General features: G+C 35.8%; 3 protein-coding genes across 4 annotated transcripts; 2 read left to right on the forward strand and 1 right to left on the reverse strand.

Annotated features, from left to right (window-relative positions):
* Nucleotides 1–60,637: 60,637 nt before the first annotated feature.
* On the forward strand, nt 60,638–102,364 carry RGD3 (ROOT GROWTH DEFECTIVE 3). Of its 2 annotated transcripts, XR_005484368.2 has the most exons (30): nt 60,638–60,860; nt 61,133–61,285; nt 61,394–61,488; nt 61,647–61,846; nt 61,935–61,989; nt 62,941–63,022; nt 65,792–66,129; nt 73,587–73,695; nt 73,803–74,403; nt 74,568–74,700; nt 74,838–74,906; nt 81,550–81,761; nt 83,001–83,241; nt 83,394–83,564; nt 84,985–85,410; nt 85,495–85,938; nt 86,284–86,403; nt 86,492–86,974; nt 87,229–87,767; nt 88,183–88,675; nt 88,769–88,837; nt 96,894–96,998; nt 97,113–97,340; nt 97,411–97,674; nt 97,764–97,813; nt 98,170–98,279; nt 98,360–98,442; nt 101,516–101,728; nt 101,868–102,100; nt 102,188–102,364. XR_005484368.2 is itself a non-coding variant. In XM_039043707.2 (29 exons), exons 2-29 carry the CDS (start codon nt 61,237–61,239, stop codon nt 102,042–102,044), a joined length of 6,159 nt encoding a protein of 2,052 aa, XP_038899635.2. In that variant the 5' UTR covers nt 60,638–60,860; nt 61,133–61,236; the 3' UTR covers nt 102,045–102,364. The 2 variants fall into 2 exon arrangements, 1 of the variants encoding a protein (XP_038899635.2); XM_039043707.2 differs by having other exon boundaries at nt 101,868–102,364.
* Nucleotides 102,365–107,097: 4,733 nt separating this feature from the next.
* On the forward strand, nt 107,098–112,048 carry SDG40 (SET domain group 40). Its single transcript, XM_039040119.2, has 6 exons — nt 107,098–107,339; nt 107,431–107,581; nt 108,332–108,463; nt 108,603–108,743; nt 110,218–110,493; nt 111,245–112,048. The coding sequence occupies exons 1-6, from the start codon at nt 107,203–107,205 to the stop codon at nt 111,866–111,868; spliced, it is 1,461 nt and encodes a 486-aa protein (XP_038896047.1). The 5' UTR covers nt 107,098–107,202; the 3' UTR covers nt 111,869–112,048.
* Nucleotides 112,049–114,769: 2,721 nt separating this feature from the next.
* On the reverse strand, nt 114,770–116,544 carry LOC120070261 (Pmr5/Cas1p GDSL/SGNH-like acyl-esterase family protein). Its single transcript, XM_039022155.2, has one exon. It carries the CDS (start codon nt 116,120–116,122, stop codon nt 115,028–115,030), a length of 1,095 nt encoding a protein of 364 aa, XP_038878083.1. The 5' UTR covers nt 116,123–116,544; the 3' UTR covers nt 114,770–115,027.
* Between the last annotated feature and the right edge of the window lie 15,393 nt (nt 116,545–131,937).

Raw genomic sequence — 131,937 nt, forward strand, 5'->3', positions numbered from 1 at the left:
AGCTAACCTCTCGTGCTTCTTGGATAGTACATCAGATTTACTGGCTAAAATATAAACCCAAGCTTTCTCATTAGCTTTGTCCCATATGTCATACGCATCCCGAACTGTTCAGTTTGCGTTGGGACTAGGAGTTGAAGGACACTCATCTTTTAAAACAAAACAGAGATCATCTATTACTAGTATCGTGTTGATATTCGATTTTCAAGTTCCGTAATTATCACCGTAGGTTCTTTTTAAGCTAGCAGTTGAATAATTGATATTGTCATTGCTGAAAAGTAAACAAGTTATTAGTGAATTGATTAACTTTAATTTTTAAACCAATTTATTAAGAAAATAATAATGTATCTATACTCATTATTCTTTTGCTACGAAACTTCAATGAGTCAGAATAGCCCCCACCAAAGGGCAGTTGACTACTCATTCATTGAATCAAGACATTCTTGACTAAATACTAATACCAAAATAACTCTTATCCTTATAGTATTCAGTTATCGTTTATTTGGTCAAGAACTTTACTAACACTTAGTAAGTCTTATAAGTTTATACCCACCATTTTTGAATTACAGAGATTGAAATCAAACAAGCCCTCGAAGGAGAAACAATTGTTTGAAAATGGACCTAAGTAACTTTATCCATTTTTGGAGTTCACGGTGTTCCGTATCCTATGTTACAACCATTTGAAGGGATCACCGCGGTTAACGACTAGCTAGTGTCGCCTCTGAACGACAGTAGACGCAGCATAGAAATCTCACGGTTTAACCAAATGGAAGAGACCGCAGGACATGTTGACACACACTCTTCACCCACCTACTATGAACAACTTCCCTCATTCACCTTGTTATTGATTCATGCAAACACTTTTCGAAGGGAGGTTGCCATAAATAGCAACTCAAAGTCGAACATGGATCTCATGGTGTGAACTCTTAGAGACATGAGAGCCAGAAATAATATATCTTGTATATTATTAATCTTCCACTGAAGTGTTCTGTTTTTTAAAAATGTGTACTAACATGGTTATAAGCCGGCTAATTTTATACAATCTAAGTCTAGGTAATTTTTCCTAGTATAACTTCTCATACCGGGAATTAACCTATGATGTCTAGGTGATAAACTAATTTTATTACCTTACTCCACTCACGCATGCTCATAAAACTAGGGTTATTGACTTAGGCACCAGTTTGATCTCCAGGTAGGAGGTGTTCCGTAAACCGTCAACTTAAGTACCCCCAACCTTAGACAAGATCTCCCCAGGTAAGTAAACAACTCTTTTTTTACAAGTAAACGACCTATCTTAACTCTTAAAAAGAAATCGATTGAATTGCACCGTTAACCCTAGGTGAGCATGTAATTTATCTTTCTTATAGATTTTAAAAGTCTAGGTTATTTTATAACAATTATAAAACAAGTATCATAATTATAACCCTAGAACATTCATCTATAACATGCTTCCTTAAAGAAAATCGTGCTTTAATATAACACTTATATTAAACATGAAATTTTAAGCATGCATACTATATACATTATAACGCTTATAACATATAATAAATGCATGCCACATGTTTATCCTATGGTGGGGTTCTTAAAACTATATGACATACTTTATGCACACATATTAAAAACAATATTATGCATCACATGCATAATACTTAAAATACACTAAAGCGTAATGCATCCACTTTAATCAACATATAGTGCAACACTAAACCCCAAAACCGGTTTGATGGCATGTAATGTATCCACATATAGTTTTAATGAGATAACAAATGCCAAAATCGTAATGTATCCATTTTAGTCCACAAAGCATACATCATATGAATAACACCCACCAAATGCAATAGAACGTTATAAGCATGCTCTGGTACCATGTTAGAAATAAAGAAGCATGCACAACAGAAGCAGTAGATCATTAACACTCTAATTACATTAAATAAACAAGGATTAAGCATGTATAGAGAGTTAGAAATACAACCTTTGTAGTTTCCACAAGAATCTTCGTCTCCACGATCAATCGACACCACCAACGGTAAATCCTCGCTATTCTCTAGTTGAAGAACACAGTTGTGGGACCGAAATTTTAGTGAAAGATAGAGAATTTCACTAATTAAATTGGAGAGTCAAAGAGAATTTGTGGATGAAATATATTGAATATTCAAGAAAGCATTATTTTTTAAATTTTGAAAAACAAAACCTATTTATAAACAAAACACATGCAAAAGTTTTTCTTGCATGGCTTCCACCTCAAACTCTATTAGCATGAATAACGTAGATGTCAAGCATAGCACAAGCCACTTCAAAACCCATTTAGTTAGTGGGAAAATCCAACAATTGGATTTTTCCACTAACTAATTTTTTTATTGAAATAAATCTTATAGTAAAAACAATTTTTGACAAAAAAATATGAAATACTATTTTCATATTTTAGAAGTTATTTAATTAAAATAATTTTAATTAAATAAATAAATAAAATTAATATCACATATTAAATTGTCTTTGACACTAGCTTTTGATTAATCACATTAATCAATTTTCAAATACTTCCATGCTAATATTTTATTTAAAACATACTCTTCAAAAATAATTAATTATATAAAAGTAAATTAGATTTCATATAAAATACAATTTTCCTAAAGACCGAATTTGAACATTTCAAATTCTCACTTCACCTAGTTTTTCAATTTTGTCCGTAGTGAGCTAGCAAAGAGACCTGATAGACCTATAGATCATTGGCTCCAACGATCCGACACTAACCGATTAAACACTTTAACCTAGTCAATCAACATTCGTTAACTAACAGGACTATCCACACTATAGCCTATAATTACAGTCCCCTCACTGTAGATATATTATGTGTTCATTTGATATAACCGTCATCGATAAGTTGATCCTTCATAGGTTGTTCGTAACCTCAGCTAGGTTAATTACTGTTTTACCCCCGACTTACATCTTTTCTCCTTAAGTACCACTGCCCCTCTAATGGATAATTGATTTTGGATCTTAATCACTAAATCCATTCCCTTTTAAGCCAACGAGAATGGGATCTATTGTTCAAGACTTGGGAACAGCCCTTAAGGGAACAACCTTTCTACTATCCCTAAAATGGGTAGGAGTGAAGTCCATCTTGCAAATTCTGTCCCCAGCTATCTACCCAGTCTTATCCCTGAAATGTGAGGCATATTAAGCAGCGTTGTTGAGCTTACCCTCACCTATGCAGATCAAGGGACAATCCTGAATAAACAGGAGTTCACTGACAGCTCATGATTCAGATCAAGTTATCTAGGTAATCAAGAAGTGAAATTAATTAGTGCTAAGAGTAAATGTGTTAATACGTAATAGTAATTATTTCGTGGTCAGTCTTACACATTCTCGTTGTGTAGAACACCCCCACTCACATGTCTCTATATGAGCAAACTGATCACATCGTTTATGACACTTTACGACATTTGTAACAATCATAAAGCGGGTTGTATTCAATAGTATCTCCAAAAATAGGTACCCAACCTAATCCAAGTACTATAGACTATTTAGGCTATTTTACTCGAACTTGGTCCAGTTTGTGTCTCCACATAAAGTCCAAGTATTCATTACAATAGCCAAAGGTTTGTAGTTTATTGGATTTAGAGTTATCAATTCATTTTCATTCAATATTTGTCTGAATAAACTTCATATATGTTTACTGTTTACAAACTACGAGTTTTAGGACATACAACCCGACAGACCAACGTCTTTTATGCGAGTTTTGGAGGCTAGGTAGGTCATCCTGATCTTAATTAGAATTTTCCACGTCTTCATGAGTGTCGATACATTGCGTCTTTTTTTGCAAGTAAGGTGAGGACATCAACTAAGCTTCCTACTACCACTTGGAAAAATATAATAATAATAATCTCTTGCTAATATATGTTATATTAATTGATCGAATTATCTGAATTGCATACAAGTTTTCTCCAAATGACCCCAAATGTAAGTTTAAATGGAGTTTCCTGGTGAGTACCAGGGTTGAACACAGGGACGATATAACTAATTAAGAATGGTTAAATGATTTTCATAATATTTCCTAAGTATTTACTGACTGCCCTAAATAACTAATGCACAATTGTGAGGTAAATCATGGCCAACAATGGTGTAGGTGGCATGCTTTGAATATATGTGTGATGGTGATGCATTGAATGTAGAAACCCAAGCGTTGAGTTATCAAAATAAGTGTAAGGTTGAGAAGAGGATTCATCATTCCTTTTCAAGCATGCATACAAGTTGAATTCATGTCCCTTTTTTACTTTAGTTAATCTCTACACGTTTTGGTGCTCAAGCCACATTTATCTTATCTTTAAGATGCATGCTAAGCTAAGTGAACAGATAATTAACTTTATCTCTAAAGCAACTTCTTCCCTTGTTTAATGAGTTCCACAACCACTTACTCTCTTAAGCAGTTAGCTATTTATACTTAAACTGATAGATCATATGGATTTAATCAATAGCTTAAGCACACTTCAAACAAGATGAATTCACTCTTACACTCAACTCATTAGGATGATGAATTACTCTACCCAACCCATATGCAATTTAGCTACTCATGATGGATGGGTAGAGGTAAAGAGATAAATAAGAGATGGAGAAAATCATGATTTGCATTGAAAGTAATAAAAATGATACAAATGAATGTTCCATATTCAATGAGTTTAGATATAGATTTAAAAGGTGAATGAAAAAATTGGTTGAATAGGTGAAGATATCAAGTTGTCGATGACAATCTCTTGTTTCCCTTTGGCTATGATGCTTGCTTTGGATGTGAAAATGGATGGAAAGTGACCCAAAAGATCACTCTCTCGAGCTCAATCTCCGGTAGTCTCTACTTAGTCTCCAATGGAATGGACTTGGTCGTTGTTTCCTCTCTTATCTACGTAAGTATAAGGCTCTTTCTCTAAGTGTTTCATATGTACGTGCCTGAAGAGCTCCATTTCTTCACCAAGGGCTTCTATCTATAGCCTACGAGTTCAACAACTTGTTCTCTCTCTCATGATTGTTTGACAGGCACATTAATTTTTATGTCCTGCTTTACCGCCTACCTCACGTCACACATCGATTGGCTCAATTGCATTTTGTCATGTCTGCTACCAACTTGCGTCTTAATTTGACAGGTGATGTTTATAATCTTTCCCTTGACCGCCATGTTATTCAAGTCTTGGTTTCTGACTTCCTTCTTTTTGAAATCCCCCAAGCATCACTATGATATTGAATTGAGAATGAATCCTCAGGCTGTGAGGTTAGGCAAGTGGCACTACTTCTTCCTTGACCTTGGCTCTAAAGTGGGCTCAACTAAAGCATACCTCGAGGGAGACAAAATCTCCTCATCCATTGTGCATTTATGAGTTGGCTTTTTGGCCCTTAATCGCAAAATTAACTTTAATTAATCAATCAACATTTATTAATTAATTATTAATGTTTTGGTGTTAACAAACATGCTTTTATTTACTAACAATTTTAGTGTTTTGAAGAAACCATTGTGTAGACCTCGAAATAACGAATCCTACATAATTTGAAAAAAAAGATACATGATGTTGATGACATGGCGGCCATGTGTGTGTGTGTGCGTGTGTGCAGTGTATATGTGCGTGTGTGTGTGCGCACGTGTGCATGTGCGTATGCGCGTGTGTGCGTGTGTGTGTGTGTGTGTGCGCATGCACACGCGTGCGTGCGTGTGTATGTATGTATATAGAGTACTGTGTCTAATGGTCCAAAGATTTTAAAAAAAAATTATTTCATTAAATGTGCACTGTATATTACTGTTGAGAATTCTTTTTTAAATATATTTTACTTCTTTCAATCTACCTTTGATTAGAACGTGACAAAGATTTAATGGTTTAAATTAAGTTTTGATTTCACCAACTTCCCCTTCTTTTTTAGCTTTCATCTTCTCCAATTTTTAATAATAATTTTGATTATTTTCTATCACATCCCTAAATTTTTCTAAAAAATCTTCATTTAAATATTTTGATTCATCTGGGTTGTATTTTGGAATTAGAGCTAGAAAGGAATTTTTGGGATATGATGATTTAATTTAGGTTGTAAGGGGAAAAAATAGAGTTGGGAATTTTAGGGATTATTTTTCTTTTAAGATTTGGAATTTTAGGAGTAAAAAGGAAAATAAATTGTGTTGGGAAACTAAATTTCTGATTATATTGATCTATTTATTGGGAGTCTAAACTAGGGTTTGACCTAGGGTTATTTAAGTACTCAAAAGTTAAAACAAAATTAAAAAGAAAAAAAGGAAAAAAAAAAAGGCAATTTCGTTTGCGTGTATAGGTCCATTATAGCCTTAGGATTGGATTTAGGGATTTTAGAAGAGAGTGGCTATTGCTCTGAATTTTTCAGTGTATTGAATAGGGAATAGTACACTCCATTATATACAGTTTTAGGTCCTCTGTGAGGAGAAAGAATAATAATAAAAAAAAAATACAAAATAATACAATTAGAGTGGTACAGATGGCACAAGAAAATTGGATGGTGAGAATATCCCTTTGAACCACTTTTTAACAGATTGAAGCTTCTGGAATTGGACGGCATGGCAAGCTGGACTGCTGACTTGTGAATTACGTGGCAATGGCTGAGGACATGTAGATTTTGGTACCATCTTCTTTTTCCTTAACATCTACCCTCAAACGAGCGGGTAATTCAATTACTCCGAGTTTGAAGCGAAGACATTAATACTGTGAATGTGTAAGCATTTTGGTAAGGCAGTCAGCTAGTTGATCTATTGATGAAACATACTTTATCTTAAGAATTCCTGGAGCAATTTGATCACGCACAAAGTGCACATCTATCTCAATATGTTTTATGTGGGCATGAAACACTGGGTTGGCTACAAGTGCACTGGCACTGATATTGTCACACCAAACAACAGATTTTTGAGATGAGGATATGCTGAGTTCAAGTAGAAGTTGATGAAGCCAAATTATTTCAGATGTTGCATGTGCAAGAGCCTGACATTCAGATTCCGTTGTTTGCTCTAGCCACAACTGTTTGTTTCTTTGAAGACCAAGAGACAAGATTATTTCCAATGAAGGTACAATAAGCCGCCATTGACTTCCTATCGTCAATGTTTGATGCCCAGTCAACATCGAAGTAAGTGGACAGCTGAAAATTGTCGCTTGGTTGGAAGAGGATCACTTAGTGTTTGGTGCCATTTATATATCTTAGAACACGTTTTACAACATGCCAATGTGTATCAGTTAGTTTTTGTAGGGACTGATTCAGATGATTGACTATGTAAGCTATGTCCGGTCGAGTATGGGTAAAGTACTGCAGGACACCAATTGTGCTACGATAGATGAGTGGATCTTCCAATGGTGTACCATCATGGGCTGATAGATTCTTTCCAAGGACACTGGGTGAGGGGGTTGGTTTTAGGTCCTCGAGCTATAGTTTGTGAAGAAGATCTTCAACATACTTGGATTGATTGATAATGAACCCAGACTCAAGATAGTGTACCTGAATTCCAAGAAAATATCGTAGTAATCCCAAGTCCTTCAAGGCAAAATTTTGTTCAGAAATGTGATTAGATCAACAATTAGAGATATTTTATTTCTGGTTACTATAACAAGGAGTCATCTTTGCGAAATATAAAGAGTGAGGTATCAGACATGGAATTTGTGAATCCCCATTGAACTAGTTCATCTCTGAGTGAAAGTGTTCCATGCACAAGGTGCTTGATTAAGCCCATAGATGGCTTTGTTCAATTTGCACACATAATTATGATAAGTAGGATCAGCGTACCCCGGTGGTTAAATCATATAGATATCTTCATTTAGTTTACCATTCAAGAAAGCATTGTTGAAATCTATGTGTCGTAGTATCCATCCTTTAGTAACTACAATACTAAGAATAACTCTTATGGTAGATGGTTTAACCACTGGGTTGAAGGTTTCAAAAAAATTGATACCTGGGTTTTGGTGGAATCCCTTAGCCACAAGTCTGGTTTTGTAGCATTGTATTGTTCCATCCATGTCTCATTTAATTCTAAAAATCCATTTGTTTCCTACGATGTTTAAGGAAGGTGAATGGGGGACTAGTTGCCATGTCTTGTTTTAAACAAGTGCATTATGCTCATAGTCCATTGCTTGTTTCCATGTGAGGTAGTAAGAGCTTCTTTGATGCAAATGGGTTCAGTTTGAGTCTAGTCCATTTTGGTAAAGGATATCCAGAACTTAAGTTTAAATATTTCAGCTTTGGCACGAGTAATCATGGGATGAGTAGGCATAAGGGGAAGATAAGAAGGTGCTTTTTGTGATGGGGTTGAACAATCAGAAGATGCTGCAGTGTGAGAGGGATCTGGAATGAGGTGAATAGGGTTCGGGGGTTGGCTGGATTGTGAGGGGATATTTTCGTTGGGTGGATCAGTGTTAGGAATTGGACTGATCAAGGACTGAGTGGGGGAGAATAGACTATTTGGACGAGATAGCTGTTGGAGTTGATTGGGCTTAGGCTGAACATATGGTTTGTGGGCTAGACATATGGTTTAGAGGAGTGAGTATGTTGGTGTGTGGGCTGGTAGATGGGCTAGGGAGGAGGTACTATAGATGTGGTTTGGTTGGTTGGGTTGGATTTGGTACTTGGACTCACTGGATGGAACAATTGTTCAAACGGGAATTCAACTTCATTAAACCGGACATAGCGAGAGATGATGATGTGTCCACACTTTGTGAGACATTTTAACCCTTTGTGTTTTAGGCTTGGGCCAAGGTACACACATTTTTCAGTGTGTAGTTGAAGCTTATTGGTCTGGTACGGTCGTAAGCATGGGAAACATGTGTAGGCAAAGGTTTTCAAGTCAGCAAAGTTCATTTTGTGTTTGAAGATGACTTCAATAGGTGATTTCCCTTGAAGTATAGGTGAAGGAAGTCCATTGATGAGCATAGTTGCAGTTAAGAATGAGTCCCACCAAAATTTCAATGGCATTTTGGCTTGTACTAGTAATGTCAATCATGTTTCAACCACATGCCTGTGTTTCCTTTCAACTCGACCGCTTTGTGCAGACATGTAGGGGCAAGAGAAACATGAGGTTATTCCCAAAGAGTGACAAAGCTGATGGATTTTGAAAAATTCCCCTTCATTATCAGATTGTAGTATTTAAATAGATTTCCCAAATTGTGTTTGTACATAGCTTCGGAAATGCATCACACTTTTGTTTAAGTGGGTAGATCCACATGTAGCGGTTATTGTCATCCACAAATAGTATATAGTATCGATACCCATCTATTGAGAGAATTGGTGCTGGACCCCATAAATCCACATGAACTAAATAAAAAATATCAACAACTCTTAAATTTGAATTAGAGAAGGGAAGAGCATGAGATTTTCCTAACTGACATGAGTCACAAAAAAATGTTTTTTCATTGCTTTTAACTGGCAGATTAGAGTCCTTAACAATAAAATTCAAAATTTTGGATAAGGGGTGACCTAAATGTCTGTGCCATATAGCTTTAGAGACAACAACATTTACACCGACTGTACTACCAGACAACACAAATGTTGATGTGTTATTTTTGTGCAAAAGCTGTCGATCACCCTGAGTTCTCAGCCTTGATATATCTATAGCCTTTACTTGAGCATTTCCCAGTTGATTGTGTCCATATTTAAGCATTCCTCTCAGAAGTACTTGGTCCGAAACCTTGTCCTTAACAAAGCAGTTACCATCATGAAACTAAAAATAAACAACATTACAATGGGCTAATCTAGATACATTGACTAAATTTTTAGCAATATTAGGCACACATAACACATTCCCTAGGCTCAATTTATTTTTTCCATCAGTCAAACAGGAATTTCCTGAGTATGTGATTTGCAATTTTTCTCCATTACCTACTGTAACACATTCTGTATCTGAATACTCAGTTGGATTGGCAATGTTGGAATAGTCAATTGTTACATGGTTGGTAGCACCATTATCAACGTACCAATTTGAGTCAGATATAGTCTCAGCTGTTGCAAACAGATTATTGTTTTGAAAGGCAAAGAGGGTTGATGGGTTCTGATTTCTAGCAATATTTGAGGTGGAGTTTGAACTTTTCTTGTTTGGATTAGGATTCCTAACGAATTCCTTATTATACCAGTTATAGAAAACTAGAGCAGAGTGCCTATATTTCCCACATACCTAGCAAGTGGGCTTGTTTCCTTGCCCTTTGCCACGAACCCTCCCAGCATTGTTGTTAAATCCATGTCCTCCTTGTGGACTATTGAAGTTTGATAGATTGGTATTGAACAGCTGCTGACTACTTGGGGGTCTTGGGTTAATTGTACTGCGACTTTGAGTTACATTTACTGTAGTTGTCTGATTGATGTTACTAGTCACTCTTTGGGAGTTTTAATGCTCTAGCCTTTTTTCAAATATGAGTAGCTCAGATTGCATATCCAACCATGAGATGTCAGGTTTTCCTTGGATTATAGCAATGATAAGGTTGTATGTTTCATCTAGGCCCGGTAGTACCTGAGAAATCAGAGATCGTTTGAGAATGGGACTACCAACTTGACCAAGATTGTCAGCATTAGTTTTTATAATACGCAAGTAATCTTCCATTTTAAAGTTACCTTTTCATGTTGTTTGAAAGACTTGGCGAAGAAAGTCTTCCTCTGCTCTATATTGGACTCCAAACAGGTCATGTATGGCTTCCCACAGGTCTTTTGCATTGTCAAAACCCATTAGTTGAACAACAACTTCAGGAGCCATAGAGTTGTAGAGCCAGCTGAGTAGTAGTAGATCTATTGTAATCCACTGTTCAAATTTGGGATTCACGATTCGTGAACCTACTGAGCTTGAAAATGAGCCTTCTTCAGCTTTGATAGTTCCTTCAGCACGTTGTCCACTTAATTCTTCATCTGTTGACATCAAAAATTTAGGAAGGCACAGATCTTCGTCAGAGAGGTGTCCCTCGAGTTTATAACTCTTGTGAATAGGCAGGCTAACGTCTTCCATAGTAGGTAATTTCCTCCATCGAGCTTAATCGTGGTGATTTGGTCGAGTAGCTGGTTAAGAGGTGGGTTGTTGAAGTTGGTGGTAGGGTTTCCGATTGGGGTGACGTAGGCCATTTTAGGCTCTGATACCAAGTTTGGATTTAGGGATTTTAGAAGAGAGTGGCTATTACTCTGAATTTTTCAGTGTATTGAATAGGGAATAGTACACTCCATTATATACAGTTTTAGGTCCTCTGTGAGGAGAAAGAATAATAAAAAAAATACATAATAATACAATTAGAGTTGTACAGATGGCACACACAAATAAGAGGGTGAGAATATTCCTTTGAACCACTTTTTAACAGAATGAGGCTTCTGGAATTGGACAGCATGGTAAGGTGGACTGCTGACCTGTGAATCGCATGGCAATGGCTGAAGGCATGTAGATTTTGGTACCATCTTCTTTTTCCTTAACACCATCCCCATTCCATCTTCTTCTTCTTTGTGAAGTATAACCACTGGTGACCTCCAGCCGTTGACTGCAACGATCCTAGTCGCTAACCTGTAGCACTGTTTGCAACTGCCACGACATCATAGTTCGTCGGGCCGTTGAGCCGCACCTTTCTTCCATCGTTCGCATGTGTCAGTCACAGACTTGAGGCCAATCGTGCATTTGTCATTAATGTCTTCACGTTGCGGACCTCTGATCGCCATGCTCTACGATGTTCTGCCACGGATCTACATCGTTCCACCAGTGTCGTTCACTGCCGTCTCCGATAACAAGACTTTGGAAACCGTGGGTGAGTTCTTGTGTTTTTTTAAGGATTCTTGGTTGGGCCTTGAGTACCTGATTAGTTTCTGACTTAAAATACTTTTGTCTTGGTGTTTGAAGGTTTGGTTAGAGTTTTTGGAAGGAAGTTAGATGTTGTCCTCTTGGTTTGAGTCCATTTCGGGCAAGAATTTTGGTGTTGGATTTTTACTGCTAAGTGTTTGATATATAATTATTGATTTAATTGTGGTTGGAGGCCGAATATAGAGTGTTGATACCATTGCCCAGCAAAGCCAAAAGTTGTTTTTGGCAGGTTTGTTAGTTGGTTGGATTAGTTTTGAAGTGGTTACGGGCCAAACCCTTGTTGGGTGAGCATTTAGTGGTACGTGGAATTATTTAGATTAAGTTTTGGCTTTAAGATTTTAATTTGATTTTGGTTTATGTTTTAGGAGTGGATTCAAGGTTTGTGAGGTTTTGAACTTAAATCCAAGTTAAGTAATCTTACTTTGAGCCAAACGACATAGTTAATATGACATTGTTTGATTTTAAATGGATCATTTTGAGAAGCATAATTTGTTATGTATTTAAAGTAAATTTTAGGAGCATCATGACAATTGTACGTGATCGATATGAATATATGTGTGGAACCCTATGACATGTTCTATGTTTTTATGTTGAGAATGTTATCGGTGCTATGACAAATGCAATGTAACGAAAGTGTCGGTTGCCCTCCTAACACCATGATGTTACATCTCTGTGAACTGACGAGTTTACAACTATATTACAGTTCTGTGAACTGACGAGTTCACAACTATTTTACGGCTCTGTGATCGATGGGTTTACAACCATTATAATACAGCTTCGTGGATCGATAGATTCACATCATATTACAGCTCCGTGTTAGGATGGGTTAAACCGTTCACTAGATGACCACCTAAGAGTGGTTGTTAAATATGTGTGTCCCACCTACATGTTTGCATTTATTGGATATAAATGCACAACCTAATCCTGGTAATAGAGTTTATCTACTGAGTTTTATACTCATTATCTTATGTTATATTTTCAAGTAAGAGTAAAGATAAGCTGGCAAACAACAGGAGGCATTCGTGAACTATGCCCTTGGGACTTGTTTTCAACGCTTTCGCTTAGATTTCATGTTTTTTATGGGATTTGAATCCCGAGCGAAAGCGTGTGAACGCTTTGCATCCTACAAATCGATTTTTACCTAAACAAAATTAGTGAACCAAAACAGAATATGTGTAGAATAAACATGTAAAATAGCATTCTTTGGAGAAAGGAAAGAACCATTATCACCTTTGTAGATTCCCATCTTGAACACAAACGTCTCCTCGAATTATCTTGAATACTACCACGAGAATAACCTTGTTATTCAAAAAAATTCCAATAGAAGGATAGATGACATCCAACTATTGGAAGAGGGTGAGAAGGAAAAACCTTTGGGAGAGTAGAAGAGTATAGAGGATTTCTTTTTGTGGCTTAGGAAAAATTTGCACTAAAAGTACCCAAAAGGGTCAACCCCCTTCTCCAAGTTTATTTCCAATTTTCCCCACAAATACTTATTTAATTAATTAGCTCATTAATTAAATAACTATTTATACATTAAATTCAATTTAACTTATATATATCTAGTTATCAAAACATTGTATGTCTATATGCAACACCTTTCTATTTATCAAATAATTCTTTGTGAATCTAATTCACTTGAATTAATTATTTGAATCTCATTCAAATGTTTCTTTTCAACTTAATTTGAATTACAGATTCTATCTATAATCAATTGCATATTAATCATATAAATATACAATAACCTCAAATTGATTTGAACAATTCAAATCATTCCCTTTTAATATATTTTAGTGAGCTAACAAGGAGACCTGGTGAACCTGTAGATTAGAAGCTTCAATGATATGAGATTAATTGACTAAACTCATTAACCAATTTAATCAATATTCGTTAACTGTGGGTACACTCTACTAAAGACCCACAGTTACACTCTTCTCAATATATATATATATATTTGTGTCCACGGATATAGACCAATAACAGCAAGTTAGTCGAGTGTTTGTAACTCCAACTAGGTTAAATTACCGTTTTACCCTTGGATTACCTCTTACTCCTTAAGTACAACATGTTCTCTTCGCTCGGTCTTGTCCCCAAAATGGTAGACTTATTAAGTTAGCGAACTGGTCATTCTTAGCCATACAAATCAAAGGACAATCCTTTGTGAACAAGAGTTCGTAATATATTCAGGATTAAGACTAAGTTGCCTAGATCATCCTAGTGAAATAGAAACCTAACTAATCAGTGGTGTTACAACTAGTCGTTACTATTTCGTAGACCGGTCTTATGCAAACTCATTGCATAGGGTACCCCACTCATATGTCACCTACATGAACGCGTTGGATCATTGCGTTTGTATCAAATACAAAGTGAGCCGTATCCATAGTGTTACCAGGATAAGGTACCTAACCTTATTTCTATATTATAGTGTTGAGTTGTATACCCTAAAACTCAGTTTGAAAAGTTAAACATTTTCTATTATCAATAAAGATGTTATTCAACATTTCTTCAATAAAGTTGTTATAGAATTCGTAAATTGCACTTGTAAAGACTAAATCAAATAAACTAAAATTCATAGCTATTATGTAAAATATTTGAACTTTATATGGAGACATAAAAATGGAACAAGTTCGAGTAAATAGCCAAAATGATCTATATTATACGAATAAGGTCGGGTGTCTTATTTTAGTAACACTATCGGATGCGGCCCACTCTGTAGTAATTACAATTTGTTGTAAGATGCTACAAACGAAGTGATCCTGATTCGTTCATGTATTGACATGAGGAGTGGGGGCATCCTATGCAAGGAGTTTGCGTAAGATCGGACCAAGAAATAAGTCACTCTTACTTTGTAATGTTGTTTACTGTTTAAGACTGACTATTTCTCATAGATGACCTAGGTAACTCAATCTTAATCTTTAGCTAACTATGAACTATTGTTTATTCGAAATTAACCTTAGATTTGCATAGGTGAGGGTTGGCTCAATAGAATGATTTGAATTGTTCGAATTAGGTGAAGAGAGAAAAACCGATAAGTATATGTGATATAGTGGTCGGGTTTTTCAGTTTAGAGATACAACTTTAATATTTAAATGTGATTTAAATGTCAAGAATATGAATATATTCATATTCGGAAACTCGGAAATAATGGAAATGGTCAAAGATGTAAAAAGTCAAAAAGTTGACTTTTGACTTTGAAAGTTAGTTAACACGAAAAAAATCATAAAAAGTCAAAATGTTGACTTTTTGGTCAAAGTTTGACTTTGACCAAATGACTATTTTGCCCTTTGAATATAGTTAGTGGGAAAATCCAAAATTTTGTTGGATAATTCCACTAACAAAATAGTGGGCTAGATGTTAGTTTATAGTGGAGACATTAAGCCCATTTAGATAGTGGATTCTAGGTGTTGGGTTTTTATGGATTTGTATCATGCAATTGTTGCATGGCTTTTTTCTATAAATTGAGTTTTCAATTTGAATGAAAAAAACTTTTGTCATTTTTCAAAAAAAAAAATTCTAAATTTGGGCTGGAAAAGCACTATTTTTTTAGTGAAAAAAGAGAACTCATACCCAACCCAAAATCTATCTTTTATTTCCAACTCTTTCTCTCTCTCGAGTTATTCATCCACCGGGTCCCACAATCTGATTCTGAGTCCAGAGGATAGTAGGTCAGCTCTAGTGGTGGTCCGGAAGAGTTCGGGTTGAGATTCAGTGAGGAAAAACGGTTTTCGGGAGCTTCAAAGATAATTTTTAATTTACTGTTTTTTCCTTCAATTGCATGCTTTTTTCCTTTAAATTAAAAACAATTAGAGTGTAATTAGATCCTTATTCCACCACTGCGTATGTCTTGTGTTCCATCAGGTGCAAGATGGAATTCACGTCTACTCGATTTAGGGATAGAAGAAAGGTTGTTCTCTCAAATATTGAATCCATGTCTTGAACAAGGGGCCCTACCCTCTCATTAGCCCGAGAGGGATTCGGTTTAGTGATTGTATAATAAATCAATTGTTCATTAGAGGATCAATGAACTTATGGAGCAAGATTTAATTTTGGGGGTAAACTAATATTTGACCCATCTATTATTACGAACAACCTGTGAAGGGTCGACGTACTGATTGTGCTTAAATCAAGTGGACATAAATATATCTATAGTGAGGAGAACGCAACTATTGAGCTATAGTGATGTGACTCGGTTGTTAACGAATATTGATTAATTTAGTCTAAAGAGTGTTAGTCAATTAATCTCAAATCATTGGAGCTCATAATTCATAGATCCATAAGGTTCCTTTACTAGCTCGTAAAATATGAACATCTTGAATCAATCAATTGAGTGAATTTGAAATGTTCAAATTGAATTTTGGGTTTTTTTTTTTCAATTTGAAGTGTTCAAATTGTAATTAGGGCTTTTGTAATTATATTCGATATAATTAACATTTAATTTATCAAAATTAAACGAAATTGAGAGTTTATAATATTTAAATATTGATTCAAATATTAATTACATGAATATGGTTCATGTTTAAAATTAGGTGTTTGATTAATTTAATATTTGATATGAAATTATTATTTAATTAATTAAATTTGTTTAATTAATTAAAATCAAATTAATTTTCATTTTTTATTCAATTTGAGAAATTGAATATTGTTTTTTTTAGATTAATTAATGTTGAATTAATTAAAATAAAAATTGAAAATTAATTCAATTTAAGTTTGGAATTAAATTGAGATAGTGGAAAGATCCACAATTTTGCGTATTTTGGTGGATTGATCTCAACGAAACACCTAATCCCACTTTTTGAGTGCTTCTTGAAGTGTCATATTGCTGAATAGTAGATTCATGTAATGGTTACATAAAACTCTTCAATTTACATGGAATTGAGGATGACTGCTGGAAAATAGAGATTTTATGTAGAAATTGTTTCCCTATCTCAAACCCACAATCTTTCCTTCACATTTCACTTCAATCTTGAGTTCCACCACTCAAATTCAAAGCTGAGAATAGTAGAAAAGATCTCTTGGTGGTTTACTGAAGATTTGAAGTTGAGAATTCGTGAGAAGCAGTTTGGAATTGGAGGAATTCTTCAAAGGTATGTGTTTCATGAAACCCTCTTATGAAAAATATGTTTTGCATGCTTTTATAACTCAAATTAAATATAATTAGAGTACTTATTGTTTATGTTTGCTTCCATTGCATGATTCTACATCCTATCATATAAATCCATTAGACTGTATCTTGAAAGTTGATCCCAATATGTCTCCACATACAGTTTAAGACTCATAAGGCAGCCTTGGATGTTAGTTTATTGAATTCAGGGTTATTAAGACAAAATAGAAAACAACATAATAACATTTAGTAAATTAACATCTATAACTTTTTAGTGATGACAATTAATTAATAACACTTACTGTTTACGAGTTTTAGGGCATAAAACCCAACAAACTCCCACTTGAATTAATACTCTAGTCAGTGAGTTGTACATGATAACAGAATCCAAAAGGTAGGATTATGGTAAATAAATATAATAAATTAGGGCATCTATATACCTATTACACATCTCTCACTTGCCCTAGATTATACAATGTACATGTTTCATAGACCTAGATTCTCTAGATGATCCTCGAAAACTTTAGTCGAGAGAGCCTTCGTAAATGAATTAACAATGTTGTGCTTTGAGGCAATCTTTTTGATGATCACATATCCTCGTTGCACAATCTCCTGTATCAAGTGATATTTTCTCTCAATATGCTTTCCTCATTTGTGATTGCGAGGTTCTTTAGAGTTGGTTACTACCCCACTATTGTCACAGTATAAGGTGATGGGCAAGTCCATATTTAGAACCATTTCCAAATCGATTAGAAACTTCCTGAACCAAACTGCTTCCTTTGCTGCTTCAAGAGCAGCTACATACTTAGCTTCCATAATAGAATCTGCAATGCATCCTTGCTTGATGCTACGCCATACTACAACTCTCTGTTCAGAGTAAACACTGATCCTGACATGGATTTCCTAAAATCCTTGTCAGTTTGGAAATCAGAGTTCTTAGTTCCATACGCCAGCTTGTAGTCCCTTATTCTCCTACGATACTTGAGAATGTTTTTAACTGCAGTTTAGTAGTCTAACCCTAGATTGAACTGATACCTACTGACTATTCCCACTGCACAACAAATGTATGGCCTAGCATAGAGCATAACATACATTGAGTTTCCCATAGCTGAGGCATACGGAATTCGTCTTATATCCTCAACTTCTTGAGGTGTCTTAGGACATTGTTCCTTAGACAAGTGAACTCTGTGCCTGAAAGGTAATAAACCCTTCATAGAGCTCTGCATCGAATATCAAGTCAACATTTTATCGATATAAGTTGTTTGTGACAGAGACAACGTTCTGTTCTTGTGATCCATAATGATTTGGATCCCAAGTACATACTGTGCCTCTCCCAAATTTTTCATTTGGAATTGGACCGTTAGCCATTCCTTAATGTCAGTAAGGTACCCTACATCATTCCCAATGAGTAGAATATCGTCCACGTAAAGTACTAATAAAGCTACTTTATCGTTGATGATTTTCTTGTAGATATAAAGTTCATCAACGTTTTGATCAAAACCAAAAGATTTGATCACTGTATTAAATCTAATATTCCAAGATCTAAATATCTATTTCAACCCATAAATGGATTTATTCAGCTTGCAAACCTTTTGCTCCTGACCATGGACTATGAATCCCTTGAGCCGAGACATAAAGATATTCTCTTCAAGATTTCCATTTAGAAAAGCAGTCTTGATATACATTTGTCATATCTCACAGTCATAAAATGTGTCTGTGGACAAGAGAATTCTTATAGACTTAAGTATAACAATAAGGGAAAAAGTTTCTTCATAGTCAATCTCTTCTTTCTAGGTATAACTCTTTGCTACAAGTCTAGATTTGAACGTTTGTCCCTTTTTAGCTACATCTCTTTTTCTTTTGTAAATTCATTTACACCCTATGGTTTTGACCCTTTCAGGTGGATATACAAGCTCTCATACTGAATTGGAGTATATAGACTCCATTTCAAGATCCATGGCTTTGACCCATTGGTCCTTGTTTATGTCATTCATTGCCTGTTTATAGGATAATGGATCCTCAACACTATCATTTGGTATGACAACTTGAGTTTCAGTTAAACCTAAGTAATGGTCAAAATGTATCATAACCCTCCCACTATATCGAGACACTTTCAACTATTGAGAAGGACGAAACTGACCTGAAGTGTTGGCTTCTTCATTAGCTCTTGTTGATGCTTCAGTAGCTTCACTTAATACTATTTTCCTACGTGGTTTATGATCTCATGTGGTCTTCCTCTAAAAATGTAGCATTTTTTTTATACAAATACCTTATTTTCTTGAGGGTTATGGAACAAACCACTTCTTGTTTCCTTAGGGTAACCAACAAATTAGTATAACCTTGAACAAGGTTCCAACTTCTTAAGATATGTTACTAACACATCTGTAGGACCATCCTAGATTCTGAAGTAATGTAAACTCGATCTACACCCCCTCCATAACTCGATAGGTGTTTCAGAAACACTCTTCGAGGGAACATTGTTCAAGATATGAATTGTAGTATCTACTGCATACCCCCAAAATGAGTTAGGCAATTGAGCATAGCTCATCATAGAAAAAACCATATCTAATAAAGCCCTATTTCTCCTCTCTGATACACCGTCTTACTGAGGTGTACCGAGTGCTAAAAGTTGGGATTGAGTTCCATGTTCTATCATATAATCCTGGAATTCTATATACTCTCCACTTCGATCAGATCGAAGTGTTTTAATTGTTTTACCATAGGTTTTCAACTTTAGCTTTACACTCTTTGAACTTTTCAAAGACTTCAGACTTATGTTCCATTAGGTATAAGTAACCATACCTCAAATAATAATCTATGAAAGAAATGAAATATTCAGACCCTACTCTAGCCTTTACATTCATTTGACCACGAAGAGTTGAATGTATGAGCTCTAAGGACTCTTTGGCTTTATAATCTTTTCCACTAAAAGGTCTTTTAGTTATTTTTTTCTTCAAGACAGGATTCACATGGAGGTAATGAATCATATTCTAACTTGCCTAGAAGTCCATTCTTTACCAATCTCCTGATCCTATCAAGATTTATGTGACCTAATCTCAAATGCCAAAAATATATATCATTGTTACTTGGAGAACTTCTTCGCCTTTTTATTTGAGTATTCGTAGTTTTAAATATTTCTCATGATTTAAAAGTGCTTTTGATTCAGTTGGTCTTAACACATATAAGTTGTCTTTTAGTTTAGTTGAATAGATAGTTACACCATTTTTCATAATGAACGTTTCATTAAAAGAAAAAGAAACAGAGTACGATTGTTCAATTAAACAGGAAATAGAAACAAGGTTCCTTCTCATTTTGGGAACATTGTATAAGTTTTCTAAGAATAGAAATTTACTTCCAAAAAACAACTTAGTAGCTCCTATTGCACGAGCTAAAATGGCGTCTCTCATTCCAATCTTGAGCATCATTTCACCCTCTTCGAGCTACTAGAAGAAACTAATTCCCTGTAAAGACAAACAAACGTGATTAGTGACTCCTGAATCAAGTATTCAGGCATCATGACCATTTTCCACAAAACAAGTTTCCAGAACTAGTAAATCATATTTACCTTCTTTCTATTTCTTCTTCTCAATAAGATACTTGAGGCAATTGCATTTCCAGTGACCATCTATATTGTAGGGGGAGCATTTTCGCATGTCAACCTTAGTCTTGTCTTTACTCTTCCCAACAACGGAAGCCTTCCCTTTCCCTCATTTCCATTTCTGGATATTCTTAGAATTAGAGGATGAAAGAACAAACTTAGTTCCTAAGGATGTACCCTTGTGGAACTTTTTGGAATGGGTAACATTTATCTCTCCTTCTACTGGTCTCTTACCTTTCATAAGGGACTTATAATTTCGTAACTCATTAAGAAGAGTAGTCAGAGTTCACTGTATTTTATTCATAACTACATTGTTGCGGAATTGAATAAAACTTTTCGGAAGAGATTGTAAAATAAAGGACACCCGACTCTGCTCGTCGATGACTGCTCCATTTATTTCGGCAACATTGAACTGGACCATCAGGTTAAGAACATGTTTTCGCACTGATTGGCATGCGCACATTATAAATGTACTTGAGGGCCTCATGCTAAATTTGAATGGATGGTTGTCCAAACATCTTATGAGGGACTCCATGATTTGAGTACATACATCATAACCTTATGCTTCTTGATAAGAACGTCAGACAGACTTGCCAAGATATAAACTTGAGTCGTGTCATTGGCCTTCGTCCAATAGTCATATGCATCCTTCAGCACTTGGGATGCATTGCAAGCGGGGACTGAAGGATATTCCTTTGTCAAGACGAATCGAATATCATCAATAACTAGAATCGTAATCAGGTTAGATTTTCATGTTGCATACTTTCATCGGTTAATTTTGTTTTTAAGCAAAGAAATGGCTGGAAGACATGCTGAAACAAATAACAATCAATTGATCGTATTAGTTATAATTTTCTCAACCCATTACATAATTATCCAATCAATTTAGCAAAAATACATGTAATCATAGAACCCGAATTAAACTATTGATTTTAGTTTTTGCAATGATACTTTAGAGGTTTAGAGCAACAGTCACCAAAAGATGATAAACTACTCCTCCCCTGAATTGAGACAATCTTAGCCAACCACTAAAACACATGTAATCATAGAACTCTAATTAAACTATTGATTTTAGTTTTTGCAATGATACTTTAGAGGTTTAGAACAACAGCCACCAAAGGGTGATCAACTCCTTCTCCCCTGAATTGAGATAATCTTAGCCAATCACTAATATCCGAATAACTCTTATTCCTATAGTTTTTAGCTATCGTTGTTTAAATTAAGGATTAATTAACTAGCTTAATTCATGCTGTAACTGTGACCGTTTCCTTTTCGGATTCCAGAGGTATGCTTCAATAGGCTATCGAACGGAAAGACAACTGTTGAAGATTAACCTAAGAAACCCTATCCATTGCTGAAGTTTGCATTGTTATGACTCCTATTATCAGGCCTTTCAAGGGGATGGTCGCTCTAGGACGACACATAGGTAGACCATAGGAATCTCAAGGTGCAACGTAATGGAGGAGACTGTAGGATACATTGACACGTGTCCCTCTCTCACTTACTATGAACACTTTCCTTATTCACCTTGTTATTAACCTAGAATACTATAATTTTATGTAGAGACATAAAAAAGGATCAAATTATAGTATATAGCCAAAAAGGTCTACAAAGTATATGAATGAGATTGGGTACCTCGTTCTGGGGACACTATATATGCGACCTACTTTATATAATGATATAAACGACGTGATCCCGATATCGTTCATGTGGATACATGTGAGTAGGGGCATCCGATGCATTTTGCATAAGACCATATCACAAAATAGTCACTTTTTCTTTATAACGACTATTTACTATTAAAACTGAATATTTCAAATCGATGACCTAGGGTAACTCGATCTTAATCCTAAGCTAACTATGAACTCCTATTTATTCGGGATTATCCTTTGATTTGCATAGGTGAGAGTAGTTCAATAGCAATGCTCAACAAGCCTCCGATTTTGGGGATAAGACCGGATAGATAGTTGGGACATAGTCCTACAAGATGGAACTCACTCCTACTCGTTTTAGGGTTAACAGATAGGTTGCTCCCTTAAGTACTGATTCCTGGTCTTAAACAAAGGAGTCCCGCCCTCTCATGGCCGAGAGGGACATGGTTTATTAGTTGGACTATAAACTAAATGTTCAATAGAGGATCAGTGGTAGCTTAAGGAGCAAAATGTATTTATAGGGGTAAAACGATAATTTTGACCTAGCAGTAAATTCGAACGACTTGTGAATGATCGACTTACTAATTATGGGTAAATCAAGTGGAATGAAATATATCTACAGTGACGAGAGTGCAACCATCGAGCTATAGTGGTATATCTCGATAGTTAATGAATATTGATTAATTCGATTTAATTTAGAGTTAGCCAATTATCTCTTATCGTTGGAGCTCAAGATCTGCAGGTCCATAAGTTCCCTCTACTAGCTCCTAAAACATTACACCTTGGATTAGAAAATTGAGCAAATTTGAAGTGTTAAACTTTGGGATTAGGATTTGAATTTCGTTTAAATTTATCAAAATTAAATGTAATCTGAGAGTTTGAAATATTTAAATATTGATTACATGAATAGGGATTCATGTTTAAATTAGGTGTTTTATTAATTTAATATTTGATATTAAATTATTAATTAATTATTTAATTAATTAAATTTTTTAACTAATTAATTAATTAAATTTGTTTAACTAATTAATTAATTAATTTTGTTTAACTAATTAATTAAAAATTAAAAAAAATTTCATTTTTTAAATTCAATTTATGGAAACTTAATTAAGTTTTAAATTATTCTTAAATTGAATTAATTTAAACTTGAAAATGAAATTTCTAGTGCATGTATCCCAATTTTGGGATTTTTAGTGGATTTTTCCACAAATCAACATCTTGTCCACTCATTTAGTGCTAATTAAAATATCGATTGGCTGAAAATCTAAGTGCTTGCATGCTTAAACTTGTTAAATACTCCAAATTTAGAAGATTCAAGTAGGGGTGTTCATGGGCTGGGTTTGGTGGGTTGAAAGACTTTTTAGACCCAATCCAATTGTTCGGGTTGTAAATTTTTTCAACCCAAATAACCCTTATTAAAAAATGACTTATTAAAAAATGAATCCAACCTAAACATGAAATATTTGTGTTGGGTTGGGTTGGTTCGGGTTAATTGGGTCATTTATTTTTTTTAAAAAAAATCTAAAAAGAAGCAAAACGTAAATATGTAAAAATCTAATTTAATTATTTTCATATATTGAATTAAGATTAACAACTCAATTTCAATTTATATAGTGAAAATTTTCTTTCTAAAGTGCAAAAAAATTATTTTTAAAAGTTGTTGAAGAATAAATTATTCAAAAAAATATTGGAATTAAAATCAATATATGTATAAATAGTTATATTATAAGTAATAAAAAAATATTTTAAAGTTAATAATAAATTCGGGTTGGTTCATGGTTCAAGTTGGGCCATGAACCAACCCAACCCATAAAATTTTCATTTATTTGAACCCAACCCAACCCAAATGAGTTTATAACCCAACCCAAATCACACGGTTTGCGTATGATTGATCAATTTTTTTCAGGTCATCGGGTTTTTTTAACACTCTTAGATTCAAGTTCATGTAATTGATTTTCTGAAAATTCAAAAAGCTCACTCAAATACCTCTCTAAACCCACATCAATTCTCCTCAATTTTGAGTTTCCACCACTCAATCCAAGTATGAGAATAGTAGAGAAACTCCTATTGGTGGTCTACTAAGGTCTTGGAGATTCAATTTGTGTTTAGCAAGGAATTGAAGAGAATCAGCAAAAGTATACACAAATGAAACCCTCTTTCTGTAAAACTGTTTTTTAGCATGCTTTAAACTCAAATTAAGTGTAATTAGAGTGCTTAATGATTATATTAGTTTCCTTTTTATGCATGTTTATCTTGTCAATTGGTATCAATGCATGATTTTGTTGGGATTGGTGTCCTAATTCTCCCGGAGTCTCATTGTTTTATAAAGATACACATAGTTTAATGAATAAACGTATAAACGTATAACGGATTGATTGAACCCGAGACACCGCAATGTTGGGATGGAGTGTTGTGAGGTTGCTCATCCCAGCCTAGAAATGCACACGTCCGTGAATTGGTTCGCGAGAGCGGCTGGCTCGACCTGTTCGGTGGCATGGGGTTCGATTAATCCTTATTTGGATTGGTTCAGCCTCTTTTGGAGCTGTGGAGAGTTGGTTTGGGTGGTCTAATGCGGCCTAAAGGCAACTTTGAGCTGTTTTTTAAATTTTTTTTTTTTTTTTGTTATAAAATAGTTTATTGCTTGCTTAGGATGCCAAAGTTGTTACATATCAGTGTTGTTTAAATATTTTATACATGTGATGTATGTTATATTTAAATTAAACATGCATGTGCATATTGTATGCCATGTAGATTTAAAATCCCACCATAGGAAAAACATGTTTCATGCTTTGATATATGTTATAAATTAGTTATAATATATAGTATGCTTGATTAGGGTTTCAAAGTTTAATATGATTGTTATATTAATGTACGAAATGCTTATGTAAATGTTATAGCATGTTAATAATTTTATAAGACTTATAAAATGGATTAGACGTTTAAAATCAATAACAAAGATAAGATGCATGCTCACTTAGGTTTAATATCAACTTGTTTTAATAGTTAAGATAGGTCATTATCTTAAAAACGGCTACGAACTCAATCGGTTTACAATCCTGTCTAAGGCTGGAGGCACTTAAGTTGACAGTTTACGTAACATCTTCTATCTAGGGATTCTAGTTGAATTATTGAGCATTGTTAACCGGTTTTATAAGCATGCGTGAGCGGTGTGAGGTAATAAAATGGTTTTATCACTTAGACATCGTAGGTTAAATCCAAATATAAATGTTATACTAGGATAAACCACAAAGACTAAGGATGGTTTTTTTAGCCGAAATATACCTAAGTATGAGATATATCCAAATAGTTAGAACACTTCAGTGGGAGATTAATAATATATACGACGTATCATTTTTAGCTCTTTCGTCCCTAAGAGTTCACACGTGAGATCCATGCTCGACTTCGTGTACCTGACTGCTCCATTCAGAAAGTGTTTGCATGAGTAAATTTCAAGGTGAATAGGGAAAGTAGTTCATAGTAAGTGGGGGCAGGAAATGTGTCAACATATCCTACGGTCTTTTCCATTAGTTTGAACTATGAGATTCCTATGTTGTGGCTGCTGTCATTTTTACGGTGATCCCCTCGGAGGGTTGTAACATAGGATTCAGAACAACCCAAAATTAAAAAATGAATAGGGTTTCTTAGTTTCGACTTGAACATTGTCTTCCTATTCGGGGGAATATTCATACCGTTTTATGAAATTTGAAAATGGAGGGTCACACTTACAAGAATTACTAAGTGTTAATAAGTCTTTGACCGAAAACGATAACTAAATGACTATAGGAATAAGAGTTATTCTGGATATAGTATTTGGTCAAGATTGTCTTGCTTTAGTGAAGGAGTATTTGATTGCCCATCGGTAGCATCTTTTCTAACTCACTAAAGTATCGTTGCAAATAAATAAAGAAATACAGGGGTACTTTATTACTTTTGCTAAAATTGGATTCAGATGCAATTTACTTATAAAATTTATTTATGTTTTAGCATGTCAAACTCGATTATACAACGTTTAGCCTCTGATCAATTCAATGGAGAGGGTTATTCAAATTGGAAGTAAAACATAAACACAATACTAGTAGTTGATGATTTGAGATTTGTTTTAATGTAGAAACACCCTCCTCTTCCCAATCCTAATGAACCCAAAATGTCCGGGATATCTATGACAGATGGGTCCAGGTAAATGAAAAGGCTAGAGCCTATATTTTGGCAAGCATATCTGATGTGCTTACCAAAAAACATGAAACCATGGTCATTGCAAGAGAGAACATGGAGTTGTTGGAAGGGATGTTTGGACAGTCGTCCTCATTAGCACAACATGATGCTATTAAATACGTTTATAATTCGCGTATGAAGGAGAGGACCTCTGTTAGAGAACATGTCCTACATATGATGGTCCACTTCAATAAAGCGGAGGCAAACAGGGCTGCCATGAATGAGAAGAGCCAAGTTAGTATGATAATGGAATCTCTTCCAAATAGTTTTTTAACTTTTTTTACGAATGCTATAATGAATAAGATTGATTACAACTCGATGACTCTTCTTAATGAACTCCAGACTTACCAGTCTTTAATGAAAACTAAAGAAAGGGAAGCAAATGTTGTTTCCCAAAGAAAATTTCATAAGAGTGCTTCATCTAGTACAATACCCTCTAAAAAGAAGTATGGATATTCAAAGGATAAGAGTATCCAAATGAAGAAAAAGGGAAAAGGGAAGAAACAGTCTCCTACCACTAAAAGCAAGAAGAAAGTTACAAAAGGAAAATATTTCCATTGCAACGATGATGGATATTGGAAACTCAATTGCCCTAAGTATCTTGTGGAGAAGAAAGCTAAGAAGGAAAATCAAGGTAAATGTGATTTACTTGTCATAGAAACATGTTTAGTGGAAAGTTCTCACTTAACCTTAATATTGGATTCGTCGCTGATCATATTTGCACTTTCTTACAAGAAACTAATTCCTAAAAGTAGCTATCAGAAAATGTGACTTTCAAAGTGGGAACAGGTGAAGTCATTTCAGCAGAAGCAGTGGGAGATATCAAGTTATTTTTTGAAGATGCTTACAATTTACTTGAAAATGTATATTATGTACCTGGAATGAAAAAGAACTTAATCTTTGTATCTTGTTTGCTGGAACATATGTATAAAGTCACTTTTCATATAAATGAAATGATTAGTTCCAAAAGTATTCAAATGTATACAACTAAACTTGAAAATAACTTGTATGTGTCAAAACCAACTTAGGCAAAAGCCATTTTAAATATAGAGATGTTTAAAATGGCAGAAACTCAAAATAAGAAAAGAAAGATTTCTTCTAACGCCTATCTTTGGCACTTAAGACTTGGCCACATAAATCTCAATAAGATTTAGAGATTGGTAAAGAATGATCATCTAAACCAGTTAAAAGACAGATATTTACCTCCATGTGAATTATGTCTTGAGAGAAAAATGACTAAAAGATCTTTTCAGAAAAAAGTCTTAGAGCCAAAGAACCTCTAAAACTTATACATTCAGACATTTGTGGTCTGATGAATGTTAAAGCTCGAGGAGGATCTAAATATTATATCAATTTTATTGATGATTATTCTAGATATGGCTACGTTTACCTAATACATCATAAGTCTAAAACTCTTGAAAAGTTCAAAGAATATAAGACTGAGGTTGAGAACCTATTAGGTAAAAGGATAAAAATACTTCGATCAGATCGGGGTGGTGAGTATATGGATTTACAATTCCAGAACTATTTAGTAGAACATCAAATTCACTCACAGCACCTGATACATCACAACAGAATGACGTAGTAGAAAGGAGAAATCAAACATTGTTAGACATGCTTCGTTCAGTGATGATTTATGTCCAGTTACCTCAATCCTTTTGGGGGTATGCCGTACAAATTGTTGTACATATATTGAACATGGTTCCCTCAAAAAGTGTTTCAGAAACATCGCATGAGCTATGGAGAGGACAAAATGGTAGTTTACGTCACTTCATAATTTGGGGATGCCCAACACACGTGTTAGTACAAAACCTTAAGAAGTTGAAACAATGTCAAAAAATATGTCTATTTGTAGGATACCTTAAAGAAATAAAATGTGGGCTATTTTATGATCCTCAAGAAGATAAGGTATTTGTATCGAATAATGTTACATTCTTAGAAGAGGATCACATAAGAAATCATCAACCTCACAGTAAACTAGTATTAGATGAGATGCACAAAGAAACTACAAATAAATCAACAAGAGTTGTGATCAAGCTAGTTCCTTGACAAGAGTTGTTGCTCCATCACATTCTTCTCATGAGATGATAATGCATCGAAAGAGTGGGAGGGTTGTTCAACAGCCTGACCACTATATGGGTTTAGCAGAAACTCATGTCACTATACTTGATGATGGCTTAGAGGATCCATTAACCTTTAAATAGGCAATAGAAGATGTAGATAGAGATCGATGGATTGAAGCCATATGTAACGACCCGGCCCCTCTAGGACTCAAGCTAGGCCGTTACTAAACATATGCATGCATGGAACTGAAAACAGCACCCTTTTATATTGAAATAAATGCTAAATGAATAAGGTAAATTCAAAAGACTTCCATTAAATCAAAATATTAAAAACAAATGATAGGGTACCTATAAATCATAAATGATACTAAATAGGTCTAAAAACAAATCTTAATAGGAAGTTTCAAACATAAAAGTTGAAAGTTGAAAAACATGAAAAGAAATCTAAATATCATGAGCGGAAGCATAAAACTGGGCCCCAGAGGCTCATTCGTGGATTCCTATTTTCCGGTGCATCCCTGCCCTTACCTAAAACATAAACATGAGATAAGGTGAGTATAAAATACTCAGTAAGTAACCCCACTATTGGGGTCAGGCTAGGCATCTATGTTCTTTAGATGCCTACCTCTGGTGGAACGTAAGCATTCTCCTAGTCCTTATAGGACACATACATACATGAACAACTGAATTTCATCCCACTGTAGTTAAGTATACCTACTACCTCTAGTAAATCCCGTATGACTCATAACCTTTGGTGAACCCCCTGAAGGAGACACCATCACTAGTGGATCCCGAAGGAAACACAACCTCTGTTAAGTTCTAGTAAATCCCTGTAGTTAAGCTCTCAACCTTTGATTTGCATGGGTGCGAGTGGCCAGAATGCCGACTAAATCTACCATTTTGAGGATTCGTCTGATTTGGGAGCTAGGAACTCAGCTACACAAGATGGAATTCACTCCTTCCCCGAGGCAGGGGTAAGTAGATAGATAGCTCCTTTAAGGGCTGATTCCAGGGCTTGAACGATGTGGCGCTACGCACCTTCTCATGGCTCAAGAAGTGTTCACACATAGCGGGATTATGTTGTATTATTCATTAGAGGGATCAGTGGTACTTAAGAAGGAAGATGTAATTATATGGGCAAAACAGTAAATTGGCCTATTGTAATTACGAGCATCTGTGAAGGGTCATCGTACTGATGATTGGTTATATCCAATGGACATAGAAATATATCTATGGCAAGAAGAGTTCAACTTTCGGTCTTTAGTGGAATGCCTGGTAGTTAACGGATGGTGGATATCGTGACTAAAGAGTTTAGTCAGCTATTCACGTACATTGAAGCTTCGAGTCATAGGTTCTTAAGGTCCCCTTGGTAGCTTGGATATAAGTTGAGAGTCAGTTTTTGGGTCAATTTGATATGTTCAAATTGATAAGAGGAAGTTTGATTATATATGATATAATTGAACGAGTTAAGTAAATATGATATAATTAATTTTATGTATGAGATACATTAATTTGGAGGAAACTGGATATAAATATGATTTATATCTAGTAGAGGAAAAATATTATAATTAATATTTGATATTAATTTATAAGTTATTAATGTGATAAGATCACACTCATTTGAGGGTTATAAATGAAATGGGAAGGCGCCTCTTCGTTCTAAATAACAGATGAGTGCATTATAAATAGCAGACGGTGTGTTGATTTCGGTATGCGCGGATATTGTGAAAAAGATAGTGTCATCGTTTAGAAAATCAGTGCCTATACGATAGTGACTGCACGATCATTTACATACACGATATTACTAAGCAATCGCATACGGATTACATCGTCGTGCGCTATTATCTAAACGATCGTTTACCTTTTTCTTAAACGATCATTTAGCTCCCGATATTTACTAAATGATCGTATAGACGATCGCTTAGTTTTTTCTACGCGATTGTTTGGACGGTCGCTTACCCTTATCCTACACGATTGTTTAGACGATCATTTACCTTTTTCTACACGATAATTTAGACAATCGCTTACTTTTAGTACACGATCGTATACTTCACCTAAACGATCCAGCATATTGTCTATGTGATAGACGACCGCATCTCCCACTTGTTTGATCGTTGTGTACGGTCTCTCTTTCTCCTTCCCTCTACCAAATCCGAACAAAGCCTACACTTTGGATTCTCACTCCAAGAATATTGAGAGCTCTGAGTGGTGTTATATTCTCTGTTTCCTTCTGTTCGAGTGGTGATTGTTCGAGGTAGACGGTTGGGCTTCAAACTCGTTGTGAAGAAGAAATCTTCATCTGGTATGATTTCTTGATCCCTTTAGCATTATGAAAGTATGTTTGAATGCATATGCGGTAATTCTATCACAATGAATTGGAAAGATCTGCTTCCGCTCGTAGGTACTCTTGAATAGAGTTCCTTCAATTGGTATCAGAGCACTCGGTTTTCTGATATTCAAATTCGTTGTTGCATAAGAATTGCAAATGTGTTCTTGGTGGGTGCCTTTCTACACTGTTTAATCGTTAAAGTGCTATGGATGTGTGAAATTATGGATGTTTTCATGGATGTTAACCTTGGTTTGATCTAATCTTTTACATTTGCGGATGTTTGTAAAGGCCTCTACGTTTTTTGGGCATTAATAATCGTTATCGAGTCTGTATTCAAAGTCTGTTTGAGTCTTAAGTCGTTCATGAAGAAGATTGAAGCAAGCATTACGGTTCTTCAAGGAAGGAGACAATCAAGTGTTGATCGCATCGTGCAGTCGATGGAGAACGCGATCGCTGTTGATCGCATTGTGCAGACGATGAGGTACGCAATCGCTGCTGATCGCATTGTGTGGATGATCAGGTATGCAAGCAAAGGTTGATCACATCGTGCAGACGATGGGGTGCGCGATCGCTGTTGTTCGCATTGGTTAAACAATGGGGTATGCGATCAAGTGTTGATCGCATCGTGCAGCTGATGGGGTACGTGATCGCTAATGATCACATTGTGTCCATGATCGGGTAAGCAATCAATTGATCGGATTGTGTTGAAGATCGGTTACATGATCATTGAGTATCAGGTCGTGTAGACGATGTGATGCTCGCGTATCCCTTAACACGCATCCGCACTGGATGATCGTTTAGGGCAGCCAGCTTCATCGCTTAGTAACTGACTAAACGATCGCTTAGTAATGTAAGGTAAATCATTTACCTGACGCACGTTAAGTGATCACATAGACGATCGTTTTGGTCAACAAGCTTTATCGCTTAGTAACTGACTAAACGATCGCTTAGTAATGCAAGGTAAATTGTTGACTTTTCGTCGCGTTAAGTGATCGCATAGACGATCGTTTTGGTCAGCAAGCTTCATCGCTTAATAATTGATTAAACGATTGCTTAGTAATGCAAGGTAAATCGTTTACCTGACACCGCGTTAAGTGATCGCATAGACGATCGTTTTGGTCAGCAAGCTTCATCGCTTAATAATTGATTAAACGATTGCTTAGTAATGCAAGGTAAATCGTTTACCTGACACCGCGTTAAGTGATCGCATAGACGATCGTTTTAGTCACCAAGCTTCATCACTTAGTAATTAACTAAATGATCGCTTAGTAACACAAGGTAAATCGTTTACCTGTCACCACATTGAGCGATCGCATAGTCGATCAGGCATCGTTGCCTCATTGTCGTCTACGCAATCATTTAGTTTTGCTTCTATCGTCTAGTTCGCTCTGGACGATCGTCTACCTACAGCATTTACTATACGATGGAGTCCTCCTGCCGGTTCAAGACCCGGTTCTCCTGTGAACTGGTTTGCTCGATGAAAAATGTAAGAGATAGGGTTATTTCATTCCGGTTTTGTAAAGGCTCATCCCGTCCCATTAATCCTTTATTTATTACATGCAATGTATGTTTTTTAATATGTCATATGGTATGCACATATAGATAAATCCCACCTTAGGGCATGCATATTCTCTATGTTATAAGTGTTATAATTTAGAGAATCATGTTTTAATTTACATAAATACATGCTCATGCTTCATATAATATAAGGGTTATATTTATGTATGCTTTATTTTTTTTTAACGTTTTATTTATAAACAATATAAATACTTCGTTATGTGGGATGAGTGTTTTAGTTGTTTATTTTATAAATGGTTATAAAATGAAATTAGAACTAAAATAATTAGTAAAAGATTAATATGTAGCAAGTCTATCTATAGTTGTCGAAGGCGGGTTCTGTTTAGGCTGGGGTATTTAAGATGACGGCAACGGAACATCCCTACCTGGAAAGGTAATTTAGATAGATTTGATGCATGCATGCAAACTAAGGCCAGTCCATTAAAGAGTTTAATGTGACTACTTGGATTTGTTTTGTTTTGTTTTTTTTTTATTATTTCAAAGACAAAAGTTATTTTTTAGCAAACTTTATAAATGATTTAGATCATAATCAGTAGCCGGATTGTCTAGGTTAATAAACCCCTAGGTAAAACATTCAGTGGGAGGTTCTTACGGCATTTGATGCCTCATTTTCACCTTTCGTGTTTCTCCCTCATAGTCCACACCGTGAGATCTACTCTCGACCTCGAGGCACCTTTGGCGTGTCCCCCCAACGGATGGTGTTTGGGTGGGTCAATATCAAGGTGGATGGAGAGAGTATTCATAGTAAATGAGAGCGGGAAGTGCGATAGCATATCCCTCGATCTCCCTAATTGGATTGAATGAAGTTTATGTGCATCGCCTCGTGGCACCCTGGATGTATCCCCCTATAGGATGGTTGTTTTGTGCGTTTCTTTATTTGATCTCCTGTAAGAGGATAAGTTTACTTATCTCTTGTCCTAATTTTTCTTTTTCCCTATGGTGAATGCATTAGGGTAGGACTCTGGGGCTGAAAATGAGGTGTTGCACTTATGCAGGATTGTTAAGGGTTAACTATTCTGGATCGAAAAAATGGTGGCTCTTAGGTTTAGTTCCAAGAGTTGGTTCTGCCTAATGGTTGAGAATGTATCATCCCAGTGAAGGGCCATCCGATCACCCCACTGGTGACGTTTGTCCTACCTCATTGGGGCATCATTGCAAAATAAAAGTCTTTTCACTTTGGGTACTTGGAATCTGTTTTACTAAAAATTAATTAGTTAATTAAATGTGGTTTTTGCAAAGTATTACAAAAGGTTATTCATTTTTTTTCAGCAATGTTTTTAATGGCTTCAGCCACTATCAATTTACTAAGCGTCGAAAAACTGAATGACCTAAACTATTTAAGTTAGAATCATATGCTCACAACAATACTCATCATCAAGGATCTCTAGTTTGTCCTTACGGAGGAATGTCCTCCTATTCCACCTCAGAATGCTACTCAAAATGTTCGGGTGGCATATGAACGTTGGACACGGGCAAACGAGAAGGCCCGAGCCTATATTCTGGCCAATCTTAGTGACATGTTGGCCAAGAAATTCGAGTCCATGGTCTCAGCACGTGACATCATGGAGTCCCTGTAGGGAATGTTCAGACAGTCGTCTGGACAGCTCAAGCATGAGGCTTTGAAACGCATCTTCAGCTCCAGAATGGAGGAAGGCACCTTTATTTACGAACACATGTTGAAAATAATGATCCACTTTAACGTGGCGGAGATGAATGGGTTTAAAATCGATGAGGGCAGTCAGGTTAGCATTATCCTACATTCATTGCCAGAGAGCTTCCTCCATTTTGTTAGCAATACGATTCTTAACAAAGTGGACTACTCTTTTACCACTCTCTTCAAAAAGTTACAACTTTACCAATCCTTGCTGAAAAGTAAGAAGAAAAAGGGAGGTGAGGCAAATATTTCTCGTCCTCTACAAAGTTCTATCGAGGTTCAACCTCAGGAACAAATTTTGCACCTTCAACTTCAAACTCTGAAAAGGGGAAGAAGAAGAAGAGTGGTAAAGGGAAAGGGAATGTGCCTGCTAACCCGCCACCTGTCGCCCAGAAAAAGCGTCCACCGTCGGTTGGAAAAGGAAAATGTTTCCACTGTAACAAGCACGGACATTGGAAGAAGAATTTTCCTCGTTATCTGGAGGAAAAAGAAGGCTGCCAAGGCAGAAAAAGAGGATTAGATCCTGGTGACAGGTTGAGGCAGGTGAGATGACATTGCGAGTAGGTACCGGGCACGTCATCTCAGCTGTGGCAGTGGGAGACATCCAGTTTACTTTACCAAATAGGTTTCTTATATTAAAAGATGTCTTTGTAGTTCCTAAGCTATAAAGGAACCTTATTTCTGTAATGTGTATGTTACAATACAATTACACTATTTCTTTTAAATTGAATAAAGCGTTTATTCGTAAGGACGGTGTTGAAATTTGTACAGCTAAACTAGAAAATAACTTGTATGTGCTAAGACCTTTAGTCGTAAGTTCCCCCTATAACATAAAGATGTTTAAATCTGTCATAACTTAATCTAAATGCCAATGAATTTCTCCAGAACCTTGTTAGACATGGTTCGTTCGATGATGAGTTACGCTTCCTTACCAGACTCGTTTTGGGGTTTCGTAGTGGAGACTGCGGTATACATTCTCAACTGTGTTCCTTCTAACAGTGTTGCAAGTACAACTCTGGAGTTGTGGAACAGGCGTAAAGCTAGTTTACGTCACTTCCGCATATGGGGTTGCCCAGCACATGTGCTTAAGGCAAATCCCAAGAATTTGGAATCACGATCAATGTTGTGCCTCTTTATAGGTTACCCCAAAGGTACTCGAGAAGGTTACTTTTATGATTCGTCCGAAAATAAAGTGTTTGTTTCCATAAACGCCACTTGCTTGGAGACGGATCATATCGGGGAGCACAATCCATGTAGTAAAGTCGGGTTAAGTGAGCTTTCCAAAGAAACTACTGAAGCTTCAACAAGAGTTGTTAAAGGACATGCTTCATCAACTAGAATTATTGATGATAGTTCATTTAGTAGGTCGATTCCACCTCAAGAGTTAAGGGAACCTTTACATAGTGGAAGGGTTACGAACCCGCCTGATCGCTATCTGGGTTTCACAAAAATCCTAGCTATGGTGACAGATGGCGACGTTGAGGATCCATTATCCTATAAAAAGACAATGGAGGATGTTGACTGGAATGAATGGGTCAAAGCCATGAATCTCGAGATGGAGTCGAGGTACTTCAACTCGGTATGGAATCTTGTAGATCAGCCTGATGGGGTAAGACCTATAGGTTGTAAATGGATATACAAGCGCAAACAGGGTGCTGATGAGAAGGTACAAACCTTCAAGGCTAGGCTTGTGGCAAAGGGTTATACCCAAGTGAAGGGAGTCGTCTATGAGGAAACTTTCTCACCTTTTGGCATGTTAAAGTCGATCCGCATGATAGTGCATCGAAGTGACTTGATCATCACGAAGATCGCCTTGGAGAAAAACGTTGCTGATTCGTTTACGAAGGCTCTCACAGCTATAGTGTTTTAGGGTCACCTTCAGAGCATGGGTGTATGGGACCGCCCGCGGCTGGACTAGGGCAAGTGGGAGATTTTGTTCCACTGGGTTTTTATGCCCTAGTTTATTGTTTTGTGCCTATCTACTTGTACTCCCCACTTTGCTTTAGGACAAGTGGGAGATTGTTGGGGTTTGAGCCCTAAAGTCTCGTGTTCAGTAGTTTGTAAACAACTTCGTATGAACATTTGTGATGTATAATATAAATGATATTTACTTTACTACTTGAATTTGCACATTTAGATTTTACCACTAACCAAAAAACTTAATATCCCTGGTTATCTATATGTAACTTAAGCATGTATGTGGTGACATACAAGTGGATCATGTCTTGAGTGAAAACCAAAATGGTTTGTAGTATATGGATATACGAGGGAAACCTTACCCTGATAATGCTAAAGATGCAACCCGCTTTGTGCAATGGTCATAAGTGTTGTGACTTGTCACAGATGGTCTGATCCTGATCATTTTTGTAAGGGACATGCGAGCAAGGGCATCCTATACAAAGAGTTTGTATAAGACCTAATCACGAAGTGTTGTCGTCACGTGGCTTGGTTAAAAAATAGTTCCAAAACTCCCAAACAAAAGTTCCAATCTTAACAAATTCAATAATAATGGTTAGGGCCTTAAATTCCAACAATCTCAAATAACTTCAAATAATCTTAGCCCAAATATGTTCTTTGAATTCAACGACCATCTCACTAACACATAGAGGCTAAACACCAAACCAATCCATAATGGGGTTACAAAGCCTTGAAACTTACCAAAACGTCACGAAGAAGACAATTCAACACCTGCTCGACAGCGCACAAATTTTCCTCCAAAACTCCAAATCTAGCACCCAACCATAATGGGTAAATTAAAAATCTAAACCAAAATCAAGTGAATAACCCAAAAATTAACCCATATGCCAAAAAACTTACCCAACCACAGAACCAACAGCAATCAACAGTGGCAGGGGCTGACCGGTGATGGATCGGCGTGGTTGGCCGGGCGAAGAAGCGACAGTAAAGGCTGAAGGGCTTCGACCAGTGAAGCGGCTGCGTGTTCAGAAAGGCATGCGGACCGCTGGGGCTTTGGCAAGGCGCGACTTTGTGCGTATGGGGGTGTGGAAGAGATATGGTGAGCGACATTGGGGAATTGCGATTTAAAGCGGCCATCGATTGGGCTCGGGAGAGAGTCTCGGCAAGGGCGGCATGCGGTTTGAGAGAAGGGACAACTAAGTGGTTCTCGGCTAGCAGACAAGACTGAGTCGATCTGCGCGCAAACAACGGCCCACAAGCAACAATCGGCAAACTGGTGGCAGCTCGATCGGACGCGCGTGATGTTGGTTGGAAAGGAGACGGTCGACAGTTGCTAGGGCTAAAGGAACTTTTATCAAAGAGATCAGTGAGCAAAAGCGAAATTGTTCCAAACCCCATTGTGACAGAACATACACATTTACAATCAAACAGTAATAGTTATGCACAAACTCTAAATTACAACATGCTTCAAAAGGAAAATACTAAGGATCAAGATAACTTACCCTTGAAGAACTTTTCTTCTCGTTCGCTCGATCTAACAACACGATCTTTCATAAGCACGAACATCACGCATCAGCAATCTCCTTGAACAAGGAAAAATAACACTCGACCCTCGAACAGAAAGCAGACACCACCAGAAGGCTACCATGGTATTCTCGGTGTGAGAATCCATAAGTTGTGGGCTCTGTAGGATTTGATAGAGGGAAGAAGGAATTGACAGATCGTATAGACGATCGAGTAAATGGGAGATGACTAAAGTCTATCGTATACACTATGTACTTGATCGTTTAGAAAACAAGTGTCTATCGTATAGCAAACTTGATGCATGATCATTTATGCTCTCAAACTATCGTATAGCTATATCTTGTGATCATCCGATTAATAATCGTTTAATGATCGCATCTTGAAAAAATGAAAATGGTTTTCATTTTATCCATCAGGTACCATAACTGATCACAACTTCCTACGAAGTTGGTTATTGGGAGAAAAAGCTAAAACCAATTAGCTCATAATTGATTTAATTACAAATAAATAATATATTTATAACCTATATTTTTAATATCACATCTCATGCAATATATAAACCATCGTTCTTTTTCTCCTTTATTATATTTAATAATAATTTTTCCAAATAATGTATCTAATACATTATGTCAATTATATCTCATCTAATTGATGCAATTTAATTATATCATATATAATCAATTTCCTCTTGTTAATTTGAACACTTCAAACAAACCCAAAACCTTATTCTCAAAATAAATCAATTGAGCTACCAAAGAGACCTTATGGACCTGTAGCTTGAAGCTCCAACGGTACTTGAATAACTAACTAAACTCTTTAATCACGATATCCACCATCCGTTAACTGTCGGACATTCCACTAAAGACTGATAGCTGCACTCTTCGCGCTACAAATATATTTCTATGTCTATTGGATATAACCAATCAACAGTACGATGACCTTTCACAAATCGTTGGGCCAGTTTATCGTTTTGACCCTATAGTTACATACAACTCCTTAAGTACCACTGATTCCTCTAATGAACAATACGTCATAGTCCTATTATGAGTAAATTCTTCTTAGGCAAATAGAAGGTGTGGCGCCACATTATTCAAGTCCCGAATCGGGGAAGGAGTGAATTTCGTCTTGTATAGTTGAGTTCCCAACTCCCTAATTAGATAAATCCCCAAAGTGTAGGTTTGAGTCGGCGATTTTGCCACTTGCACCCATACAAATCAAAGAACCGCCCTCATAGGCAGGAGTTCCTAACTCACTTGAGATTAAGGTCATGTTACTTATGGTCATCCTAGTGAAATGAAAGTCTCTGTCATGAACGGCGTTATATAATGAGACTTAACATTTCGTGGTCTGGTCTTATACAAACTCTTTTCTATAGAACATCCCCGATCGCATGTCTAATACATGAATGGTCAGGATCAAACCATTTGTAGCACTTCACAATACTTGTAACATCCACAAAGCGGGTCACACTTGTAGCGTCAATATGATAAAGTTTCCCTCCTCTTTCCATATACTATAGATCATTTAGGTTATCACTAAAAGCAAGATCCACTTGTATGTCATCACATACATGCTCAAATTACAACGATAACCAGAGATCTTGTTTTATTGGTTTGTGGTTAATGTAACTAAAATATATCATATTTCATAGACAGTAGTGAATCAAATATCTTATATTATTACATCACTAAAAGTTTGTTCATACAGGTGTTTACAAACTACTCGACCCTACGAGGTTTAGGGCATCAACCCCAACAAGGGTATGAAAAAAAAAGTGAAGACCGGAGGGGGGGGTCTGGTCGTGCGAGAAAGAGAGGGAAAGAGAGAGATAGGGATTTAATTTTTAAAAGAAAAAGAAAAAGATTATTTTAACAAAAGAAATAAAATATAATAAAACTTTATTTTATTTTATTCCATTATATTATATTATATTATATTTTATCCTTTCCTTCAATACACACACACACACACACACATATATATAATTTGAATCCTTTCCTCTTCCTCTTCAATACCAAATTTCAAATTAAACCAATTCTACCAAATAAAATTTCAATATTTAAAAAATTGAATTTCCAAAATTTCAAAAATGTCCTCAAATATTGGAAGATAGTAAAATTACATTAAGAACAAAATTTTGGGGTGTTACACCATGGACCTAGAAATGGAGTCAATGTACTTCAATTCTATCTGAGAACTTGTAAATCAACCGGATGCAGTAAAACCTATTGGTTGTAAATGGATATACAAGTGAAAACGAGACCAAACTGGTAAGGTGTATATCTATAAAGCCAGACTCGTGGTAAAAGGTTTTACCTAAATAAAAAAGGTAGACTATGAGGACACCTTCTCTCCTGATGCCATGATTAAATTGATTAGAATACTTTTATCTATTGTTGCTTACTATAATTATGAAATCTAGAAAATGGATGTCAAGACATCCTTTTTAAATTGTCATCTTGATGAAAGTATTTACATGTCTCAACCATAAGGGTTTATTGAACAGGATCAAAAGCAAAAGGTTTAGAAGCTTAAGATCCATTATATCATATGTAATTGAATTAATTGAATTATATCATATATAATCAAATTCTCTCTTGTTAATTTGAACAATTAGAACTAACCTAAAAACTGATTGTCAACTTGAATCCATTGAGCTACCAAGAGGACCTTATGAACTTGTAGCTTGAAGCTCCAACAATACGTGAATAACTGACTAAACTTTTTAATCACGATATCCACAATCTATTGACTGTCGGGCACTCCACTAAAGACCAACAGCTGCACTCTTTGCACTACAGATAGATTTATGTGTCCATTTGATATAACGAATCAACAGTACGATGACCTTTCATAAACTGCTCGTCTATACAATTGGGCCAATTTACCATTTTGCCCCTGTAGTTACATTTAACTCCTTAAGTACCAATGATTCCTGTAATGAACAATAGATCATAATCCCACTATGACTAAACCCTTCTTAGACCAAGAGAAGATGTGGCGCCACATTGTTCAAGCCTCGAAATCAAACCTTAAGGGAGCAAATTATCTATTAACCCCTGCTTCAGGAAATGAGTGAATTCCATCTTATGTAGCTGAGTTCCCAGCTCCCCTATCACACGAATCCCCAAAGTGGTAAGTTTGAGTTGGCAATCTGGCCACTCTCACCCATGCAAATCAAAGGACCGCCCTCATAGGCAGGAGTTCACAACTCACTCAGGATTAAGATCATGTTACCTATGTCATCCTAGTGAAATGAAAGTCTCAATTATGAACAGCGTTATATAATGTGACTAAACATTTCGTGGTCTAGTCTTATACAAACTCCTTTGTATAGAGCATCCCCGCTCGCATGTCTAACACACAAATGATTAGGATCAGAACATTTGTAGCACTTTACAACATTTGTAAAACCTACAAAGCGGGCCACACTCATAGTGTCACCATGATAAGGTATCCCTCATTCATCCATATACTACAGACCATTTAGGTTATCACTTAAAGCACGATCTACTTGTATGTCTCCACATACAAGCTCAAGTTACAACGATAACCATGGATCTTAGTTTATTGGTTTGTGGTTAATGCAACTAAAATATCCCATATTTCATAGACTAGAGTGAATAAAATATCTTATATTATAAATCACAAAGTGTTTGTTCATACAAGTGTTTACAAACTACGGGACCCTATGAGATTTAAGACACCAACCCCAACAATCTCCCATCTGTCCTAAAGCTAGTGGGGTATACAAGATAATGATATTACAAGTACACAAAACAACAAACTAAGGCATAACTGCCTAGTACAACATCTTCCACTTGCCCTAGTTCAGTCGTGGTCTGTCCCACATACCTATACTCTGTAGGACCTCAAACATTGTAGCTGTGAGAGCCTTCGTAAACGGATCAACAACGTTGTGTTCCAAAGCTATCTTCGTGACAATCACGTCCCCTTAATGCACAATCTCTCAGATGATATGGTATTTCCTCTATGTGTTTGTCGCACTTATGACTTCGAGGCTCACTGGAATTCACCACAGCACTACTATTATCACAATAGAGGGTGATGGGCCTAGACATGTCTAGAACAACGTCTAGATCAGTCAGGAACTTCTTGAGCCAAACAGCCTCTTTAGCAGCTTCACAAATCGCTACATACTCAGCCTCCATGGTGGACTCAGTGATACACCCCTACTTGGTGCTTTGCCATACTACAACCCCTCCATTAAGAGTGAACACTGATTCTAAAGTGGATTTCTAAGAACCCTTATCAGTCTGAAAAATTAAAGTTCGTGTATCTTGTAAGGATCAAATCCTTAGAACCATACACAAGCATGTAGTCCCTCGTTCTCCGAAGATACTTGAGGATGTCCTTGACGGTTGTCCAGTGACCCTGTCCTAGATTAGACTGATATCTACTGACTATCTCCACTGTATAGCAGAAATCAGGTCTATTACATAACATCGTGTACATCAAACTACCCACGACAGATGCATAGGGGACTCGTCTCATTTCCTCAACCTCTTGAAGTGTCTTAGGACACTGTTCCTTAGACAAAGTAACTCTGTGCCGAAAAGGCATTAGGCCCCTCTTGAAGTCCTGCATTGAGTACTTGATCAACATCTTATCAATGTACGATGCCTGAGATAGTGTTAACATTTTGTTCTTTCAATCCCGAAAGATCTGAATTCCAAGGACAAATTGAGCCTCTCCTAAATCTTTCATTTGGAATTGGGTTGCTAGCCAGTTCTTAATTGAAGTCAGTAAACTTACATCATTCCCAATAAGTAGGATATCGTCTATATACAACACTAGAAAACTATTGAATTGTTATTGATTTTCTTGTAGACACAAGGCTCATCAACCTTTTGGTCAAAGCCATAAGATTTGATCGCAGTATAAAACCTTATGTTCCAAAATCGAGATGCCTGTTTCAATCCATAAATGGTCCAATTCAGCTTGCAAACCTTTTGCTCTTGACCTTGGGCTATGAATCCCTCGAGTTGCACCATATAAATGGTCTCCTCAAGATTGTCATTCAGAAAAGTAGTCTTGACATCAATTTGCCATATTTCATAGTCATAATATGAGGCAATGGATCGAAGGATGCGGATAGACTTCAGTATGGCAACAAGCGAGAAAGTTTCCTCATAGTCAACATCCTCTACCTGGATATAACCTTTGCCACAAGTCTAGCCTTGAAGGTTTGCTCCTTCCCATCAGTACCCCGTTTTCTCTTGTAGATCCATTTACAACCTATAGTTGTAACTCCATCAAGTTGATCTACAAGATCCCAAACTGAGTTGAAGTATATAGACTCCATCTCGAGATCCATGGCTTTGACCCATTCATCTCTATCAACATCCTCCATTGCCTTCTTATAAGACGGCGGATCCTCAACCTCGCCATCATCTATCATAGCTAGGATTTCAGTTAAACCCATATAGCGAATAGATGGGTTCACAACCCTCCCACTACATCGAGGTTCCCTCAACACTTGAGGTGGATTTGACCTACTATGAACTCACTGAAGGAACTCTTATCAAAGAGAATCTATGAGCGGAAGCAAGATCGATCCAAATTCATTGTGACAGAATTAATGGCATTCACAAACATACAAACTAGTTATGCATCTACTAACAAATTACAACATTCTTTCATAAATAAATACAAAGGGAACGAGAGACTTACCTTTGAAAAAAATTTCTTTTGACTTTCTTTCGCTCTCGTGGAGTCTGGAATAGCAACCTCTCGCTGTCTCTACGATCTTCTACCCAATCATCTGGTCAATCACAAACAATCTTTTCCACGTACAAGTAGCCTTTCGAACACCACCACTCAGTAACCTTGGTATTCTCGGAGTGAGAATCTAAGAAGTGTGGGCTCTATTGGATTTGGTAGAAGTTTGGAGGAAACAACAATCGAATCAATGACCAAGCAAGTGGGAGAGTATAGTGTCTATCGTATAAACTTTGTGCTTGATCGTTTAGTAAAATTTCAACAAGTACATGATCGTTTAGGAAATCAGATGTGATTGTTTACACGACCATTTAGTGAAACTCGCTTACCATGCGATCGTTTAGTAAAAAGCTACCCGATCGTTTAGAGAATGGCGTGTGTACACAATCGTTTAGACAAATACTTAAAGTTGTCGTGTAGTCTCTCGTGAGCTAAACGATAAGCAGTGTACTTAATGAATCGATCCTTTACAAAATGAAAACATTTTTCATTTTATCCTTCAGTTATGAAAATTGAATAAAACCTCTAGCTTTCACACACGGTTAAAGGAGAAACCACCCACAATTATCTCATAATTGTTTTAATTATAAATAAATATAATAACTAACTTATCATATTATATTTATAATCTATAGTTTTAATATCACATCCTATGTAACATTTAAACCATAGTCCTTTTCTCATTTACATGATATAAATCATATTTATATCATTTTCCTCCAATTAATGTATCTCATACATCATGTCAACTATAACATATATAATTGAACAAGTTTAATCATATCATATATAATTAAACTCCCTCTTGTCAATTTGAACACTTCAAACTGACCCAAAAACTGATTCTCAACTTGAATCTATTGAGTTACCAAGGGGACCTTATGAACTTGTAGTTTGAAGCTCCAACGGTACATGAATAGCTAACTAAACTCTTTAGTCACGAGATCCACCATTCGTTAACTGTTGGGCACTTCACTAAAGACCAACAGTTGCACTCTTCTCACCACATATATATTTTTGTCTCTATCGGATGTAACCAGTCAACAGTACGATAACCCTTCACAAATGCTCGTACGTACAGTTGGGCCAATTTATCGTTTTGCCCCTGTAGATACATCTAACTCCTTAAGTACCACCGATCCCTCTAATGAACAATACATCATAGTCCTACTATGAGTGGGCACCTCTCAAGCCATGAGAAAGTGTGTGGCCCCACATCGCTCAAGCCCCAAAATTAGCCCTTAAGGGAGCAATCTATCTACTTACCCTGCTTCAGGGAAGGAGTGAATTCCATCTTGTGTAGCTGAGTTCCCAACTCCCTAATCAAACGAATCCCTAAAGTGGTAGGTTTGAGTCGGCAATCTGGCCACTCGCACCCATGAAAATCAAAAGACTGCCCTCAAAGGCAAGAGTTCTCAACTCACTTAGGATTAAGGTCATGTTACCTCTGGTCATCATAGTGAAGTGAGTTTCTGTCATGAACGACGTTATATAACAAGACTATACACTTTGTGGTCCGGTCTTATACAAACTCCTTTGTATAGGACACCCTTGCTCGCACGTCTCCACATAAATGATCAGGATCAGACCATATGTAACATGTCACAACACTTGAAACTATCTACAAAGCGGGCCACATCCGTAGTGTCACCGGGATAAGGTTTCCCTCCTATATCCATATATTACAGACCATCTAGGTTATCACTTAAGGCATGATCCACTTACATGTCTTCACATACATGCTTAAGTTACAACGAAAACCAGGGATCTTAATTTATTGGTTTGTAGTAAACGCAAATAAAACATCTCATGTTTCATAGGCAACAATGAAGAAAATATCTCATATTATTACATCACAATCTTTTGTTCAATACAAGTGCTTACAAACTACAGGACCCATCGAAAGTTTAAGGCATCAACCCCAACACTCACATCAACAACTCTTATTGAAGTTTCAATAGTTTCTTTGGAAAGCTCATTCAACACGATTTTGCTTCTAGAATTCTGCTCCCTTATATGATCATCCTCAAGAAAAGTAGCATTTGTCGATACAAACACTTTGTTTTCCTTAAGATCATAAAAATAACCTCCTCATGTCCCTTTAGGGTAGCCTACAAATAGGCACATCCTTGAACGTGGTTCCAGTTTCTTAGGATTAGCCTCAAGCACATGTGTCGGGCAACCTCAAATGCGAAAATGATGTAAACTAGCTTTATGCTCATTCCAAAACTCTAAAGATGTTCTGGCAACACTCATGGAAGGAACACAGTTCAAAATGTAAGCTGTAGTCTCTACTGCAAAACCCCAAAACGAGTCTGGTAAGGAAACATAACTCATCATTGACAAAACCATCTCCAACAGGGTTCGATTTCTCCTCTCCGATATACCATTTTGCTGAGGTGTACCAGGTGCTGAGAGTTGGGAAACGATTCCATGTTCTATCAAATAGTTCTGGAACTCGTAATCCAAAAACTCTTCACCTCGATTAGATTGAAGTGTTTTAATCATTTTACTTAATGCGTTTTCAACTTCAGCCTTGAACTCTTTGAACTTTTCAAATGACTTGGACTTATGTTGCATTAAATAAACGCACCCATACCTCGAATAATCATCTGTAAAAGTGATGAAGTATTCATAGCCTCCCCTAGCCCGCACATTCATCGGACCACAAAGGTCTGAATGCACTAACTCTAGACAATATTTGGCCCTATAATCTTTTCCAGTAAAAGGTCTTTTAGTCATTTGCCTTCAAGGCCTCGCACACAGGTAAAGAATTTTCTTCTAACTCGTTTAGAAGTCCTTTCTTCACCAATCTCTCAATCCTATTGACATTAATGTGCCTTGAACATAGGTGCCAAAGTTGGACATTTTCTTTAGGAGAAACTTTAAGTCGTTTGTTTTGAGTTACGACAGTCTTAAACATCTCTATGTCATTGAGGGAATTTGTTGCTAACGGCCTTAACATATACAAATTGTTTTCCAGTTGAGCAAAACATATATCAACACCATCTTTCAAAACAAACACTTTATTTACTAAAAAATTCAAGGTGTATTTACATTCAAGCAAAGACTTTATAGAAATTAAATTCCTCTTTAACTCAGGAACTATATATACATCATTCAGAATGATAAACCTATTCTGTAAAGTCAACCGGAGACCTCCCACTGCCACAGTTGAGACGACGTACCCGGTTCCAACTCACATCGTCATCTCACTAGTCTCAAGCCGTCGCCAGGAACTAATTCCCTGAAATGAAGAACAAACATGGTTAGGCCCCAAAGTCTATAATCCAGGCAGAATCATTATTCTCCACTAAACAAGTCTCCAAAACCAGTAAATCATATTTACTTTGTTTGGCATTCTTCTTCTAAGCCAAATAACGTCGGCAGTTCCGCTTTTAGTGCTCATCCTGGTTGTAGTGGAAACATTTTCCCTTGTCAACTAACGTTGGTCGCCTACCCCATGGAGCGGTAGGTTGTGGGTTAGTAAGCCCCTTCCCCTTCCCCTTACTACCATTCTTCTTCTTGGAGTTAAAGATGAACTTAAGAGCATCGTGCCTGAGCTGTGCAGACAGTTGTCCAAACATTCCCCTCAAGGACTCCATGATCTCGCGTGCAGTGATTATGGGCTCATGCTACTTGGCCAAAACTTAGATGACATGCATTTGCTAAACCATCGAAACGATTGTTGAGTTTATGATATTCGACGTATGGCATGCATGCACGTTAAACGATCATGTAGGCCAACATGCTCGTCGCATAGTCACTGGCTACACAATCACTCGATATACGATACTCGACGCTTGCTCCTCGATCATTTAGACAATCATGCTCATCGCATAGTTGTTTTCTGAATGATCGCATGACATGCATTACTTGATGTGCGTTACATGATCGTGTGGCCTTCATGCTCATCGCATAGTACAAAGGCACGCGATCCATGCTACACGATCGTTTATACTCGATAGGCATTACTCGACGATCTGAAGGAGTTACTACACGATCAAGTGAAGGTTGTTAGGCATTACTCGCGTGCAGTGATCATGGACTCCATGATTTTAAGTTTGGGGGTGTGATGACATGCAAAAATGCATGTCATCTTAGGTCTTTTACTTAGAATTATGAAGGTTGTTAGGCAGAATATGTGGCAATCATATTAGGAATTCACAAGAAAAAGAGTTTGCGTCGATCAACATGTCGAATCTCAGCTAACCCGTTATTTTGCGTTAATTATGCGTTTAATGTTCTATTTTTGTAGCTAATGCAGGAAATGAACGCAAATGCGGAAATCGAACGACCGCATATGGAGAAACACTCCATCGCAAAGGCAAACGCATCGATCAACGCATGAATGTTGCGGTAATCAGTCGTATGCGTTCATTGCATCGAAGTTGCGCTCGTCAAGCGATTGCGGTTATCATGTAGAACAAGTGCATAATGCCCACTGGAACGTCCGTGTATTTTATCATCAACTTGATGAATTAATTTCAAGATATAAGGCTTTCCTATTATAACAGGTTGTTCGTTGCGGTATTAAGTGAATTTGGCCATTGAATGATTGCGGCTACGCAACAACACATTCTAATGGGATCAATGCAAGGTTGGTAGAATGAACACATCAACGCATCTACCTCGAGAAAAACCAAAAGATGATGTTGACATTTTATCTACCACGCCGTTGGTGGCAGAGGTTCAGAAAAGGACTAACGCGCCAAACATCAGACTTAGAGCAGTCCAATTAATGTTGTCGGTGACCCAGGCTCTATAAATAGAAGTAGATGAGAAGAAATTCAAGTTATCTAGGGTTTTCGCCTAAGGTTGAATCCAAGGTTTTCGCCTGAGGTTCGCTTAGGGCGGATCCTTGCGATCCAGACAACTGCATGAGAAGATGGCTGAGAGTTCTTCATCTCCTTCCTCCATTCCAAGTGACGACCAGAGCTAGATATCGAGAGAGTCAGCTCCTCCGCCCATCCATGGCATCACCGGCAGCCTTAACGCACATCTGCTGGGTGCAAATCTTTGCTTCCAGCCGGTCATTTCCTTTTCCGTTCTTTTCTCATATTGTATTGCATGACATTTTGAAATTAAGGAATTAATACTATCTATTTTTCAATGCATTTCTCTATTCCTTCGACTCCATCTCCATCTTCTTTGTTTACCATCTTTACTTTCATTGTAACACTTAGTGGGAATGCTTGGGTATTGCATACTTAGTCATGTGGATTAGGAATATGAAGCATGTAGCAACCCACCGAGTGGTGTGCGTTGCGCGAGTGTGTGAGTAATCTTATTTGCTTAGTGTGAAGCTGCTGTAAAGCATGTCTATAGGCTAACACATTGCTTGTCTATGAGTAAAGTCAGCAACAATCAACTGCTCGTGAGGGTAAGTGATTGGACGCATTAAGCAAGGCATGCATTTTTCACTAGAAATAGGAGTAATCTTGCGTCAACCAAGTCCATGCACTTGTCTTGTTTTATGTTGTGCCCAACACCCCTTTAGAGCTACTCAAGAGAGAGTCTAAAGAAAGAACCTAATGTCTCGAGAGAGCTAGGTTAGAATCTGGACTCGAGAGAGCAAGATTAGAACTGCATAAACAAGAGATAGGGACTTAAAGATAAACACTATTTGCTATTAACCCATCACATGCATCCTAGAGATAGGATACGATTGAGTGCAGTCACCGCAGCGTTGTGTGCATTTTGCATCATCGCATAGGAAAAGAGTAGAGACTTAAGAATAAGCTCTATGGACACTTTTGCATTTAACACATGCGACCTAGACTTAGGAGCACGCATTTGCATTGGAAAATGATTTATTGTGCATGAGTGTAGCATGATCGCATTAGCTTGCGTTGACTAGGGTTGCCTTCGTAGTCACTTTTAAGGGTTGCAATGAAAACAACTCCACATTTTATCTATTTTCCCATACATTTATTTCATGTCAAGGTTTGTCGTCTCTCTACCTTTCATGCATATTCTCTTTGTGTTGTCTGTTAGATAGGAGTAGGAATAGGAATAACTTAGCAACATCCCCTCCATTCTTTTATTTAAACCGCCGCATGCACATCATCGCAAACATATAGCTACAAGTCCCTGTGTTCGACCTCGAATTACCCGAGAAACTTGCGTTGGAATTATACTTGGTTCCAGTGTAAGAAAAGTTGTGGCAAGACGCATGGTCATCGCATACATTCGTTAACGTATTATCATTCCAACACATGACCATCGACGTATGACTATCAACGGATATCTTAGGAACATGCATCACATACCGCATCCACGGGATTTTAGTTGTCGAGTAAAATTGACTTCTAATTTCCCGCCATCACCTACATGATCGTTTAGCGTGCGTGCATGCCATGCATCGAGTATTATAAACTCAACGATCGTTTTGATGGTTTAGCAAATACAACACGATCGAGTAGAACTTTTCTACACGATCGCATAGCCAAATCTAAACGATCGTTTAACTTGGGCTACACAATGCGACCAACGATTCGTCTTCTCTCTCAAAGCGAACAACATCTCCATGCGTCTGAAGCTTCATTACGAACGACTCAAACAAAACAACAACTTGAATACAGACTCGATTTCTTGTTAATTATCTAACTTATCATATTATATTTATAACTTATAGTTTTCATATTGCATCATATGTATCATATAAACCATAGTTCTTTTTCTTTTTATGGCATTTAATATAAATCGTATTTATATTAATTTCTCCAATCAAATAATGTATCAAATACATCAAATCAATTATATCATATACAATTTAATTAATCAAATCCCCTCTTGTTAATTTGAATATTTCAAACTAAGCAACAAACTGATTCTCAACTTGAATCCATTGAGCTACCAAGAGAATCTTATGGACCTGTAGCTTGAAGCTCTAATGGTATGTGAATAACTGACTAAACTCTTTATCACGATATCCACCATTCATTAACTGCCAGGCACTCCACTTAAGACCGACAGTTGCACTCTTCACACTACAGATATATTTATGTGTCCATTGGATATAACCAATCAACAGTACGATGACCCTTCACAAATCGCTCATACAGATGGGCCAATTTACCATTTTGCCCATGTAATTACATCTAACTCCTTAAGTACCACTAATTCCTCTAATGAACAATAGATCATAGTCCCACTATGACTAAATCCTTCTAGGGCCAAGAGAAGGTATGGTGCCACATTGTTCAAGCTGCGGAATCAACCCTTAAGGGAGTAATTTATCTACTTATCCGTGCTTCGAGGAAGGAGTGAATTCCATCTTGTGTAGTTGAGTTCCCATCTTCCAATCAGACGAATCCCCAAAGTGGTAGGTTTGAGTCGGCAATCTGGCCACTCTCACCAATGCAAATCAAAGGACCGCCTTCATAGGCAGGAGTTCACAACTCACTCAGGATTAAGGTCATGTTACCTATGGTCATCTTAGTGAAATGAAAGTCTCAATTATGAACGGCGTTATATAACAAGACTAAACATTTTGTGGTCCGGTCTTATACAAACTCCTTTGTATATAGCATCCATGCTCACATGTCTAATACACAAATGATCGGGATCAGATCATTTGTAAAACTTTATGAACATTTGTAACACCTACAAAGTGGGTCACACTTGTAGTGTCATCGGGATAAGATATCCCTCTTTTATCTATATACTACAAACCATTTAGGTTATCACTTAAAACACGATCCACTTGTATGTCTACACATACATGCTTAAGTTACAACGATAACCATAGATCTTAGTTTATTATTTTATGGTTAATGCAATTAAAATATCTCATATTTCATAAACTGAAGTGAATAAAATATCATTATTATAAATCACAAAGTGTTTGTTCATACAAGTGTTTACAAACTACAGGACCCTACGAGATTTAGGACATCAACCCCAACATTTGAGTGTATTCATGCGATCAACAGTAAGAAAAAAAGGCAAGGAGGGATGGGTAGGGCTTAAGCTGGACACGAGTAAGGCCTATGACAGGATTCAATGGCCATTTCTTCGTGCTATGCTTACCGCTATGGGTTTTGGAGATTGTTGGGTCAAGAGTATTATGAATTATGTTGAATCTGTCAATTTTTTTGTGCTTATTAACGAAAAGCCCCACCAAGAGTTCGGTTCTAAGCGAGGTCTTTAACAAGGTGATTCTCTCTCCCTCTATTTGTTTCTCATATACACTGAAGGCTTGTCTACTCTGCTCATAAGGGAATAATCTCTTTTTCTCATTCATGATCTTCATATTAACTCTTATTGTCCTGCTATCTGTCATTTATTTTTTTGTTGATGATAGTTTAATCTTTTTCAAAGATTATGTTGTTGATTTTAGGACTATCCGCTCAATTCTTAAATATTACGAGGAAGCGTCAAGGCAAAAGGTAAATCCCAACAAGTCGGAATGCATGGTTAGTAAAAATATCAGGCTTTCTCAGGCCAATGAGATATACAAAATTATGGGGTTTTAAAAGACAAGTTTTCTTCGAGTCTACATGGGGATGCATCAAAAGTTTGTAGGAATAAATCTAAGATGTTTAATAGGTTGAGGGATAGAGTTTGGAAGGCTTTGCAAGGTTGGAATAGAAGGTCTCTTCTCTTTGTGCGGGAAAGATGCGTTTATTAAATTTGTTGTGTAGGCAATCTCAAACTACACAATGAGCTGCTTTAAGCTCCCGATGGGGCTTTGTGTTGATATTAATCGGGCTCGTGCTTTATTCTGGTGGGAGTCTTGTGGTGATAAACATAAAGCTCAGTGGATGAGTTGAAGGATATGTGTGTTAGTAAAGATGTAGATGGGCTTAGCTTCTATGACATTCAGTTGTTTAGCCAGGTCATGTTGGCCAAAAAAAGCTAGAGGATCTTGAAATACCCTGACAGTCTCCTGATCAATGTTTTCAAAGAGAAGTATTTTAAAGGTAGGTGTTTCCTTAATGATCTTTTTGGGAATAACCCTTCACTCACGTGGAGAAGCATCTTATGGAGGAGGGATCTCTTCTCAAAGGGGTTTAGGTGGAAAGTGGAGGATGGAAGAAGCATCTACATCCACAAGGACCATGGGCTTAATAGTGATGGCTTAAATTCCCAATGTGTTTAAACATAAGCTTTGAATTTAAGAGAGTCTGGGACATCATTAATGTTGATGAGAAGTGGAATATTGGGTTGACTATAGATAATTTTTTGGCAGGTGATGAGTGAAGGAACTCTTATCAAAGAGACCTGTGAGCGGAAACGAGATCGTTCCAAACCCCATTGTAATAGAACATATACATTTACAATCAAACAATAAAGTTATGCAAAACTCTAAATTATAGCATGTTGCAAAAGGGAAGTATTAAGGATCAAGAAAACTCACCCTTGAAGAACTATTTTTCTCGTTCCCTCGATCTTACTGCACGATCAGTTACCAACACGAACATCATGCCTCAGCTATCTCCACAAACAAGCACAAATAACACTTGTTCCTCGAACAAGAAGTAGACACCACCAGAAGGCTACCTTGGTATTCTCAGTGTGAGAATCTAGGAGTTATGGGCTTTGTAGGATTTTGTAGAGGGAAGGAACAATTTTACAGATCGTGTAGACGATCGAGTAAGTGGGAGATGACTTTAGTCTATCGTATAGACAGAGTACTCGATCGTTTAGAAAATAAGTTACTATCGTATAGAAAACTCTTACACAATCGTTTATGCTCTCACGCTATCGTATAGCTAACTCTTTTGATTGCACGATTCTCAAAAACTTAATGATCACCTTTTGAAAAAATGAAAACAATTTTCATTTTATTCATCAGTTATCATAACCGATCACAACTTTCCACTAAGTTGGTTATTGGGAGAAAAAAACAGAATCAATTATCCTATAGTTGATTTAATTAAAAATATATAAAATATCCATAACCTATAGTTTTAATATCACATCTCATGCAATATATAAACTATAGTTCTTTTTCTCCTTTATAGTATTTAATAACAATTCCTCTAATTAATGTATCTAATACATTAAGTTAATTATATCTCATATAATTGATGCAATTAAAGTATATCATATATTATCAAATTTCCTCTTGTTAATTTGAATACTTCAAACTAACCCAAAATTGATTCTTAACATGAATATATTGAGCTACCAAGGGGACCTTATGGACATGTAGTTTGAAGCTCCAACGGTACGTGAATAACTAACTAAACTCTTTAATCACAATATCCACCATCCGTTAACTACTGAGCATTCCACTAAAGACCGATAGCTGCACTATTCGCACTATAGATATATTTTCGTGTCCATTGGATATAACCAATCAATAGTATGAAGACCCTTCACAAATCGCTCGTAAGTACAGCCAGACCAATTTACTGTTTTGTCCTTATAATTACATCTGTGATTCCTCTAATGAAAAATACATCATAGTCCTACTATGAGTAAACCATTTTCGGGCCAAGAGAAGGTGTGGTGCCACATTGTTCAAGTCCCGTAATCAGCCTTTAAGGGAGTAGTTTATCTACTTACCCCTGAATCGGGGAAGGAGTGAATTCCATCTTGTGTAGCTAAATTCCCAACTCCCCAATCAGATGAATCCCCTAAGTGGTAGGTTTAAGTATGCAATCTGGCCACTCGCATTCATACAAATCAAATGAGCGCCCTCATAGGCAGGAGTTCCCAACTCACTCAGGATTAAGGTCTGTTACCTATGATCATCCTAGTGAAATAAAAGTCTCTGTCATGAACGATGTTATATAATGAGACTAAACATTCCGTGGTCTGGTCTTATACAAACTCTTTTATATAGAGCATCCCCGCTCACATGTTTAATACATGAATGGTCAGGATCAGATCATTTATAGCACTTTATAACACTTGTAACATCTACAAAGCGAGCCACACTTGTAGTGTAAACAAGATAAAGTTTCCCTCCATTATCCATATACTACATACCATTTAGGTTATCACTTAAAGCACGATCTACTTATATGTCATAACATACATGCTCGAGTTACAACGATAATTAGGGATCTTAGTTTGTTGGTTTGTGGTTAATGCAACAAAATATCTCATATATCAAAGACTGTAGTGAAAAAATATCTCATATTATTACATCACATAATGTTTGTTCACACACGTGTTTACAAACTATAGGACCATCGAGATTTAGGGCATCAACCCCAACAATGAGAAGGCGATTCTCAAGATTCCACTGAGGGGATGCAATGAGAAGGATGGAATTATCTGGGACTTGGAACCAATAAGGTGCTTGTCAAGCATGCTTACAAGCTTGCTTCTAATATCGATTTGGCTTCAAAAGCTTTATGTTTCAACATATTCAAGTCCATATCAAAATGGAAGAGGGTTTGGAAGCTTAATGTGGTTACGTGTATGAAACTTAACCTGTGGAAGGTTCTTTATGATACCCTCCCTACTCTTTGTAATATTGTCAATAGAGATGTCCATGGGGCGGGGTGGGGACGGGGAAGCCATCCTCGTCCCTGTCCCTGCCCCCTATACCATTCCTCGTCCCTACAAATTTTCCCGCGGGGATTAAATTCCCCGCCTTTGTTTTTTTTAAAAAAAAAATTATATAGACTTTTCCAATGCAATTTTAATTGAAACAAAAACATTTCTTAGTGCAGACTTCAATAGAATATTATATATTTTTCTATTTTTTTTTTTTAAAAAAAAAAAAACATCCATTCATAAAGTCATCGATTATTCTCATTAAAATTCAAGATAAACTTAAATAATAAAAACATCAATTCATAATCCATCAATAATTCTCATTAAAATTCAACTTAAACTTAAATAATAAAAAATATCCATTCATAATCCATCAATTATTCTCATTAAAATTCAACTTAAATTTAAATAATAAAAACATCCATCCATAATTATTTTAAGAAAAGTTACAACATGACAACAACAACATATTTGTTTAAGACACAACATGACAATAACATAGCCAAACCAAGCCGCTATCAACGAATTTCATCCAACTTTGTAAGGGATGATTCCTGAAAAAAAACACAAATATTGCACATATTAGTATAAATCAATATTAAATTAATAATAATAATAATACACGAACTTATAACTTACATCATTTGGATTTCGATCCTCAAGAACATTTTTTAAAACTTTAGCATCTATAGGAGTATGCTTATCTATTTAAGGCATGTAAAAGGAAAATTAGATCTCAAATTGTAAATAATAAAAGTTTATTAAATAAATTAAATAATAATACTAATTCATACCTTCCGCTCATAACCAATCTTGAGTACACATCAAAGCTTCCAATAAATTTTCATGAATTTGAGAACGATGTGGACCTACATGTCTACCACCAATACTAAATGCAGATTCAGAAGCAACAGTAGTGACGGAAACGACTAGAATATCTTTTGTAATTTGATACAAAACAGGATACTTCACTCCATTCAATTTCCGCCATTGCAAAATGTTAGTCATCTGACCGCGGTAGAAGAGACTCATCCAAATAATGATCCAACTCTGATTTGATATTATCAACATCATTTTTAACATTATTAACAAACTCTCAAACTTGAGATGTCAATCTTTCCTATTAATAAGAGCAGTTGAACTATTACTTCCATCTCGCCTTGAAGTTGAAGAAGTACTAACTGTAGATGTAGAACGTTGAGGTTCTTCTATTGTTCTTGAATTTGAACCATAAAACTTATCAAATCACAACACAAGTCTCTACGCGTTTAATTACAACATTATGATGAGATCCATAGATTTAAGGAAAATAAAACTGGATCAATCTCATCTTAAATCTAGGATCTAATATTGTAGCTATTGCCAATACACTATGAATCACACTCCAATATTTTTTAAACTTAGCAATCATTCTTGATGCCATTACTTGTACCTCCTCAACATGAGAGTTAAGCCACTTAGAAAGTTCCAATCTAATTTCACAAACTTCTTCAAAAAAGACATTGGAGGTTGGAGAACTTGACCCATAAAACAACTCAGTCATCAAGTAAAATGGTTCTAATCTATCACATATCTATTTTTCAAAATTCTAATAAGTATCTGAAGGAAGACAAGTGTATAGTGATTCACATTGTTTTAGACGGGGAAAAACATCTTTGTATTCCAAAGCAGTTTTAAGCATCACAGAGGTTGAATTCCATCTTGTAACACAATCAAGACTTAGTTTTTTAATGCATGAAATTTGTAATTAACGAACTCCTTCTTTAAATTTTTCCTTCCTTTTTAGAGAAAGAGTCCATAAATGAACAGTACCTTTAATCTTCTCTATACCATCAGAAATTACAGCCAAACTATCTTTTACTATCAAATTCAAAATATGTGCACAACAACGAATGTGGAACAAACTTCCATGCAACCACAGTGTCCTTAAATCTAATTTTCTTAATAAAATTTCAACCATTGCATCATTTGTTGAACAATTATTTACTGTTAAAATGGATAATTTGTGATCTATTTTCCAATAAAAAATACACTCTATTAATGCTTTAGAAAGTAACTGTCCAATATGTGGATGTGGCACATGTACAAACCTAGTATAGTAGTATTACATAATAATATGTTAAAATGAAAACTACCAAATGAACAAAAAAATACATAACAACATAAAATATTTAAATTACCTTAAAAGTCTGCTTTGCAGGACCGAAGAATCATCAATAAAATGTGTAGTGATCGTCATGTATCCCTTCTTCTAACTAGACACAGTCCATATGTCCGTAGTAAGAGCAACCCTACTTTTATTGTTTTCCAAAACATTCACTGTTTTAATTATCTTTTCTTCATAAACTTTTATTATATCTCTCCCTGTCATGGTTCTTGAAATCATCTTAAACAATGGTTGAACACCACTAAAAAACTTTCTAAATCCTTTGTGTTCAACCATGTTTATTGGATATTCATGTAAAATTATAGCACAAACAAGATCTCTTCTAGAAGCTTTATAATCAAAGAGGGTCGGATTTAAGACTACTTTTCCTTCATTGGATTTAGTGGGTCTCAAACATGATTGCCTAATATCTCTCTGTCTCCATAAGGGACAAATTTTGAAATGGTCATGTAAATGCTTTATCCCATTTTTAGATTCCCCTCATAACTTTTTTCCACAATAATTACATATTGCTTTCATGGTGTCATTTATTTTTTGTCTTTTATAATGATTCCATACTATTGACGTCAACCTATTACTTTTTAGTACATCCTCATTATCATCGGTATCTAATGTAATAGGCGTAAATTGATCATTACCACTAGAAACACCTTGTTGGGGTTGATTTGCTCGTGTTCATAGATGTTGGAGTTGAACCACTTTGTTCTAACTCATTATTATTCCATAGAGTCATTTTCAAATTTCACCTACAAATAGTTAAATAGTAACAAAACAATCACAAAATCGAACAACTAGTCAATTTCAGACATACAAAAAAATCAAATTCGGATTTCTAACAGATCATATCAGAGATCAAACATACCAAAAATCGTACATACTTTCAGATTTCTAATGATTCATACATACCAAAAATCAAACAAATAACTACAACTCATTTTATCTTCTATACAAATCAGATTAGAGAGTGGATATTCAATTCAGATTTCGGACATACCTTGGAACGAAAAATGTTAGCAGATCTGACAGAAGGACACGGTTATGGGGTGAGGCCGTGAAGGTGAGATGAGAAGTGATAACTCGAGTGACCGAGTCAGTGTCATGGGCCCTTGACGTAAGGCGGTGGTGATTAGTAACTGTGAGGGAGAGGAACTCGAGTCGGCATTGGCGGTGACTGTAAGTGAGGGTAGAGGTCACGTGAGGCGGTGACTGTGAGGAGAGGGACTCGCGAGAGGGAGAGAGAGGGACTCGGCGACGTGAGGGAGTGCCAGAGTGGTGAGTATTCTTCAGTCCAGTCGTGAGTCTTGTGAATGTGAAAAGGTGAGGTGAAGGCGATTGAAGTGAGGCGTGAGGGACTAGACTACGGAGTGATGTGAGGCAGAGGCGCACTGAGCAGAGGGAAAGGGAATTCATTTTCGGTTAGGGTTTTATAATATATACATACATACATACATATATATATAATCGGGGCGGGGCCGGGGAATATATTTCCCGTCCCCGACCCCAAAAAGTAAATGGGGAAAAAATTCCCCATTCCCCATGTATTCAGGGGTCCCCGCGGGTTAAATGAACATCTCTAATTGTCAATAAACAGATTCCGGCTAACCCTATGTGTCTTTTTTGCAGGAAGTTTGTGGAGATGGCTACCCAGGTGTAAGTTTAGTAAATGTATTTAACTTCCTCTCTTCCCTTTTCTAAGCGATTTATAGGTTTCTTTCAGAGGTTCTTAAAACATGGTCAATTGTTGGGACTGTATACGGGATTATCTTCAAGGCTCAAATAGGGAAGCAGTGGCTATTTTCCACTAGGACGTGCAGAATTGCCGCAATCTTATTAAATTGAGTGGTTTCATTTCTAATGCTGGTTTTTTCATCCACAAGATTTGTGTACATGCTAAAGAGTTCGTTACCGAGACAACGGAGGTAGCTTCTTAGTGTAGACTGGAGAGCCTGTTGAGTCAAGCTTCGTGGACCCTGCCCTTGGATGGATTTTGGAAGCTGAATTCTAATGCGTCTTGGTGTGATCGTGAGGGGGCGATGGGGATCAATTGGATCATGCATAACTCTAATGAATCTTTAGTCTATGTTGGGTGTGAGAAAGTCAATTTGGGTCGGGCTATAAAAAATCAAGAGGCTTTTGTTGTGATTAGGGGCCTGTATAAGACGATGCTTCAATTTCGCGATGGTGCGTCTCTTCCTCTTTTCGTGGAGTTAGACTGTGTGGATTTTGTTTATGCCCTCAATCTTGAGGGCTCTGATTTGTCTGGGTTGGGTGATCTGGTAGGGGAGATTGTTCCCTTGGTTGAGGCGATTCAGGTTGTTTCTTTTGCTTGGTGTCCTAGATTGGCGAATGGGGCTGCCCATCGTCTGACTCATGAGGTTCTAAATTATGGTAATTTTGGGACTACTTTGGTATATTATTCTTCTTCTTTCTCTGAAGAAAAGAATGAGGGTTTTGTTGGTCTGCTTGATTGGTTCTCCTCTGCTATGGGCGATGAGTGTTTTGTGAACTTTGATAAGTTGTTTTATATGATATTATTTTTCAAGAAAGAAAAAAATACATACAAAAAAAAAAAAAATACATACAATCAACTTAGGTTAAATAAGTTTTGGATTTAAAATGTAGAAACACTGAAAAGTGTTGCAATTGCAATCCTCTATTCAAAAATGAAAACTTCAAAATAATGTCTAGGTTTGAAAGTTCTACACAAACATGTTTATATTATAACTATTGTAAAATGTGAACCTATTATTAAAAGTTTTAATAAAAAATTTTGATATTTGAAAGGTTAAGCAAGTTTTGGAAATAAAAAAAAGTAAAACCATCAAGAAGTGTTACAATTGCAGCCATCTATTAAAAATGAAAAATTCAAAATAATAATTGTCTGCATGTATTCTAGATTTGAAAGTTTTACACATGTACATGTTATAACCATTGTAAAATGTGAACCTACTATTAAAATTTTTTAATGGGGCACTTTGGGCGTTAAATTGAGTTACGAAGTATGAAGTTAATATATTGGAGTTAGGAAGCTAGTTTGAGGTGCATAGTTGTAAGGTGAAATTTCTTGAAAAGTGTGCAAAATATAGAATTAAGGAAAGATGAACTTTCTCGATAGAGTACAAGCTTCAATAGTAAACTATTGAAGTCGAGTTATATAACACCCACTTGCGAAGTTGATGGGTCAAACACCCTTAAAAGATCAACGATCAAATTGAAAACACACTCAAACACTAAACTACGAGTCTACAACGTACATTTAGCTTTTAAAACCATTCGACACGCGCACACTCACCGTTATAACGCATCACCTTTTAAGTCCTATACTTAAGTTAGCAAATTTATGTCATGTATGATAACCATTCGATTTGTTTGTTTTCTAAATCTGTGTTTGTTTTCACATAATTATTTACTCGATTTTCATGTTTCATAAAAGAAACATTTGAATTTATAGTTAAATTCAAAAAATAATATCAAATTTATAAAAACTATACTCACTATTGTAATCTAAGCACCTTCACAATCCAATAGAAGACTGCCACGCTAACATGAATATAGATTAACTATCAAATGCATACATTGTTGATTCAAATGCCTAACATTTTAACCCATGTACCTCAAGTTTTTTTTTTTTTTTTTATAATATAATAGAGGGTGGAGATTCAAAACACATACCTCTTGGTATCTAACACACTCAATGAACTATACTTGTTTTGGTTATCAAAGTTTGATGAACTAAAAAGATGAACAAGAAAAATAAAATGAAAAAACAACGAAGAGATTATAAGAAAATATGAAATATATCGTTACGCTAACATTAATGTAACTCAACTAACCTAAATTCGTATTATGGATTTTTTATTCTCACCTCAAAATGTTGTTAAAAAAAAAAAACAGATATCACGAGAAAATGTTCAAAATATATAAAATGCAACTCATGCAAGAACGAGCGAGGGAAGAAGGGTTTTCGTCGTCGGTTATCGACTGAGCACCATTCACCAAGTTGGAGAACGAAGAAACATTCAAGGACATTTTGTTCAATCCCATTTCATATCTCTTCATCTCTTTCAAGGTAACCCTAATCACCCTTAACTCCTTCGCTCTACCATCTCAAATCCTTCAATATTTCCAACATTTCGTAGATCTTAGGGGCTTAGAACTCGAATTCGTTAAAGGGTAATCGAAATCTCCAATTTCTTGACGAAATGTCATTAGCCCAGAAGCAATTCGTCCTCAGACATTTGATTGCTCGCTTATAATTGAAGTGTTTCCTATCTGATTGGTTTTTTGAAGTCTCAATTCTCTCATGGATGTTTAGCTTTTTGTTCTTTTCATGGAGTGTAGGCGTTAGCGGAGTGAACGGGACTTGATGGTGTCGTGCGGTTGCGACACAAATATTATTAATTGTTCTTAGGAGAAGTCCAGCGGCGTGCTAGGAATGTTTTATCATGGCACAGCAGTCGTCCCGACTTCATCGTCTTCTAACTCTCTTGGATAGTATCCTTCTTTTTTCTGATATTCTTGTAATGGAACTGTATGCTAATTGTTATATCTCCATTAAACTTCACATTTGAGTTGGGTTTTTTCTTAACGGAATCCTAATAGCTGGTTCAACACAAGCAACGAGATTTACTGCAGCTCGTCAGTTGGGGGAAATTGCAAAATCCCATCCTCAGGACTTGACATCTCTTTTGAAAAAGGTCATAAATTTTGGAGGTTTCATTTCACTTTTGTATATTTACGTTATTATTGTTTTTTATTTGGGTTGCTTACTTTTTATTTCCGTTTGAAGAATCGGGGGCAATGGAATTTGTTTATTACGTTGAATCCATCTTTAACCGTAACTTTATGTTAACAGGTATCTCAGTATTTACGTAGTAAGAATTGGGATACACGGGTTGCGGCTGCACATGCTATTGGGGCTATTGCACAGAATGTTAAGCACACATCTGTGTCTGAGCTCATCGACTGCGTTGGATTAAAGATTTCTGAGGCTGGCTTGTCTGGTAGTATCGAGGATGTCCTGGCAATGCCTGATGTTCAGTCTGCGTTTAGAAGGTTTTTCTTTATTTTCAGAGTTTCTAATTTATGCAGATGCATCATGTCAGTAGTTTAGTTGCTGAATGCTGCATTTTCTCCACAACAGTTTTGATATGAATAATGTGCTTGAATTTGGCGCCTTGGTGGCATCTGGAGGACAGGTAATCCATCTATGTTAGTAGCTTATTTTGTGCAAATATATATTTCTATTTTTCTTTTAGAAGCTAGAGAGTTACAAAAGAGTATCCCCACCAATATCCTTTCTTTGTTAAACAAGCTCCCGACTCTTAACTTTAACATGATCTAAACTACCCCTTAAATCTTCTGCTTATTTATTTCTGCTCTGTCTATTTCTATTTATAACTTGTTGGTTTCAGCATCCCAGTTACTATCTTATATATCTTTATATGAGTTGCTATTTCTGTTGATCCTTGGAGCTGTACTAGGATATGGTTATTTCATTTTTTATTCATTTTCCCCACAATATATAAAAATAAATACTTGAAGATAGAGATTTTTCATTGATTAGCCTGATCATCCTATAAGTTGTAAAGTATTATGTGAGACCTCCCATTATACATATGTGCGAAAGGAAAGGAAAAAATGTGAATTCATCGTCGCCAGTTGGTTAGTAGCTTAGTTTAATGGAGCATAAAAAGTTGTGGTATGGTTGTGTGGAGTCTGGAAGGGGTTTATGTAGGGTATTTGTGAAGGAGAAAATGGAGTGTAGAAATGGGTGGTGAGGCTGGTTTGAGATTCCCCTTAACCTTTTGAATGAGTGGAAGTTATCTTTGTTTTTCGTATTTTCTTTAATTGTTATCTTAACGTTGTTTGGCCTGTAAGGACTTGGTAAATTTTTCATTTTGAAAAGATATTGCAACATGGATCGTTTTCTCTCATTTTCGTATTTCTGTTGGATTTTTCTGAGTGCAAGAAGAAGATACCTAAAATATTTTCTGTATATATTTTATCAATAAAAACCTAATTGTGCAAATAAATTAAAAGTTGAAAGTTTTGCAAATTTAAATTTCTAAATAATGTGTTTTAATGAAGCAGGAATGACTCACGATTTTGATGGGTCTATCGATTAATTTTAAAGTATAACCTTGCAGGAGTTTGATGTCACCAGTGAAAACATCAAGAGCCCAAAGGAGCGTTTGGCTCGTCAAAAACAAAATCTTCGTCGTCGTTTAGGTTAGCATACACACATGCATGTATTTGAAAATGATATAAGATATTGAAGTAAGCATTGTATGCAATCTGTATTATAATATATTTATAGATTTGTCTCATTTATTTACTATATTTCTGACAATTGCAGTTAGTTTTTGGTCTGACTACTTGTCCTCAGAAAGAATTGGGGTTAGTTTGAGCCTATTTTGTTGTAGATAAGAAGCTTATTATTTTCCTTAAGGGACATGTTTAGTCTCCCATCCCACATTTATCGAACTAAAAAGAGAAAAAGGAAAAAAGTAAGCATTGTGTGCAATATGTCCGGCTTGTTGTAGAAAGTGTGGCACCGTGGTTGAGGAGGTGCTCTTGAATCCCTAATTTCGGGATAAAGGAAGAGTTTTTGGTAGTCTTTTTCCCCTGCAATGTCGTGGGAGATTTGACTTGAGAGAGATAACTGAATTTTTAGGGAGGTTGAGAGATCTTGGAGGAGGCTTTGAGAGATTGTGATGGAGTGAAATAATGTTGCCCAAAAAATGAAAACCTTTAAAATAAAAAGTCCATAGTCTAGTTTAAGTGTACACTGTCAACAGGTAGTAATTGAATAATGTTCTGAGTATCGTGTCCAAAAGGAACGAATATAACAAAATTCTCTAGTAAAGCAAAGATTTTCCTTAAGAAAGCAATTTAGTAACTGGCATGAAAATAATTTTGTAAGGGTGTTTGTGTTTTGGATGAAAAAATAATGACAATGAAGAGGGGTTCAAATATAATTATGCTCGTTAGAAATGAGATGTAGCCTATCATGCAATTGTAACTTTGACACAAATCGAAGGTGAATCAGATTCAACACTTATTTGACCTTCTATGAAGTATCTTTAGGAGCCTAAACTTTTAAACTTATATTTCCATGGCCAGTGTGAACTTGGCTAATTAAAACACAATTTAATGATTCAAAAGGTTTTATCTTTATGTCTAGGGTAAAAACCAAGTCCTATTTCTAAGCTCTTTTCCTAGGTTGCTTTTATGAGAACCAAGTTTTAATTTAATTCTCTCAGTGTTGGCTTCCCTTTTTACAGCCTCTAAGGGCTAGGATTTCTTCATGACTCAATGGGTCAGCAAACCGTCGTTCATTTAGGCTGACATAGTGGCAATCTTTCTAAAAATAAGCAGATCCACGCACATTGTAGAATTTTTGCACTGCTGGACAAGATTACAATTTCATTGCAATTATGCTGATTTCTGCCTATTTCTACATAAAACCATAAAAGCACAAGGATTAACACCAATTTCTACAATTAAGGACATTCTAACATGCTCAAATGATATTTGCTTAACTTAACTAAAATTTGCTAATAATTAAAGGCAAAAGCATGTGAAAATTCATTAATAACTTAGGTTTAGTAGCTTGATAAGCCCCAAAATGAGACTTATCAAGTTGCTAGGTATAACACATCCTTATTGACATCAATAATTACAAAATAGAGGAGATAGTTTTGTAGTTATAAAAATTCAATGTGTCAAAAGGGTTGATAGGCTATAATAACAAAAGGGAGGGGATAGTTTACTCCAAGTTAAAGCAAGAAAAGATATAGAATGAATAAAAGTTCAAATTCTTTGTTGCATGTCTGTAAATGTAGAAACATTTTTCTCAGCCATAGATCCCAAAAAAACACTGCTGAAGTTTCGCCATAGGATCTTGTTCTCCTTCTTAAACAGATGAGGGACATGTCGAGGAGGGTGAATATTTCACCAGGTCTTGTAAAACACCAAGCAAAGGCAGCTTGTAAGAAAGCCCAGAATGTTATGGCAAAGGTACATTGGCTGAACAATTGAATCTGAATCTCTTGATTGTTCATACATAAGTGGCAGAAGCTTGGAGAAATAGTAATCCATGGGGATTTTTCAAAAGTGATGATGTATGAGATTACCCCTTCCATAATATTTATAGAAATGGGATTTTACTAAATTGCCGGTAGGGCCTGCCCTCAAATACAATTTCTTTATCATTATAAGTGGGGAAGCCAAGGAGCAAGATTAAATAAAATGGTTTGGATTTTGGAGGCTTTGTAAGGTTTTGATAGATGTCTCTTGTTAAAAAATGCAACTTTCAGTGTAACGAAGATCAATCAGCATTTTTGAACAAATTTGTAAGCAAATGTTTAAAATAATGAAAACTGGGATGTCCTAGATGTAGATGCCAAAGCCTGATTTGTTCACAAATTGGAAAGAGAAATGATACTACTGAGACCCTATGTTATTTTATTAGTAAAAGAACCTTCATCTAAGTAATAGTTACCATCAAGCATCCTAGTACTCCCAATTTCTTTCCTAAGCTCTGATGGTGAAGGATATACAGAGATTCAAAGGTGACATGACGAATAGAATCCCGACAAAGTTTACAGGTGGATGTGAGGTTTCAGGCTAATTTAGGAATATCAAGAATAGATTGCAAAAGAAAGGTGTGTTAGTCAATTTAATAGTTCATTTTCCTGTCATAGAGGAGAAACTACTATTCGCATTTCTACTTTTAATTTTTTAATAACATTTTCTTTATTTTCATAAAGATAGAATACGGATTAAATAGATGAGATGAATTGGTTATGTGATAAGTGGCTCTAGAATCAATGATCCACAAAGATGAATTGTTACATGCTTTAAACATTTTTGAATTTTGTACCTTCACATCTTCTTCCACCACTTGTATTTTGTTTCCATATCAGCATTTGTTTTTCTAGGTACAAATCATTTATTATGTTTTCTTGGCAAATCATCTCTGTCCCTTTTGCACAGGTTTGGATGTGTATGAGCAGTTCATGGATGTCAATGACATGATAAGAGATGAGGACCTTATTTTGGACAAAGTTAACATGCATGGTAATGGTGGAGACAAGCAGATGTTTCCATCGAAATCAATACACAATATCCAACAGTTTGTTGCTAATATGGTCCCGTATATTGTATCCAAAAGGCCTAGTGCTCGGGAAATGAACCTTCTGAAACGAAAAGCGAAAATAAACTCCAAGGACCAAACAAAACACTGGTCTGAGGAAGGAGAGACAGATGTAGCAGGCACTCAACTAGTGGAAACACCCAGGGGCTCAGGTCCAGACTTATTTAGTTCACAAAAGGTACTATCCTTCTAGTTCTATCATCTCTTTGAATGGCTACCTAATCTGGTGGACAAATACTTTTGTCTTTTTTGGTTCTATGAGGCTTCTCGTATTTTTCTTGGTATTTTTTCTTTGTGTCAAATGCATGTATCGGTATTCTTTGATCTCTATGCTTATTCTGGTGTCTGGATGTGGTTATGTAATTTGTTGGAGTCATTACTATTACAAGAGGATGTTGGACTGTAGTTAGAGATGTCAATTTAACTCGTTGGGAACCGCCCCAAACGAGGAGGGTAATCCTCGATTACATGGTGAATGGGGGAGGGAGCAAGAAGAGATTTCTCCCCGTTGGCTAAACAGGGATGGGGACCCATCCTCGACCCTGACACCACCTTGATCCCCCATCCCCATAACAAAGTACTTTTGTGCTTTTAAGACCGGATGTTTTAATATTTAAGTTGATAGACTTTTTTTACTTAAATTTTTTTGTGATATTTGTGTTGAAAACTATGTTGTATATTTAAAATTTAAGTTTTAGAAATTATGGGCATTGAACATTAATTATATTTTTGTACATGAAATATTATTGTTTTATTAGGAGTTTTATATTCTTTAAATGTAAATTGTATTGGAAATGATCTATTTAAACATATATTCGTGAGTGTCTGAGCTAACTTATGTGCACCTTGACCAATTTCACGGGACAACCCGTCTAACCCTACAACATTTGGGTTTCAAGGAAACTCGGAAATTAATTCTTAGGTAGGTGGCCACCATGGATTGAATCATTGATCTCTTAGCCATTTATTGAGAATGTCTCCTCCTCCTCTTCTTTTTCTTCGTCTTCTTTTTTTTTTTTTTTTAAATCTATTTGGTTGGAAATAAGTTATATTAAAAGGAAAATTTCCCCACGAGGAATCTCTCCCCGATTCCCGTGAAACAAAATAGAGAATTTTGTAGGGATGGGATTGAATTGTGTTTGTGGGGGGGGGGGGGGGGGGGGGTGGGTTGGGTTGAACATCTCTTATTGTGGTGGATCTTTTACTTGCAATAATATTCTTAAATAAGTGAATCTCTTGTAGATATTTTCCAAAGAGCGGTTGGACACACATAAAGTGTAAAAAAATTCCTTAACCTTGCATTATCTTGGTTTGTACTCTTGTTGGTGAAAGCTCCTTGGAAGACTATAACCACCTCTTTGTTGTGCAAAATTATCTGGCCTTGAGTAGGTTCAGATCCTAATGGAATAAGAAGTGAATTTTAGGGTTCAAATTGCTCCTTTGCACTTTGTTTCAGTTGTAGTCCTTTGCGTTGAAGCTACTCTCTTTAGGATTATATCCTTTTAAGGATGGTCATTGATGCATCTGTTTGGTTTTTCTTCTTCCAGTGTCCTGCCCTCTTTGTTTGGTTGTCTGCATAGTCTTGCAGCCTATCTTTTTGTGTGTTTTTTCTCAAACTTAGTTGGCGTTCAAATTTTTCTGTTAAAGCTTTGGTTTGATAGAGTTCAATAGTCTCTACAACATAAGCCTCTTCATTAGGTTGCTCGTTTTGTTTCAGAATATGTTCAAACATGTTCACGTTGAATCTGGATTGATTTTATTTCTCCTGCTTAGTCATTTTCTCATTTTCTTTTCTTTGTATACGTTTTGGTAATAATGGTTATTCTTTTTGTTTCCATGTACTTTGAGCATTAGCCTCTTTTCTGATCATCTTCTTCTTCTTTTATGAGTCTCACTCTCAATTAACTCGGAAGAAAGCTACAACAAAACCATTCGAGGCTGGGGTTTTATTCCATAAAAGCCGAAAACTAGTTTTCTGATCTCCTGTTATTTGTCTCTTTTCAATGAACTTCTAGGTCTTTATTAAGGATTCACGTTCCTTCCCTATTGTAATGAAAAAAAAAATGTATTTCAGATAGGAAAAGGTAGGTTGTTCATAGTATTTTAATGGAAACCAAGTATCAATCTGCCTTTGTGTAGTGGGTAGACAAATTCTTGATGCATTGTTGATAGCTATTGAGGTGGTGGAGGAATGTGCCAACAAGAAGAAGGGCATTTTGGTAACGCTTGACATGGAGAAGATATTTGACAAAGTTAGATTGGAAATTTCTTCATTTAATCTTTATTGTGGAGGGTTTTGGAACAACATGGAGGAAGGGATTTTTTTTTTTTTTTTTTTTTGGGAGCAAAAGAGAACAACTTAAGGGTAAGGGGTTGAGAAGACCCCTCCCCAAAGCACTAGTTAAGAAGAGCCTTCTAATTATTATGAATCATCGAGAGGCTATAATTATAAAAGAATTTGGTATGGTTAGTGCACCACCAAGAGGCCATGTGTTGAATAACAGTCCAAAAAGAATCAAAAGAAGCATACTTATCTTCAAAAACTCTACGATTTCTTTCCTTTCAGAGACACCACAAAAGTGACCGAGAAGCACATCTCCAAAGAACTTTCCCTTTACCCATGAAGGCAGCACAGTCAAGCCCATCAACTTTGTTTGGGAGGCAGCACTCCAAGCCAAAAGTTCTAAACAAAAGAGTCCACCCCTTAGTAGCAAAATCACAAAGGAGAAATAAGTGATCAAGAGATTCCTCGTCTTTCAAACAAAGGCAGCAGATAGAAGGGCCCATGTTAAATTTCCTTTGAAGCTTATCATGAGTATTTAAGCCTCTATAAGCAAGGGACCAAAGGAAGAATTTGACTTTTTTTTTTGGGGGGGGGGGGGAAGGCATTTAAGCTTCCAAACAAGATTCACCAAAGGGAAGATGGGGGAGGAGGTTCTTTTGGTGATGTTCACAGAGGTAGATGTGGTAGTAAACTTCCCCGAGGAGTCAAGCTTCCACTTGAGGCAATCACGAACACCTTGAGGTGCCAGGAGTTTAAAACTTCCAAAACAGCCACCATATCACCCAATTCTCTATCAAACACATTTCTTCTAAGGCCTAGATTCCAAGATTGACGGGAAGCACACCAGCAGTCCGCAATCAACAACATCTTTTTTTAAGGATAAAGTAAAGATATTGGGGAATTTTTGCACAAGGGGTTGAGGATCACACCAACTGTCCACCCAAAATCTGATCGCTTTCCCATCACCTACAATAAACTCAAAAAACTGGTCTTACTGAACTTTTTCATCATTATCCATGGTTGTCTTAGAGGAAAGATACATGCCTCGAGGGGCCATCGAGAAGGTGATCCCATCTAAACCTTCTTGTTTGTCGTTGTCATGGTTTTTTGTAGAATGATGATTAAAGCAAGTTTGAATAATATTAATAGAGGCATTGAGATTGGAAAGGATTCATTATGGATTCACCACGTTCAATTGGTTGATGACACCATTCTTTTTTCATCCATGGATTTTTTGGTACTTGAAAACCCTTTCGGCCTTTTTGAATTGGGAGGGCCTCCATTTGGAATATAAATCACCATAAATCAGAAATCATTGGGATAAACATAGATCAAATGGAGGTTGTTGACTTGGTATCCAAAAAGCTTGATTGTATACAAGGGCAATGCCCTTGCATCTACCTTGGTCTTGCACTATACGATAAACCTAGATCTACATCCTTTTAGACTCCAATTGTTGGGAAAATTGAAAGAAGGCTCCACCCATAGATACACTCACACATATCAAAGATCATGGCCTTACTTTTTACAAGCCACATTATCGAACCTTCTCACATGTTTTTGTTACCTCCTCAAGATCCCTTTGAAGGTTGCATTGAGTGTTGAAAGATTATATCAAAAGTTCCTTTGGGGACGATTCTAACTAAACCAGAGCACACCTTGTGCGATGGGATAAGATCAACTAATCTATCACTCATGGAGGCTTCGGGTTACAGGGCTTGGTTGAAAAGAACAAACCTCTATTAGTTAAGTGGGTATAGTGATACTATTAGGAAGATAGTGCCCTATGGCGTCAAGTGATTGATGCAAGGTATGGAAAACCCTATGGAATTTGTGGCCAAATGACAGATTTCCCGCTTATACGAGGGGGCTTTGGAGAACTGGGGCTAATACATCATTTTGGCATGGATCCTTGGTTGAAAGAAGAGACCTTAGCCTTTTTTTTTCCTTTTCTTTTTTGTCTGTGCACATCTCCATATAGGGCACATGGAATGAACAACATGGAGGGTGGAATCTTGGATTGAGAAAAATCCTCACGGATGATGGAATAGACGAATGGGATTGGCTCATGAAGATTAATAATTTCATAATGTTCAATTAACACATTCCAGGCACCAATGGGCGTGGAAACTGGGCACACAAAAGTTTCTTTCTCTACAAAGTCACTGCTGCTTGATCTTGACGATAATGTATCAGCAACTCTGCACCCATATCAAGAAGCGATATGGACAGGTTTTAACCCAAGAAAAGTTCATCATTTTTCTTTGGAAGCTTAGCCACAACACTGTCAATACTTTTGACAAAATTCAGTGCTGCTTACCTTACATGGCATTTTCTCCTCATTGCCACAATTTTTAAAACAACCAATGAGACCAAGAGTCGTTTGTTCATCACCTGTATATGCAGTCAGATTTTGGATGGAGATAACTACTGTGTTCAGTGGTTCACAACTTTACCTAATGGCCACAGTAGCCTTCTTATTTACGTTCTCAATGGACATCTGTTTTCTGCTGGGAAGAAGGATCTTTTGATGGATCTTATTCGGACTTTTTTGGTAGACAACTGGAAAAAACGTAACAGCTGCCTCTTTAAAGAAAAAGAAAGTTCTATTGATAGTTATTTTGATCAAATTATATTCCTGATGTCTTAGTTTAAATGCACATCTTTTTATAGCCGTTATAGTCTGTATCTCTACACTTTTGAACTACTAGAGAAATCTTTTGTAACCACTTTGGTTTGGGCTTGCCCTTCCTTTATGAATTTCATACATCAATGAAATGTTTTCATGAAAATGGGATATTTTAGGGGATGGTTGATGTGAATGAATCTTTATAGCCCTTATAGAAGAATGTCGTGTTTTTGCACAGATTTCGATTTTGCTTTTGGAAAAATCTAAGAAAAATTCTTCAAGACTTCGACCACCTCAAGCTCTCAATGCCTCTGTTATTTCATTGCCTAATTTAAAGCACAAGTTCATCAAGGAGGTGCCTAGGCACTCAAATTCAGAGCACCATTTGCTTAAAGACGAATTGGATGATGATTCTTCAGTAAGTATATGCAGTTAAGAACCTGATATCTTGGCTTTGAACTCTGTTCCAGAAGAGGTGGATGATTTCAATGAAGAAGATATTGCTAGGCTATATCAAAACTCGTATGGGAAAAAGTCTATTAAGTCTCAATCATGCTAGTTGTCTCTGATTGACCCATCTCTAATTCTTTCTAAATTCTCATCCTTAATTAAGGATTGTGGTTTGAAGTTTGGAAAAGCCACTCATAATTCTAAGTAGCAATGTTGACTGTTTTGCTTTGAGAAGTGATGAAAAGTATCGATTGGATTATTAGAGACCTGGTGATAGATCAAGACAGATTGCTCTAAAAAGCTGTCTCTAAAATCAACATCTTCTAGTTGTCTTTACCCAAGAATCAAAGACAGAGGATGTGGTTTATTTTCTCATCAAAACTATTTGGCTTTCAAAGGAGGGTGGATGGTCTATTGTTGATTGTTGATTTTTTTGTTAATTTAGAAGGCTTTGTTTAGTTTTGTGGGATGAGAGCAAGCTTTTAAAGTTGAAGCACTTTTTGGGAAAACCTCAAAGTCTTTTTATGGATGGAATAAGGGTAGAAAATGCTCAACGTAATGATTGTAAATGAGCTTGAGCATTTTCTATGAAAAATGGGACGTGATGTAAAAATACTTAGAGACATGATTTTGCGTAATCGTGTCATATTTTCTTTTGTTTATCACTCTCCATTTTCTTCTATTTTGTTTCCCTTCTGTGTAGAAGCTATCTGAGTGAAAATACGTGATGTAAAAATACTTAGAGACATGATTTTGCGTAATCGTGTCATATTTTCTTTTGTTTATCACTCTCCATTTTCTTCTATTTTGTTCCCCTTCTGTATAGAAGCTATCTGAGTGAAAATAAAAGAGACATCTGGCTTGTATGACATAAAAGATATGTTATTGGAAGAAAGGCTTTTTTCCCAAGGCTGGTAGACTATCTCTAGTCAGATCAGTGCTGAGTCGCATTCTTGTTTACTACTTTTCCCTGTTTCAGGTTCCCAGTTCAATTTGCAAAAGCCTTGAGAAGTACATGAAAAGCTTTCATTGGAATGGGGTGGATGAAGGAAAGGGGTGGTGAAGGAGATCAAAAGCACACTCCGAAATCCTTGGAAAGATATTTCTTTTGAGCTTCCCTCTTTTTCTCTTTTGGTCTGTTGCATTGCGGGGGATGGTAAGGATACTTACTTTTGGGAAGATAGGTGGGTGGGGGATAGTCCCTCATGTTTCGCGTTTCCTCATCTTTATCACGTGTCTTCCTCTAAAAATTGTCTGGTCTCAGATTTTTTGGTTTGGTCGGGAGCTTTGTGTCCTTTTCTTTTAGGTTCCATTGTCATTTATCCAATAGGGAGACGACAGAGGATGCCTTTCTCCTTTTTTTGTTGGAAGAGTGCAATTTTAGGAGGGGAGAAGGGATGTTTGGGTTTGGAGTCCTAATCCTATTGATGGATTTTCTTGTAAGTTCTTTAGGTTGCTGTTGGATCCCACTCTTGTTAATGAGTTGGTCTTTGATGTGGTTTGGAGGATTAAGCCAAAGAAAATCAAGTTCTTTACATGGCAAGTCGAATGAACATTTTGGATAGGATTGCTAGAAAGATGACCTCGTTAATGGGTCCTTTTTGCTCTATTCTTTGTCGGAAGGTGGAGGAAGACCTGGATCACCTTCTTTAGGGTTGTCAATTTGTGAGGTCTATGTAGATTTGTTTCTTGTAGGAGTTTGACATTCAGATAGCTGGCCGAGGGACGTTCGTGCGACAATTGGGGAGTTCCTCCATCCATCTTTCGGTGAGAAAGGTCATATTTTGTAGTTTGTTGGATGTGTGCTTTACAGTGGGATGTTTGGGGTGAAAGGAACAATTGGGTGTTTAGAGGATTGGAAAAGGACACTAGTGAGGATTCATGTTTCGCTCAGGGCTTCGGTTTTAGAACTTTTTTATAATTGTTCCCTAGGTAAGATCTTACTCAGTTGGATTAGGATACTCTTTCTTTAGAGGGGGTGCTTTTGTGGGCTTGTTTTTATGTATGCCATTGTATTCTTTCATTTTTTTCTTAATGAAAGTCATTGATTCTATAAAAAAAAAGGGCTATAAAATTCTTAATATATGATGGATTCTTGGTTGTTCTGCTGAATTAATTAATTTCTACTTTCTTACCTGGAGTTGTAATTGTTTAATATACTTTCTTACCTGGAGTTCTCTTTTTGTTCATCAACTTTTCCATTCCTCTGCCTATTATATTTTAACTTATACACAAATTGAAAGTGAAGTAAATGTTGGTGATCCATCTGCAGGCAGCCATGAGTGTAAATAATGATGATGATTCTGGTGATCATGATGGTGACGGACAATGGCCTTTCCATAATTTTGTTGAACAACTTCTTCTTGATATGTTTGATTCTAGTAAGAATTTTCATATTACTCTTTAAATGTTGGATATACTGACATAGTAATTTCTTTTTTCCTGAGTTACCATATTTATTTTTGACCTTTTACTTACAAAATATCAGATTGGGAAGTCCGTCATGGTAGTGTCATGGCCCTGAGAGAAATTTTAACTCATCAAGGAGGTTGTGCTGGAGTACTGTTGCCTGACTTTAGCGTAGACAGTGCTCCATTTTCCACGTTAGAAGATGAAAGTGTGCCAAATAAGCTAAAGCGAGAAAGGGATATTGATTTAAATACACAGTTGATGGAGGATGAATTTGAGTTTAAACTGAAAAGACCAAAGTTTGAAGATGCCTCATGTCCCCATGTCAATATGTTGGTCAGTGCACACGAGGACATTAAATTGGGGGTCAATCTGAAAGTTGAAAATGATGATAGGCTTTTGCCTGATGATCAATCTGGAGTTCAATTTAAAAATTGCTCTGTAAAGGTGGAGGATCATCCCAATGGTTCATGTTATTCACATATAGATACATCTGCGGCAGCAGCCGAGGTGTGCCCTGATAGTAAATTACCTTCTGAGGATAGCACTATGCTGACAAACTTCTCTGAAAACCGCGAGTTGAGGAATTTGGTTAAATTGGCTAGGCATTCTTGGCTGAAAAATTTTGAATTTCTTCAAGATTGTGCGATTCGCCTGTTGTGTATTTTACTTCTAGATAGGTATAATTTTATTGCTTACTTAGACTGTAATTTTCTAGGTTTATCTTATCACTTTCTTGTGGGTCCTTTGCATTTTTGGAGATTAGAGTCAAAAGTATTTTCCATTTGCTGAGGGATGCTGTTTTGTCTCCTCTCTCTCTCTCTCTCTCCCATATTTCTTGCAGGTTTGGAGATTATGTATCCGATCAGGTTGTTGCCCCAGTGCGTGAAACCTGCGCACAAGCATTGGGTGCAGTGTTCAAGTACATGCATCCTTCACTAGTTAATGAAACACTAAATATCTTGCTGCAAATGCAGGTAAGTTTCAAGTAAGTAAATCTTCAATTGGTAAATATAGTATTGTTGTTCAGGAGTATGCTCGATTTTGTAAAGCAATCCAACTCTAAAGCATCTGTCTGTTGTTTTTAACGTTACTTTTTTATTCCTCCCTTCAGTTCAGACAGGAATGGGAAATTCGTCATGGGAGTCTTTTAGGCATAAAGTATTTGGTTGCCGTAAGGAAGGTATATTTCTGTTGCTACTTGTACGTCTAGTAGCTTTTTTGTATTATGTTGGATTTCATGATTTAGCATCGATCATTGTATCTAAATGGAATCCCTTCACGAGGAGGGCCTCAAGGGTAAAGGTCAGATAAAGGTTAGTTATTTCATATTTGGTGTGACGTTAGACCTAAAGGCTAAAAATAGTTAAGAGGGACTTAAGTATTGGAAAGACAACTAAGAAAATCATTAATGTAGATTTGGTGAACTTGTAGGGAGAGACAGTATGGGACTAGTATTATTTCCAATTGCATCATGAGCAGCTCATAATAATAAGAATGCTTCCTTTGTAGGAGTTCCAATGACAAATCTCCTTGTTTGGATTGTAGTTGGTCTCACCAAGTTGATGTCTACACTTTTAAGCTTCAAAACTGCCAACTTATTTTTCATTCCTTTATGGTCCCATGTCTATGAGGTGTGGCTTACACACTTTTGGGCTTTAAAACGGCCAACTTTCTTTCTTTTATGCGGTCCCATGTAATCAAACGGGTCGTATACATTCATTATCTGATCTAGATATTTTTCCACGTCTAATCTGTTGAGATTAAGTTCACAATTTGCACCCTCCCATGCCCAGTTATTGGAGCTTGTTGTCTTTGTTCTTTCTTTGAATAATTGGAGTCATCTCCCAAGACCAGCTCTTGCTGGATGATCTTTGGTCCTTTGTATTTAATGCATCCCCAATCATAACACAAAGGTTTATATTGTACCTCTCTTGCGGGAGCTTTCTGTCTTCTTCTTAGATTGGTCTTTGAAGCTGGAAAACTCAGGGTTATTCTTTAGCAGATCAGCAATAAAATCTTTGGTCAAAATGAGCAGGGATTTTCCCACAAAGCTTTGCAAAGAGGTCTTGAGTAGTAAAAGTTCCGCATAAAATTTGTTCATCGGTCCATTTGGTGGATGGGAATCAACAGCAACGACAAGGTACAAGGAGCCTATCCTAACATCTACATATCCCCCAATTAGTGTATTTTACAAAAATGAAAGCTGGAAATGGTGACCTTTTCCTCCGTTGTGAAGCCACTGTTAAATGGTGACATTTTTTGTTTTGAACCGTCGATATGCCATAGTGCTCTTCAAGGGATATCAAGAATCTTTATAGCAGTTTCTTTTAATTATTTATTTATTTGATTAAATTATTAATATTATAGAAACCAAGCTTTTGCTGAGCAAAGTTTTTTTGAAAAAGGAAACGAGCCTTTTCATTAAGATAATGAAAGACGATACAAGATATTTGTGAAGATACTAAAACAAGACACAAGGATCAGCAAGTGCACCCGGACATCTCAACTAAGTTGACACCTCCTTAACACTCTCATCATATCATAAAAAGTAAGGCAAGAGCTACAACGCAATAATCATGCTGAATACAATGCAATACAAAGAAAATGAGACTTGACACAAATACATAGGGACAAAATAAAATCAACATAAGAACTAGACACGTTCGAAAGCTTGTTAAGGAAAATGAGCAAAGTTATAAAATGGGAAGGAGCTTACTAAGGCCACTACCCAGAACGAGTAACCAAAGGACCCAAGATTTGGTTTGAGCGTAATTAGTGAGTTTTTCATGATAAATCTCTCCCTTAGATTGCTTGCCTGGATTCAACTCGTCTTCTTGCCTCTTCTTGGTGTTTTCTCTCTAAGATTTTTTCTCATTATTCTATTCAGGATATTAGTTTGAATTGGAGTACCTTTATTTTCTCTATTTAATCATGTTTTATCCTTTGGTGTATTTTTCTTTTATATATGTTTCCTGTATTTTTGAGTAGTAGGCTCTTGTCATTATATTAATGCAAGATCTTGTTTCCTTTTAAAAAGAAAAGAAAAGAAAAAGTAACCAAAGAAACAACCAAAGACCTAAGAAAATCAGACAAAGGTTCCAATATAAAAACACAAGAATGGGTGGAGAATTAGAAAAGAGACAAGAACTTCATTATCAACGAAAGAACACACAACCTAATGACTTTAGGGATGAGAGGTCCCTAAAGCCTAATTGGAGGGTCTAAAATAAAGGGCCTCCAATCTAAATGCACGAGCATGCATCAAACATTTCAAAAGGAAGTGTGTAAAGCACCCCAAAATGGGGCTGTGAACGGTGCAATTTCACAAAAAAGATCAAGAGAAGAACCTTATCTAAAAATAATCTGCTGTTCCTTTCCTTCAAAATCAACCAGAGAGTGCTCTGCTAGCACTTCCAAAAAAATCCTTGGATGGGCTGCTGTGTCTCCTCTTCTTCTTCTTCGTTTTTTTTTGGGACAAGGGACAAGAACATTGTCAACAAAAGAAGAACACACGACCTAATGACCTTAGGGACGAGAGGTCCCTAAGACTAATTTGGAGGGTTTAAAATTAAGGGCCTCCAATCAAAATGGATGTGCATGTGTCGAGTGTTACCAAAAGTAGTGGGTAAATCACTTCAAGATGATGCTGTAAGTGGCACATTTTTCACAAAGATATCAAAAGAAGTTTTGTTGGCTGTTTTGTTGGGTTTTTAAGTTGTTTTCCTCCATGTTTTAAAAGGTGCCTTGAGGTGCACGCATAGGCAAGTCTGCGCCTCGCCTTGAACTGAGATGAGGCGCATGTACACACACCCTTTCCTGTGGGTCCCAAAGGCATTGGCTTGCGCCTTGGGCCTTCTTCATTAATTTTAAAAAATTACTAATCCTAAATGCAAAAACCTTGTGTTTAGGTTATTTCCTATTATTTAAAAAATAATAATAGTTACTATCCCTAAATGCAAAAACTCACGTGTTTAAGGTTTTTTCTTCTTTTATAACTAAAAAATATGCTTATATATAGTGCGCCTTAGAAAAATGCCTTTTCTTTTGTGCCCTGTGCTATGTTCTAGAAAAAACCTGTTAGTCTTTAGATCCTGACAAGTTCTTTAAACAATCTATGATCTCTTTTCTTGGATCAGATGTTCAGTTTATTAAAGGGGTATCCAATCCCCCTTCTCCCAAATGAAGTTTTATCTTTTTTCAATGATGATGAGGAATCAATTGTAAGAGTGAGCAGTGAAGAAGTAGAAGTTCCTATAGAGGAACCAGTGCAACAAGAGTTACTATTAAAAAATACTGGTTTTTCTTTCCGTAGGCTATTATTTTGCATTCTTATTTTGGGTTGGCCTATTTTTATTTTTGGATGGATGTTGCTTTTTGTTTTCCCCCTTTGTGGGGTTGCTTCCTTGTTCATTTTGTATCTTTTTATCTAGCAATGGAAAGTTGTCTTCGGTTAAAGAAGTCTTATCGAAGAATAGTCCGTTGTTCCTTTCCAAATTTACTAGAGAAGTGCTTTACTGCTAGACTAGAGAAGTGCTTTACTGCTCTGCTAGCACTATTTCTTCCATAAAGCATTTTCTTTCCTTTTAAACTACCCACGTGACAATAACTCCAACAAACTGTCTTGCACATTTTTTGGAGTGCATCAAGCTAGCGAAGGAACATCCATTGTAGGCGAACTCATAGTGAATGAAAAGATGATTGCAGATGTAGAGTCTTTGCGACAAAGGAGACAAATGTTTGGAGAAAGAATTATAAATGCGCGTCATGAATGGACTTCTTTGAGCCCTATCCGAGGTGTTAAATTTCCATGTGCTTAGGACCTTATGAAAAACTTGACTTTCTTTGGATATTTTTTTTTCCCAAATCATTTTGGATGGTTTGATTAAGGTAAGGAGAACTTCCATGGAGTAGAGTGGATGTGACTTGCTTGTGAACACCTTCAAGCTTTCGAGAATCCAAAATCGTGTGTTCCTAACCATTTTGTTAGTAGATGACTGAAGTACTTGATCATATCCTATGTAGCTGTGACTTGGCACATATTTTTTGGACTTGTTTCCTTCTTGGAGTTTGGCTGAACATAGGGGTTACAAAGATGATCAAGGAGTTCTTTCTCCACTCCTTTTTTTTGAGAGGGTAAGATTTTTGTAGTAAGTCGGGGTGTGTGCTATTTTGTTGAATTTTTGGGGAAGAGAAATAACAAAGTCTTTAGAGGAATCGAGAGGTCTTTGAATGACATTGAGCTCTTATTAGATTCAGTGTCTCAATGTCTCTTTTTGGGCTCGCTGGCTAAGCTGTTTTATAGTTACCCATTTTTTGCTTGATTGAGATCTTTCTTTTTAGTTTGCCTTGTCCTTTTGTGCTCTTTTTTCTCTTTTTTGTATCCTCTAGTATTCTTAATTTTTTCCTTAATAAAAGTTTGGTTGTTCATTAAAAAAATCCTCGCTCTCTCTCACTTAGAGAGGAAGGGTGGTTTTCTAAAGGCTTGTCAGGGTGTGTGCTATATTATAGAGTCTTTGGGTGAGGGGAATAATAGATTGTTTAGCGGGTTGGAGAGGGATCCTAGTGATGTTTGGTTCCTTGTTAGATTTCATGTTTCTTTGAGCTTTGATTTTGAGGACTTGTTGATATTATTCTATAGACACTATCTTGTACAGCTAGAGTCCCTTCCTTTAGATGGGCTTCCTTTTTTTGTGGGCTTGTCTTTTTTTTTTTTTTCTTTTTTTTTTGTATGCCCTCATATATTTTTTTTTTTCCATTTTACTTTTATGAAAGTTGCTGTTTTCATTAAAAAAATCCTTAGAAATAGATGCACAAAGGAATGCATTAAACATGGCAGGAGCCTGGGCCTTTTAACTTGACTTCTCTAGTGGTACAAATTCTCTCATTTATTTCCTTTAAAAAAACGAAAAATTAGCATGTCAGAGAATATGTTTCTTATCTTGAAAGGGTGGATGGAATAAAAAATATGATGACAATTTCTGTTTCAAGCCACACACACTTTGTCTGAAGACATCTAGGAAGCACATACACTTCATTTTGGATGAAGTGGACATGTTTCCAACACTGTCACGCTCCAACACGTGCATGACATGTGTCAGACACACGATTTTGCGTGTCTTTTCTTTTCTTAAAATCCAACACACTAGGACACATGCAGGATACGCTCGGTAAGAATGAAAAATAACTAGTTTTAGTTATATTTTTTTAACCCATCCATTCAATTTTCTATATTAAATGACATCTTCCATCTACATCTAGCAATAGTGGTCAATCATCAATGGTTCTTGCAATAACTACTACATTCTCATCCTTCTAGTGTTGAAGATGAGTCAAAACCACTTTGGCAATATGTGACCAAGAATCAAAGATTGATTGAAGGAGGTGGAAACATTTCTTGGCAATGTAATTTTTGTCATTGCTTAAAAAAGAATTCTTATATAAGGGTTAGAGCTCTTTTATTAGGATTAGGTGGTTATGGAATTGGAGTGCGTCCTAAAGTTACCCTCAAGATAAGGCCGACATGCAACGATTAGAAGATGAGGCGAAAGATCGTATGATTAAAAGGGTCCTAAACATTCCTTTACCACCTTCATTCGTATCTATTGGTGGAACTAATGTGAGCAATTCTTCCTCTCCTTCTACTTTTGAGCAAAAGAAAAGGAAAAGTGCTCCAAGTGCAATAGAAAGATCATTTAACATGGCACGAATGTTTTATTCTTTAGGATTGCCTTTTCATTTAGCAAGAAATTCACACTATATAGTGCATTCACTTATATGGTGTGAGTTCACTTATACTGCAAATAATTTATAGATGCATTCACTTATGCTGCAAATAATTTATTGTCAGGAAGTATCCTAGATTTAATTTGTTGAGAACAACTCTTCTTCAAAGGGAAAAAGCGAATATTGAAAGATTATTATAGCCCACTAAAGCTACATGGGATATTGTTGGGGATTCTTTTAATTCTTTTGAAGAAGTTGGGATGCTTGAATTAGCTAATTTATCATTAGATGAACTAGATTTAGAGGCAGTAGTTTTCATTGATGATGGTAGTGACAATGGGGTTGACAATTATCAAGTTGAGAGATAGTGTTTTAAGCTTCTAGTTTTTGTTTTACATGAAAGATGTAATCTCTATTTAGGATTTTGTATTGGTATTGTAACTTTTTATTGAACTTAGACAACTATGTACTAGTTATTTATGTATTAAAGAAGTATTGTTATGTTCAATATATATGATTAATTCATTTAGAAATTTTCTCACATATATTATTTTTTTAAAAAAATAAAAAATAATGTGTCCTCAACGTGTCCCGTCCTACATTTCTAGGAATCGACGTGTCGCCATGTCGTGTTGTGTCGCATGTTTGTGTCCATGCATCTTAGAAAGACATTCCAAATCGAGAGAGCAACCTTGCATCCCCAAAAGGCTATGACTAAAATCCTCATATGCTTCCTTGCAAAGAAAGCACTAGTGCAGCCCCGACAAGAATGATGAGAGCCTTCAAATACAGTCTATAGTTTTGGATCTGCCATGTGATCTTGGGAATATTTACCTTCAGCATGAAGGAGAATAGGATCTTTAGTTGTATGGTAGTTGCCGAAATAGAGAAAGAAAGAATGACAAGAAAACCCTTTTGAAGGATTGGGTGACAAAAAATGAATCTCTTGTAATCTTGATGGCTTTATGAGGACTTTTTTTTGTCCTTTTCTATCTTTTCTTTTTATTAATGAAGGATGTTTCATTGCAATACTTTGAGCTATAGTATTGTTTTTTATGCTTCAAATATCTATCATCTTACCGCTTTTCTGTTTGTTCCAGGAACTTCTTCATGATTTGCTTTCACAGATTTTCCCTGCGTGTAAAGCAGGGCTCGAGGACCCAGATGATGATGTCCAGGCTGTTGCAGCTGATGCTTTAATACCGGCCGCTGCTTCTATTGTTTCTTTGAAGGGTCCGACGTTGCATTCAATTGTGATGCTGCTCTGGGATATCCTGCTTGACTTGGATGATCTAAGTCCATCCACCAGCAGGTAACATTTGATATAAACCCCATGTCTGTCTTGGTGGACTTCATGCGAGTAAAAAGAAGATATTTGATGTAGGGATTATTTAGGAATTACTAGAATGTTTTTCTGTTTGTTTACTGTCTTTGGGTTTATGTCTTTAGTGAGGATTTATTTTAAGTTCTCATGTAATGGCTATAGTTTATTTCTAAGTTGCAAGTTTTGTGGTTTTCCTATAAATAGGCACGTTTCCCCAATTGTTAGTCTCATTAATAAATTCTCCATGTCTTGATTTTGTCCAAGAGGCAAAATATAGGGTGAAAAAAATTTGTTGACCAATAGTGCAATTAGAAGTTTACTTCTTCACTTTCCTGCATTTGAGCGTTTTTTTTTGGGGGTGGGGGGCGGGTTATCTCATCCTCTCTGCCAGCTTTTGTACTTCTTGATTAATATGATTTTATTTGAAAAAAAGAAATTACTGGTTTTCCTTTTGTATTGTATTACTCGTTCATCTTGTTTCAAAAAAGTCCATTCGCGAATAGTTTCTTTAGTTGTTTGATAATTGTTCATCTTGTTTCAAAATTGAGAGTTTAGGTCACTATGGTGAGTGTCACAGGGTCGTAACAGTGAGATACAAGGGAAAAGACTTGAAAGTTTGGGTCACTGGATACACGATGATGTTACTTGTTGGTTATGGATTGGATTATTTAGAATAAGCTAAGGATCTTTGCGGGTGCATGGCATACCGGCTATATTGTGGATGAAGAACATAAGATAACTTTTGAAGCCATGTTATGAAGATTCTTTTTCATTGTGGAAATGAGTCAGCTTCTTGAGCAATCCTCTTTCTAATCCTTTTAATGAATTATTTCCAAGTTTCACGACACATTACAATAGAATCATGACCCCTCCAACTTTTAAGTTTTAACTTCTTGGTCTTTGCTTTCTCATCATGTGCCGTACTTGCTACATTCGATATTCATTGCTTTGAGTTGCATATACCCCTTCTTCTTGAAGAACCTGCACAAATCATTTTCATGTTTTGTTTCTTAGAAAGAGACTGTCACTATCGTTAATTTGGTTGTTGGCTGGGGTTATTATAATAGTGGTTGACGCTGCAAGTTAAAAATGTCAAATTGAAATGATTAGTTCTGATATGACTCAACTCAATCTCTTCTTGAAGATCCGTTTATAAACTTATATGTCCTAATTTATCCTTGTCATTCTCATCACTAATTCTCTTATGGCTTTCCATTTATTATGCAGTGTAATGAATCTATTGGCGGAAATCTATTCCCAGAAAGAGATGATTCCAAAGATGTTTGAGGCGTTAACCTTAAGAGAGACCCAAGAATATGATCTAAATGAAGCTATTCAGGTGCATGATACCCCAGAGGGCATACGTTCGCAGGAAAATCCATATGCATTAACATCATTGGCCCCGAGGTTATGGCCATTTATGAGGCACAGTATCACATCAGTTCGTTATTCAGCCATCCGTACTTTGGTAGAATATCTCCTATGTTTACTCTAATTATTTTCCATGGAAGAATTGTTAACAGTTTGTTACAACATTGATTCTTTTACACGTTCCGTGCTAAATTTATATTTTATAATGATTATTTCATTTCTCTCATCAATAATTATTCACTTTTACAGGAACGGTTGCTACAAGCAGGATTGAAACAAAATATTTCTGTGCCTTCTACTGCCATTTGGCCGACTACTATTTTGGGTGACACTCTGAGGATTGTGTTTCAGAATTTGCTTCTAGAATCAAATGATGATATTTTGGAGTGTTCAGAGCGGGTTTGGAGGCTCCTCCTCCAGGTTTTTGTTTTTGCTTTAGCTCATGTTTATTGATTATTGTTTATTGTTCTTTTCTTCCTCCCTGGTTTTTCGTTTTATAATGATTTAATTATAATTTCACTCTAATCATGAATTATTAAGGCCCCGTTTGGTAACTATTTGGTTTTTGTTTTTGAAAATTAAGCCTATAGACACTACTTTCACCTCCAAATTTCTTCATTTGTTATCTAGCTTTTACCAATGGTTTAAAAAACTAAGTCAAATTTTGGAAACTAAAAAATGTAGCTTTTAGAAACTTGCCTTTGTTTTTGGAATTTGGCTAAGAATTCAACCATTGTATTTAAGAAAGATGCAAATCATGGTAAGAAATGGGGAAGAAATAGGCTTAATTTTCAAAAACCAAAAACAAAAAACGAAATGGTTACGGTAACCTAAATTACTAATTACATAATAATTTACTGCATATTTCTTGTTTTCTATATCCTTATGTAGTCTATAATGCAAATGAAGGATAGCATAGTCTCTTCAGTGGAAAAATTATTTAAGTTTTATGAATGTAATAAACATCATCGTGGTTTAATTGCTGGCTGGACTGGGTTGTACCTTAGTAATCATGTCTTACGTTTTATCTTTGCATTTGTATCCAATTGATCTTCACATCCCTAATTAATGGAAATGGCTCTATATTTTGTATGGTTTCGTGATTTTTGCTTTTGTTTGTGTGTCTATGCAGAACTTTTTTGTATGTGTGTTTATCAAGTCTACAAAAAAGTAAAGCCAGTTGTAATTGTTGGTATATAACCCTAAAGCAAGCTAATGAAATGTTATCCTTTCTTAATTCTTGGCGTATACTTCCTCCAATCAAACAAACACCATCTACCTTTGCCCCCACCCCCCAACAAAAAAAAAAAAAAAAAAAAAAAAAAAGAAAAAAAAAAAGAAAAGGAACACACACACACACACATCTAGTTCCCTAGAAACAGTTCTTTAGTGGGTTTCGCCGATATTATCAATGTTGCTCCCAAGAACAACTGTTACAGGAATTTATTTCAGTCTTGTGAAATTATTGGGATTCTGTCCTCCATCGGAGTGTTTTAGACTGAATTTTGGTTATTTTTTGCTCTCTTTGTGTATATGGTTAATTGGAGGGTGCATTTGTAATTTGCTGTGGCCCTTAGTTACTCGTGTATCTTCTTTTTCATACCTTTTTGTGGGTCTAAAAATGTTTTAGTTCATAGATTTTGGTATTACCTTGGCTTCCTTGTATAGATGATAGATCTTTTGTAGCTTTCCATTATTTTTCCTTTCTTATTTGTATGAAGGCAATTTCTCATCCTTTTTGTCTCTTGCTTGTTCCTCCTGTGTATATGTGTTTTTGATCCTTGATTGTACAAAAGTTAGATTAGAACTGCTGAAAATATTTTCATTTTTCTGGTATTAGTCTCAAGTGAAGGAATTGGAACTTGTGGCAAGATCATATGCTTCATCCTGGATGGAGCTTGCAACAACTTCATATGGTTCCCCATTCGACAGTTCAAAATTCTTTTGGCCTGTAGCGCTTCCTAGAAAAAGTCATTTTAGGGCTGCTGCTAAAATGAGAGCTGTAAAACTTGAAAATGAGTCTTCCAGCAGAGTTGGCATGGAGTTGGCAAAGGTAACTATTTCACATGAAAGAAATGGAGATTCTTCGTCCAGTTTTTCTAAGATCATTGTTGGTGCTGATGCGGATATCTCAGTGACTCATACCCGAGTTGTCACTGCAACAGCCTTGGGAATTTTTGCTTCCAAGCTGAATGAAGGATCTTTACAAGATGTAATCGGTCCATTATGGAATGCTTTTAAATCCTCATCTGGAGTCCGGCGGCAGGTACTTTAGAGTTTTATCTCAGTTCTTTCTTGCTGTTTCTGCCTTCCGCACAAAAAAATTATCTGATTGCTCACATCCCATTAGGTAGCCTCCATTGTCCTTATTTCTTGGTTCAAGGAGATAAGGAACAAAGAGAACTCTATAGATCATGGAGTTATTTCTTGCCTGCCCAATTATTTAAGAGAATGGTTGTTGGATCTGTTAACGTGCTCTGATCCTGCATTTCCTACAAAGGATTCACCACTTCCTTACACTGAACTTTCAAGAACATATTCTAAGATGCGTGGCGAGGCTACACAACTAGTACAGGCTATTGAGGCATCTGGGATGCTGAAGGATTTCTTTTCAGGTACCCAGATTGACTTTGAGAACTTGACTGCTGATGATGCAATTAATTTTGCGTCAAAACTTCCAACACCCATTGGAGATATTGATGAAAATGGGTTGGAGGGAAGGCAGGCTATTGATGATATAGAGTCATTGAAACAACGCCTTTTGACAACTTCAGGGTATTTGAAGTGTGTTCAGGTATTTAGAGATTTTATAGCTGTATTTCCTTCCACTGATCTTGGAAGTTGCATGATGTTGCTTTTCCCTCCATTTTACACATTACACATTTTATGCAATGATTGTAGGTGAATTTTCCATCATAAACATGGGTAATCAAAATATGATATTGTATGAACAAGTGCACCACATTGAATTTTTGTGTTTGAATTAAATCGTTTCCATCATTATTGGAGGGGTTTTCCTAACTGTTCTATGATCTTTAGCTATTGGTGTTCATCATGCCACTTCAAGATTATGGCTTGATAGATTATTGTATTTTAATCTTTCTCAACATTCCATTTTCCTGTCTTGGAAAATTCCCAGAGTAATTTGCATATCTCGGTCTCTGCAATGGTTGCTGCTGCAGTTGTTTGGATGTCTGAACTTCCAGCCAGGCTCAATCCAATCATTTTGCCTTTGATGGCTTCTATAAAAAGAGAGCAGGTAAATATTTCCTCATGTATGAACATAGCACTCAGAGACATGTATTATGATATGGTAATCATAATATAACATTTGGAATTATTTGAAGGAGGAAATACTACAACAGAAAGCAGCAGATGCACTAGCAGAGCTAATTTGTCAGTGTGTTCTACGTAAACCTGGGCCAAATGATAAGTTGATAAAAAATATTTGTACTTTGACCTGCATGGACGTTTCTGAAACACCTCAAGCTGCAGTTATTTGCTCCATGGAGGTAATCGATGAACAAGATCTTCTTTCTTCTGGGACTAGTACGAGAAAATCAAGAACAAAGGTTCATACGCCGTCTGGTACTGATGATCGATCAAGAATTGAGGGCTTCATTAGCAGACGTGGTTCTGAATTTGTTTTAAGGCGTCTCTGTGAGAAGCTTAGGGATGCATTATTTGAGAAGCTTCCTAAGCTTTGGGATTATCTTACAGAAATATTGTTGCCTACTACTGTTGAAAATGTCACTGCTGAAGACGAACAGAAAATAATGCACATCATTGAATCTGTGAAGGATCCTCAGACCTTGATAAATAATATCCAGGTTACTCTTAAAACTTAACTGATTCCCTAATGATTGAGGAAAGTCTACTTTGCCTTAGAATGAATATTGTTGTACTTGTCTAGGTATTCTCATTATTTAACCATTTTCTTACAACTTACAGTAATTGTTTACATTGTCTGAGTGTGTTAAGGCAGGAGATAACTTCTGTTTTTTCTGAAGGATGCTAAGGTTAAGAATTGCTCATACCACCGTTTCTGAATTATCTCAGTGAGCATATTATTTTGGATTTGCAGGTGGTACGATCTATTGCTCCAATGCTCAATGAGATGTTGAAACCAAGACTACTTACCCTGCTTCCCTGCATTTTTAGATGTATTCGACACTCTCATGTTGCTGTTAGATTAGCCGCTTGTAGATGCATCACTTCCATGGCCAAGTCATTGACCACAGATGTCATGGGAGCTGTGATTGTAAACGCCATTCCTATGTTAGAAGATATGAGTTCCGTAAATTCTAGACAAGGTGCTGGCATGCTTATTAGCTTGCTTGTTCAGGGAATGGGTGTAGAGCTGGTGCCTTATGCTCCTTTATTGGTGGTTCCACTTTTAAGGTGTATGAGTGATTGTGATCAGTCTGTTAGACGGTCTGTGACTCACAGTTTTGCAGCTCTTGTGCCTCTTCTTCCATTAGCACGTGGTCTTCCACCACCTGCTGGACTCGGTGAAGTTTTTGATAAAAATAAGGAAGATGCGCAATTTCTGGAACAACTACTTGATAACTCCCACATTGAAGATTACAAGCTCTGTACTGAACTTAAGATGACATTGAGAAGGTAACATTAAAATTTCTTATTTCCAAAAGCAAAGTAACTATTGCATTTTGCAATGTTTCACTGAGCAAAATTACTCATACACCCTAATGTGTTTGACTTCTAACCCTTCTGTTATTATACTACCCTCAGCAATCGACATTAAAGTCCACCGTCAACTTTTCTGGATCTAAATGTTTGATTGTAACATTTTCACAAATTGATTAGTTGATAAACTGTCAACTTTCCCCTCATTACAATGATGTAGATTTCTTACAGTAGTTTACTACAGTTTGTTCTGTGATGGGTTTCTAATAGTTTTTTCTGACTTTCACTTTTTAATCCTTTTCAAGGTGATTAATGTTGTCAATTTATGAAGTTAGGACTGTGGATATACTTTCTGTTTTTTATTTCTCCTCACCTTATGGCTCCTTTTTAGGTATCAGCAAGAAGGGATAAATTGGTTGGCATTCTTAAAACGTTTCAAACTTCATGGAATCTTGTGTGATGATATGGGTCTTGGTAAAACACTTCAAGCATCAGCAATTGTGGCATGTGACGTAGTTGAACGCCTCACCTTAAATAAGAGAGGAGATATTCCACCATCTTTAATAATTTGTCCATCAACACTAGTTGGACACTGGGCCTTCGAAATAGAGAAGTATGTTGATGTTTCCATTCTTTCAACTCTCCAATATGTTGGTTCAGTACAGGAGCGGATATCTCTTCGAGAGTGTTTCAACAAATATAATGTCATCATAACATCATATGATGTAGTGCGTAAGGATGTTGAGTATCTTTCACAATTTCACTGGAATTATTGCATCTTAGATGAAGGACATATTATTAGGAATGCAAAATCCAAAATAACCCTTGCTGTAAAGCAGTTGAGATCCCAAAATCGTCTGGTACTAAGTGGAACCCCCATTCAGGTTAGTTTGTCCTATCAGAATTATTAGTTTACAATAATTGAAATAGTGGTTTGTTGTTCTTTGTCTGATAAAATTCTCAACCTTTTGTTGCAGAATAATGTCATGGATTTGTGGTCACTTTTTGATTTTCTAATGCCCGGTTTTCTTGGAACAGAGAGACAGGTAATGGCTTCATATATATATGTTTTCTGATCAATTAAGTTTTGTTTACTTTTGTTATTATTACCATTTAAATGCTGGTTTTAGATGTTCACTTCTCATGTCAATGGAGAATACAAACTGGCTTTGAAAATAGAACCATGCACCCAAATAAAGAACAAAATTCCAAACTTACCCCAAAAAAATCCAAGAATGAAATATATTTCTCTCTTTTTTAACAAGAAGAAAGTTTTCATAAGAAGATAAAAAGAGACTAATGTTCTAGAAGTACAAACACCACACCAGAGAAAAAAACTATAGCGAAATGAAATATATTTCTTCAACCCCATGTTTGATCTTCCACTTGAGGATCTCTTATGTGACCAACTTATAATTGCTGGGAATTTATACGAGATATAAATAAATGAGGAATAAACTAAATTATATCTTAAACTCCCATTTTACAAGTCAGATCCAAATAAGTTAATAATCACAAAAAAAAAAAAAAAAACAAACAAACAAAAATAAGGAAAAAAAGAGAGAGAACGACACCGAAAGTTTATATTGGTTCGCTCCAATCTTGGGACTACGTCTAATCTTCTACAACTACATCTTCTATTAAAAAGAGCCCTCAAACTCATGCTACAAATCTCTCCCAAATAGTTGAATTCGAACTTTTGACTTCACGGTACCATAGATGAACAACAAAGAGAAACACCCAACTCCAAGAGAATGCTCACACTATTCTCTTAGAATCATTGAGTTACCCACAAAATTATTTTCTTCAGTTAGCTTCAGCTACATGTAAATAAAGAAAATTTTTGTTTGCTTAATAATCTTCAATTTTCAGTTAGCTTCAGCTACATGTAAATAAAGAATCATTGAGTTACCCACAAAATTATTTTCTGCAGTCACTTAGGCACCCACTTAGGCACCCACGAACTGAACACTTAGCATACCTATATGTATATATGCCCACGCCCTATCCCAAGCAAGGCAAATGGGCCCAAAATTGAAAAGAATGGCTCTCAAAATTCAAAAGAATGGCCCTTGTAACTCATATGGGCCCAAAATTCTTAGAAACATGAGGCACACTCTTTTTTAGGGTGAAGGGTGCAGTGTTATTTTGGGCTCCACACATACCTAACAATCTCCCACGTGGAGTTAAAATAACGATCTTGCCTCCCATTGTGCCAAAACTAATGATCTTTTCAAACTTCAAGAATATTACTTCCACTCCAACTGTTATTTTTTATCTTTCTGGCAAACTACAAGGCTCAACAAAAAAATTTGTAAAACAACAAACTGTCAAATAGGCAACTATTAGAAAATAAATTTAGCATATTTGTGCTTGCCTCGAGGTATGATCGTAGTTGTCCCTCAAACATAAAAGATAGTTACATACTCTCACTTCAATTATGTGGTTACAACTGACATCTTCAATTTTGAACGTTTCTGAAGAAGGTACATTTTGCAAGTACATTGCCTTCCTTCAAGCCTGCTATCAAACTGGAGATTCTATCTTTAACCTTAACAACTGCCTTGGCCTTTCAATTTGATGACCTTACTCATGTACGCGACTTCATCAATCATTAAATGTCTGACAATTTGGAGTTCATGATAGCCATCAACTTTCTCCATCAAACTTTCCAATTATTACGAATGGATGAATCTTGATCTAACTAATTGAAATTGACCAATCAATGTTGCTAGCTCAATTGTACCTCTACGCCTGCCATCTGTAGCTTAAACTGACATCGATTGTCTCTTTGATCCTTTGGTAACATTAAATTGACATCTGTATCTAATGGAATTTTTGTGGTCAATTGCTACTACTTGGGATCCTAATTTGAGTTCACACTGGCAACTACCAAACTCACAACTGCAACTCTCTTCATCGAACTTGTCAGTAGAGATGAGATCCATCTTCATCTTAGGCACTGACCATACACTGTGTAGCACTAACTTTCTTCCACTCTTCGTCTTCAAATTAATATTCTCAATTTCAATGGTCTTCAAGACTCTTCCGTTCTCCCTCCTTAATGGACCATGATGTCTTGTTGTGAGTGATGTGAACAAACTTCTATATGAAGCTATGTGTATCGAAACTATCCTATCAATTCTCCATTAAGATAGGTGGCTACTATTCTTTGTGTTACTCCCAATAGATATGCATGTATCACCAATAGTAACTTTTATTGAAAAAGTCATGCCAAGTATCACCTCTTCTTTTCAAAGTACTTTTATTGAGGGGAGGCAAATAACTGATCCAATCCTTATGGTCTCAAAGTTGCTTTCATTCATGTAGCAGTATAGCATTTACCGCAGTTAGAAAAGTTGTTTTTTTGGTCTTGTTGCAAAGTTGTTGGGCGAATGACATTTTCTCTTGGGATTATGAGTTGTAGGTCTTGTTCATGGTAATTTGGTTTCACAGGCCTTGTTTTTGGTTGCCTGGAACTTTTCTCATGATCTCACGTGTTTTGCTCTCTGAAGTCAGCTCGTCTCGAAGCCTCATCCTATTGCGCCCTTTTTCATTTTTGCAGGCTCCTTCATTCATGTTTTATGTAATATTTGGGTTTTTTTTTTTTTTTTTTTCATTATATCGATGTTCTATTGATTTTCTTTTCTTTTCTTCCTTTGGGATTTAAGTACTTTGAGCATTAATCTCTTTTCATTTCATCAACGTAAAGTGTTGTTTCCTTTTTAAAAAGAAAAAAAATGCGCAAAGATAAGGGATAAAGAGAGAATGATATAGAAAGTTTATACTAGTGTTCCCAATCTTGGGATTACGTACAATCTTTTGCAACTACATGTTCTACTATGACAGAGATTACAAAAGAACCCTCAAACTTGTGCTACAAATTTCTCTCAAATAGGCTTCCTTGTACTATTGGCTTTCAGTATCATAACCTAGTAGCTTAGAATTAACAAATAACAAAAAAGAGAAACAACGATAGAGATTACACCAAAAGTTTATAGTGGTGTTTCTCAATCTTGGGACTATGTACGGTCCCAAGATTGCAACTATAGGTTTTACTATGATAGAGATTGCAAAAGAACCCTCAAACTTGCTCTAAATATTTCTCTCAAATAGGCTTACTCGTACTATTGACTTGCTAGTACCATAACCTGGTAGCTTAGGATTAATAGATAACAACAAAGAGAAACAACCAACTCCCCAAGAGAACCCTCACTGTAGTATTTCACAAATCACTCACGGCCACCTACCAAACTACTTTTTCCCGTTGGCTATATGTACACGAAAACAAAGAAAAACTTTGCAATCTTCAATTTTGTGGCTACAGTCAGCTAGGCACCCACGAACTAAACACTGGCATATATCATGCCGTAACCCAAACAAGACAAATGGGCCTTGTAAGTCACATGGGCCTAAAATTCAAAAGGATTATTTTCGTTGAAAACTTGGGCACGTGACTTCTTTTCTAGGTGAAGGGTGTAGTATTATTTTTGACTCCACACAGAACCAACCATAAGAGAGACTTCAAAGATAAGTCCTATTTTCCCCCTTTTTTGAAGTGTATAGTTCTTTTGGAGGGGAGGTTCTTTCTATTCGGTAGCCCTAGGCTTTTTTTCTCTCTCTTTTTAATCCAAGCTCATTTCTTATAAAAAAAAGAAAAAAAAAGGAAGAAAAAGAATCTCCACCTACTTTTTTTGGTCTGATTTTTCATCGTCTCATATATTATTATCTCTTAGTACCTTGCATGTTCAATGGTGCGAGGTGCCTTCTAACTACACCCAAGCACGGAGTACAACAACATGCTATTTGGGGTTCATCTTTAATTTTGACATTGTGGGGATGGATTAAATTGTCAAGCATTACATCATCAAAGTTGCCAACTAGTAAGTAGTCGTTAGCTAAAGTGAATGATATGGAAACATGAATGTTCTCTTTGCCCACAGAAAAACCTCCAAACAGACCTTGAAATTGAATTTTGTCAATTATATGACAAAACGAACCTTAAATTTAAAGGGGGAGAATTTTCCAAATAATGGACCACACCAATGGTAACAAAGAGAAGGAAAAGAAAGAGTCCTTTTTCTGCTGTATTCTTTGTCGGAAGGCAGAGGAAAACCTGGATCACCTTCTTTGGAGTTGTCAGTATGTGAGGTCTGTGTGGAGTCTCTCCCTATAGGAGTTTGATGTTCGGATAGCTTGACAGAGGGACATTAGTACGATGATCAAAGAGTTTCTCCTCCATCTGCCTTTCAGAGGGAAGTCGTTTTTTGTGGTGAGCTGGGATGTGTGTTGTGTTGTGGGATATTTGGGGGGAAAGGAACAATAGAATGTTCAGAGGCATGGATAGGGGCCCTAGTGAAGTTTGGTCCTTATGAGGTTTCATGTTTCTTTGTGAGCTTCAGTTTCGAAGCTTTTTTATAATTATTCTCTAGGAAACATCTTACTTATATGTTTCCTTGTGGGCTTCGGTTTCAAGCATTAGCCTCTTTTCATTTCTTGAAAAGCTTTGTTTCTGTTTCAAAAAAAGAAACATCTTACTTAGTTAGAATTATTTTCTGTAGAAGGGATGTTTTGCGGGTTTGTTTTTTGTATCCCCTTGTATTCTTTCAAATTTTCTCAAAGAAAGTTGTTATAAAAAAAAGGAAAAAAAGGATGTAAAGGAAAAAAATGTTGAAAAGAGTAAATTCCACGGAGATAAAAAGTTGAGAACTTTTCTATTCCCAACACTCCCCTTCGAGCTGGTTGGACTATTTATGTTGATCAAGTTCAGTTGGCCTTTACGACGTCAAGAGCATTCTTGAATAAGGTCTCTATGAGAACGTCTGTGATCTACATCTTGATAGGTATCTAGTCAAGTGAGATGCTTTTGTTTTCAATTTTCTCTTTGATAAAGTGAGGACCAATTTATGCATGCTATATGTGGTCATGATTGATCGGGTTTTTGGCAATGCTTATAGTAGCTTGGTTGTCAAAGTGGATCTCTATTGGTTCTTTTGAAGTGATTCTCAGTTCCGATAGGATGCTTTCGAACTTATTTCTTCATGTATTCTTTGAACAAGGACTCTCAATTCTTCTTCAGTGCTATTGCTAGACACAACCGATTGCTTTTTCCTTTTGTCAAGTGACTAAGTTTTCTAGACAAAGGTACAATCTAGACAAAGGTACAATATTCAGCCGTTGATTTTTTTTGTCAATTTTTTAGCTTGCCCATCAGCATTTGTGAAGACTTCAACGTTGCTTTCCTGGATTTATTGAAGTGCAACCCCCTCCAGATTTCCTTTTAAGAATTTTAGTATCTTGTAAATTGTTTGTATATTTTCCTTGTTAGAGTTGTTCATAAATTGATTTACAAAACTCACTGCAAAATAGATATCAGGTTTAGTGTGAGTTAGGTAAATCAATTTTCTACCTAGTCTTTGATATTGTTCCTTATTAACCAATCTTTTTCTTTGCTCGAGTGTTAATTAGGATCAATGAATTGCAAGGTCGAATCTTTACCATTTTTGTATCTTGGTCTCCCTCTTGGAGGATATCCAAGAAAGATGTCCTTTTGGCAGCCAATTGATAAAAATCAAAAGAAATTGGACAGGTAGAAGAGATTTAATTTGTCTCGAGGAGGAAGGCTAACTTTGAATAAGGCGGTGTTGTCTAACCTCCCAATATATATATGTCCTTTGCTATGCCTATGAAGGTAATTGAGGAAATTGAGAAGATTATGAGAAATTTCTTTTGGGAAGAGTAAATGGCAGCAAAGTTAATCACTCTGTTAAGTGGGATTTGGTTTCGAGGCGCTTACAACATGGGGGGCTTAGCTTTGGCAATTTAAGAACCAGAATTTATCTTTGTTAGCAATGTGGGGTTGGAGATATATGCTCGAATCAGAGGCGATTTGGTGCAAAGTGGTGAAAAGCATTCATGGAAGTGGTTCTCATAATTGGCACACGTTAGGTAAAGTTGGTAGAAGCCTTAGAAGCCTTGGATAAATATTCCTTGAGCATGGGTGCAAGTTAAAAATCTTGCTTCCTTCAAACTTGGTAGTGGTTCAAGAATCTCTTTTTGGTAGGACTTATGGCTGAGATCTTCACTGAGTTCCTTGTACCCAAATTTAGCCCGTATTGCCTCATTTCCCAAAGGATCAGTTTCTGACCATTGGGACTCGAATACTCTTTCCTGTCCTATCACTTTTAGAAGGTTCTTGAAGGATGAAGAGTTGCTGGAATTCCAGGATTTATTTGCTACATTAGAAAGTAAAAAAGTGGTTGAAAGGCAAGATACTAGAAGTTGGAAGTTGGAAGCTTCAGATCAGTTTTCTATTAAACCTGGCTGCGTCTTCTCCCATGGATTCAAAATTATACAAAACTTTGTGGAAGTCAAACTGCCCTCGAAGAGTTAACATCATAATTTGGGTAATGATTTATGGAGCTCTTAATTGCTCTAAATGTCTTCAGAGAAAGTTCCCAAGCCATTCGCTAATGCCCTCAGTTTTCCCAGTGTATTGAAAATATTGAAGACTGCCAGCACTTTTTTATTTTTATTTTTTTATTTTTATTTTTAAAATTTTTATTTTTATTGTAGCATCTCAAATTTTTTTTGGAGGAAATTGTTTGCTATGTTTAATCTACAATGGGTGTGGAGCATTGACTTCAAGGCCAATGTTATTCAACTTTTAGTGGGGCTTCCGGTAAAAAGTATCCCACAACTCTTATGGGTGAACGGAGTTAAAACGATTCTCTCAGAAATCTGGTTTGAAAGGAACCAACATATTTTTCAAGACAAATCCCTCCCTTGGTTTGACCATTATGAGATTGCTCGAATCAAAGCTTCTTCATGGTGTTTTCTTTCTAAATTATTTGCTGAATATTCTATTCAAGATATTAGTTTAGATTGGAGTGCATTTATTTCCTCTTAGCTATGTTTGTTTTATTTACTGTATCATTGGTCTATCTATGACTTTGTATTTGTATTTTCATTTGTTGTATCCTTTTGTACTTTGAGCATTATACTCATTTCATTATTTCAATGAAAAGTCTTGTCTCTGTTTAAAAAAAAAAAACATCCAAGCATACTTGTTTCCTTTAGAAGGTCGATGAAATATTTTCTTAGTCCTGAGTTTTAAGGAATTGGATGAAATATCTTCTTGGGAAAAATGCCTTTTTAGAAGGTCCCTCTTTCCATTAATATATATATATTTTAATTATTTCAAATGAAGTAACAATGATTTAAAATAATAATTAATAAAAAAAACATTTTTCCTTCCTTTTCCACACTCAGCCCCCATCCTGCAGTGTCGACACCTTTTCTTCCTCCCCTTCTCTATTAGGTCAAGTCATCGACACGACCACCTCCCCACAACAACAGTTGCTCCAATATTTGATGAGATCATCGCATCCAACAGCCGATGAATGACATTTATTTTGCAGGTGAAATTAGAGAGAACGGTGAAATTGAAATACTGAAAATGCACAGACATTTGGTTTCATTTAAACTAATAAAAAATATCTAATTAATGGGAAGATGGAGCTGTATACCTATTATTCAAAACTGTGGGACTAAAATGACCAAATTGAAAACATAAGAACTAAATGCACCTATTCCTTAAAACTTAGGAATTAAAAAAGTATTTTTTCCCAATTTTCTTTGAGAGATACAAACCTTGTCCGCTCCCATTTCTAGAAAATATTGAGGTTGCCCAAATCTTTTATGTCGAACTCTTTAGCTAAGACTAAATGTAACTTTAGGTTTCTTCTTCTCCATGGCATCTCATGTAGGAATAACGTGTCATCCGCATAGGTAATAAGTGCTATCTTTAGGAATGTTTGATAAAAAGAGTGACTAGATGAACATTACGAGAATCCGTTGCTTTTTACAATTTTTGAAAATTTTTCAAAACCAGACTTTGGGAGATTGTTTTAGGCCACAAAGGAACTTTCGAGTCTGAACACTTTATTAGGGGTTTTTTCTTGGATGGGAGTGAAGTAACCTCACTCCTTCAAGAAAGAAAAAGGACCTTTCACTTACTGAAATGTCAAATGCACTCTTATTCTAGTTGATTTTTGCCGCTACCATTTGTGTAAAAGTTGGTAATTTTGTTTCCGTATGCAGTTCCAATCAACTTATGGAAAACCACTACTAGCAGCTAGAGATTCTAAATGTTCTGCTAGGGATGCAGAAGCTGGGGCACTCGCCATGGAAGCATTGCACAAGCAGGTTTGTCTATTACCTTTTTTATTATTATTGTTTTTTTAAGTATGTCTGTTTCTTTTTTTTGTGTTACACACATGTTAGATAATTGCCTTTTGATTTCTATATATTTTTCTCTAGGTCATGCCTTTTCTTCTTCGGCGAACTAAAGATGAAGTTCTGTCTGATCTGCCAGAAAAAATTATTCAAGATAGATACTGTGACTTGAGCCCTGTACAGCTAAAATTATATGAAAGGTTCTCTGGTTCTCATGTTAGACAGGAAATATCAAGTATAGTCAAATCAAATGAATCAGAAGTACCGCAGGAAAGCAGTGGTTCAACAAAGGCATCTTCACATATTTTTCAGGTATGCTTTCTATTTCTATTCTTGTTTTCAACACTGTATCCCTAATGCATATGTTGTTTTCCCGTCTCAGGCACTTCAGTATTTGCTTAAACTTTGTAGTCATCCTTTGCTTGTCTCGGGAGAAAAAATGTCAGATTCAATGAAGTGCATCCTGACGGAACTCTTACCTGACAGTTCTGATATTATTTCCGAACTTCATAAACTGCACCACTCTCCTAAATTAGTTGCTCTCCGGGAAATTCTTGAGGAGTGTGGAATTGGTGTTGATACTTTGGGTTCTGATGGAGCTGTCAGCTTTGGCCAGCACAGAGTCTTAATATTTGCACAGCATAAAGTAAATTGATCGATATTGATTATTTATTCATGAATTTGAGCCTCTGTTTTTTACTGGGCGATAATTTAATATCTGAGGTTTTTCTGCAGGCCTTATTGGACATTATTGAAAAAGATTTGTTCCATGCTCACATGAAGAAGTTAGTATATCATCTTTTTTGGATTCATCAAAGAAATTAGCATGCGACTGTGTGGTTAAGTTTTGTGTTCTCTATAGTAATCGGATGCATTAAATTATAACAATAGCTGGATTTTGTTTCGTTTGAGCTATTTTATTCATCTCTGTGCCTACTTTGGTCATCTAACACACTGAAACATAACCCACGGTTGTCTTCTCTTAAGAATTAATATTTTCTCGCAATTCTGACTCGGCAGTCTCTTGGCCATTACCTCTTCAAATAGTATTATTATAGCTCGGACTAGTTCCGTTTGCATCCCAACAATTTTTCTTGGAGTTTTCACCTTCAATTCCTTCTTACTTCTCTTTTGAAAGCAGTGTTACGTACTTGCGGTTGGATGGATCTGTTGAGCCGGAGAAACGTTTCGACATTGTCAAGGCCTTCAATTCTGATCCTACAATCGATGCATTGCTCCTTACAACACATGGTTGGTTCTTATTCTCCTCGTTTTATCTTTTCACAGCTTAGTTTATCTGATTTTATATGCTAACAAAATCACAATTACAGTTGGTGGTCTCGGCTTGAATCTGACATCTGCAGACACCCTTGTTTTCATGGAGCATGATTGGAATCCAATGCGAGATCATCAGGTAATCTGAAAGGAAAGCATGAATTTTAGATATTACAGTTGCTGACATCAAGTATTTCTTTCGGTAGTAGCTTCAAGAAGATTAATTTTGATTTATCACATTTACTTAGTGATTAGTATGATTACTGATTGCTACTGATTGCGATTTGTCAGATCATTATTTTATAGTTAGTTTGCTAAATGAACACTCCTTAATTTGATTTGGTATATTTGACATTCTTTGGTCTTCTGCTAAAATTACTGTTCCGAATGCTGGTAGGCTCAAATGGAGGGAATCATAGTTTTCGATTGTGTCGTCATGCTCGTATATTTGTTCCCATAAAAAAAAAATTTGTGTCGTGGTGCTTGGTGTTGATAGAATTAGGAAGTAGAAAAATATGAATAGTATTAAAGTGGTGTAAACAATTTTAGGTGAAATGATATTATGTTAACTTAGTGCTCAATAAGGGTCATGAGTTTAATGAAGGACTTAGTGGAAATGTGTTTGATCTTTGTTGGCTACCTACCTAAGATTTACTATTCTATGAGTTTCCTTGATATCCAAATATTATATGGTCAAACGCCAGCGGGTTGTCTCATGAGATTAGTCGAAGTGTTTGCAAGTTGGTTCAAACACTCATGAATTAAAAAAGAAAAAGACTGGTGAAATGATGCACAGGGGTCTTAGCCAACAAACATTTTCTACTCGTTCTTTCACATTGTCTTCGAGGTAAAAGCTTGGATATGAGTTATGAATAGCCAACAAACAATATCCTAGAAGTATTATCATACAGCGTTTGACGTTCCCAAGGGATTAAAATTGTTAAAGTTGTTGAATTGTTGATAAAATATTAAATTTACCTTCATCCACCAACTTATGCTTTTGGGTCAAATGGTGATTTAACATGGCATTTGAGCAGGAGGTCTATAGGATTTTGTGTTCAAACTCTTGCAATGTTATTTCCTCAATTAATATTGATAAAAAGAGTGACTAGATGAACATTACGAGAATCCGTTGCTTTTTACAATTTTTGAAAATTTTTCAAAACCAGACTTTGGGGGATTGTTTTAGGCCACAAAGGAACTTTCGAGTCTGAACACTTTATTAGGGGTTTTTTCTTGGATAGGAGGGAAGTAACCTATTTTTCTTTCATGACTTGTTGGATCTCCTAAAAATTTCCAAACCCACAAGTGAGAGTGACTATCAAGGTGTTGATATAATATTAAAATTACCTTCACCCAGCTTAAACTTTTGGTTAGTCAGTGACTTAAAAAAAGAACCTTCAAAAAGTAGCGACAGTAGGTTGAAAAGAAACCTATTGGAGTATAGCTTCCAGAATTTAAAAAAACTTCAAAAGGTTCAATGCATGAATCCACGGCTAGATGCAGTTGCTGAGGTTGCTACCACGTGGTGATTTTATGTGGTTCTTACTTATCCATTTCAGGAGAGAGTACATGGCAACAAGTAACAACACCCTCTCTTGTAGGAAAGGGGCTGCAATATCTTGCGGCTAGTTTCTCGTTGTGCTTGGTGCTTAAGAATGTGGTGTAGGCCCGGCAGCTAATTGAACCCCAGACATTGTCGGCCAGCATCATGCTTCAAAAAAGAAAAGAAAAAGAAAAGAACAAGAAAAAAGATCCCTTTTATTTGTTGGAAGTCAAATTCGGTAACGACATTGTTTACCACCATACCTGAGCTAAGGAGGGGTCATGTACCTTACAATATTAAGGATCGGTTATGCTTTATATATAGTGTAGAAATTTGTAGTCTACTGATACTCTTTCTAGGGCATCCATTTCACCCTGATCTTATCTTTTAGGACAGGGTTTTCATTTCTTTTGATGAGATGGTCCATTAGAATTTCATTGATAGTATGAAATTACAAAAGGGTTGGACTAGCCATGAAGGATATGGGAAGCAATTCCATTGGAAAGTAAGGGTATTTAATTTAGATTGTAGTCACAAAAAAAAAAAAAGAGTGAATTTACACCAAGATAAAGAAGTATATAACAAGTGTTAGAGAGAAGAAAAGTTTCAAAAAAAGAAGAAAAGCTTGAATTTTTAGGACATGGTGAAGCAAAAGAACAGAGATTAGATTTGAAAGCTGCATTGACCAATTCTGACTGGCCGTCTATCTAGCGCTGATTGGCTGAACACCATTCTGAAAGTCCCCTTCCCACTTAAAGAACTTATGCAAATACGATATCCAAAATATCTTTAACCCTATCCAACACAATTAACTTTGGAAACAAATATGCAAATGGACAATCCTGCTCAGGGCTTATCCCATCCACCCTTACAGTGCCAATGCTTCTTCCAAATTAACTTTTCACCTGAGATTGTTTGCATCAAACTTGGTTACTCGAGTGTTGGGAATTCTGTCTCAAAAATTAACAAAACCACTTGAGAATCAGTTTGTGTTTTATTCTGTTCCGAGCTTTGTGAAACTTGGGCTCTCCGTTGTAGTTGTACTTGCGTAGCCTATCCTTTTCCTCTCCCCCTCACTTTCTGATGCATACAGCCAATGAGCTATCTTAATCAACTATCAGTACCGAGTGAATTACACATTCTAACCTCCCTAACTGCTCCAGGACATCTCTTTCTTACATGGATAAAAAGGATGGAGTTTTATTTTTGTTAGTGTTCTGGTTGGCTAGAAATGCTTTGTTATTTAAGTTAAACTTGAGATAACTTGGAAGAGGTTAAAATGAAATTTATGGAAAAGAGATGTCAAATTAGTGGATAGGGGCAGTGCTAATGCCCCCAATACCATGTTTTCCGTGGAGGTCTTGGTGTAGGGACCCCTTTTTTTTTTATTACAGTGCTAAGTCTCCATCTACCCCTAATGAAGATTGTGGTAACGTTTTTGGTTATAGTTTCAAAATTTTGTAATATATAGGAGAAAATTACAAAATGAGTTGTGTTCTCATATCACATTTTTTTAGAAGCATCATTACAGTTTTTAGAAACTTCTTAAAATCAGGGAACAGGCAGATTAAATAAACTGAATTTAAACAATATACTGAATTGTTTTGCAGGATTCTAATCTAAGTATTAAAAATATTTGTCTTCATTGATGTAATTATTTTTGCAGGCAATGGACAGAGCCCACAGGTTAGGCCAGCGGAAGGTTGTAAATGTCCATCGACTTATAATGCGTGGAACATTAGAAGAAAAAGTTATGAACCTTCAAAAGTTTAAAGTTTCAATTGCTAATGCTGTCATCAATTCCGAGAATGCCAGTATGAAAACAATGAATACTGATCAATTGCTTGATCTTTTCACATCTGCTGAAGCCTCCAAAAAGGTATTACTAATTTGTTCGTAGCTAATGTTAGCAACAATTGGATTTCAATCTATTGAAAGCAGATAGGATGGTTCTAATTTCTCACTATCTTTCTCTCTGGTATCGATAATGGTTGATTAACTCGGTTCATAAAATGTAGGGAGCGGCGTCAGTGTCATCTAAGCAGTCAGATGGAAACTTTGATGGGGAGGTAAAAGCAATGGGTGGAAAGAAGGGTCTGAAAGCCATCCTTGGAGGACTGGAGGAACTTTGGGACCAATCCCAATACACTGAAGAGTACAATCTTAACCAGTTCTTAGCAAAGCTTAATGGCTGAAGTCCTTGTGCACACACCATGTCATGTACAAAGTGTATATAAAGTGGGAGATGATTGTAAGGCCCAAATTTTGATAGTTTAACCAATAGGTTTCAGTCTTCTCTAAGACTCTTCCATTCCAATTACTCCCCCTTTTTCCCCAGGGGCTCGTGCAGCTTTTACACGAATGGTCGGAGAGTATAGGACAACGATTGACAAGAGGTGTAACATAAGGTCTCAAGATTTATGCACTTTCAGGAATGGGAAGGAAAGAGAATTTGTATATGGCGGATATTGTATATACAATTCATTTCATCTTTTAAATGAAATTCATTCTTCCATATAGCATATTTTCAATGGAACATAGTGAAGCTTTTGACTGCAATTGTAAGGTTACAATATTGGATGCCAACAGCAATCTTCTTAATTTACCTTTTACATGCAATGAAGATATTTTCTAATGCTACTTATCACCCACCATATCTTTCAGTAACAACTAAGATGGCATTTGAATTGGCTTTTGGCAACCAGAATTGGTTGTTTTGTTTTGTTTTTATTTTTATTTTGCATAGATATTTCATTTTTTAAATTGCAAAAAATCGCTCTTCTAAGGTGGTTATTATCACACTTGTACACCTTAATTAGATCAATCACCTTGCTATGTTACGATTTGTTACTTAAATTTTGCTAAATGAATTCAATGGAATATTAGGATCAATTCATTTTGCAACGTTAGGATCAAATCTTTGAAATATATAACTTTTACAATTTAATCTAAACCTGGTCAACTATAAAGTTTGAAAACTATATTATTAACCATTAACTGTTAAAATTCATTCAGGAAAAAAAACCCATTTATTTAAGAAAACAAAAAATTGATATATAGAACTTAGATCTAACTGTTACAATCATATAGTTCAATGATTTAAATGAAGCAACACTTGTAGCTCAAAGGTGGTTTATACGTTTTGAAATACTTAAACTTTGAAAGAAGTGATTGATCAAATTGAAAGTTTGAGTATTTGATTGCAACAATGTTTATAGTTGAAGGACGAATTTTGCAATTTTCTTAATTTCATTTATTTTTCTCACTTTTAGTTGTTTGAAAATTTATTTGAGAACTATTTCTTATTTTTGGTAGTTTTCTTTCTTAAAAGAAATAAAACATCTATAATTGTATACAAACTCTTAATTAAAAGAGAGAACTTCTAATTTTTTAGATTCAAATTACATATCTGATCCTAATAGGTTAGGTGAAGTTTTAATGTGATTTCATTAGATATAGAAACCTCGATTTAATTTCAGTTTCAATGGTTTGAGTAAAATCTAATTGTGTTTTACCTAGAGAAAGCTTCATTTATATTTTACTTCGTCCAAACACAAAATCCTTTGACAATCATCCAACTTCATTATGCCTTTTGGGTTGACCCTATCCTTTTTGGATCGACCATCAAGGGCGATAGCAAATCTAAGAACAAAGCTCTTGCTCTTTGCACAAGATATATGTTCTACTGGTGTTAGAGATGTCCATTTTCCCACCGGAATCACTCCATGGGAAATGGGGAGGGAGTGAGGAAAAAAAATTCCATAAGCTAAATCGGGACAGGGATGGGGAATGCATCCCTACTCCCGCCTCGAATCCCTGTCCCCACCTTGTTTGGATAGTGAATATGTTATGTTGTTATTATTATTATTATTATTATATAAATATAATTTTATTGTTTAATGATAATGAATATGTTTGAATTGAACCATCAAATTTAAATTATATATATGTAATTTTATTAGTAATTATTTTTTTTAACTAGAAAATTAGAGTAATTTCTCTTTAAATTCAAATTGTTCATGTGGAACTAATCATAGAAAAAGTTAGTAAGAAATTTGAATATTTAACAAGAACTTGGCCTTATTGATGATTTAAGTTAATTGATCTTTTTTAGAACCAAATGAAGAAAACTTTCCCATGAGGGATCCTCGCAAATTCTTTGTGGGGAATCCATGCTCTCTCCCTTTTCCCTTAGGAAATTTCATGGGGATGAGAAATGATATAGCGATAAGGTGGATATCTCTAACTTGTACATGTAGTAGCCGATAAGTATGATCCTTCAATTAGAGCCTAAGAAGATCAACTCCAGAATCGACAGAACTGCAGTTAAAGATGCACAACTTTGTTTGTCACAACTTGGTGAATCTATTCTTATGGAAGAGAAAGAAAAGAATTGAGGAAGTGTGTATTTTTATTCAATCACTTCTCACAAATACTAATTATACATGCTAAAAATAACTTATTTGACAACTTAAAATCAACGACTAATTCCACTGGCCTAATTCAAAACAACTAAAAATAGTTTCATGACTTGAGTTAACTAATAAAATTGCATCTCGCTCAAACAATCAAAAAAGGGTCGATGAATACTAACTATGACTCTTTTTTTGCTTCTTCTTTTTTCAATATTATAACAGATAATTTCTAAAGAATTAAAATCTATAAAGGCTATAAAGGCATAGAGATTAAGTGCATGTTTGGATTGACTTTCTAGATGCTTAACATGTTTTATACTTTGAAAACATTTTTTAAACAAGAAAGTCGATCAACGAAAAACCTCCAAAGATGAGGACAATTGAAACTAAATTCACATACAAGAGAAGAAAGTGAAAATCTTTATATCATAGAGACCAAAATAAAACTTTATACAAATGATAACTATTAAATTTGTAATTTAACCTATATATTATCTTGTTTTTAATCTTTAAATATGTAAGTGTAAATTTTAATAGCGAGGCTCAAAACTCATTTACATTCTTTCGGAATATGGAGATATTCGATTCTCAAAGTTGACATTTTTCCATGAGTGCAAGATGACCGCTATGTGGTCCTCTGTTTACATCTACTAAGAAGACCCGTTTCTCCCTAAATTATTCATTTGGAAGATTAAAAATTTAAGAGAGTTGAATCCAAGGACTAAACAATTTGATACTTTTTCTCAAAAGAAAAAAAAATTATGCTTAGGTTGTAATAATAGCAAGTAGAGTCGAATCATAAATACTAGCTTTGTTCATTGATTAAAAAAAATAAAATATACAATGGGGAGGTTTTGGAAGTAATGAAGTAAAATATAAAGAGAAAGGAAGGTATTCAATGAGTTTAGAATCCCAATAAAATATATTTTTACTATATAATTAAGGGACTTTCAACACTAGAGTAGTGAGATGATCAATTCTAGTGAACAAATTATTCATTCTCTCATATTAGGGTTTTTTTCCTTTCTTTTTAATAAATAACTTCAAAAGCACCGTGGGACAAAAAAAAAAAAAAAAAAAAAAGGAAAAGAAACAAGTGGTTACATCAACTATCTAATTAGAAAAATGAGAGACCCTAAATTTTTCATAAATCTTTCGAATTGGAAAATGTATGAAAGTCAAATAAATTCTCAAAACCAGCCGCATATACTTTCACAGTAATCAATTATTCTACTTTGATAATAAGTATTAAAATATTGAGCCACTGAGTATCTAAAATTCCAAAGTGGTAATAATAACAAGTTAATGTAAATAAATATATAAAGCAAAGTTAATTAATCATAGAAAATATGGTATTAGGAAAAATAGAGAACAAATCATATATATCTCATAACTACTTGAACAAAAATTGAAACTTCATAACGATTTAGAATTTTTTGTAAAGTGTATAGATTAAATAATATGACCTTGAAAATTTAAACATCAACTAGATATATAACTTATGAGATATTAAAATGGAACGACCAATGATATAAGAATTTTGTCTATATTATTAGATTACTAGAGATGATTTGATATCTAAAAAGCATATAGCATCTAGTTGATATAATTATTTGTAATTCTAAAAATTTTAGGACTAGCCGATCTGAATATACCTAAATAAAACATAAATTATTATTTCAAAAGTCAATGATTTAGTTCTTAACCCCCACAATTGTTGGACTTAAAAAATGTATGAGATTAGATTTGCAATTTTATCTGAAACAACTATGTGAGAAATAGATGATACATTTTAAAATTTAAACACCAAATAGATATACGTCTAAGAATTATGAGACTAATTAATCCAAACAGAATTCAATGAACAAAGCATATATTCTCTTATCCCACAATTATTATACTTGAAAGAGATAAAAAATTTATGTATTAAAATTGTAATTTTTCTTCTTTTTTGTGATTAGAAAAATAATAATCATTAGAATATTCTTTTTACAAAATTCCTCTAATGTTTGAGGTGAGTATCCAATTTAGGTCACATGTCAATATTTTCGTCAATATTTTTATTTATCATGGATTTAATATAGACTTAAAGTGTAAATCTCCATTTCTATGATATGATTCAAAACAATTGAATATAACACAATACAATATCATATCTCTGAGTTGATTATAATTAATAAAGCTTGTAACTTAATTAACAAAGTTAAAATATTTATTTATTAATTTAATAAATATATATTTTGAAAATTTTAATTTATTTTTTATCCTTAAATTTTGGATCTAATTTTCATTTGATCCACTAAATTTCAAAATGTTTCACATTTAATTTTTAAATTTTAGATTTAATTTCAATTAAGTTTTTAGATTTCAAAATGGTTATAATATAATACTTGAGATTTGAGTTTTTTTTTAAATTTATTTATTTTAATTTAGTCTCTAAATTTTGAGATATTCTTAACTTTGATTTTTTATTAAAGAATCATTTTCCTCCCTTAATGTTAATGTCTATTTATTAATTTAAAAAATTTATAATTAATTAAGTTTCATTATTATCCATCCCACTAAAATTAAAATTTCACTTTGCAATTATTTTAAATTAATTAATAAATATAAACACTAAAATCAAAAAGTGAGTATTTAATAAAGATTATTGTCCAAATTGGTCGGAAACTTAAATCAAATTAAAATGGTAAATTTGAAACCTAAAAACTACCTACGAAAAATGAGAAAATACTTTTTGGTTGAATTTACATGTAGACTTATTTTATTTTTTATTTAAAAAAAAAACAAAATAAAATAATTACTAAAAGTGAGCTAGAACTTACCTACCAAATCCTACCAAAAAGTATTTTTTCGGTTTGTTCCATGATGTTATCGCAAAATTGAGAGCTCACAAAAATGGCGGAGGAGCGGAGGGTTTGATGGAGGGTTTGTGAAGATGGGAACTGAAGAAAGTTTTGGAAGTCTGCTGAGATGGGCGGCGGATCATGGAATTTCAGATTCTGTCGATCAACAGACTTCACATTCTTGTTTGGGCGATTCTTTGTGCGTCTGTTTCTTCCCTGATGCCGGCGGGTATGCTCTGATTTCTTGTTTTCTAGTTACATCACTCTTTTCTTTCTTTCCCCGCTTGTAAGTTGTTCATTTGGGGGAAATTTTGCTTCAGGAGAGGTCTAGGGGCTGTTCGTCAGCTTAACAAAGGAGAGTTAGTGCTGAGAGTTCCAAAATCTGTCTTGTTCACGACCCAAAGTTTGTCGTTGGAAGATGAGAAGCTCGCCAGGGCTCTGAAGAGATACCCATCTCTTTCTTCTACTCAGGTTCTTCCTTTGCTAACGTAATTAGCGCGAACTTTTCTGAGAAAAAGGATGCTCTCTAGATTTGGTTTTTTTTGTATGCGGTGTAAGTTGGTCTTTAGGGGGAAAAACTACGAGAGGGTGTTTTGAGTAATGCAGTTTGGAGTTAATATGTGTTGAGTTAGAAAGACTGCGTTTTAGAGTGTGTAAGATAGAGTTCTTCTACAAATCTGAAAAATAGAGAAGGAGTGGAAGATGGAGTTTTTCGATAAATATGCAAATTTCAATCTTCAATGGTAAACACTGTTGAAGTTAAGTTATTTAATACCAACTTATGAAGTTGGTGGGCCAAACACCTCTCAGATACATGAGTCACCTTCATGTGCCTAATGTGGTAGGTTTTGAACAGTGATTACAGTCCAAAAAGTGATTACATCTCAAAGTAGGATAGACCTAGGAAGAAGCTGTAAGAATTACAAGCATGCTGTCACTTGAATGGAAAAAGAGAAGGGATCTTTATACATGAATGACCATAGGTATGCTTAAAGATGTTTCATATTCCATTCTATGTTAAGGTAACAAGGTTTAATTGTCCTCAGTGCAACTGCGGCAAAGATCTTTGAGACTTAACTGATTTTAATTCTTTTATATATTTAAGATTGATTATCTAACAAATTTCTTGTGTGTTTATCTAAGGCATTACCCATTTTCCCTTGTTAGTTCTAAAGGTGTACTAATATTAATTTCACAATCCCTCTCCCCACTCAAATGCAGAAGTTGACCTTTTGTTTACTCTATGAGATTGGTAAAGGAACTAGTTCTTGGTGGTTGCCTTACTTGAAGCATTTGCCCCAGAGTTACGACATACTGGCAACTTTTGGAGAATTTGAAAAGCAAGCCCTGCAGGTTCAAATTTCTATTTGTGGCATTTCTTTTTATTTATTTCTTAGGATTATATTCCTATTCAGTGAACCATATTCAATGTGGATTTTTACATGTGTTTTTCACATTTGTTTTATAATAAAATAGTTAAAGTCATTAACAGGTTGATTATGGTATCTGGGCAACAGAGAAGGCTGCTTTGAAGTCTCTCATGGAGTGGAGAGGAGTTAAAGGACTAATGGAAGAATTCAATATTAAAAACCAACTCCAAACATTCAAGGCATGGCTTTGGGCCTCTGCAACTGTGAGCACACTGGATTCATGCTAGAGACTAGATCTGGATTTATTATTATTATTACTATTATCATTAATATTATTTTTTGGGTAAGATAGCAAACTTTCACTGAGAAAACATGAGAGAAAGAGGGAATAAGAAAAAGAACCTACAAAAAAAGGGAGAATCCCCAACTAACTACGAAAAGGACTCCAATCTAACAACTGCCAAATTCATAATTACAAAAGAGTATCAATAGACATTGTCTTATTACAAAAAACCTGCGTTTAGGTTTCTATCTTTTTAATAATTAATTTATTTATTTATTTGGTGAAAAATTTATGCATCATTTGAAGGAGGTTTAGCTGGAGGTCTCGTGTGGGTAATTTATGCAAGACAACTGTCCAAGGTAACTGCCATTATGCTTTTCTTATAGAAGAAAAAGCAACCAAGTGACACCCATTTGCTGATTATCATCCTTCCATTATCCATTACCTTGTAGTCCTGTACACATTACCCATTACCGGCCAGTAAGCATAATTAAAACTTCCATTCTATCTAATGTGCTCTCTCCCATCCCACCTTGCTCTTCTCCTATAGTCCTGACCCCCTCATTTAAGGCCCCCCTTAACCTGGGTATTTTTTGTCTACCTTCAAACTGTAAAGGTCTGTAACTACTGTCATGAACCTTGGTGGTATAAAAAGGAACCTGTATTATTGAAGTTGATGGTGGATGTCTATAGATGAAGCAAGCCAAAGTGATCTAGATTGGAAAGGAAATCGTTTTCTCCATCTCTTGTCAATGGGGTGCTCTCGTGGATCCAAAATTGCTATGTAGGCCTGCTCCTTTCCCTCTTAAGTTTTTTTCCCCTAAGAACTCTGGTGAGGATTATGTGTTTACATTGAACAGATCTCCTATAGGAAAGAGATTCTTGTTGATATCATTAAGCTGAACTCAAAAAGACACATTATATTCCATGTAGGTGAGAATTGCTCCGGTCAGTCCTCATGAAACCTTTGTGCCACCCTGCCTCTGATAGTTCACTGTTTTTCTTCTGACTTGTGAAGTGGAAGTTGCTTGCGCAAAAGCTTTTGGATCAGCCCAAACAAGGATGCTAGGATGTTTGTTCAAGTACAATTGAATTTAGTACTCAACCATTTATATTCCCCATAGTTTTTTGTTGCCATAGAATAGAATTCATCCTATTTTTTATGAATGTGAATTTTCGAGACTCGAGGTTGAGAGCTTGTATTGTAATTTTTTCTTGGCCCTTCTTTTGGAGGATATATTATTGTCCTCGCATATATTTTAATGTTAATACAATTATTTGTTTCTTGTGAAAAATAAGTGTTTCTTTATTTGTCTTATGCATTGTATGATGACGCTCTAAATGTGAGCATAGTTTAGCCCGATGAATTTGTTTTTCAATTTTTATCTCAGATTGTTAAACTTCTTTCTACATTGAGTAGTTAAAAACTAAAATTATATGTTGCCCTTTGAGAGATATCATCTAGGGCATTGTATGTACCATGGGATGAGGCCGGATGTTTATGTCCAGTTGGTGACTTGTTTAATTATGCTGCACCTGAAGGGGAGTCCATTGATGGTACGGATGTTTCATTTTTTTCACCACACGCTTCTTTGAATGGAGACATAACTACTGATGAGTTACATGAAGAGCAAAGAGATACTCAATGGGCTTTGACAGATGGTGGATTTGAGGAAGATGTTTCTGCCTACTGCTTCTATGCTCGGGAAAGTTATAAGAAGGGAGAGCAGGTATTTTATGTTTTTTTTTGGTGTCATTTAATATTTTGTACTCGTATGAAAAGTGGAGTTGATGCAAAGTACATCAATTGGAATTTTAACATTTTAATGATTGAGTTTGATTTCCTACTATTAAGAAGGTTGAAATTTACATTTAACTTTTTTATTTGCTCTCTGATGCATTCTTGTTGATCTGCACCTTGAGATTTCCATAATAAAACTAGAGATTGTTTCTTTATGTCATAGACTGTTATTACACTGATGTTTAACATTTTCCTTTTTCATCTTTTTATTTACTGTTATTTCTGTTATTTTTTTTGCCCCAAATGTATTTTATTCTCGTTAGAGTTCCCAGGTTAGTTGCTTTTTGGGTCTTATCCATCTTTCCAATTCTTTGTGATACTAACAGTTCCATCAAACGTGACTCTATACCTCACCTTTAGTTCTACCCGTCTTTGGGATCTTGTTGAGAGGTGGGCTCTTCACTCCAAATTAAAAGGATTTGATTTGATGTTTTGGTGGGTAGCAATATTTTCAAAACAACCTTACTTTATAAATTAATAAATAAATATTGTGGGTGAAAAAAAATTGTCTGTAATAATTAAATACAAAATATTTGAGACATGAATATCAATAAGTCCATTTTTAATTTGAAAAGAAAAAAAATGGTCTTTCTCTAAAAAATAATTGTTTTGCACGAGTCTTTCTCTCTCAAAAAAGAATGTGTGAATAACAATTGAAACCTTTTTATTCTTTGCTGCAGGTTCTTTTAAGCTATGGTACATACTCAAACTTAGAGCTTCTTGAATATTATGGGTTTCTTCTTCAGGAAAATCCAAATGACAAAGTTTTCATTCCTTTGGAACATGACATTTATAATTCCAGTTCTTGGCCCAAGGAATCTCTTTATATTCATCAAAATGGAAACCCATCTTTTTCTCTACTTTCCGCTCTGCGATTATGGGCAACCCACCCGAACAAGCGTAGAGGTGTCGGGCATCTTGCTTATTCCGGGTCACAACTCTCCGTCAAGAATGAAATATTAGTCATGCAGTTGTTATCAAAGAACTGCCTTACTGTTTTAAACAATTTGCCAACATCAGTTGAAGAAGACAATCAGCTTCTGTGCAACATCTGCAAAATCCAGGATCTACAAGTACCAAGGGAGCTCAGGAAGATGCTGTTGACTTATGGAGGCGAGTTTTCTGCTTTCTTGGAGACCAATGGTGTAGTGAATAGAGATGAAGCCGAGTTACATTTATCTGGGAAAATAAAACGTTCTCTGGAGAGATGGAAACTAGCAGTCCAGTGGAGGCTTTTGTACAAGAAGGCGTTGGTTGATTGCATAAGTTACTGCACCAGAACTATTTGTTCTCTATCTTCTTAATCTGGTTCAGGTTGTGATTACCAGGTTCTAACTTAAACTTTTCCTATTAAATGAATTTTATGGGTATCATGAGATTATAGAATGGTATGAATATGATAGCATCGAATCATCTTCTTCTGTTTGCACTTGCTTTATGCCCCTGATTTGTCAATAAAATTATGTTATGAGAATTATCTTCTAGATGGGCTTTGATGCTAGAGTTTATGTTGTAGGCACTTCATGGCAGGTTTGTAAGTGATTTTAAAATGGTTAAAATCACTTGTCATTTTCAAAATCATTTTAAGTGGTAATAATATTTCAAAATCAATTTTATTGCACGTAAATTAAATAGTGAATTGATTTTGAATGATTAAAGGTGTGTTTTGGAGTGATTTTAAACTTGACAAAAGTGATTTAACAATTTCAAAATCACTTTGAAACATGCACTCAAATTATTATATATGTACTTCATGTGAGACCTTAGGTGAAAGGAAAATGGTGAAAGCACATTAGCTATTTTAACCTATATTTTGATCCTGATAAGAATGGTGTTGGGAGAAGTTGTATTTGTGATAATAGTATGTTTTAAGCTTTTTGGTTGATAGCATCTATTTATAACTCAGTGAGAATACCTTATCAAACTCTATACGCAAGAATGTCTTTAACATGATTCGTCTGTGCTAGATATGGAGTTTTGTGAATTCAAACGAGGTATAACAATTATATTCTCTTAAAATGAAAAGTTAACAACTCTTTATCTCTCAAGAGAAATGATGAGCTTATTTTCCTAAAACGAGAATGATTCTTTAAGGAAGCAAAACAAAATAAAATATGACATAAGAGAAAAGTTGAAAAAATACATTGATATCTAAATATGTTAAGAGATGTCCTCCCAATTTTTTTAAATGAATTGTTATTTATTTATTTAGTGTCTAAAGAAGAGGATGCATATGGTAAGGTATAGTCTAGGCTACTAATTCACTACCCATACCCATATATTAATTTGATTGATAATCTTTATGAATTATGGGTTGTAAAACAACTCATCAACCATAACTTTTGGTAAGAAATAGTGAAGTTGGTACATGCTCAACTTTAACCTTATTTTTGGTAAGAAATAGTGAAGTAGGTACATGTTCAACTTTAATCTTTCTCTCATTCTTGAGAAGCTCTCCTCTTCGTTGCTTCTATAGCTGCCTTTTTCTCTTCTCCCTTCCATTAGTTGAGAGATCAATGTCATGATGAATGTTAAAATTAAGGTATTGGTGTAGTGATGTCGAACTCTAAATTTTATAAGTGGTCAATTCATAATATACCTATAACCGATCTTACTTTGCTCTCTCGTGATATAATACACACATCCATAAGTTATTAATCATTTAAAATATGTTCACAAATATTTTTTTAATTTTTCAAAGTATAATATAATTCAACTGACATAAAATATATATTCTTGACCAAAAGTTTGAGATTCGAATCAACCACTTAAACTTAAAAGTTAAGTTAAAATTGAAAAGAAAAAGAAGATATTGTTAACTTAAAAATTTGCAAACCGCAAACAAGGAAAGAAAAGAGAACCAATGCCAATAACTAAAAGAAATTTGTATTGTATGATTTAGCTTAGGCCTCAACATAAGCCATTCAAACTCAAGTAGTTGTAAATCCTCTTCATTCTATTTCAAAATAATAATAATAATAATAATAATAATAATAATAATAATAATAATAATAAATAATTAAATTTTCAGTCCTGTGCATTCATATTTATTTAACACTGGCAAACATTTTATTTTGCTCTCTGAAGTTTTCATGAATATTTATTTTTGCCCATATCACATCCATTTTTCTTATAGTATTTAACATTAAGCTATTTATTTCCTAATTCAATAACAAACCATAGCTTAGAACACAAACTCATGAGGGCATGCTATGGCAAGCAAAAAGCACTTTGCTTAATTCAATAGAAAAATCTAAATATGGTAGCTAAAATGAATTTTTATGTGAAGTTTAGCAGTCAACAAAATATTTAGAAGTACGATGATTAAGCTAGAATTACTATGGAAGTACAAAAATTAAAATAAGATTTAAACACTCCTGTAAATAAAAACAAACACAGATTGGAAAGACATGATATATATCAGACACAATTCGTATTATTACCTTGTTAACATCTCGTTATGGTTCTTCATTTCCTATCCTCTCTCACATGTCCTATCTCATATTCTGAGTTTTCTATGAGTGTTGGGTGACACTTATATACAACTTGACTAATCTCACTGGACAACCTATCTAGCCATACAACACTTGAGTGTCAAGGAAACTCGTAGGATATTAACTCAGTTTCAATCCTTCTTAGACTCCTTTTTCAATGGCAACTCCTATGACAGTCTATTCACCTCCATTCTTGTTCACTAACAGCAGGGATATCCTCTCAATCTCTATGAATACATACATCGTAGGGTTCAAAGAGTTTCGAAGAGTTTCAAATTTGATCTAATCACGAAATCAATTTGTTATCCCATGAGATGATCGCCAGGTACACGATGAATATGGTCTTGGGCTGACACTAATGTGGTTATTGTCACTGTTGGCTTTGCTTGGCTACCTACCACCTACCATGTGCCTATGAGCCTAGAAAAAGGCCCTCAACTAAACTTAAGTCACCATAATTGAGCAGCCCGTGAGCCCCCATAAGATAGATAACAGTCTTCATCTTCATCAGCATAAAACATGAAATCTATACAAAGAAGTGTTGTTTATTGATTGAAGAAAAAAAAATGTCACTAAAATGTCACATCTTGTACAGATATATACAATTCTCTAAGAAATAGAAACCACCATGACTTTGGCAGGCTATATTTTCAAGGGATTATCAATCAAACATTCCTAAAGAATTTATGAATGATGAACCAATTCCAAAGCTATACAATATAATTGTTGTGGCCTGTCATTTATGAAATGAGTTTCTATGAGTTATTACATTAACCGGAGGGGGAAAAAACAAAGAATAATGGAACTCCTAATCTCATCATATCAACTAAGAAAACCGAGAAAAGCAAAAAAAGGGTAGAATTCACCTCTCATCTTATGATTGAATTCCCCTCTCATCTTATGAACTTAGTGTTAGAGAATCCTGAAAAACGAACACTTCTACAAGCATCAATGGAATCTCAACCTCCTTCACAGCTTCTGATGGGATTCAATAAGCAAAGCATTAAGCATAATATGAATGGCCGCTTCATATACAACACCATCATAGTGCATTCCATCCACTGTACATCGAACACCACAATTCCAACTCAAAGTTTCAATGTCCAGCAACAAGAGAGGGCCACCAGAGGAGCGCAGAAGCTTGCTCCCGTGAAGAGCATCATCATAAGCTGCCCTCATTGTATCAGTCATCTTCTTCCTCTTCTCCTCAGTGTTCAACATGGAGTTAATCAACGTCGGCATTCCAATCCAGAACAAATGTGGGGTTCTAATGGATACAGAGCCCGTCAATGGCCCTTCAGAACCAAGTTCTGGAGTCAATGGAATCAGTGAAACAACAGAACTTCTAAGTGATTCCAAAGAAAATCCAAAGTCTGATGCATTAGTAAAATGAAGCATATGCCATAGTCCAGACCCCATGATTATAACATCAGGGTAGCTACGATTTTGCTTGAATTCCCCCATTAAATCAGTCAAATTAGAAGCATAAGGAGCCCAAATGAAATCCAATTTCATCCCAGTTTCACTAATCAGAATTTGGTAATTACTATGCCGTTTGAACAGATCACCTCTAATGGATTCCATTCTTTGTGAATTCAACGTCAAATCCAGCAGTGACAGAGCCATCAGTCTCGCCTGAGAGTCACCGGCGACAACAACCCACGATCCATTAAGCAAATCAGCAACATCCATAGGAGCCAATTTCTGAAAATCACAGGCAATAACAGGAGCAGATCTCCCCCATTTCCACGATTTCTCATAATTAACAGTGTTATTACTCAAAGGGTTAAATCCATCGCTCTGTTTGACCTCCCAAACAATTTCATGTAACTGAGAAACACACGAGGCTCGACTATCGAAAACAACGACAGAAGAAACAGTAGTAACGAAATCAGAAACTGAAGGAATGTAAGGCGTGAGATGAACACCGATTGCGAGTGTAATAAAAAGGGCACCGCTGAAGAACAGCATTTTATTACGGCTTAAATGCCATCCGGCCATTCCCATCGGCACAAACAACACAATACACGCAGCTAAAATACCCAATTGAACACCGCCTAACATAATAAAACCCCACTTCCAACTTCCCCTCTACAAAAATCCCCTCGACAGAACCAAATGACCCGATTTCAGAGAATGATTTCGATGAAAAAACGAAGTTTCGGGATGTGGATATTTCTGGGTTTGTTGTGTTCATTAAGAATCCTCGATTTCTTTGTTAGGGAGATCCATAAAATAGGTCGAGAGATTGAGAGAGGTTGGTGGGGGGGTTTTTGGCTTGAAAAATAAGGAACCTGTCAATTTAGGAGAACAAAAAATTACGTACCGTCAATTCTGATCCAAAGAGGGGTTTATTGAGAATGTTCGTCGGTGGCCGGTGGTCTCGCCAGAAGCTAGTGGCAGCTTAGAAACGCCGGTGGTAGCTTAGAAACGCCGGTGTTGGGGATTTCAATATGTTAACCTTCAATACGAAGGGAAGTTAAAAGAGAGTTACTTCTTGCATTAAATTGGCTATTTATTTATTTCATTTTTGGTATTCTTTTTTGTTTTGCCCCATTCAAAGTTTTGTTTTTGTTTCAACTTTACCCTTTAGCCCCCTTACTTTGGTTAAATTATAAATTTAGCCAAACTATAAATTATAGTTTGCTACATAAAGATCCTGATTTTCGTTTTAAAACTAGGTTGTTGAATTCAAAGTTTTTTGTTTTTAAAAAACAAATCTTACAGTGTCTACGTTTGGCATTGCCTTTAGTAAAACAATTTAAAATTAAATAGGTTAAAATCACTTTTAAAAATCCGTTAATTTTATCCTACTAATTTTTAGATTCTTCTAAATCAAGTAAATTTTTTAATCAATATTTGGTTTTCAATTTTATATTTAAAAGAAGATTTATTTTATATATTTATCTATTTCTTACCTAATCAAACCAATTTTCTATTTTTCATAGGTTAAATGCATCATTTTTGTTTTAAAAAAAGTATATCATATTTCTTTTCTAAATAAAACTATTTTCCTTAATATTTAAAAGTTAAACTATAACAAACAAAATTTATCCTACTAAATAATTATGTAAAATTTTAAATTACAAAAAAAAAAATGATTATAAATCTATTTTAGTTATTATATCTAAAATAGAAAATATTTTTAAATTTATTTACCAAACACTCTAACTTACAAGTTTGATCTGGAATTTACCAAACAATATTTTACTTCTTTTCATTATTGATCTTTTTAAAAGCACAGCATTCCAAACGGAGTCTATATACATCTTCAATATCTAATAAGTTCTGTCCTTATCACGATAGTGTCGGTGAGGGTGTACATACATAATCTATGAATATTAGAAATTTTTTTCAATAAATCCATAGATTTCTTTTAATGTGTATTTAATGAATTCGAGATCTATTAGATAATTTTTTTCCTTTTTGATAACCAATGATTGTACTAAATATATTTGATCCGATCTTTGCATATTTATTATCTTTTTTTTTTTTTAGAACAAAACAATTATACAGACCACCACATGAATTATAATATTACATCATTAGACATGTCGACTTAGTCACTCAAGATAAGGAGTTTAAAGAATATATTTATTATTTTTTATTTCATCTTCCTGACAAAAAGAATATATATATTTTTTATTTTGCCATGAATCTTTATTAAGTACAAGTCTATAAATTTAAGTACTAACCTTTCAATTGAACATATTATTGTTTTTTACTTTTCAAATTTATCCCTTAGCTAGATTTTCATAATCACAACTAGGGCCTTAGCAAAGTTTTACTAGTTTTAATTAAGTATATGGTCCAAAGTTCATAAATAACTGATGTTGAATGGGTGAGTTATGGACAATAGAAAAAGGATATTGTTTTTTTTTTCTTTTCCTTTTTGGTGTCTTTGCGTAACTACTATCCTAAACATTACTAGAGAGTGATGATGATTACCAAATGGGTGATATGATTCTTATTAAAGTATTCAAGTGTACTCCTATTTATAGATGTATGTGAATATATTACTTCATTTAAAAATAAAACTAATATAAAGAAGTAACAGGTGTAACAAAAAAAAAAATGATCGACCATAAGTATTAACGATTAGCATAATTACTTTAAATCTATAATAAATAGATTAACTCTAGGATATTTCATGCCAAATTGCCAAGAATAATTAATACACCAGATTCCATTGAGAGATTGATGACAACTTCAAGATGATGATGACTTTAAGATGACTATAGTCTTCCTCAATCAAAACTCCGAATGACCTTAATGGGATCTCTCTATCAAATTCAAGAAAGACTGAGTACTTATTGTTTTGGTATAGTGGGGACCAAAGCCCTAAAGTCTCTTTATATACTAGCTCAATTAGGGTTTCCATTAAACCATAATTAACTAGGAATGGGTTTCTACCCATTAAATCCATATTCAATTAGGAATCTAGGGTCTTAATTAATTAGGTCACATAATAGGGTCCAATCTAATAAACAACTCAATATGATAAAATATTAATCCATGTACATAACTCATACTTTAATTATATGTATTATTATTTAAATACGTTTAACAATCTCCTACTTGGGCTATGACTGTACCTAATATAATTAAATCACATAAAACTTAAGCACGCATAAACAAGTTATTTCAATAATAGAATTCCCCTTTAGTTCAATCTGGTCCATCTTCTGTATTTGCATGGAATCAAGACGACTTGTGTCACTACCTTGTAACTAAACCATCCTTGATCACCAATTCCAATACATTCAATGACATAGATCAAATATGGATGGATAGTATGGAAACTACATGCAAAGTGATCTAGATCATGTCTATTTTCAACTGCTCCAAATTCCTTAGTGAGATCATTTTTAAAAACTTTATGCTAAACTGCATGCATGATAAACAAGTTCAGATAATAGAATATAAACCATCAACTTTATTCTAATAGAAAATAAGTTAAGGTCAAAGAACATCCTTAATAATAATAATAATAATAAAAAAAAAAAAACTCCCATTAAACCATGGAATCAGAAAAGTGACTAACACTCATGTGAGCAACATGCTCATGAAAAACTTTAGGTGGTAGACTTTTAGTCAATGGATCTGCCACCATAGAGTTTGTTCCTATGTGTTCTATCGAAATTTGACCATTCTGAACTCTTTCTTTAACAACCATAAACTTCACGGCTATATGCTTTGACTTTGTATTGATTTTGTGTTGTTACATCACGACCGACTTATTTTCACAAAATAATTTTAGTGGTCTTTCTATACCAACTACTATCCCAACCTTATGACAAAATTTCACAACCATACTCCATGACTGGATGCCTCATAACATGGTATAAATTTCACAACCATGGTAGAAGAAGCCATCAGTGTTTGTTTAACACTTTTTCAGGATACAACTCCTCCAACCAACATGAAGATATAGCCTGAAGTGGATCGCAAAGTATCTTGGCATCCAGCATAATCAGAATCAGATAGCAAAAATCTCCAAAACTTCTGATTTCTGATAAGTGAGCATATAATCTTTTGTTCTCTATAAATACCTCGTAACCCGTTTGGCTACTTTCCAATGATCCATTACCGGGTTGCTCAAATATTTGCCTAACAATATAACTATGAACACAATATCTGAATGCGTACATACTTGAGCGTACGTTAGACTTCCAACAACCAATGCATAGGGGACCTTCTGCATCTCCTTAGTCTTGAGTATAATCTTGGAGCATTGACCTAAATGACACCTTTAGCGACATGGGTATCTCCTGGTGCACAATCTTTCATGCCAAATCTACTCAAAATCTTTTCAATATAGTTTTTTTGTGGCAATCTCAAAATACCTTGAGAACGATATCGCAGTACTTCTATTCCTACTACAAAAGAAGCATCAAAGATCCTTCATCTCAAAATTCCTTTTGAGAAATCTCTTAGTGTCATACAATAAACCTACATCATTACTTGCTATGAGTATGCCATTGATATATAATACCAGGAAGATTGATTTACTCCCACTGAACTTTTGATATACACAATCTTCTACTATATCACCTTAAAACCAAAGGAGGTTATTACTTTATGGAATTTGTGATACCATTGATGAGAGACTTGCTTGAGACCATAGATGGATTTCTTCAAATTGCACACCATAGATTTTGAACTACCAAACACAAAGTTTTTGGTTGGACCATATAAACCATTTCATCAACGTTCCCATTGAGAAACGTAGTTTTTACATCCATCTGGTGTAGCTCTAAATCAAAGTGAGCTACCAGTGTCATGATTACCCTAAAAGAGTCTTTCGATGAAATCATAGAGAAAATCTCTTTGTGATCGATGCCTTCCTTTTGAGTAAAACTCTTTGCAGCAAGACGAGTCTTATATCTTTCGATATTTCCATGTGAATCCTTTTGGATTTACATATCCATTTATAACCTATGGGTTCACTCTTGATGGCTATTCGATAAGTTCCCAAACGTCATTTTCTTTCATGGATTTTATTTCCTCTTCTATAGCATTTATCCATGATGTGGTGATTTTGTGTTGCACGCAAATGTACGTGGTGAAGTTATAGTATTAAAACATCTTGTAAAGTCGAGTATCGTTCTCTGGGATCAAATTAACAGTTATTGTTTAGCTATCTCATAATTGTGTCAATTTTAGCTAAGTAATCGAAATCGAGTTTGAATTGTGGTTTTATAAAATAATAAAAGAAAGCAATAAAGGTGTTTTGAAAATTTGAGAATAAGAGCGTTTTAGGGTATTGAATACATTAATCATTTCATTAGATCTACTCTAGTCAATTTATGGAATCATGTACGAACATTATGCCTAAGTCTAGTCAAATGCTGAAAATCGTCCAAAATATATAGAGGAAGCAAACTTGGAGTCCAAGATCTTTCCTAAGATGCAAGATTTTTTATTTATGGAAAGGTAGAGTTGCAACATTGTGATGCAGCATTGCGACGCTGGGTTTTTGCCATCGTAGTGTAAGGCTACACTGCTTGTAGCATTGCGACTCTGCATCCTGTCAAATGTTGTAGTGTTGCAATGCTACGCCCTAACATCGTGACGCTTCAATTAAGGTAGCTACTGTCTTTCAATGTAATGGGGCAACGTAGCTAGCCTGAGCATTACACTGTCTTTTTATGACAGAAAAAAGATGACGTTTGAAAGATTTTCACATCTTTATATTTTCTTCTTTCTTTTCTTCTTTCCTTTTGATCCATTGGTCGGTTTGGTGTTGCCATTCAACCCATCATAGTAAAATTATATTTGCAACCAACTAGGGTATCCATGTTGTGGGCACTTCCTAAGGAGATCCTTGTACCTTTTCCAACATTCAAATAATTTTTCATCCATTTGTTGAGAAAAAGAAACAATTTTAGACCTCAATTTAGAAGACTTGGTAGGAGGAAAATATTTACTCAAGAATATTTGAGCTAGCTCCTCCCAAGTGGTTATGCTTTCCAATGGGTCTCTAGTCAATCCTTAGCCCTATCCTGTAATGAAAAAGGAAACAGTCTTAGTCTAATTACATCATTCGTAACTCCATTAATCTTAAATGTTCGACAAATTTCAAGAAAGGATCTCAAGTGCTTATGAGGATCTTCAATGGAGCATCCTCTAAACGCAATATCCATAACCATTTGAATCAGCCCCGATTTTAGCTCAAAGTTATTTGCATTAATTGGTGCCTCCACAATTTCGGGTTGAGCACTAGGGAGAGATGTTTGGAAATAATTTCTAATTTCTTTCTCCTATTCCTCAGCCGTCTCTTCTTCTACTTCTTTCTTATTCCTAAGATTTCTCCTCAAGGTACGTTCAATCTCGGGGTCAAAAGGCAAAAGATGGGTGTCTTTATCACGGGGCATGCACAAGAGAAAACCAAACAAAGTTGTAACAAAAATAACCCTTAGTCTAGAATATCTCCACCTCTTAAAATATTAAATAAAAAACCATTATTTTGATCCTGACAATGACGTCAAAAACTTGATGTGGTGATTTTGTGTTGCACGAAAGTGTACATGGTCAAATTATAATATTAGAATGGTTTGTAAGGTCGAGTATCGTTCTCTAGGATCAAACTAACAATTATTGTTTAGCAATCTTAGAATTGTGTCAATTTTAGCTAAGAAATCAATATCGAGATTGAATTTGTGGTTTTATAAAGCAATAATAGAAAGCAACTAAGGTGTTTTGAAAATATGAGAATAAGAGTGTTCTTGGGTATTGAATCCGTTAATCACTTCATTAGATCTACTCTAGTCAATTCATGGAATCATGTAGGAACATTATGCCTAAGTCTAAAAACTTAACTCAAGATTACTTTCTATAAAAAAAAATAACATATTCTCATGCAACTTAATTGATAACTAAATTTCATGAAATCGTATTAAGAAACATGACATTAAAGAATTGTCATCAACAACTTTCACTATTAACCTAACTATGATTATGAAAGATTAATAATGATTTAATGATATAGATCAGGTAAAACATTTAATCTCTCAATTAAGCATTCAACCTAGCAATCATCGATGGCCAATCAATAAGAATGAAATACGATATCGTTAAAAAGCAAAAAGTTCAACTACGTCCATGAAAAGAACTAGATTCAATCTAAATTCATAACAACTTCATCAATACCCTAAAACGAATAAGTTTAGTCATAGCTTGCACAAATATATTTTCATACATCAATTCAAGCATAAGATTTAGAGAAAGAAAAAGGAATTGAAGAAGAATCCTCTCGAAGACTTCTTTGATCGCTTGAGTCCTCCAAACTCACTTTCATCGTCACCTCAGGAACTCAAACGACCTTCAAAATATCCCTCAAATTCTCTAACTTTTTAGCATAAACTCTCTCTTTAGATTAGAAATTAGGTCTTTGATGTCCTTTGTGATTGATTTTTAATGTCCCCAAATGCTGAAAATCGTACAAACTATATAGAGGAAGCAAAATTGGAACCCAAAATCTTTCCTAAAATGTAGGATTTTTTATTTATAGAAAGGTAGTATTGCAATATTGTGATACAACGTTGCGATGCTGGCTTTTTGTTGTCGTAGGGTAAGGCTACGTTGCTTGTAGCATTGCAACTTTGCATCTCCTCAAACATCGTAGTTGTTCGCATGAGATTTCAAGAGAAATTTATTTCATGGAACTTGAATTTTGTATTTGCATTAATCTTGTGGAAAGTGAGTATAATCTCTAATACATAGTATTTTGGTGCTTTCAAAATAAATTATAATCTTTAAGTGGTTGATCTTCGTGAACGATCAGCTTTTGGACTTGTTGATCTCCTTGGGTGATCGGCCTTTGGGCTTGTTGATCTCCTTGGATGATCGACCTTTGGGCTTGTTGATCTTCTTGGATGATCGACTTTTGGGCTTGTTGATCTTCTTGGACAATCGACTTTTGGGCTTGTTGATCTTCTTGGACGATCGTCCTTTGGGCTTGTTGATCTTCTTGGACGATCGGCCTTGGCTTGTTTATCTTCTTGGACGATCGGTCTTTGGGCTTGTTGATCTTCTTGGAGGATTAGTGTTCGCACGAGGTTTCCGGAGAAACTTGTTTCGTGAAGTTGAACTTGAGTTTGTGTTGATGTTGAGGTTGATTTGATGTGATGTGGTTCGATCTCTAGTACTTGATTCTTGATTCTCTCTCGGTCGGGTGGATGTGCTTGACTTGAAGAAGAAAAGCACTGAACGTTCTTGAAGTAGAAAGTCTTGGAAGAGTGTTTGTGTCTTCAAGGGTCTTCTGTCTTCTGGGAGTGCAACTTTAGGAGTCTTGGGAGTCTTCTGCTTGTTGATGAATTCTCTCTGGGCTCTCTGAATATAGAAATGCTTGTATCTTCAAAGGACTTCAGACTTCAGGATGCTTGCATCTTCAAAGGACTTCAATCTTCAAATTGCTTGTATCTTCAAAGGACTTTAGTGGACTTCAGTCTTCATGCATGGTCAGTTTCAGGAGTCAAGAAGTCTTCTAATTGTAGAGAATTCCTTATAAGCTCTCTAGAGTATAGAATTGTTGACCCCTCCAAATGAGGAGAGCTTCTCTATTTATAGAGTTCACAGGTGGGCTTGGGCTTGGTTGATACATGGGATTAGCCTTTGGGCCCAATTAGTTGGACTTGGGCTTAGTTGGTCCATGGATCTGGTCTTTGGGCCCAATTAATTGGATTTAGGCCTGATTTGACATTTGTGTCAAATTCAGCCTCTTTTTGGGCTTAGTTGGACTTTGACCCAAATAATAATATCAAATTGGGTCAAATTAATCTTATCTGATTCAACGGTCATGATAAAACTACGTGCGTCATCGAAATTTGTCTTCAATTTCATTCAGGACATATGTAACTCCTAATTGAGCCCAAATTTAATGATTTGGAATTTCGTCATTAATTTAGTAAATGACGTGACAAATCCAAAATTTCTCATTCAACAAATGCCTCTTTCGAGATTTATGCACATATAGGAAGGATAAATCTCGAAAATTATAAAGTTGGAATCAAAATCCAAATATATTTGTTCTTGAATTTGACCTTAATTGATGTGTCAGTCAAACTATGAATTTAGTACATAAGTTTAACTTGAATTTGGGATAAAATTTGGAATATCATCAAATTTATGAAAAATTTTGAGTTTTATCCCAATTTCATTTGATTTGGATTTAAGATAAAATTTGGGATATGCCCACATTTTAATAAAAGATCAATTGAGATTTTTTTTTCTTATCCGCAATTTATTTTGATTGAAGATAAGAACTCAATAGGATACTTGAATTTGGAATATGACCAAATTTTAATTTGGGATGAATTTTAGATCTTTCCCACAACTTGATTTGGAAATAGAGATAAGAACCATGAATTTAATATAAAATTTGGAAGAAGCCCAAATTTTAATTTGAGATTTTATCATAATAATTTGGCTGGATAAAAGTCGGATGATTTGGTGATTTAGGTTTGGGATTGCATGATGATTTGGATTTGGATAAAATTTGGAATATGCCCAAATTTTAATTTGAGATTTTATTTACAATTTAATCCCAATGTTAAACAATTTGATTTCGAATAAAATTTGGAATATGACCAAATTTTAATTTGTGATTTTATTCACAATTTAAATTTGATTGAATAAAATTTGGAATATGTCTAAATCTTAATTGAAGATAAATTTAATGACAAAATCTAATAAAATCAAATTAGATAGGGAATTTGTTTAATTTAATTTTTTTTAATTTTAAATTAAGATATAATCAAATTAAGAATTCTAATAAAAATCTGATATTTTGAATCAAATCTTTATTTGATTTTGATTTCCTAATTTATTATGAAATTAGGGAACCTCTATAAATAGGACCCTAAACCCTTTCATTATCTTCATCCCCTCCTTTCTTCTATACTTTTCTTTCTCTCCTTTTTCTCTTCTTCTTCCAATGTTTTCTTTTTTCTTTTTTATCTTTCTTTATTTCTTTTTTTTTTCACCTTTTTTCTCCTTCTTTTTTTCCTTTTAATTTTCCTTCCTTTCTTTCCTTTTTCTTTTCTTTTTCTTTTTCTTTTTCTCTTTCTTTTGATATTTTTTGTTTCATTTTTATTAACTTCCTTTTTTTTCTTCCAAGTGAAGCTGCATTTGAATTTTGGAGATGAAGCGAAGCCGCACTTGAATTTTGGAGATGAAATGAAGCCATATTTGAATTTTGGAGATGAAGCGAAGCCGCACTTGACTTTTGAAGATGAAGTGAAGCCGCACTTGACTTTTGGAGATAAGAGAAGCCGTGTTTTGACTTGTGAAGATGAAGCGAAGTCGCACCTTGACTTGTGATGTTGAAGCGAAGCCACGGCTTGACTTGTGAAGGTGAAGCGAAGTCGCGTCTTGACTTGTGAAGGTGAAACGAAGTCGCATCTTGACTTGTGAAGGTGAAGCGAAGCCGCGCCTTGACTTTTAAAGGTGAAGCGAAGCTGCGCCTTGACTTGTGAAGGTGAAGCGAAGCCGCGCCTGGACTTGTGAAGGTGAAGTGAAGCTGCACCTTGACTTGTGAAGGTGAAACGAAGTCGTGCCTTTACTTGTGAAGGTGAAGCGAAGCTACGCCTTGACTTGTGAAGGTGAAGCGAAGCCACACCTTGACTTGTGAAGGTGAAGCGACCTTGACTTATGAAGGTGAAACGAATCCGTGCCTTGACTTGTGAAGGTGAAGCGAATCCGTGCCTTGACTTGTGAAGGTGAAGCGAAGCTGCGCCTTGACTTGTGAAGGTGAAGCGAAGCCGTGCCTTGACTTGTGAAGGTGAAGCAAAGCCGCGCCTTGACTTGTGAAGGTGAAGCAAAGTCGCGCCTTGAATTGTGAAGGTGAAGCGAAGCCGCGCCTTGACTTGTGAAAGTGAAGCGAAGCCGCGTCTTGACTTGTGAAGGTGAAGTGAAGCCGCACCAGATTATGGAGATGAAGTGAGCCACGTCAGACTATGGAGATGAAGTGAGCCAGGCCAAGGTAAAGCGATCCACACCAGACTTTGAAAATGAAGCGGGCCACGCCAGACTTTGGAGATGAAGTGGGCCATGCCAAATTTTGGAGATGAAGCAGGCCACGCCAGACTTTGGAGATGAAACGAGCCACGCCATACTTTGAAGATGAAGCGAACCACACCAGATTTTGGAGATGAAGTGGGTCATGCTAGACTTTGGAGATGAAGCGGGCTATGCTAGACTTTGGAGATGAATCGGGCTACGCAAGACTTTGGAGATGAAGCGAGGCACGCAAGACTTTGGAGATGGAGACATTTGAAGATGGAGTTGAGCCATGCACACCAACCATGAACTTGAAGATGGAGTTGAGCCATGCAAACCGACCATGAACTTGAAGATGGAGTCGATCCATACACATCGATCATGAACTTGAAGATGGAGTCGAGCCATGAACACCAACCTTGAACTTGAAGATGGAGTGAAGCCACGCACACCGACTTTGAACTTGAAGATAGAGCGAAGCCAGACACATTGACCTTGAACTTGAAGATGGAAGTGGAGTCATGCACACCAATCTTAAACTTGAAGATGGAAGCGAAGCCATACACACTGATCTTGAACTTAAAGATGGAAGCGAGCCCTGTACACTGATCTTGAACTTGAAGATGGAGAAGTATCGACGGAGCCTCTAAATTTGAAGATGGAGAAGCATCGAGGAGACCTTCACACTTAAATTTGACAAAGCATTGACAAATTCTCCGTAATTAAGTTTGACAAAGCACCAATGAATCTTTGGCAGTAGGCTTGACTTTGCGACTTTGAGCATGAAGATGGCATTGCGAAGCCTCCAAACTTGAGCATGAAGATGGAGCATCGATGAAACCTCTGAACTTGGAGATGGAGGGGCATGTGATCCAACCCTTGAACTTGGAGACGGAGAAGTAACAATGCAAACATCGAATTTGGAGATGGAGAGTTATCAATGCAACCATCGAAGTTAGAGTTGTAGAAGTAATAGTGCAACCCTTGAACTTGGAGACGGGGAAGCAGCAGTGCGACCAAAATTCAGAGATGGAGAAATAGCGGTGCAACCATCAAAGCAAGGGTTTGATCCTCGAACTTGAAGATGAAGAAACAACAACGCTAACATCTTTGTAGAGGAGGCAAAACTGCATCAACTTTTAAAAAGTGAACGAAGTTGCAGGTAATAATATTTTTTTTAGGGGAAGTAAGGGAAGTCGCACCAAACTTGAACTTTGAAGAGGGAGAAACGAAACATCCAAATTTGACTTCGAAGAGGAAGCGATGAAGCCTCTGAACTTGACTTCGAAGAGGAATCGAAGCGCCATTCTAAGTGTGTGCTTTTAGTTTACTGTGTTAGTTCCTTAAAGGGATGAACATCTTTAATTTGTTGTGTTGCCCCCAACAGGGATGAACATCTTCAATCTGTCATGTAGTGTCATACATAGGGTGATTGTGGTACTCTTTTTTTATGAACTGAACTTAAATTTCTTTAAGTTGCCTACGTTGTGAATGTGATGAAATAATGGTATGAAATTGCGGTGGTGAATTATGCGTTGCACATGCAAATTTTCCTAGTAAAACCCAAGTATAAATCCTACTAGGTTGCCTGGTAAGCCCAAGGTTGAACACAGGGACTGCTGAGACAATATGCGATGGTAAATTTTGATTTCTTTGTGGTGACGAAAACAAATAAATTGGTTGGTGTATTTTTTTAAGTGTAAATCCTATGCGGTGGAATGAGTAAAGAGTTAATGACAGCAAAAGTTACAATGAGTGTGCGGGGAACGAGTTGAGAAAGGATTTAGCTAACACTTCCTAAGATTGCGTTCAAGCTATGCGATCATGCTACAATGCACGATAGCATGTCATTTCTCAATGCAAATGTCAAAGTTTCTATTACTAGGATGCATGCGATGTATACGATAATGTCGATAGGACTTATGTCTAAGCCTCTATTCTTGTCTATGCGATGATGAATGATACACACATACACAAGGTGATAGCATACTATCATGTCCTATTTCTAGGGTGCATGCGATGCATAATAGTAAATAGAACTTATCTCTAAGTTTCTATCTCTTGCTTATGCAGTTCTAATCTAACTTTTTCAAGCTTAGATTCTAACCTAACTTTCTCAAGTCTAGGTTCTTTCTTTAGACTACTTTCTCAAGTATATTTAAAGGGTGAAGGACGCATACATAAGAAAAGATGATCGCATAAAGTGAAGATCTTAGGTCATGCTTGCTAAGTGCTTCCCAACCCATTCAGAAGTTTAGCTACTCATGCGAAATGTGAAGAGATTGAACAGATGTTGAGATGAAAATTTCATTTTATAAATAATGTCAGAATACAAAACGACAATGGAAAATAAGGATAAGAAGCCCGATAGCAATGTCTTGCTTCCCGAGGCTTTTACACTGTCTTTTACTCTACTCTGCTCAGAAGAATGTGCTTCCTTTCACAAGTGTCAGCCCTCTCTCCGGTTGTAGTGCCTCCCAGCAGTCTTTCAAGCTATCTAGGAGTGATCTCTCGGCGTCTTCTTCTCTTCGCTCGCCTCCGCCTTCTAAGTATATGAACAATTACAGACTAATGGCTAACAAAATGTACATTCTATCTTCTAAGTATATGGCAAACTGTGTAGAATTCGGATAAACTATGTCGAACTTCTTTAACAATGCTCGCCCTTGGTATTTATAGAGCTCAATGTGAAGAATCTTTTCTCTCAAATGATTGCAATGATGGGAGGTCACTAAATCTCTTTCTGATGCGTCGATTAATGGTCACTGAAAAGTTGAATGTACTTACTACAGTGTGTCGTTAACGGCTTGTCAACTAAATTTGGATTCGACTGTCATCAGCTTTTCGTCCCATCATGATTTATTATGCTTTCACCTTGATGCGTCATCTTTATGCGGCCACCTTCTTGAGCGAATTTTCGCGAGCGCATACGATCGCATGACTTTGCGGTCGCAATCTTCCAATGCGCTCAGGAGCCAAAGTCCTTGGATCGCATTTTGCTTTACGCTAACGCATTTTCCTACACAAAATAAGTGAATTAGGTGTTTTAATGCGATGGGCGCATGCGATCGCAATATTCCCAGTTTAATGCTTTTGAACATGATTTTACATATTTTTACCATCGCATTCTCACATTTGTTTTATATCTTTGTGCTATAATAACGTGCATTTCTGCCCGTTATCAACCCTTAAAGAAAGGGATCAAGTCATGACATAGTTAAAAAAGAATGTTTTTTTTTTATGCGCGACTGAACTTAAATTTTTCTAAGTTGCCTACGTACCCTTTATAATGACAAGGATCAAGTCATAACATAGTTTGTATAAAGATTTTTTTTTTTTGGGCCATTCACATTTTAAACTCAGAGTCAGGGAATGGATAAACTTTCTCTTGTCTTTCTTTAAGAGTTGGACAGCATTTCTCACCCTCATTGTGCCTTCTTTCAAATTTTGTTTGTTTTCCTTTGGAGGGAAATTTCAGCGGAGTCACATGAACGACCATAGATTCTTTTGTGGCACTATCCACGGTCTTTTCAGTGCCCTTGGATTCATTCTTGTATTTTCTCCCTTTAGGGACTAGGAAATATTTAGTTTCCCTATTGGCGATGCTCAGCTCCATATCATGAGCACGTGTTGCCAACTCCTCAAACGTACGAGGTTTTATCCCTTGTAGGATGTATAGAAGCTCCCAGTACATGCCCTAAGTCCACATCTCCACTACAGATAATTCAGTGAGTCTATCTTTGCAATCCAGACTCAAAGCTTTCCATCGGTTGATGTAGTCGATGACCGACTCTTCTTTATGCTTTTTTGTGTTCGTCAGCTCCATTAAGCTAACGCTGCGCCTTGTATTGTAGAAGCGGTTCAGGAACTTCCTTTCTAGTTGTTCCCAACTGTCAATCACTTCTGGCTCCAAACCAGAATACCAATCGAAAGCATTTCCTTTCAAGGTACGAACAAACTACTTGACTAGCTGGTCTCCTCTGGTTCCTGCATTTTTACAGGTTTCAATAAAGTGTGTAACATGTTGTTTTGGATTGCCCTTCCCATGTGTAACATGTTGTTTTGGATTTCCCTTTCCATCGAATTGCTGGAACTTTGGAGGTTGATACCCAGTTGGCATTCTCAGGTTGTCGATTCTCTTGGTGTACGGCTTGGAGTACATAAAGGAGAACTGTGATGGTCTTCCATACTAAGCTCTTAAGGAGTTTGTAATTATATCCTACAGCTGTTGAATTGACAGGGTGGCGACAGAGGTAGATTGTTGTGGCTGACTTTCCTGCAAGACAACCTTTCCTTTATCATTGGCTTTTGTAGTTGGAGATTGACTTGACTCAGCAGTATCCCGAGCCTGTATCTGATCTCTTAAAGCAACGATTTCATGATCTCGCTCCTCTATAGCCTTCATTAGAAGATTTATCTTTATCTCCATCTCAGCCATGATCGACTCAGTCGTTACGTCAGTCATCATGATAGACACTACATCAAAATATGATTCTTTCTCTGATAGATCGGTAGTAGAAGAATAGTTATCGAACAAGGGATTTTCTCTGATGACGATCTCGCCTTTAGAAGATTCCATCAGCTAATCCCAAATTTTCCCCATGATGACACAGCTTATGTAAGTGTTGCTTGCGACGGTAGCTTTGGATGGAGCTTTCTTTGATGCCATTTGTAAATTTGTTGACTTGGATGACGAGAGAGAGATGAGAGGTAGAAAGGTCCCACCGAGTGTGCCAATTTGTTCGCATGAGATTTCAAGAGAAATTTATTTCGTGGAACTTGAATTTTGTATTTGCATTAATCTTGTGGAAAGTGAGTACAATTCTAATACATAGTATTTTGATGCCTTCAAAATAAATTATAATCTTTAAGTAGTTGATCTTCTTGAACGATCAGCCTTTGGGCTTGTTGATTTCCTTGGGTGATCGGCCTTTGGGTTTGTTGATCTCCTTAGATGATCGACCTTTGGGCTTATTGAACTTCTTAGATGATCGACTTTTGGGTTTGTTGATCTTCTTGGATGATCGACATTTGGACTTGTTGATCTTCTTGGACGATCGGCCTTTGGGCTTGTTGATCTACTTGGATGATTGGCCTTTGAGCTTGTTGATCTTCTTGGATGATCGGCCTTTGGGCTTGTTGATCTTCTTGGATGACCGGCCTTTGGACTTGTTGATCTTCTTAGATGATTGGCCTTGGCTTGTTGATTTTCTTGGACGATCGACCTTTGAGCTTGTTGACCTTCTTGGAGGATTAGTGTTCACATGAGGTTTCCGGAGAAACTTGTTTCGTGGAGTTGAACTTGAGTTTGTGTTGATGTTGAGGTTGATTTGATGCGATGTGGTTCGATCTCTAATACTTGATCCTCTGATTCTCTC

The sequence above is a fragment of the Benincasa hispida genome, chromosome 1 (genome assembly GCF_027475165.1).
Source record: "Benincasa hispida cultivar pf3 chromosome 1, pf3_genome.v1.1, whole genome shotgun sequence".
NCBI classification, from domain to species: domain Eukaryota; kingdom Viridiplantae; phylum Streptophyta; class Magnoliopsida; order Cucurbitales; family Cucurbitaceae; genus Benincasa; species Benincasa hispida.

Excerpts from the sequence above, each read along its gene's own strand:
- LOC120070261 (XM_039022155.2), bottom strand. The coding sequence starts at position 116,122 with ATGTTAGGCGGTGTTCAATTGGGTATTTTAGCTGCGTGTATTGTGTTG.
- SDG40 (XM_039040119.2), top strand. The coding sequence starts at position 107,203 with ATGGGAACTGAAGAAAGTTTTGGAAGTCTGCTGAGATGGGCGGCGGAT. Across the intron at positions 107,340-107,430 it reads TTCTTCCCTGATGCCGGCGG|GAGAGGTCTAGGGGCTGTTC; the intron begins GTATGCTCTGAT and ends ATTTTGCTTCAG. Across the intron at positions 108,744-110,217 it reads GGCTTTGGGCCTCTGCAACT|ATATCATCTAGGGCATTGTA; the intron begins GTGAGCACACTG and ends GCCCTTTGAGAG.
- RGD3 (XM_039043707.2), top strand. The coding sequence starts at position 61,237 with ATGGCACAGCAGTCGTCCCGACTTCATCGTCTTCTAACTCTCTTGGAT. Across the intron at positions 85,411-85,494 it reads CATCTGGAGTCCGGCGGCAG|GTAGCCTCCATTGTCCTTAT; the intron begins GTACTTTAGAGT and ends ACATCCCATTAG. Across the intron at positions 88,676-88,768 it reads TAAGTGGAACCCCCATTCAG|AATAATGTCATGGATTTGTG; the intron begins GTTAGTTTGTCC and ends CTTTTGTTGCAG.